Raw genomic sequence first — 144,179 nt, forward strand, 5'->3', positions numbered from 1 at the left:
TCGCAATCACAGCTCACGCTGTGGGTTTGCTTAGTCTAAACTTAAACCTTTGCCCCCTCAGCTGACCGAGGTATGCGTGGTCTGAAGAGGAATTTCTCAGGAGGGGTTTTTATTCGTAACAGTAGAAAAGGGATGTTCCATGTCGCCTGATCATGTCTGTGCTCACGGGGGCGGGCCAATGACTTGGTTAAACTTTAAAGGGAATACAATTCTCTTTCATTAAAGGTTTAACATCACCTTACATCTATTCACAAATTGTTTCATCTTTACTCATTAATTTTATACAAGAATTAGATGCAAACCCCATAATTGAGAAATGTACATATTTAGAGATATAGTTACAGTTGAAGTCAGAAGTTTACATACACCTTAGCCAAATACTTTTAAACTCAGTTTTTCACAATTCCTGACATTTAGTCATCTTAAAAATTCCCTTAATTAGGTCAGTTAGGATCACCACTTTATTTTAAGAATATGAAATGTCAGAATAATAGTAGAGAGAATGATTTATTTCAGCTTTTATTTCTTTCATCACATTCCCAGTGGGTCAGAAGTTTACATACAGTGGGGCAAAAAAGTATTTAGTCAGCCACCAATTGTGCAAGTTCTCCCACTTAAAAAGATGAGAGAGGCCTGTACATTTCATCATAGGTACACTTCAACTATGACAGACAAAATGAGAAAAAAAATCCAGAAAATCACATTGTAGGATTTTTAATGAATTTATTTGCAAATTATGGTGGAAAATAAGTATTTGGTCAATAACAAAAGTTTATCTCAATACTTTGTTATATACCCTTTGTTGGCAATGACAGAGGTCAAACGTTTTCTGTAATGAGGGAAAAAAATCCAGAAAATCACATTGTAGGATTTTTTATGAATTTATTTGCAAATTATGGTGGAAAATAAGTATTTGGTCAATAACAAAAGTTTATCTCAATACTTTGTTATATACCCTTTGTTGGCAATGACAGAGGTCAAACGTTTTCTGTAAGTCTTCACAAGGTTTTCACACACTGTTGCTGGTATTTTGGCCCATTCCTCCATGCAGATCTCCTCTAGAGCAGTGATGTTTTGGGGCTGTTGCTGGGCAACACGGACTTTCAACTCCCTCCAAAGATTTTCTATGGGGTTGAGATCTGGAGGCTTCTTCCTTGCTGAGCAGTCTTTCAGGTTATGTCGATATAGGACTTGTTTTACTGTGGATATAGATACATTTGTACTCGTTTCCTCCAGCATCTTCACAAGGTCCTTTGCTGTTGTTCTGGGATTGATTTGCACTTTTCGCACCAAAGTACGCTGTCCACTGACCATTCCCACCTTCTCACAAGTGGACCTTTTGTATCAAACGCTCATTTTGGGGATTTAGGAGTTTGCCATGTGAAATCCTTTATTCTCTCTATCTGTCTCTTTCTGCATGGGCAGGGGGAGAGAGTCTCCTCCAGGAATTTACGACCTGAGATAACCTGGGTGTAAGAGAGAGAGAGAGAGAGATGGGAATGCCACGATCTATATCCAGAAAGGGGCACGTCATGACACTAGTGACGCGAGCATACCAGATGAGCCTATTGCCTTTTATGCTCGCTTCGAGGCAAGCAACACTGAAGCATGCACGAGAGCACCAGCTGTTCTGCATGACTGTGTGATAACGCTCTCGGTAGCCAATGTGAACAAAACCTTTAAACAGGGCAACATTCACAAAGCAGCTGGGCCAGACATATTACCAGGACGTGTACTCAAAGCATTCGCGGACCAGCTGTCAAGTGTCTTCACTGACATTTTCAACCTCTCCCTGACCGAGTTTGTAATACCTACATGTTTCAAGCAGACCACCATAGTCCCTGTGCCCAAGGAAGCAAAGGTAACCTGCCCCGTGGCACTCACGTCAGTAGCCATGAAGTGCTTTGAAAGGCTGGTCATGGCTCACAGCAACCTCCCGGACACCCTAGACCCACTCCAATTCGCATACCGCCCCAACAGATCCACAGGTGACACAATTTCAATCGCACTCCACACTGACCTTTCTCACCTGGACAAAAGGAACACCTATGTGAGAATGCTGTTCATTGACTACAGCTCAGCGTTCAACACCATAGTGCCCACGAAGCTCATCACTAAGCTAAGAACTCTGGGACTAAACACCTCCCTCTGCAACTGGATCCTGGACTTCCTGACGGGCTGCCCCCAGGTGGTAAGAGTAAGCAACAACACGTCTACCACGCTGATCCTTAACACTGGGGACCCTCCGGGGTGTGTACTTAGTCCCCTCCTGTATTCCCTGGTCACCCACGACTGCATGGCAAAACACGACTCCGACACCATCATTAAGTTTGCTGACGACACAACAGTGGTAGGCCTGATCACCGACAATGATGAGACGGCCTACAGGGAGGAGGTCAGGCACCTGACAGTGTGGATCCAGGACCAAAAACCTTTCACTCGATGTCAGTAAGACAAAGGAACTGATCGTGGACTAGAGGAAACGAAGGCTGTAGTGGAGACAGTCGAGAGCTTCACGTTCCTTGGTGTCCACATCACTAATGACCTTTCATGGTCCAAATACACCAACACAGTTGTGAAGAGGGCACGCCAGTTTCGCATGGGCCCTCAGATCCTCAAAAAGTTCTACAGCTGCACCATTGAGAGCATCTTGACTGGCTGCATCACTGCTTGGTATGGCAACAGCTCTGAATCCGAACGCAAGAAGCTACAGTGGGTAGTGTGGGCCGGACACCTAAAATTGTCAAAGACTCCAACCACACAAGTCATAGTCTGTTCTCTCTGCTACCACATGGCAAACGGTACAGGAGAACCAAGTCTGGGACCAAAAGGCTCCTGAACAGCTTCTACCCAAAAGCCATTAGACTGCTGAACAGTTTATTAAATGGCTACCCAAACCTCCTGCTTTTCACCAAATCCATTCCTATCGACATTTGACTCTCGGGTGCACGACATGAAGTACCAGTCAAAAGTGTGGACACACCTACACCAGGGTTTTTCTTTATTTTTACTATTTTCTACATTGTAGAATAATAGTGAAGACATCAACAATATGAAATAACACATATGGAATCATGTAGTAACCAAAAAAGTATTAAACAAATCAAAATATATGTTCTTGTGGGAGACCAGGGGGTTTGGTCAAGACGTTTACACAGATCAGACACGGACAGAGTATGATTAGCTCGGTTTCAAGGGTGTTTATTAAATAATAAATCAAAAGAAAAGGATAGGTCTTCACCATGAGTCCCTCTCCGGGATACCGTCTTCTGGGCTCCGGGGTCTTGCTGTATCCTGTCGGGCACACAAACGTCTTAGCTCGGGCACCGTCTCCAACTACACGGAAGTCACCTTACTTCCCCCAGTCCTCCTCTGTGTGCTGCCCTTCTGGCAGCTTTATGGGGCTTGTACAGCTGGTGAGCAATCAGCCCTTGATTACTCACCAACTCCCCAATCAGCCCCAATTAGTCCTGGGCGGAGAGCCCGTCGAGACCTGGCATGTTCAGCAGATGGAGCCATCACCTCGTGATGTATACTCCGTCTGTCACCAGGCCTCGACGAGTCTCCCCCTGGTGGCTGACCTACTGTACGCCACAGTTATATTTGAGAATCTAGCAACCCTTTGCCTTGATGACAGCTTTGCACACTCTTGGCATTCTCTCAACCAGCTTCATGGGGTAGTCACCTGGAATGCATTTCAATTAACAGGTCTGCCTTGTTAAAAGTTAATTTGTGGAATTTCTTTCCTTCTTAATGCGTTTGAGCCAATCAGTTGTGTTGTTACTTGGTAGGGGTAGTATACAGAAGATAGCCCTATTTGTTAAAAGAACAAGTCCATATCATGGCAAGAAAAGCTCAAATAAGCAAAGAGAAACGACAGTCCATCATTACTTTAAGACATGAAGGTCAGTCAATCCCGGAAAATTTTGGTCGCAAAGACCATCAAGCGCTATGATGAAATTGGCTCTCATGAGGACCGCCACAGGAAAGGAAGACCCAGAGTAACCTCTGCTGCAGAGGATATGTTCATTAGAGTTACAAGCCTCAGAAATTGTAGCCCAAATAAATGCTTCACAGAGTTCAAGTAACAGACACATCTCAACATCAACTGTTCAGAGGAGACTGTGTGAATCCGGCCTTCATGGTTGAATTTCTGCAAAGAAACCACTACTAAAGGACACCAATAATAAGAAGAGACTTGTGGGGCCAAGAAACATGAGCAATGGACATTAGACTGGTGGAAATCTGTCTTTTGGTCTGATGAGTCCAAATTTGAGATTTTTGGTTCCAACCACAGTATCTTTGTGATACGCAGAGCTGGTGAACGGATGATCTCCGCATGTGTGGGTCCCACTGTGAAGCATAGAGGAGACTGTGATGGTTTGGGGGTGCTGGTGTTGGTGATTTATTTAGAATTCAAGGCACACTTAACCAGCATGGCTACCACAGCATTTTGCAGCGATACGCCATCCCATCTGGTTTGCGTTTAGTGGGACTATAATTTGTTTTTCAACAGGACAATGACCCAACACACCTCCAGGCTGTGTAAGGACTATTTGACCAAGAAGGAGAGTGATGGAGTGCTTTATCAGATGACCTGGCCTCCACAATCACCCGACCTCAACCCAATTAAGATGGTTTGGGATGAGTTGGACCGCAGAGTGAAGGAAAAGCAGCCAACAAGTGCTCAGCATATGTGGGAACTCCTTCAATACTGGTGGAAAAGCATTACAGCTGAAGCTGGTTGAGAGAATACCAAGAGTGTGCAAAGCTGTCATCAATGCAAAGGGTGGCTACTTTGAAGAATCTAAAATCTTAAATATATTTTGATTTGTTTAACACTTTTTTGGTTACTACATGATTCCATATGTGTTATTTCATCATTTTGATGTCTTCACTATTATTCTACAATTTAGAAAATAGTAAAAATAAAGAAAAACCCTTGAATCTCTATACTGTAAATTTGATTGACTTAAGCCTAATTGCTCCAGGATCGCCATTGATAAAGGCTGAATCTGGCCGTAACCACACTCTCCGAGGGTGTCTCAGGGGATGTTGAGATATGCCAAAAATACATTTCCAATTGACACATGAGTATAATACACACTTGTGCATCTGTTAATTAGGACAAATATAAGCACCCACCAAACTATTATTATTATGTACTCCTTTTTGCCTAAGCAAGCAAGTCTCAAATATTATACAAATGGCCTAAAATATGTCTATACTGCATTTAATCTTAACCCAGTCTTGTTAAAAAATGTCAGGCCCTCACTTGATGTGGTAAACTGAACATCATTGCGTGTAAGATATTAATTGAAATGCCATGCAGCCTCCCATGATGGCACCCTGCAGGGGCAGTGGAGAGATTATGAGATGGGCATTTTTAGGACCTAACGGAGGTGAGGATACGGCTCATCGACGCTGTGTCATCTCTGGATCCACACCAAGACTGTGGCTGAATGCCTGGCTGGCTGAGACAACATCAACTTTGCAGTAAACCTGCAATGTTTAATGAGCCAATATTATTGTCAGGCTTGTCCTGTCCTCCTCTCGTCTCTTTGACTCCCTCTCTGTTTGGACTGAGTGGCAGAGGGTGTCCCAGACTCCCAGTGTCCTGTGGTTTGATGGTCACTTGGTTGTTTGTCTGTGCAACTACACCTGTGTCAACACTCATTAATGACTGAAATAAAGGGAACATGGCTGCCAAGCTGATGCTGTCCTGATTCAGCGCAACCTGCTTTTAAATGGTAGGTGACATGGGTGCAAAGGTAGCAGCTTTATGCAGGGACAGACTCATTTCCAAATAAACATCCCATCCCTGACAGTGCCAGCGGATTCAAATAAATATGTGTCTTAGAGAAATTAAAGTGCCTGTGGACAGCTATAAAGAAGGGGAACCTATGTAGCCCAATTGTTTCATGTGTAATCCATCCTGGACCATAGTGTGTATATGTTTAACATTGTTAAAATACCTTTTACCACAAGCCAAACTTTAAATTAGGAGCATTATTTTGTGATGCAGTGTTAGGAGGGAGTTTTGTCTCTCTACCATTATTAAAGCTTCAGCAACGTGCATATTGGCAGTGGTAGCCATCTGGGAATAGTTCCAGGTCTTAGCTGTGCCATTCAAGACATGCAAACATGCTCTTACGGCTGCTATTAATGGAAGGAACCCTGTTGAGTGGTGGTCTGGTCACTGGTGTTGTTGGCCTGGATAAACTAGCTAAACAGTATAGGTGGCTGAAAGGTTGAATGGTCATCTAAAATGGATCAACCATGTTCAACCCTAATTACCGACAGGAAGCTGGATGGATGTCCAGCTATTCAGACTAATCAGCAGAGAAGTATGAGTCCCTAATAAGGTGATTGGTAGGAGGAGCTTAGTGGGGATGAAAGAGAGGCTGAAAAAATACGTAATCCTGTGGGAAAAAAACTGCAAATGATGTGTTTGGGGTTGTTACTCACCGTGTGTGCTCTCCCAATTCTCCCCTCTGTTCTTGCTCTGAAATTAGAATAGATTCTTTTCTCTTCGGTCCTAAAATGAACACTTTAATAATCAATGGTTCAGGAAGCATTGCCTCGCATTAACCCTACGATTTCCCCTCGCTCAAAAAGATTTTGGATCCTTTTCCTGATAATTCCAATCTAGGTGAAACATGAAAAGAACATCCATGAATGATCTGTAAGGACCCAGGTCACTGGATGATTGGTGGCTCTGTTAACCTTTGCTGACACTAATCCTGTTCTGAGATTGACATTAAAAGCCACTGTGCAGGTGTGTCTTAATCATAGAGATAGAGGACTCATCTTTATACCTGTGCCATTATAGCATCTGTGACAGCAGATGCTATAAAAATCCCCACCCAGTTGACTACTATGACTACTCTAAAATGGTGGAAGCCCTCAATGGCGCTGCCCATGCTAAAACAGCCTTTTGTCCTCTAGAGACAAATATCATTCTCTATGGTATTAATCTGTCTTCAACCTCTCTACTACTTTCCATTAGTTGAATGATGAGATGGACTTCACTGTATCCATCAAATCTGAGTTGAGAGATTAGTGTAAATCAGATATGCCCGGTACAGTGATGTAGGCTATAGGAAATCTCATGACTTATCATTAGCTCATACAAGTTTTTAAGATAGTAAGAACCATGAAAACATTTCTGAAGCCCTGTATATTGTTGTTATCATGGCCTCCACACAACCTCTAGAGAAAGCTAGATCATACTCTTGAGCTGCCTATATGGACTGACTGACAATACTGCAGGTTATGTCCAGCAGTCAGTGCTTATAGGCAGCTCAAGAATATGGTCCAGAGTTTGTGAGGTAGCTCTGGGAGCTCTCCAGAGCCGCAGTGATGGGAGGCATTGCCCCGTGGCTAGCCCACTGTGAACAGCACAGACAAAGATGAATGGCTGGTGCCAGGCTGAGCCTCATCACAGGATGACAAATGAAAGTGGCTCTCAGAGCATGGCCACCATACACATCACTCCGCAGGAGACTGGGATGAGTTACAGGCCAAGTGGAATTTTTTACATTTCCATTTTAGTCATTTAGCAGACGGTCTTATCCAGAGCGACTTACAGGAGCAATTAGGTTTACGTGCATTGCTCAAGGGCACATCAACATATTTTTTTACCTAGTCAGCTCGGGGATTCGAACCAGCAACCTTTTGGGTACTGGCCCAACACTCTTAACCGCTAGAGTACCTGTCCTCCAACCGGTATCTGCTCTCACAGACTAATGAAGGGGAGGCCACAGTCCTGACTCTTGCTACATCCTGCAGGGTTGAAATGTAAAAGGGTATTGGTATTCCATGTGATCTCAATTTTTTATTTGACTATTTCTCACCTGTGCTGACTTAGGGATATGTGCTTTTTTATAGCATCACTTGTAATGGCATCAACTCAGGACTCTAACACACATACGAACACACACAAACGCAAACACACGGTATATACTCAAGAGCCAGTTTATTAGGTACACCACCCATCACAAAAATGGAGTGGAAAAACATTGTCTGGTCCGATGAATCCCGGTTCCTATTGCGCCAAGCTGATGGCAGAGTCAGGATTTGGCGTAAGCAGCATGGGTCCATGGCCCAAACGTGCCTGGTGTCTATGGTACAGGCTGGTGGCAGTGGTGTAATGGTGTGGGGAAAGTTGTCCTGGCACATGTTAGATCCCTTGATAGCAATTGAGGAATGTTTCAATGCCCTGAAGAATTCAATGTGTTCTGGAGGCAAAGGGGAGTGTGACCGGGTACTAGATGGGTATACCTAATAAACTGGCTACTACCTATGTCGGTAAAGCTTCTTTAAACAGGAACACATTCTCAAGACAAAAGTAAGCAGTCAAAAGAACTGTGAGGGATTTAAACACATCTACCTGATCTGTATAATCTTTATCTTTTGTAGTGATCTCTGCTGTCTGTTGAGGGGTCAGCACTATTAGGACCTGTGAAATATAATTATCTGAAAAGGTCACCCGAAGACGGATGCTTGGAGAGGTCAGTCGTTGAGAATTTTAAACATCCGATGGCCCCAGGGCCCTAGGGAGCGTTACAACTCACTCAGGATCCGGAGAAGGCGGCGGGGTGGGACCAGGATGCTGTGATGTATGAGTGTAATCTCCACTCTCTCACTTTTTCTCTCTTTCGTTTTCTGGTTCAGAACATACACAGGGCTCCTGTGCCAAATACTGAAGCATCGACTCAATGAACCAAAGCAGTGAATCGCAGCAGTTCTTTCCACTCAATCAATAACTCTTTACTGTAACTAGCTACTGTATTGAACAATATTTGTATAAATGATGGCTTGGATATGTTTTTGCCATTTGGAGTCAGTATGTAGAAATAATTATATTGATGCTTTGACAGTTGGCATCAGCAATTGTCCTGATTAGGTTCTAACAGTGAGGCAATATACACAATAAGTCTTCGCTCGGCTTAGAAAAAAAAAGCAATCGTGGCCAGAGCTGTGAGGGAGCACTTGCGTTTTGCTGGGACTGAAAATAGTGCTATTGGGGATAAAGATCACTGCTGCCATCCTGAGAATGTAAAGCGTAATACAGTAGAACACAGGCTGATCCCTCCAGTTTCACTTAGCTTGCACTATGGCGGAGTAAAAAATACCACCGAAATATATAAATCAGAATATTTATCTGGAATCAGATTGTCCATCTGTAACAGAAAGTTTACAAACCCAAAATAGTTGAACTCTGTTAACACATTTCACATGTAGTATGCTCTTTATAATATGGCGAGACATACTTCAAAAAAGTAGGATTACATTTTACCAATGTGTACTAATGATTCACAAAACAATGCATAAAACTATATAAATATACAGAAATAATGAAAACTGGCCGGGGCAAACCCTCAAACTTGAACTACTTCAAACAAAACACAACTAAACCACGTCATCAATTGACATACTGTATACAGGCTCAACACTTTACTTCAAGCTTCTATCATAAGGCCTATATTATACTGCATAACAACAACATAACAGATGTCATAAACAGTTGTCAGCTGTCATGACTGTTTATGTCACCACTTTGTCATCATTATGAAGGCCTTAGGTTAGAGGCTTGTAGTACAGTGCCACACCTCTACATGCAGCGTCAGTAGGCTCTCCCAAAGTGCTTGTTGACTTTGGCCGTGGCGATGAAGACTACCAGATTGATGAGGAAGTACTGTCTTTGCTCTTCCAGCCACACAAGGTCCATCCTCACCTACAATAATAAAGAATTCATACATTACTGTTATTGTAATGAAAAAAAATCAGATGTCCACTCACTGGTTGCTGCTCCCCATATGTGATCATTTACTTACATTAAAAGTTATGGGTGATAATGTAAAATGTAAATATATACAGTACAGATACAATGTTTCCAATGACATGGTCCTTGTCAAATAAACCAACCCAACAAAAAACAAGTTGGCACAGCTCTGCTCAAAAGTAATCTATCCTCTGACGTGTGAGTCATGTGGGGTTGGTTTACCTTGCCTTCTGCATCCTGGTACTTGATCAGGAAGTGCTGACCCTCGTAGTCGTTGGAGGGCTCCTTACTGTTCAGTGCCATAGACACAGGTGTGCTGACACACCAGAAGGGGTTCTGGTACTCATCCATCAGGGTCAGGCTCATCATGCAGCAGTTCTACACAGACAGAGACAGAGAGAGAAATAGAAGTAGAGAGAGACATAAACCATGTTTCCAAATCAAATCCATTTTTATTTGTCACATGCGTCCTAAACAACAGGTGTAGCCTAACAGTGAAACGCTTACTTACGGGCCCTTTCCGACAATGCAAAGACAAAAAACAGCTGTGATGGAAACAGGAAGTTTCGATACAATTTTATAAATGCAGACAGATAATTTGTTCGTTCGACATGATGGGTAGGCTGTGCCTACACGGTCTGTATCTGTGATCTGTTGGCTAGAGCGCACGTGCCAAGACCAGAGTAGGCACATTTATTATTTAACCAACAGTGTGACATTTTTTTTTTGTCTGCACTACATCACACACTCATTTTCATCCACAACAAGTCAGTTTGGTGGAAACAGCACTGGTGGGAAAATGCACATATTTTCTTTATGCAGATTTTACAATATTCGCATGAAAATCTGTCGCCAATTGAATGGAAAGCTAGCGAGAGAGAGAAATAGAGAGGTAAATAGACAGAGAGAGAGAGGGAGCGCCAAAGTCTATATGTTAGCTGTTCTGTTATTACAATGACCCCATCATGTAGCCCTGGTGGTTCCAGTAAAGTGTAACCTAAACCAGTCAGAGTCAGTGTTCCCCTACAGTACCTCCACGGTGCCCTCTAGAGCCTCACACTTCCAGGGCAGGCTGATCCTGCCAGAGAGAGGGGTGTGCTGGGACAGGCTTCCCCTGTTGATGACATTCAGCTGGATGAAACCACCATGGACCTGACCTGGACAACCACAACACACAACCAAAGTCAACTCCAGACTGCTGTATCGTACAGCGGCCCAACATGGTTCTGAAAGAGAAACCTCCTAGCTACTGGTTTCATTACTTTTGCTACAGTAGAGTTGAGAGAAGTGGCCGGCCATGATCTGGGTCACAGTGTTGTGTAGTATAATGCGGAGCGTGTAACCATGGAGGCCGCAGTCAGGGTCCGCGTCGTCGAAAGGAGGCTTGTTCTCTGGCATGGAATAGGGGCTGGGAATGAGAGAGAGAGAGAGAGATAGAGAGAGAGAGAACATGAATGACTGAATGATTTAGTTTTTTAATTGAATGCAACATCCTTTTCTGCTGAAATATAAAAAACTGAATCCAGTCAAGCCAATTTGTTCAATCCTAGCCTATTCCGGAGTCAGGGGCGCTGCATACCACATCGAGGTGCCCAGGAGACTCCTCTCCACCAGCCTGTGGTAGTGGAAGCTGGCCATCACAAAGGCAATGGACCACCGACCCTGTGGAATGACACAGGGAAATCCCAAATATTATACACTTTTTATCAGCAAACAAACTAACTCATCAGCACACTGTGGGTTAGCCCATCAATTTTCTAATGATGTGATTTAGATGACATACCCTCCAGACGCCAATGACGATGCTAGGCGAAAAGAGTACCAGGGTGACTAGTTGGTCTCTACCGATGACCTGGCCACTCTTAGAGATGGTGTCCCTGTCAAACTTAGCCATCAGAGACCGCCAGCCAGGCCTGAGGGGAGAAGAGGGGAGCAGGCATTTCACTCAGAGGCAAGAAGAGACAAAAGAGAAAGAGAGACACTCACTTATTGATGTTAGGGGAGCTGAGAGCTTGTCTTTTGACACCATCTAGCTGTAAGGTAGAGAGCTGGTGGAAGGAGGGCCAGCGCCCGCTGCTCCAGCAAACCGTCACGGACGAGTCAGAGAAGTAGGCACGGCTCTGCTCAAACGTCCCCTCCAACCCCCACTTGTCAGACACTGTGATCTCCCAGGTCACACGCTGGCTCCTGAGGCAGGGGAGAGGAGAACAAAATGCATTAAAGTAACTATGTAAACATAGTTGCGGACAATTTAATTGACTCTGGCCCAGTGACTAGGTTCTGACAATATTACAGTAGCATTGGAGCCTCTGTATGTGTGCGCCTTATAAATGGCATGTTTTATACATGGGCCTGAACAACAGAGGCAGTACAACTTTAGCACTAACTGCAGAAACTGTTTAACCTGAGGATTCTTTCAGTCTGACTGGGCAAGCCTGTGAAAGGGTTGATGTCTCTCAACTCCTTCCTCCACTTGGTCTCATTGAAGCCAGCCATGGTCCTGAAGTACAGTCTTCTCCAATAGCCCTCTGGTCTCTCCTGGACCACCACCGCACTCAGCTTATCCAGCACCTGGTGGAGGAAAACACAATAATAATAATAATAATACAAAAAGTACTGTGCATACAAGCACATAATGCTCATAAAAAAATGTCCCTGGTGTGATAAGTAAAAAGGAGTGTTATGAAATATGAATTGCACTGAACCTCGTCCAAACGCTTGGGCCTCCACTTCTTACTGTGTCCATACTCTGCAGAATACATCTTGTGCCACATTCCACTGCAAGAAAATACTGTGGGTCAAAATTGATCACGTAAAACCAGTCTGTAAGACTGTAGGGAGGAAGAATAGCCTACAATGTGACCAGTACTTCACTCCTTACTTGTTGTGGGCCATCTCATAGAATCGCTTGTTGATGAAGCCGATGGAGAAGAGAGAGAGGGCATCCAGGTACGACAGGATCTTCAGAAGGATCTCCGGTGGCATCCTAATAAAACACCAATTAGACATGATTAAAACGTTTATTGGAATGCGTGATCTTTCCCATCTAGTGCAAACACAATCGAGTAATCAGATTGCAGGGCATAGAACCAATAACATATGCAACCCCTTTATCAGTGTCAAGTGGGTTCCACAGCAACCCACTTTTACCTCTCTATGTGATTCGGTGTGCACTCAGCTGGCTTGCCAGCATGTCCAGTAGACTTTGTAGGTACCCTTGGCAGTGGTCCAACTGGCTGACAGGGTACAGTAGCCTTTGCCGCCTTCTTTTTCCTCTTCTTCTTTTGTGGCAGTGTTGGTGGTTCCACACTTGTAGTCGAGCATAGAGAAAGACAGAGATGCAACACAATTTTGCAGTCAACAAAAGTCAGTGGCTAGCTGAAGTTAGTCAGCTACAAACCAGCTTATTGGTTTGTGCACACTATGCAACAGGAGTTGATGACATCCCACAACTCATACCTTTGAGTGCCCGGGGAAAATCCAGTCATTTTCTCGCAGAGTCTGCTATTCTCTTTGCCTGTCGGTCCTCGACCCTCTGTTAGCGGGGCATTCTTCAACAAACCCTCTCTGAAACTGCGGAAAAGTTGTCCGCGGCCAATAGCCATAGCTAGCTAGCTAGTTACCTACAACAGGAGAAGCTACATATGCTGTCAAGTTCAAATTGTGAGAAAGCTATGTCTAACTAGGCACACTTTGCAAACCTGTAATGACACTATTCAAACAAACCCTCTGCCTTCAAGTCTGGAAAAGCACGCAGAGTTGCCATTTCTTCGTTCTCCTAACACGTGAGTGTTTGTTATTGTTGTTATCAAATTTAAATAGTCCCTTTTCACGTTTGATAAGGTCTGCAAATGGTGAAGTAAAGATCACTGCTGCCATCCAGAGGATATAAAGTGTAATAGCACGGATTGAAGGTGATCCCTTCAGTAGGTCTTCCCTTTCATCTGTGGTAGCTAGGCTATGCTGCAAAATCCATATTTAGTTATGTTATTAGTAGTAGTAGTTTTAATTCATGCAATATAGACTAGAAATCATTTATCATTCAGGTCATTGAGATATAAAAGGGAAATCACGAACATGCCTAATGAGTCCACTGGTCCCACTCACACAGAAGTACCCTACGCCTTGACCTCTTTCTCCCCTCTCTCTCCAGATGAAATCCTGTTACTAGTGAGATCCGGCTGCCCGACAAGCTGCCCGCTCGACCCCATCCCCTCCTCCCTTTTCCAGACCATCTCTGGAGACCTTCTCCCATTCCTCACTTCCCTTATCAACTCATCCTTGACCACTGGCTGCGTCCCTTCTGACTTCAATATGGCCAAAGTTTCTCCCCTCCTCAAGAAATCAACACTCAACCCCTCTGACGTCAAAAACTACAGACCGGTATCCCTTCTTTCTTTTCCTTCCAAAATACTTACGTGTGCTGTCTCTTCTTGACCCTAACCAGTCAGGCTTCAAGACGGGTCACTCAACTGAGACTGCTCTCCTCTGTGTCACGGAGGCTCTCCGCACTGCCATAGCTGACTCTCTTTCTTCTGTTCTCATCCTCCTAGATCTATCCGCTGCCTTTGACACGTGAACCATCAGATCCTCCTCTCCACCCTCTCAGGGCTGGGTGTCTCAGGCTCTGCACACTCTTGGATTGCATCCTACCTGGCAGGACACTCCTACTAGGTGATGTGGGCAGGATCTGTATCTGCACCATGTACGGTTCTGGGCCCTCTCCTCTTCTTACTATACACCAAGTCACTCAGCTCTGTCATATCCTCACATGGTCTCTCCTATCATCGCTATGCGGATGACACTCAACTACTTTTCTCCTTCCCACCTTCTGACACCAAGGTGGCGACACGCATTTCTGCGTGCCTGGCAGACTGTGCTTGGATGTTGGCTCTCCACCTCAAGCTCAACCTCGACAAGACAGAGCTGTTCTTTCTCCACTTGGTGTTAAATCTTCCCAAGTTCTCCCATGTCACCCCACTCCTCCGCACACTCCACTGGCTTCCAGTCGAAGCTCACATCCACTACAAGACCATGGTACTTGCCTATGGAGCAGCAAGAGAAACTGCCCCTCCCTACCTTCAGGCTATGCTCAAACCTTATACCCCAACTCGAGTACTCCATTCTGCCACCTCTGGTCTCTTGGCCCTCCCACCCATGCTGGAGGGCAGCTTCCTCTCAGCCCAGTCAAAGTGCCTCTTTGTCCTGGCACCCCAGTGGTGGAACCAGCTTCCCCCTGGAGCTAGGACAGCAGAGTCCCTGCCCATCTTCCGAAAACATCTGAAACCCTACCTCTTTAAAGAGTAGTCCCCCACTGTAAACTAACACTCGCACATGACGTTTTCCCCGTTACTAGCACTGACTTTGCTGATAGCTACTTTATTGACTGAGATATGTGGTTGTCCCACCTAGCTATCTGAAGATGAATGCACTAACTGTACATCGCTCTGTATAAGAGCGTCTGCTAAATGACTAAAATGTAAATATACACCAAAGTAATCCAAACACAATATTCTACAAAATATCAAATTTATTTTTGATAAAAAATGTATTTTTTTGCACATGCACACACACACACCATAAATAATGATTTCTATTTTTTTTGTTGTATCTTTGATTCACAGAGCAAGCACATAACCGCAGACTTAAACATCTTATCTTGAGGACACCATGGAGAATGCTTGCACTGTTTACAGTAAGAATAAATCTCAATGCACTAAAAAAGGCAGTCTGAAAATCAAGTATACACATTTAGAAATTATCTATAAATGGAGAAAGGTACAAAAGAGCAACAGTATAGACACTACACCCATTTACAAATAAAGGATTTGGTATTATGACTAACACCTTTTGCCAATGGATGCATAACATAATGCATAACGTTGGACAAATAATAAAATGTGTACTATATTGCCCGCTGAACATTTCGTACATTCCTTTTTGGCAATCCATCATTTGATTTTCTCTCTTTTTTAATGAACATAAAAGAACCCTGTAATCATTATACAGCAGGGTATTACGCTTGACTCAGATATCTTAGCTGATGGGAATTTAGAGGACCCTGTCAGAATAAAACACTGTCATTTTGAGTCATGGATTGACATATTGTCCATTATGATTATGTCCATCAAACTGTGGCTGTACAGCAACGGAAGTGATGTTAAACTATTACAGAATAGGATCATGGTTTATGAAAATGGGTTAATATAGGGTTCTGAAAGGTGTCAAAATACAGGACAATGTTTGTCTAAAGGCTATGACAGCCTCTCCAGTCAATGGATCAGCTGGATGCATCCTAGCACTCATGTATCCCATAAGCCACATGACTACTGGTTTAGAGGTTGTAGGTACAGTATGTAGGTCATCCCTCCCTTTCCCTTGACTTCAAAAATAGGCTGTCACGAGGTCTATAAGAGTGTAAACAAGTAAACGGTGCAGAATCTTGAACACACCTAGACATCTTTACTGAAATGGCTGAGTGGGGAAAATGGCCCTCTTCGACAGACAACAGAACTGAATATTACACCGGCAATGTAGTTAGCAGCACACCACTAAGATCACATGACTCAACTACTTGTCCTCTTTAAAAAAAAGGATGCACAGACATGAATGCACACTGAGCACACAAACTCACACACATAGCCTACACCCTCAACACATCCATACACACCGAGAACTACTTATTTTTCATTCATCAGACAAAACACACCTTTGTGCAATTGGAAGGCAAACACAGAAGGTTGTCTTTAACTAGGTGTTTCATGACAGTTGGACAGCAATGAAACGAACATACATACATTTTAGATTTTTATCAAACAAAGCTGCAGAGATGCACTAGGGGTTCTTGGCAAAGTCTTGTGTAAGTCTAAAAACAACCTTGTTCAACCATAGAAAATGAGGAAAGTCATGCTAGAATTGCTTTCATAAAGGCCACTGAGATGGTTCAAATGTATTATCCAATGCAGCTCCTTCTCCTGTCTGTAATGCCCTGTGTCCAACTACCCTTTAGACTTCTAGGTTCTGTGAGTGATTCAACCCTTTGTCACCATCCTGTCTGTGATATATTGCACTGAATAAAGCCTCTGTATTAGCAGCCAGCATTACTGACAGAATGCCATCAATAGTTGAGTTGTTGCTCCAGTGCTCCAGTCACAACATTGATGTTTTTTGCCACGTCATGTCTGTTAGAGACCTTATAATTGCACAATTGCTATGGAAACCATCTGGAAATGTTAGATTTGTAACAAAAGAAATAGACTACTCTGTTGTTACCCTGCTTGAAACAAATGCACACAAATGGTTTAGCAGCATCGTCCTGATCTCCATTTGATTAAAGAAAACAGTGGAAATGAAAATCCATGTCATGAAAATCCTAGTTTGTACTCCTTTTTTCCCTCTACCTCAAATACATCACAGTTATACAGTATGTGTGAGCAAAGGTCTCATTGAATTTGGCACGAAGTACATGTAAGTATGTGTATTAATCATTAGAACAAGTATCACTGAATATATTAGATTCACATATATTGTCCTGTAACACATACACACATATGTTGCAATTGTAGTTGTGTGCGTACGATCAGCTGATTTGATTGCATGTACTGTATGTGATGTACAGTACTGGGCCCAGTATCTGTTCTGGGCTCAGCTGGGAACAGTTTATTTAACCGGAGAGAGTCTCTTGAGCAGTTTCTTCCCCTTGGAGAGCAGTCCTTTTTTCTTTTTGTTGTCTCGGAGGTCCCTGGGGCCCCTGGTGGGGCTGATGGGCCGCATGGTGCCTGGGGGACACACGGGACGCACCATGGGCGATGCCGCTCGGACAGGCGGGACCGTGCTCTCTGTGGTATCCGTGGTTACCTGAAGAGAGATGCCATGGAGGGTGGTGGGGGTAGGGGCAGTGCAATACAAAGAAATCAGAAGTCCACTGTGGCCTACCCTTTCTCTGTCTGAGGTAGGGCTACAATAGTACATACAGTCTACAGTCAGCATTGTGTCCCTCAATAACACTTTATCACCCCACTGTCACCTGAGTAGCCCTATCCATCTACAGTAAAGCTATATATCCAATGGGACTTTAAAATACGTTGTGTTAAATAGAGTGAAGGGTTGGGTATGACAAATATTTCTACAGTCTAATTAAATTGCCAACAATATTTGAATTTGATGTTATGTGTGCTGACCTTCAGACTTCTCAGCATTAGCTGTCAATATAGACAAGTATGAAAATATAACTCTCTATAAAGTCCTATGAAAAAGAGAACAGTGTCAATGCAGACCATTATACTTACTGTAGGTTTTCCACTAAATGTGTGTCAAATACCTACGTAACGTTTATGTTTCAAATAGGGCTGGTTTCCCAGACAAAGATTTAGCTTCAAATGCTTGTTCAATAAAAATTTGCCATTGGAATAGGTTTTTAGTTCAGGACTAGTGTCCAGGAAACAAGCCCATAATGTTTATAAAAGTGGTTCAGAATAAGGATGAGGTATTGCCTTTTGGGCTATTATTGAAATCATTCCTTAATACCTCCCTCTCCTTCTGTTGATGGGGACTGAAGACATTGGTGGCGCTGTTGAGGTTTCACACATACAAACACTGAGGAGGAAGCCATCAAACATAGAGCACGACATCGCAACACCACAGATTCTGATAGGTCCATCGATCATGAGGGACACCAACAGTAATATACAACACTCAGGGACACAACTGTAGATACCATCCCTCTTGCCTAATGTACTGGACTGGCAACCGATCAAAGTATGGTATGCTATCATACAGTTAATCTAGGACCTTTAAAATGGTCTCTCAAAGACAAAGAGGAATCATTTTTGAATCAAATGGGGATTTGCAGCTCCCATTAGTAATGGTTTTTCAACAACTACAGATATAGGGAACTTTTAAGTTTGCATAATAGAGTACTATCTCACAGATAATTAGTAGTCCACCACTTTGCAGGCATTAAATCACTCCAATAAATTGTTACAAAAAATGTATTCGTAACAATTTTTCGAATTTATGCTGCAAATTAGCATTCTGGTTACACTAAAAAGTAAGGGGAAACACTTTCCTAATTACACCGACTAGTATATAAAACTTTAATGTGCAAGCATGAATAACCATGTTGCTATAAACTTGTGACTGTGTAAGCAGAATGTTTACTGGCTACAAATGAACCATTTAACATAAGTGTAATCACAATACCCAGCATTAGATCTGTCAGGCTGGTATCTCTAGTTGCTCACATACTGTACAAGGCAGACAGAGCCATTTATGACGTGAAATGAACAATCTTCTTCTGTTTGTATTTGCAAAGCAGGTGAGGAAAAAAAGTCAATCAGATGTGGTGACGATTAATTTTCAGTACAACCAACACTATGAGAACAGAAAAGAAAAACAACAAGAATACGCACATGAACACAGGTCGCAAATGAAAATTATTGCTGCTTTTATTGTTCCATTGTACCATTACAGTATGGATGTATCACTGTGGCTGTTATTTCTTCTGGTTTAGATCAAACATGGCATATCTATCAACTTTCATCAGGCCTGAAAAATATATATTTTTGGAAGTGTGTGCAGTATACAAAAAGAAACAAAGCCTCTCCCAGGAAATACAGCAGTTGGGCCAAAGTCTACTATTATATAAAAGGTATCGAGTTTGTTTTTGAAAAAGGCATGCTTTGCTATATTACCAACCCTACAGTTTACTCAAATCCTTTCTGTCCATTTGGGTACAACTGGTAGAAATCAGGAAAGTTTCAGAGGTGTTCATAAAGCACTTATTAATAGACACAAGATTCAGAGTTGAGTTTGGTGTTTCGGTGCAAAGAGGTTACCCAATGATCATTCTATATTCCTGTGTAGGAATGACTTTAGGCTATTTCAAATCTGCACTCTCTCATGTCACTGGTCTGTGAATATCACCCACCCCGTACGGGCACCGTTCAAGTGTTCTATCTCTCTGTCCACATCAGGCTTTGCTTCTTCCTTTCTAACTCTCAGAAAGGTTTGACTGCGTTTGTCCCTTTCGCCGGCCGGGGCTAAGGTTTGTATAGTCACCACTGTCACACACGGACAACACACACACACAGAACACAGACGGCAAGTGGAGGAAGCGAGGCGTAAATCAAGAGAGACAGAGGATGGATGGACAGAGGGACTAGCGCTGAGAGCGGCGATGTACCCTTTTAGCCTCGGCCCGGTTGGCGGGCTCATCCTGGGCGTAGCGGGATGGAGTGTCCGTCAGGTACACCTCCACGTCGTCAGGCACTTCTTCCAGAAAGTTGGAGGGGACAAGGCCACGGTGGCCATTGATTTCACCCTGCAGAGAGAGGAGAGGAGGGTGCACTGGGGATGAGAACCATGGCTAGACCCATTGAACTCTGATGGTCAAACCTGAGGGAAAGAGCCCTCTCCTGGGCAAAAGGACATACTATGTGTATGAGCAGGCAGTTGAGCCAATGGTATTTCTTAAAAATGCAGAACTAAAACATCTGACTTTTACAACCTTTGCCCTATGTAACAATGCTACTAGTAACATCACGGAACCCAGAAAAGAGGCATACTCACATAGTAGAACCCGTCTTCATCAATCTCTCCAAATACAGCGAGGATGTCACCAGCACAGAAAGTCAACTCAGCCTATCAGGAAACAGAGACGTCATTTATACCCTTACAAGGTCTGTCTATCTAGTTACATGTATGTACAGTGTGTGTGTATGTACAGTGTGTGTGTGTGTGTGTGTGTGTGTGTGTGTGTGTGTGTGTGTGTGTGTGTGTGTGTGTGTGTGTGTGTGTGTGTGTGTGTGTGTGTGTGTGTGTGTGTGTGTGTGTGTGTCAATACCTCCACGTCCACGTTGGGGGAACTCTCTCTGGGGTCATAATCATAGAGGGCCACCATCCTCCTGGTGGCCTGGTGCTGGCAGAGGCCTCGTCTGTCCTGCCCTGTGAGAGGAAACAAGAGGACACGCCAGGACAGGAGGTGATATAGTGACAGATGTATATGTGGTGTCATAGAGAGATACGTGTGCCCTGCCCAGTATGTTACCTAGAAAAATATGAAATGGGTACAGTCAAAATGGCTACCAGTCCACCCGTTATGGAATCATTGACTTGAATGAGGATGTCTGTTCTACTCCTTATAGTTCTGTGGTTACCTATTCCAACTTTATCCACTGGTGTGTTGAGTGGGAGGAAGCCCTGCTTGATGAGCTGGTCCATGGTCTCCTCATCCTCAGCCCTGATCTCTGACACCATGTTGCAGGGCAGGAGCCCCATCCTGCCTCCCCTGATCTCCCCTCGGTAGAAACCATCAGTGTCCTTATCACCATATACCTGGAAAGAGAGAGTGAGAGTGAACGAGCGAGCGAGAAACAGAAAGCAAGGGAGAGTGAGAGGGGAGGGAGAGAGAGAAAAATGGAACAAGAGTGATTGGGAGCAAAACGAAACAGATGGCAGAAGGACAAGTCTATTTTCAATTATGTTTTATATTGTACCTCATTGTTTTCAAACACAAGCACAATATATCTCCTCGCATGGCCTAGCCCTGTGTGTGACACCCACCCTGATGATCTGGCCCTCTTTAAAGGGCAGTTCCTCATCTGCTGCGTCCGGGTTGGGAGACATGGACAGGGGGTCGTAGTCAAACAGAGCCACGAAGATACGGACTGATTCTTCAGGTTCTGACTCATCGTAGTTAGTAGGGGAGCAGCGTTCCCTGTCCCTGTATCCCTCTTAAACACGGGCGAGAAAGAGAACACATCCACCGGCATCTCAATATACAGTTGAAGTTGGAAGTTTACATACACTTAGGTTGGAGTCATTAAAACTAGTTTTTCAACCACTCCACACATTTCTTGTTAACAAACTATAGTTTTAGCAAGTCAGTTAGGACATCTACTTTGTGCATGACACAAGTAATTTTTCCAACAATTGTTTACAGACAGATTATTTCACTTATAACTCACTGTGTCAGAATTCCAGTGGGTCAGAAGTTTACATACACTAAGTTGACTGTGCCTTTAAACAGCATGGAAAATTCCAGAAAATGATGTCATGGCTTTAGAAGCTTCTGATAGTCTAATTGACATCATTTGAGTCAATTGGAGGTGCACCTGTGGATGTATGTCAAGGCCTACCTTCAAACTCAGTGCCTCTTTGCTTGACGTCATGGAAAAATCTAAATAAATCAGCCAAGACCTTAGAAAAAAAATGGTAGACCTCCACAAGTCTGGTTCATCCTTGGGAGCAATTTCCAAACGTCTGAAGGTACCACGTTCATCTGTACAAACAATAGTACACAAGTATAAACACCATGAGACCATGCAGCCGTCATACTGCTGAGGAAGGAGACGCGTTCTGTCTCCTAGAGATGAACGTACTTTGGTGCGAAAAGTGCAAATCAATCCCTGAACAACAGCAAAGGACCTTGTGAAGATACTGGAGGAAACAGGTACAAAAGTATCTATATCCACAGTAAAACGAGTCCTATATCGACATAACCTGAAAGGATGCTCAGCAAGGAAGAAGCCACTGCTCCAAAACCGCCATAAAAAAATCCAGACTGCGGTTCGCAACTGCACATGGAGACAAAGATCGTACTTTTTGGAGAAATGTCCTCTGGTCTGATGAAACAAAAATAGAACTGTTTGGCCATAATGACCATCTTTATGTTTGGAGGAAAAAGGGGGATGCTTGCAAGCCGAAGAACACCATCCCAACTTTGAAGCACAGGGGGTGGCGACATCGTGTTGTGCACTTCACAAAATTAATGGCATCATGAGGTAGGAAAATGATGTGGATATATTGAAGCAACATCTCAAGACATCAGTCAGGAAGTTAAAGCTTGGTCGCAAATGGGTCTTTCAAATGGGCAATGACCCCAAGCATACTTCTAAAGTTGTTGCAAAATGGCTTAAGAACAACAAAGTCAAGGTATTGGAGTGGCCATCACAAAGCCCTGACCTCAATCCTACAGAAAATTTGTGGGCAGAACTGAAAAAGCGTGTGTGAGCAAGGAGGCCTACACACCTGACTCAATTACACCAGCTCTGTCAGGAGGAATGGGCCAAAATTCACCCAACTTATTGTGGAAAGCTTGTGGAAGGCTACCTGAAACATTTGACCCAAGTTAAACAATTTAAAGGCAAGGCTACCAAATACTAATTGAGTGTATGTAAACTTCTGACCCACTGGGAATGTGATGAAAGAAATAAAAGTTGAAAGAAATAATTCTCTCTACTATTATTCTGACATTTCACATTCTTAAAGTAAAGTGGTGATCCTAACTGACCTAAGACTGTAATTTTGACTAGGATTAAATGTCAGGAATTGTGAAAAACTGAGTTTAAAAGTATTTGGCTAAGGTGTATGTAAACTTCCGACTTCAACTATAGGTCCACTAGGATCCACTACAGTTGTAATGGGTCACAGTCTATGGCATTATGTTACATTGATTCTGGATTCATATCTATAGCATGAGAGAAACCACACTTCATTTTGTAGTGTGCAAGCAGAATTCTGTTGTCAATCCATCAATTGGTCCCAGTATCAGCACAGAGACAAGAGTAAATAATGTAATAATGTAATGTAATGTACATCAATTTGACACCACATATGAACTTATGGCCAGGTTACAGATGGATAGAGATTGGAGAGCAAACCAGACGTGATGGGTTACACCAACATGGTTGACAAAAACACTATGACACGCACGCACGCACGCACGCACGCACGCACGCACGCGCGCACACACACACACACACACACACACACACACACACACACACACACACACACACACACACACACACACACACACACACACACACACACACACACACACACAGAAAGGAGCACATATACTACAAGACTCTGAGTTAAACATGCATACTGCTGAACCCTGACGTAGTGGTACTGATCTGACTATTGTATTAGGCTCCACTAAAGTACAGTGGGCCTACAGTTTGTCCAAAGAAAACTCTGTCTGTCCTTTAGTTGACTCCTTGCTTAGAAACGATAAAATAAATCAGGCCATCAGCATAGTGAACATATGGAAACCCAAAGAAACTGATAAATATGTATTTCTATGTAAGATGTAATAGGACCATTTTAGTAGAACTTTCTGTAACAATTATTGAGTTCTCAGCAAGGACAGCGATGCTATATAATTCTTCAATAACCCTGACTCCTTCCACCCAGTCATGCATAGTAACCCCAGTAAAGGTGTGGTGGGTGGGGTTAAATTGAGAGGGGGAAGGGTTTAGCAGGCATCTGATGGAGTTCAGTGCAAGGGAGGGAGGGGAGAAGCATAATTTGAGCAGCAGTCATTCCAATCCGCAACAGTCGGCGGCCATCTTTGGCCCAGTGTGGCTCAGCAAGCTGCCATATTGGTGCAGTGCAGTGGATCATGCTAGGCGTTCTGAGACATATTAAGGCAGTCGTTGGCATCACTACTCTTCTCTCGCCTAGCGTTGGTGGCTTTTGGCTGTGCTTTGGTGAAGGAGCGAGGGATAAACCACAGCACGTACCATTATAGGAAGGCGTGATGCCTGTGGGGCGTCGGCGGGACGACCACGTCCTGTGCCGTGCTACACTGCCATAGTAAACATCTTCCGTGACGGGGGAGAAGTTCCCATCACTGTTACTCTCTGTGGTTATCTCTACAGGAAACACCAATCAGACGTTGGTGGTTAAAGCGCGAATGCTACTCATTGGTTGGTTGGTTCGGAGGTCTCTTCCTGGCATAACCTTTGATAATCTTAACATATTGCTGGCCATAAACAGAGAGCTCAAAAGCAGTTCTTAATAATTGAAATATTCAGCTACATTTGTTATGGTGAAATACGTGTTTGTGTACCTTGTCACCGTTGCAGCCAGGGAACGTTCTAGTAGCTGATAATACTGTACATTGACTGATGTCTATAAGTAAGCTGTCAGTACTGTGAAGGCATGAGCATGGTTCAAAGACACAGAGGTGATCTGTACACAGAGAAGCTCATGGAGGATTAAAACAGGAAGCAGAACATCTACTAGGGCACAGAGAACATCAATGCACAAAAACAATAATCTTCTCTGGGGTAATGTGACCCGACTGACCAATGGAGGGCACCATAAGAGGGTGTCTCTGGGGCTGCGGACCATCCCGGGGCATTCTTCTCCCCGTCTCCCGATCCAGCCGACCCCCAGAGGGGGTGTTACCAATCTTAAAAAGATCACACATAAAAAAATCTAGCAAAATGACTTCCAATGACTATTGCTACAAATAAAAGATCAAACAATCAAACAAGATCGAGGAAGTATTCTAATGTAGACACATGGCTGGACACAGGGGCCATATCATCCAACTGTGATAAAGGGGTTTTGCGTACTTTTTCCATTGTACAAGTGGTAATCAGAACCAAATCAGTTTACTCGATTTTAATATTTAACATTTCAATGTTAAGCTTTGATGAGAGACTACATGAGTGGTATTCCTACCTTGAGTGCATTGTGGGAGTTGCGTCGTCGTCCCTCCTCCAGCTGCATTTCAGAGTAGAGCTCCTCCTCATCCTCTTCCATGATGTCAGAAAGGTCAGAGCCCCGGCTGCTATCACTGTGGTACTCCTCACTGTGGCTGTAGTGGGCCTGACACACACACACACACACACACACACACACACACACACACACACACACACACACACACACACACACACACACACACACACACACACACACACACACACACACACACACACACACACAGACACACACACACACACACACATAAATGTGTGAAATCATACTAGGATAACCAGCACCTGGGCAAAACCATTGGATGTGAATATGTACCCTATTTAATTTTGTCTTTACCGGCCTGCCCAGCTCGGACCCTCTGAGGAATTCATCTACTGAGGCCCCCTGTCTCCTGCGGCCGTGACCATACCCTTCCTCATCCTCCTCTTCCTCATCTGAGTTCTGTTGGTGGAAGGCCTGGCCCTGATCATTGTAGACAACTCTCCTCTCCATCTAACACAATCCATAGGCAGACATTTGTAACTTCAACAAACAAATGATCAGACTAGAGCTTTAACCAGGGCTACATTGATTGGCTTTATGTATGAATGACTCACTCTGCCACTCTCTGCAGCCACCCTCTGTGCTGCCTCGCGGGCGATGGCTTTGGCCATTTGGTCTGGGATGGGGGTGCCCCTGGGCTGTGGCAGGATCCTCTGGGGGGAGGGCGAGCGGTGGTTGGCAGAAAGGGGCGCCTCCAGGGTGTGCCCGTACATGGGGGCAGGAGGAGGCTGGGCGGAGGGGGAGCGGGTACGGTCCCAGGGCTGGCTTGGGACGCCCCCATGCTGGACCACCTGCTCTTTGGCTTCCAGGTCTCTGGCACTTACTGGTCTCTGGTGGAGCTGGGGGGGTGGGTGGGGCAGCAGGGGTAGGCGGTGCTGGGGAATTGTATGCGGAGGATGAGGCTGGAGGTGCAAAGGCTGTGGAGGACCACCAGGGTGAGCGGGTTGAGGCTGTCGGTGAGGCTGGAGAACAAGATGAGGGGGCAGGGGTTGGAGGTGTGGCTGGGTTTGAGGATTGTGGTTAGGGAAGGGTTGTCTGTGAGGCAGGGGTGAGGGAGGCTGGAGGTGAGGCGGGGGTAGTTGGGGGTGGGGGAGGTGAGGTGATTGGAGGTGGGGTGGGGGGGCGTGGGAGTGAGGTGGAGGGGGCCCTGCGTGTGGTTGCTGAGGGGGCACAGGGGCAGGGTGAGGAGGCGGCAACAGTAGGTTGTTTGGAATCGGGGCAACGTGGGAGTCCTGGGACTCTCCCTGTGCTGATAACGTCCTGACGATGACCTCCCTGGCCTCCAGACACTGGATCCTGGTCAGCTCCACTGTTACATAGTCAGCCAGAGGGTACAACACCTCCGCTATCTGACAGGAAACACAATACACACACCTCGGGTTGGACACAGTTGACATTCAGTTCATTGTTGCATTCCTTTCAACTGCTTTTCAACTGCATTGCTCTTAAATTCAGAGCAACGTCCACTAGTATAGACCGTTTGCCTAATACAGACCCTGTGCAACTCTACAAAGGGAGGATGTCCATATGTAATGTTCACCAGCAGAGGGAGTGAGAGTGCTTTCTAGGGTTTTCACAGGCCCTTGTATATAGAGAATACTAGCACTGACAGTGAGAGCTGTCTAGGTAGCACTGCTGAGCACTAAAGCCAGCGGTGATGTAATGACACAATTACACACACATATCACATACTTTAACACTCTTTAACACTCACTCTCACATACTTCGCTGTCACTTGGGGTATACCCTTACTCACCTTCTGTCCTTTGGCACACAGTTACTGACTCACCTTTTGTCCTTTAGTGCAGACTGCATATCCGATGACGCTGGCTCCATTGGAGGTTCCACTGGGTGAGAGGATAGGGGGCTTCCAGTGCACCTGCATGACCCCTGGTGCCTGGCCACACTGCACCTGCACCTCCTGAGGTGGTAATGGGGGGCCTGGAGGGGGGGTGACACGTTAGATACTATCTACATAGGTTTTACACACAAACGGTGAGGGAGTGGAGGTGAGTGGAGCATTCATGAGTGCTGTTACTTGTTTCATCCTATCTCTTTTTTGTTGTGAAATTACGTGATACACAAATCCCCTTTCCCTTTTCCAATGTTGGTTGCATAGACCTAAGGAATCACGATGTAAATGTTATGTAATATCCAGGCAATTTTGGGGGGATTATTTTAAGAGTGAATCCTAAATGCATGAAACATGTTATCTGATTAACATCCAACTCTTTAGCTTTGTAATCAGTCTAATCACACTCAAACGGATATGTATTTATCAATATAGTATTTAAAAGCAATTTGGAATGTTCTAGCAATATATTGTATGATGAAAAAGTGAAAGTAGAAGGCTAAAAGGAACAGAGGGAGGTGTGTGTGTGTGTGTGTGTGTGTGTGTGTGTGTGTGTGTGTGTGTGTGTGTGTGTGTGTGTGTGTGTGTGTGTGTGTGTGTGTGTGTGTGTGTGTGTGTGTCCATCTGTATAGTCTGTCTATGTTTGTATGTGTGTGTGTCTGTCTATGTGTGCATGTGTCTGTGTGTCTCTTGTGTGTGAAAGGCGTCAGTGTGGGTTGAATGAGTACAGCCTGTTCTTTCCTGGTTCACTAGGTACACCATGCAGGACATCGCAGTGATGTCACAGCTCAGGCAGAGGGAAATGCACACAGATACTGATGTGGTCATTTCAGTGAAGGATAGAGTGGGAGAGAGTTACTTCAGCAGGTTTAGGTTGCATCCCACATGGAACCCCATTCCCTATATAGTCAACTACTTTTGACCAGGGCTCTGGTAGTGCACTATATAAGGAATATGGTGCCATTTGAGACATAACTTTAATCTATGAGGTATATTAGCATTGAGCAAAAGGGAGGGAAAAGCTGAGGAAGTTACTCATATTAGTTTCCTAGGTTTTAAAGTGCTGTTAGCTTGTTTTCATTCGATGTGTCAGTTGCACATGCCAATCAAAAGCTACTTCCTACTTTTCCCATAACCACCATAACCCAACTGGTCTTCATTCTGACCTGATCTGGAATATGGTCCTGGACCTGGACAAAACATAACAGACATACATAGCACGCGTAAGGACGTGAGTCATCTATATATCTATGGACGTTTATCCAAACTTTCTAGGAAACATTATAGATGACATATGAACAAATATATGTACATGGACAACATAAAACACTTAGACTTAAGAAAAGATCAAACCGGCCTCACCAGCAGCTTGTGTACAGAACTCCACAGCAGCCTCCTTCTTCTCCCTCTGTTCCATGAGCAGTTGCCATGGCACCTGGTGTGGCCGGGCCACCACCCTCACCTTGTATACCGTCATGGCCTTGAGGTTAACAAAGCGCAGCCTGTACCTCCCCGGCTTCACCATTGCATGCTCCGCCCCGTCCAGGAACACTGTGTGCCCATAGTTACTGTTGCTGGGCAACCATGAGAGCTCGGCTGAGTTACGCAGGATGTCATCCACACGCAGTCCATACGGCGCCACCACCACGTTGGCTCCCACCATCAGGGTGCAGCGCAGCTCGTCCGACAGTCCCCTGTCTGTCACACTCTGCACGGACACGCGGTGCGTATACGTGTCCAGATCCAGCTTCTCCAACAACGACTTGGTCCTGTCGCCGTAGGGTATGCTGGCACGCACCTCTCCATCCACCAGCACGTTGTAGCAGCTGATTTTTCCCCATCCCAGGGGCACCATGGGGGGCTCCCAGGCCACAATGACGCTACGGGCCAACTGCTTGATCAGGGTGATCCTCCGGGGGTAAGGCACAATGTCATCGACCAGATCCTCAGGGTCCAGGGGCCCTGTGCCGTTGCTGCAGGGGCCCAGGGGGTTGCTGGAACCCAGTAGCCCATCCCGAGGGGCCCCTCCATCCACCCCCATCAGGCCAAGGGTGATATGGTCCAGAGAGCCCAGGTCCTCCTCTCCGTCCCCTAGTTGAATGGATGGTTTCTCCTTGTCTTGGACAAACTCCACAAAGTTGGACGGGACCAGCCCTCGCTGGCCGTCCAGCAGCTCACCTGGAGCACACAGAGACAGACAGAGAGAGATGCTTTCTTTATTATCAACAAAATACAAACCCACAACCATCTCTCTTCTGCAAATTCCTCTACAAATCTTGTCCCCAAACACGTTATTCCAAACAATTCCATGAAAAAGGACCTTTAGAATGTATAAAGGAATTAATATCTATATGGAAATGTGGTATGTAAAGAAGGGATCAAAAGAGTTGAGCAGAATATGGATATTTTTGTTGGGAGTAACATGTAGTATCACCCAGGATTTTATGGCTATGAAGATTTAATTGAGCGATTATTCAGTCAGACACAGTAACACCTTCCAGGAACCCTGTTCTGTTCTGACACACAGTAGCCTGATGATAGATACCATTCACACACGGCCGTCTCAGGGGGAATCTATGGCACGCTCAAGCCTTTAATGATGCCTGCTGCAAATGTTAACATCAGCTAAAAATAGACCATCTCATCAGTGAACAAATAGCAAGGAAAATAATAACGAGAGCCCTCGTGACTCAATGCAAGTGTGCTCTGTGTTTTGAGCACTATTTTCCCAGGACAACATGACCCTGTGGTGCTCGTCCTCATGGTAGGGACTGTTCTCTCAGATCTGACAGAGAAGGAAGGATAGGGCTATGATGCCATCATCACTTTCTCCAGGAAGTACGGGGGGTTAAAAACCTATTCCTGCACAGTGGATGGAACTAAGGGTGTGTCTGATATGGCACCCAATTCACTATAGTGACTTAGTGACCACCAACCTCTTTCTCTCATCAGTACTGTACTTGCTTTTCAAAGAGATCCTGACTGTCCTCTCCCTCTCGATCTCATCATTCCAGTCAGTACAGTAGTGAGGCTGGGAGGCCCTAGCTCTCTGTCTGCAGAGGGATATGTCTGTGATTAATCAGAGCCTTGCTGGATTAGCCGTCGAGCTACATGGCTCAGGCTGCATCTTGACAACAGCTTGGTCTGAGCATCAGTATCCCTGTGGTAAATACAAACCATTTCCTCCTCTATGCAGCCAGCCAGCCAGGCAGGCAGTAGCTAGGCTAAATCTAGGCATTCTCACCCACCACCACCAACACCACCGCCCATGGCTGCAAGTGATAACTCACCAGAGCTGCTGATGCAGGCTGAAGTCTGGGCCAGGGATGCTAGGAGGATTAGCGTAGCCATGGATGAAAAAGCCTTCATAATTCTAATGAGATTAGATATGACGCGGGCCCTGTTGAAACTGATGCCAGTGGTGAAGAGTGTGTGTGTGGAATGTGTGTAGTACTACATTTACATTTTAGCCATTTAGCAGATGCTCTTATCCAGAGCGACTTAGTCAGTGCATTCATCTTAAGATAGCTAGGTGAGACAAACACATATCACAGTTGGAGTAAGTACATTTTTTCTCAACAAAGAAGTTAGCAGCAAAGTCAAAGTAGTAGCCCTGGATTCACTCTCACCTTGGTAGAAACCGTCGTCGTCCATGGTGCCGTACACGTACAGGTACTTCCCAGCCACCAGGGGGAGCTCTGCCTCTGGGTGCTCGTTTGGCCCATCGTAAGGGTTGTAACTACACAACAAGAGAGAGGAGGGGGAGTTCAACATATTGATGTAGATATACTACATTGTAGTATTGTAGATGTACTACAATATTTTTTTTTATGGAGAAAAGAGTGCTTCCGATCTGCAGGTTGATGTACTTGGTGATCTAACTCTGGTCCAGGGTGTAACGTGCGGCTTGCTCACACTGACATAACGCCCTGGACCAGAGCCCTATCTGATCCAGCTGTCCCAGGTGTTGTGTGACAGATTGAACAGTCCCACCTGTAGCGGGCGGTGCAGAGACGGACTGTGCCAGTGTAGCGAGGCTTGGACCGGGGCGCAGGGCTGACCTCATCCTCCATCTGCAGGAACACAGGGGCAGAGGAGCAATCATAGTTTCTGTCCGGTGCTAAACCCATAGGTTTTACAGCTATAGCTCAGCTGAGTGCTGTCATGTGCTATTATACAGCTGTTCCACGAATAGCCCATCTCTTGGTAAGAGCAGAGATAAAGTACCCTCATGATTTGGCCTTGAGACTTTGTCTCTGAATGAGAAGAGAAGAGGGGCGTTACCCACCTCTGAGGGGGTCGCCCGTTGTGGGCTGCTGGGGCAGCTCGTTGTCACGGTGGTGGGATTGACAGATAGCAGCTCTGGCCTGTCTCTGTCTCCGATCTGCAGTGGGCGGAGGAACTTCGATATCAGCGGAGTGTTTGCCGAGCTCTCATTGCCTGGGAAACATTGATTTCCACACCAAATAAAGAGCATCTGTCATTCCTTCTGCTTTCATTCATGGTACAGCTATTGATTTCCTGTTCAGGGGAGTACACAGCAAACACTCTACAGTATATGGCCAGGACCTGGCTGTGCTCTTTCTGCCTGACGCATCTGCAATGCATTTCCCTGATGTTTAACACTCTTGAACGACACAGCTGACAGGGACCAGGACACACCCATCACAGAGTTCTCGTCGACACACCCCTACACAACACCAAACCTAGGTAATTTCACATTTTAGACCAAAATATACAATTATTGGTGGTTGGATTTCTTTCATCATACCACAAGATTACAACCATACAGTAGCATTTTCACTGCAGTAAAGTGACAGTAGAGGATATCTAGAGCAGTATCTCAGAACCTTCTAATCTATGGTATCTGCATTGCTGATTCTGCTGTATGTATTAGCTGGCAGGTTACAGTATGTGGGGTTAGAATACTAATGTGTTGGCTCTCATTAGCAGATGTCATATATCAACCCTCTGATCAATGAGCTGTGTTATTGATCATGAATATAGCAGCATTTCGCCCATTTCCACAGTGGTCCAGATTTGCCTTGTAGCCTACCGTTGAGATGGGCTGAGAGAGAAGCAGGACTTTACTCTGACTCACACCAGCCAGTTTAGCTGCCAATTTACCTTCTCTATCTGCCACTCTCCCAACGTCACTCCAGCCGGCTTCTAGTAAAGGTCACTGTTGTTATAACTAGATTAAATTACTGTCTTGTTCCATTTTGAATTAATTAATTACCCACGCATAATGACAGACAGAGCCTCATCTGGAGCACAAACAAGAGTGTGTACATAGACTTTCAGAACCGTCCGCTGGTCTTGATTGATGAGATACACAGTTTGAAACAAATGCGAGATATGATGCATGTACTATGACTCTCTAAGGCTAGGCTCTTTTCTGCTTCATATGTATGTCTTCTGACTGCACAATGTTCTTACAGAGGGCAGGGTTGGGAGCTCTCACCTTTCCCTGCCTGCACTGCCAGTCCGTTGAGGATTTGGGAGAGTTTATTTTCCAGGGAAAGGGGAATTTTTTGTTTGGAGAAAGGCTCAGTGCTGAAGATGTCCACAGTATCCGCCTCCAGACGGAAATCTTCCAGGCTCTTGGACAACTGGCCAAACTTTTTAGTCTGTGACCTGCATTTCTGCTCCAGGTCGCGAACCTTGGCCTTCCGTGGACAAGGATGTGATATAGAGGGGAGGAGAGAGAGAGACAGAATCAATCAATGGAAGGAATGTTTCTGTGTTCCTATGTAGCAAATCTTTAGAAGGGGAAACACTGTATTACATTTATATTTTATTCATTTATCAGACGCTCTTATCCAGAGCAACTTACATACATTTTCATACTGGTCCCCCGTAGGAATCAAACCCACAACCCTGGCGTTGCAAGCGCCATGCTCTATCAACTGAGCCACAAGGGATCTATTACAAAGCAATGCATGTTTTATGTTAATAACATGTACGTAATATACCTCTACATGACTATGAGTTCAACTAATCAATGGCTTAAATCCTTATCTGGTGCTGCAGATCGCAAGCCGAACCAATTACGGCACGGGATCCCAAAAGAGCCATTTCATATCAAAAACACTGCCTGCCAAGTAATCAATGTACAGTATATGGAAGAAGAGGCTGTGCAACACTGATACACTTTGATAACCAAAGCCAAGCTCTGTGAAGAGTTAAGAGGCTTATAAAAGTATGTACATTAAAAACATTATCTAAGCAGCTCCGAGACGATGATTAGAGCCTTAAGTTTAACAACCGTTGGGTTTTCTCTGAAAGCTAGAAGGCTCAAAATCCCATGGTTGGTTGGGTAAGAGAAAAGACAAGCCAGGGTCCTAGCCAAGGGGAAAGTTGGTTTTACCCAGCAATAAAACTAGATGTTTCAGAGTCAGAACACTGGGCTGCAAGATGGGCTGAGATACAATAACTGAGGATGAATGAAGAGCCATCATTTTCAAATGGAAACAAGGAAATTAAATGTGTTTTGATGTTACAGAACATCTGGGAGGTGTACCAAATGGCACTCTATTCCCTATATAGTGCACTACTACCATACAGTGCACTACCTTTGACCAGAGCCCTAAAGTTCCTGGTCACAAGTAGTGCACTATATAGGGAATAGGGTGCCATTTGGGACACAATTTTGGACTGCAGTACAGAGGAGGCAGAAGAGGATCTATAGTGTGATCCAGTACCAACACAGGCTCTGTTCAACTAATATAATTCAATCTAGTTCAATATTAACATATGTATGACTGCCTAATTACCATAACATATGCACTGATGTAAATTAGAACCCAAGTGATTCACTGAGACGTTTTAAAGGCTATAGGAAGGAAGTGACCATGGAGATGATGAACACTGTGTAACTAGATGTTTCAGGGTGGGAAACATAGTTATCTGCATTCTGTCCAAGTGGTTCTGTTCAGACACAGAAGAAACACATAGAAACACACAATGACATTGAATAAAGATGAAAGAAAACAAACACCCAAATCAAGCCGTTACACCGTATGCAATCAATGCATATGTAATACAGTAATCCATGCAAAATCATGTAAATAAATTTGAAAAGAGAACCATTACAAAACAAGTAGGTACGACGAGTCCCCTATGGGGAATATCATGTACAATGAATATTCTAAAAGAAAACACCCCAAATCATAACCAAGACAGTGCTGAAAACTAGAAATTATGGAAATGAACATTATGCCTAGTTCATCTTAGAGCCATCTCCTCTCTGGGTTAACTGAACATGCTGTTGGAGTTCTCTGTGCACAGTGCCAGTCCTAATGCAGCTCCTCTGCACTGTAGATATTTCATCATCTGGATGGTTGCCCCCTGAACTCCTGTTGATTTTTCTGTAAAAGAGGTTTCTCCAGAGCCATTAGTGCCGTGGCTGGGATAAGAGCTTCTGAACTTAGCCTGAGCAACGGCAGAGTTCAGCGGTCTAACTGAGTAGTAAAAGAAAGAGTTATGGGCAGGTTGAGGTTTTGCGGACCCAATTCTCTGGGTATTCCATGCTCATCAGTGCTTAGCTCCCCACTCAACAAAAGCCTCCAAAAGCAATACAAATACAGTATAGAGCAGGGGTGTCAAACATACGGCCCGCGGGCCGGAACCGGCCCCCAAGGAGGTTCGATCAGGCCCGCAGGATAATTTGAAAGTGGAAAAAATGCATAAAAGACATGGAATTAATATTTTTAATTCGCTGCAATTCATGGATTATCCGCTAAGGGGCGCACTCTTTCCATCAGAGTAGAAGACAAGCCGCATCACTGAGACAGACTGAAAACAGCAGACGGTATCAATGCGCCATCTGCTGCTTGTTACGACGTTGTTAGGACCACGTCCTATTTATTTACAGAGATGCACGGAAAACCTTCGTGCTTGGTGTGTTTGCAACAAGTTTCGGTATTGAAGGAATATAATATTCGACGCCACTACGAGACTCATCACAGCGAAAAATATGACGGCTTGCAAGGACAACTGAGAAGAGATAAGATTAACGAATTGCTGGCGGGTCTGAGGAAACAGCAGTCAACTTTCATCCAGAGCCGAGAAGTCAGTGAAGCAGCGGTAAAAGCCAGCTACCTAATTGCTAGCGAAATAGCATTAGCATCGAAGCCGTATTCCGACGGTGACTTTGTTAAACGATGCATGATGAAGGCGGCTGAACTTGTATGTCCCGAGAAGCGACAAGCTTTTGCCAGTAAATTGTAAATTGCACATTTGTCTAAGGAAATATGAGGTGTTTCATGAAATGTTTTGTAAAAGGATAGTTCATTAAATTTCAATATTTTCCTAATGTTCTTGTGCTTCTTTACACCAAAACAAAGGAAAGACATGATATTTTGGTTATTTATAGCAGAGTATGGTATAATTTTAATGGTCCGGCCCACTTGACATCTCCCTAGGCCGTATGTGGCCCACGATGCGAAATGAGTTTGACACCCCTGGTATAGAGTATCACCTGGGATTAACCAGGCTTACCTCAAAACTCTAGCTTTTCATGAAAGGCAATACGGATTTGGTGGATTTAAAACAAGGTATTTTTCTTATGCATCAATGTGTCTTGCATACACAAACAAAACCACATGTATCAGTCAATTGACAACCATTTTGAAAACAGCCACGGAAGCCAACCTCACTTTGCCCACTGGACCTCCATGTCCACTTACCTCTAACAGGTGGACCGCTCCCTCATGCTCTCTCTCAGCTTCAACCTGAGCCTGGAGAACACAAACACAGTTATATAGGACCTGCAGGTGACACAGTGAGCACTGCACATTCTCTCTCTGTCAGTAATACATCAAGCATACACTTGGCACAGCTCTTGGTACACTGCAGACATAGAAGAGACAGTCTGAGTTGAACAACAACTCAAGAGGAACTGTCAGCTCAAGAGCAGACACATGCAGAACCCTCAGTGGTGTCAGCTCTGCACAGCATGAGCAGGAGAAATAGTCTTAAAAAGAACAGTTCACGGACTACAGTACAAAGGCAATGAATGCCTCACAGCTGTGGGGTAGCTGGGGACAGGGGAGACTAGGCGAAATGGAAGGGGTGCTATGACTTCCAATTTAAAAACCTGCATCAGAAAAGCCTCATAATATCAAGCTGTTTCATCCAGATTGGCTTTGATATCTAGAAGGACGAAATGCTGTTCTACTCAAGTGATATATCATCTGTGCGATTGGTAATTAAATGGAATCACAGCGCAATAGATTAGGTAAAGGACAAAACAGACAAAGGACGAGGCCTCAAATGAGCACGCTGAGGCAGATGCATACAAACCCGCCGATTGAAACGCAGATAGGCGTGCACACCGACAAACACACACCAATACTCAAAAGCAAACATCCTCATTCAACTCTCAATAACACACACACACAAACACAATCACACACGCATTCTCTCTCCGTCTCCCTAAAGTGAAGTGCTTGGTTAACTTTAGGCAGTGTCTGTGGGGAGTCTGATCTGTGCTGTGCTTGCGGTCTGCTCTAATTGCTATGTGTCTGTCATGGCTCCTCTCTAAACAGAACACACAGGGATTCACACAGCTCTCTAGGAGCTCAGATTACTGCTGCCAATGCAGACAGACAGACACACAATCACAGGAGACTACTGATTATATGGCCCCTTTTACATTCCCATCATATTTCATATCCACAGTCTGAGTTGAACAACAACTCAAGAGGAACTGTCAGTGCAAGAGCAGACACATGCAGAACCCTCACTATGGTAGAATGTTGTTGTTTTTCATGAGTCATGAGTTACAGTGTTTGGGGGAACATTGCGTAATAGTTGCACAATACTAGTCTCTCTAATAAATGCACACATACTTGAACACTGTTATCATGATGCATTGTCTTTAGTGACCACTGTTGGGATGGTTGGAGTCTTGGGCGGAGACGAGATGGGGTGTTATGGGCTTACCTTATGCAGAAGGTGGATCTTCTGCTGCTTGGTGGTGAGGGCAGCCAGGGCCTGTTCATGCTCTTCATCCAACTGCTGCCTCCTCTCAGCAGCCTCTCGCATATGCTGGGGAGACCAGGTCCCAAACAACGCAGTCAATACATGTTCATATGCTGGGGAGACCAGGTCCCAAACAACGCAGTCAATACATGTTCATATGTGGGGAGACCAGGTCACAAACAACGCAGTCAATACATGTTCATATGCTGGGAGACCAGGTCCCAAACAACGCAGTCAATACATGTTCATATGTGGGGAGACCAGGTCCCAAACAACGCAGTCAATACATGTTCATATGTGGGGAGACCAGGTCCCAAACAACGCAGTCAATACATGTTCATATGTGGGGAGACCAGGTCCCAAACAACGCAGTCAATACATGTTCATATGCTGGGAGACCAGGTCCCAAACAACGCAGTCAATACATGTTCATATGTGGGGAGACCAGGTCCCAAACAACGCAGTCAATACATGTTCATATGCTGGGAGACCAGGTCCCAAACAACGCAGTCAATACATGTTCATATGCTGGGGAGACCAGGTCCCAAACAACGCAGTCAATACATGTTCATATGTGGGGAGACCAGGTCCCAAACAACGCAGTCAATACATGTTCATATGTGGGGAGACCAGGTCCCAAACCACGCAGTCAATACATGTTCATATGTGGGGAGACCAGGTCCCAAACAACACAGTCAATACATGTTCATATGTGGGGAGACCAGGTCCCAAACAATGCAGTCAATACATGTTCATATGTGGGGAGACCAGGTCCCAAACAATGCAGTCAATACATGTTCATATGCTGGGGAGACCAGGTCCCAAACAATGCAGTCAATACATGTTCATATGTGGGGAGACCAGGTCCCAAACAATGCAGTCAATACATGTTCATATGTGGGGAGACCAGGTCCCAAACAACGCAGTCAATACATGTTCATATGTGGGGAGACCAGGTCCCAAACCACGCAGTCAATACATGTTCATATGTGGGGAGACCAGGTCCCAAACAACACAGTCAATACATGTTCATATGTGGGGAGACCAGGTCCCAAACAATGCAGTCAATACATGTTCATATGTGGGGAGACCAGGTCCCAAACAACGCAGTCAATACATGTTCATATGTGGGGAGACCAGGTCCCAAACCACGCAGTCAATACATGTTCATATGTGGGGAGACCAGGTCCCAAACAACGCAGTCAATACATGTTCATATGTGGGGAGACCAGGTCCCAAACAACGCAGTCAATACATGTTCATATGTGGGGAGACCAGGTCCCAAACAACGCAGTCAATACATGTTCATATGTGGGGAGACCAGGTCCCAAACAACGCAGTCAATACATGTTCATATGCTGGGGAGACCAGGTCCCAAACAACGCAGTCAATACATGTTCATATGTGGGGAGACCAGGTCCCAAACAACGCAGTCAATACATGTTCATATGTGGGGAGACCAGGTCCCAAACAACGCAGTCAATACATGTTCATATGCTGGGGAGACCAGGTCCCAAACCACGCAGTCAATACATGTTCATATGTGGGGAGACCAGGTCCCAAACCACGCAGTCAATACATGTTCATATGTGGGGAGACCAGGTCCCAAACCACGCAGTCAATACATGTTCATATGTGGGGAGACCAGGTCCCAAACCACGCAGTCAATACATGTTCATATGTGGGGAGACCAGGTCCCAAACAACGCAGTCAATACATGTTCATATGCTGGGGAGACCAGGTCCCAAACAACGCAGTCAATACATGTTCATATGTGGGGAGACCAGGTCCCAAACAACGCAGTCAATACATGTTCATATGTGGGGAGACCAGGTCCCAAACCACGCAGTCAATACATGTTCATATGCTGGGGAGACCAGGTCCCAAACAACGTAGTCAATACATGTTCATATGTGGGGAGACCAGGTCCCAAACAACGCAGTCAATACATGTTCATATGTGGGGAGACCAGGTCCCAAACAACGCAGTCAATACATGTTCATATGCTGGGGAGACCAGGTCCCAAACCACACAGTCAAAACATGTTCATATGTGGGGAGACCAGGTCCCAAACAACGCAGTCAATACATGTTCATATGTGGGGAGACCAGGTCCCAAACAACGCAGTCAATACATGTTCATATGCTGGGGAGACCAGGTCCCAAACCACACAGTCAATACATGTTGATATGTGGGGAGACCAGGTCCCAAACCACGCAGTCAATACATGTTCATATGTGGGGAGACCAGGTCCCAAACAACGCAATCAATACATGTTCATATGTGGGGAGACCAGGTCCCAAACCACGCAGTCAATACATGTTCATATGTGGGGAGACCAGGTCCCAAACAACACAGTCAATACATGTTCATATGTGGGGAGACCAGGTCCCAAACAACGCAGTCAATACATGTTCATATGCTGGGGAGACCAGGTCCCAAACAACGCAGTCAATACATGTTCATATGTGGGGAGACCAGGTCCCAAACAACGCAGTCAATACATGTTCATATGTGGGGAGACCAGGTCCCAAACAACGCAGTCAATACATGTTCATATGCTGGGGAGACCAGGTCCCAAACAACGCAGTCAATACATGTTCATATGTGGGGAGACCAGGTCCCAAACAACGCAGTCAATACATGTTCATATGTGGGGAGACCAGGTCCCAAACAACGCAGTCAATAATGTTCATATGCTGGGGAGACCAGGTCCCAAACAACACAGTCAATGCATGTTCATATGTGGGGAGACCAGGTCCCAAACAACGTAGTCAATACATGTTCATATGTGGGGAGACCAGGTCCCAAACAACGCAGTCAATACATGTTCATATGTGGGGAGACCAGGTCCCAAACAACGCAGTCAATACATGTTCATATGCTGGGGAGACCAGGTCCCAAACCACACAGTCAAAACATGTTCATATGTGGGGAGACCAGGTCCCAAACAACGCAGTCAATACATGTTCATATGCTGGGGAGACCAGGTCCCAAACCACACAGTCAAAACATGTTCATATGCTGGGGAGACCAGGTCCCAAACAACGCAGTCAATACATGTTCATATGCTGGGGAGACCAGGTCCCAAACCACACAGTCAATACATGTTCATATGTGGGGAGACCAGGTCCCAAACCACGCAGTCAATACATGTTCATATGTGGGGAGACCAGGTCCCAAACAACGCAGTCAATACATGTTCATATGTGGGGAGACCAGGTCCCAAACAACGCAGTCAATACATGTTCATATGTGGGGAGACCAGGTCCCAAACAACGTAGTCAATACATGTTCATATGTGGGGAGACCAGGTCCCAAACAACGCAGTCAATACATGTTCATATGTGGGGAGACCAGGTCCCAAACAACGCAGTCAATACATGTTCATATGCTGGGGAGACCAGGTCCCAAACAACGCAGTCAATACATGTTCATATGTGGGGAGACCAGGTCCCAAACAACGCAGTCAATACATGTTCATATGTGGGGAGACCAGGTCCCAAACCACGCAGTCAAGACATGTTCATATGTGGGGAGACCAGGTCCCAAACAACGCAGTCAATACATGTTCATATGTGGGGAGACCAGGTCCCAAACAACGCAGTCAATACATGTTCATATGTGGGGAGACCAGGTCCCAAACCACGCAGTCAATACATGTTCATATGTGGGGAGACCAGGTCCCAAACAACACAGTCAATACATGTTCATATGTGGGGAGACCAGGTCCCAAACAACGCAGTCAATACATGTTCATATGTGGGGAGACCAGGTCCCAAACAACGCAGTCAATACATGTTCATATGCTGGGGAGACCAGGTCCCAAACCACACAGTCAAAACATGTTCATATGCTGGGGAGACCAGGTCCCAAACAACACAGTCAATACATGTTCATATGCTGGGGAGACCAGGTCCCAAACAACGCAGTCAATACATGTTCATATGTGGGGAGACCAGGTCCCAAACAACGCAGTCAATACATGTTCATATGTGGGGAGACCAGGTCCCAAACAACGCAGTCAATACATGTTCATATGTGGGGAGACCAGGTCCCAAACAACGCAGTCAATACATGTTCATATGTGGGGAGACCAGGTCCCAAACAACGCAGTCAATACATGTTCATATGTGGGGAGACCAGGTCACAAACAACGCAGTCAATACATGTTCATATGTGGGGAGACCAGGTCCCAAACAACGCAGTCAATACATGTTCATATGTGGGGAGACTGTGTCGCAACATGGTCAATACATGGTCATAGTGCGGTAACTATGCCTTGAATGGTTACAACACAGTCCAAACACTTTTACAGCACCCATAGTACCAGATTAATACATACAAAGTCAAAGGCAAAAGCAACAATAATGCTGTTGTTTTCCATTCTAAGGGTATGAAGTTTGTTTACCTCTATTGACGCCATATCTAGTCCGACTCACTGATTCTTGTGATCAATCACATACACTGAGTGTACAAAATATTAGGAACACCTGCGCCAGGCGCACCAGTTTGAGTTTGTCAAGAACTGCAACGCTGCTGGGTTTTTCGCGCTCAACAGATTCCTGTGTGTATCATGAATGCTCCACCACCACCCAAAGGACATCCAGCCAACTTGAAACAACTGTGGGAAGCATTGGAGTCCACATGGGCCAGCATCCCTGTGGAATGCTTTCGACAACTTGTAGAGTCAATGCCCCAATGAATTGAGCATGCTCTGAGGGCTAAAGGGGGTGCAACTCAGTATTAGGAAAGTGTTCCTAACATTTTGTACACTCAGTGAATAGTCACCCACTCCCAAATGAGTTATTATGACTGTATCTCCAGAGTTAAGAGCAGCTGCCACCGGTAGGACTTGGAGTTAGGGACATAGATGTTTCTTGAAGCTTAAAAACATAAAGCAGCTTATAAACTCTGACATTTATCTTTTTCTCTCTGGAGAAGGAAAGCTTCTTTCTCCCCAGAGATGCTCAGGGGTGTCCTGAGCAGGCACTGCTTTGCATAATCACAGAGGAGTCTTAAGCTCTGCTGGAGACCCAGGAGACTCCAGTGACTGAGGGACTGTCACTAGGCTCACTCTGTCAGATGATGATGATGATGATTATCGTCATCATCATCATCCTCATCCACAGAAACAAAGATGCAACTTCTCAGTTTAATACTCCACTTATTCAGATTAGCCAACTTTATGGCAATATTATGTCAGTGAATATCTCTCTCTGAAAATTCTGAGGTATAGCACAATCTTGGTAACATGGTTATGCAATGGTGAAAAAGTACCAACTATTATCCCTGAAACATTGAGCACACTGGAAACGAAGGAGAGTGCTCCACTTCAGGAAATCTCTCACTTATACTTTTTTCCTTCTCCCTTTTCAGTCTTTCTCTGCTTTCTCCATCCTCATCTTTCTCCATAATATTCTCCAACATGCAATCTCCACATCCATACAAATCAATAGGGAATGAGAAAGTAACACACACTTCTTTTATTTTTTAGGAGCAGGAGTCAATTTACTGAGATGGGTACATTTTTCTCTCAAATATAGCCACTCCTTACAAACAGACAATCAATATTGAATGGAGGGAAGCAGTGATTTGCAATGAGAGCATATTTCACACTGCTATGAGACTGCTGCTGATTGCTATTGGCATACAAGAGTCTAATGAAAAAGAGTTTCCTGCAAAACAAATGACAAAACTCACACACTTTTATTGGGAAGTAAGATGTATTCTATAACTCATAGGATAGACTTTGTAGATATATGCAATTGTCCAATCGGGTTTTCAGAAAATATTGATCTAGTGATCTAGCCTTACCTTAACCTAACCCAATCAGATTGCAAAGGTCTTATAGAACCCTGTCTCTGAAGTTTAATCCATATCTCATGATTGGCTGACAGAGCTTACTGTTGAGTTGAAAAAACAGTAGAAGTGAATGTAGGAGAGCTAGGACTGATGGATGGATGGACGGATGGACGGACGGATGGACGGACGGATTCTCACCTTAAGGACCTGCTCGAGGTTCTCCAGTTTGCCTTGGAGCCGTTTCCTCTCCTGTTGGGCTAAGTCTCTCTCCTAACTCACAGCACTGTAGGTGTGTCCGAGCTGCTCATAGTCTGACCTTACCTAGAGAAAAATAAAATAAAGACAGAAATCAAGTAAGGGGAAGAGTGAGTCAGGGTGAAGAAATATACACTACAAGGCCAAAATGTATGTGGACACCCCTTCAAATTAGTCGATTCAGCTATTTAAAATTGAGCACACAGCCATGAAATCTCCTTAGGAAAACATTGGCAGTAGAATGGCCCGTACTGAAGCGCTCAGTGACTATCAACTTGGCACCGTCATAGAATGCCACCTTTCCAACAAGTCAGTTCATAAAATGTCTACCCCGGTCAACTGTAAGTGCTGTTATTGTGATGCTGAAATGTCTAGGAGCAACAACGGCTCGTAAAAATCGTATGTCCTTGGTTGCAACACTCACTACCGAGTTCCAAACTGCCTCAGGCAGCAACCTCAGCACAGGAACTGTTCGTCGAGAGCTTCATGAAATGGGTTTGCATGGCCGTGCAGCCGCACACAAGCCTAAGATCACCATGCGCAATGCCAAGTGTCGGCTGGAGGAGTGTAAATCTCGCTGCCATAGGACTCTGGAGCAGTGGAAACGCGTTCTTTGGATTGATGAATCACACTTCACCAGCTGGCAGTCCGACGGACATATCTGGGTTTGGCGGATGCCAGGAGAATGCTACCAGCCCTAATGCTTAGTGCCAACTGTAAACTTTGGTGGAGGAGGAATAATGGTCTGGAGCTGTTTTTCATTGTTCGGGCTAGACTTCTTAGATCCAGTGAAGGGAAATATCAACGCTACATCATACAATGACATTCTAAATGTCATTAACATGTTAGATATTACTGCACTGTCGGAACTAGACGAACAAACACTTTGCTACACTCGCATTAACATCTGCTAAGCATGTGTTTGTGACAAATAAAATTTGATTTGATTTCTATGATTCTGTGCTTCCAACTTTGTGTCTCTTGCAGGGCTCTGTGCAGGCCAGTCAAGTTCCTTTCCTGTTTCAGCACGACAATGCCCCTGTGCACAACGCGAGGTCCATACAGAAAGGCTTTGTCGAGATCGGTGTGGAAGAACTTGACTGGCCTGCACAGAGCCCTGACCTCAACCCTATTGAACACCTTTGGGATGAATTGTAACATCGACTGCGAACCGGGCCTAATCGCCCAACATCAGTGCCCGACCTCACTAATGCTCTTGTGTCTGAATGGAATCAAGCCCCGCAGCAATGTTCCAACATCCAGTGGAACGCCTTCCCAGAAGAGTGGAGACTGTTATAGCAGCAAAGGTGTGACCAACTCCATATTAATGACCATGATGTTGGAATGAGATGTTCGACTAGCAGGTGTACACATACGTTTGGCCATGTAGTGTATATGGAGTGAGTGAGAAGAGAAAAAATATAATTTTGTTCTTCCATCAATTTACCTGTCCTTTTTCATTTACAGTGCCTTCAGAAACTATTCAGACCCCTTGACCTTTTCCACATCTTGTTAAATTACTGCTTTATTCTAAAATTGATTGAATAAAAAAAACTCCTCAGCAATCTACACACAATACCCCATAATGACAAAAATAAAACATGTTTTTAGAAATGTTTGCAAATGTATTAAAAATAAAAAACAGAAATATCTTACTTACGTAGTAGGTATTCAGACCCTTTGCTATGAGACTTGAAATTTAGCTCAGATGCATTCTGTTTTCATTGTTCATCCTTGAGATGTTTCTACAACTTAATTGGAGTCCACCTGTGGTAAATTCAATTGATTGGACATTACTTGGAAAGGCACACACCTGTCTGTATAAGGTCGAAGCACAGATCTGGGGAAGGGTACCAAAACATTTCTGCAGAATTGAAGGTCCCCAAGAGCACAGTGGCCTCCATCATTCTTAATTTCTTAACGTTTGGGGCGGCAGGTAGCCTAGTGGTTAGAGCGTTGGACTAGTAACTGAAAGGTTGCAAGATCAAATCCCCGAGCTGACAAGGTAAACATCTGTCGTTCTGCCCCTGAACAAGGCAGTTAACCCACTGTTCCTAGGCCGTCATTGAAAATAAGAATGTGTTCTTAACTGACTTGCCTAGTTAAATAAAGGTAAAAAAAAAAGAAAAAGTGGAAGAAGTTGGGAACCATCAAGACTCTTCCTAGAGCTGGCCACCAAGCCATACTCAGCAATTGCGGGAGAAGGGCCTTGGTCAGGGAGGTGACCAAGAACCTGATAGTCACTCTGATAGAGCTCTAGAGTTCCTCTGTGGAGATGGGAGAACCTTCCAGAAGGACAACCATCTCTGCAGCAGTCCACCAATCAGGCCTTTATGGTATAGTGGCCAGACAGAAGCCAATCCTTAGTAAAAGGCAAATGACATCCCGCTTGGAGTTTGCCTAAAGACTCTCAGACCATGAGAAGCAAGATTGAACTCTTTGGCCTGAATGCCAAGAGTCACGTCTGGAGGAAACATGGCACCATCCCTACGGGGAAGCATGGTGGTGGCAGAATCATGCTGTGGGGATGTTTTTTAGCGGCAGGGACTAGGAGAGGCAAAGATGAACGGAGCAAAGTACAGAGAGATCCTTGATGAAAACTTGCTCCAGAGTGCTCAGGAACTCAGACTAGGGCGAAGGTTCACCTTCCAACAGGACAATGACCCTAAGCACACGGCCAAAACAACGCTGGAGTGGCTTCGGGACAAGTCTCTGAATGTCCTTGAATGGCCCAGTCTGAGCCTGAACTTGAACTCAATCGAACATCTCTGGAGAGACCTGATAATACCTGTGCAGCAACGCTCTCCATCCAACCTGACAGAGCTTGAGAGGATCTGTAGAGAAGAATGGAAAAATACGTATATACCAAGCTTGTAGCGTCATACTCAAGAAGCCCCGAGGCTGTAATCGCTGCCAAAGGTGCTTCAACAAAGTACTGAGTAAAGGGTCTGAATACTTATGTAAATGTTATATTTCCCGGGGGGGGGGGGGGGGGGGGGGGGGGTGATGTAGAGTTAAACTGATGTGAAATTAGTCAGCCTCTCTCCATAGCAACGATACAAGGAAGCTGCTGACTCAAGCTCATGGCCCCATTCCATCATCAATCAGAAAACCTTGAAGGAAGGTGACTTCATTTGGGTTCTCTGGAGTTCGGCTGCATCTGAACAGAACCATTTCTTAGCCACCCACCAACCGCTTAAGTCTCTAATTAATTAATATAATTGGATCAGTTCCTTCAAGGTAACTTGTGGACCACATGAAATCGTACTGCACCAGTTATTCACAATGTTGTACTTGTTATCTGAAACAAATTATTTCAGCCATACCCTCAAATGAAATAATCCATGATAATTTTGGGTTGTGGGTAAAGATTGTGACAAGATCCTCTGTTATGATATGAAATTGAATCTATTATATATCTCCCCATTATTCCAGTATTCTGACAACTGCACCTAGATGTGATACAATCCTTTCTCTACACAGGGGTCAGGTAATATTCATCTGGGGATCATGAGGGGATCGACCATGAAGAGAAAATGATAATGACAAACACCAGACTGATTGGCTTAAATCACCCACAGCAACGAGTCCCTCGCCTTCCCTCCCATCAACCAGACAGCCCTGGCACATTCCTCTCAGCACTCATTCACTCTCCCCTCTCCTCTTGTCTACATGCCCCCCCCCCACCCCCCCCCCCCCCCCCCCCCCCCCCCCCCCCCCTCCTCTGATATTGGAAGGCCGCTCTGCTCGCATCTCCCATCGATCTTACGTCATCTGCTTTGAGAAATCGCCCCTCTGATGCGAGGGGTAGACAGAGGCGCCTTTCTCTGTCCCATGTTATTTACTGAGTCTCCACAATCTCATTCACACCCAGAAGGTGAGAGGCAAGCACCTCGGCTAGCGCACGGCGCTACGCTAACTCTTCCTTTAATCACTGCCTCTGATGCTAACGCTAACCATGTCCTCTCAGGTAGTAGTGTCAAACCCAGGCTCAGGTACCTGGACACCGCACTACTCTGCCCACCCTCTCTTTCATTTCAAAGGCTGACAGATGGCTCCTTTCTGTTGGCCGTGGCATGCGGGCGGAATGCGTGAGGAGCCGGATAGGGGATTAGGATGGAGCAAAGTGCAGAGCTGTTCTGTTCTCTGGACACGTGTCAAAGCTGGCCCCGTAAAAGTGACACCATTAGCGCTAGCCGCCCCCCCGCCACAGACGGTCACTCACTCACACTCCCAGTCTGTGTGTGTGTTTGTGTGTGTGCACGTCCGTCTGCGTCTTTGGGGCCTGCTGGATAGGGTTGAGATAGAGATAGATTTACACACACAGAGGCTGGGAAGTGATGCGGTGATGTTTGTGTCATTTTGGTGTCTTGGTTTTGTTTCCCAGATAACAGTGTTTAGAGAATAGTAAAGCCTTTCGTGTGGGCATTGACATTATGACTGGCCTATGTGCTATGAGCATGGCCTCTCCACCTCCATTGGGAATGCACTTCAACTCCAAAACTCTACAACGTCCATATGGTAGCCTGTCTGTTATCACTGTCTAGCACATTCTGTTACAGCTAACAAATGTCCCAGCATCCATGATACACAATACACTCCTCATCTAATGTATACAATTCCACTTAACCACAACAAGCATCATCTCCTTATGGAGACAGAGTGAAATTGTGCAAGGGGCTTTCAGTGGCTATCGATCTATCAGAGATGGATCCCAGATTCCATCAGTTAGTGTAATGTAGAGCCTCCTCTGTGAGAGACACCCCTGGGGCCCTGCTAGGCCAATATGATATCTGCCCATTGATCAAGTGATATAAGCACAGTACTGGGCTGAGCTATATGATGAGGTTGAGGCTAGGTCCCAAATGGTACCCTATTCTCTACACAGTAGTACACTGTGTAGGGAATAGGGTGCTATTTGGGATGCAGACTGAGTCTTTTACCTACCTGGTCGTATTTGGATGCCTTCAGGCTGTTGCTGGACAACTCAAGGATCAGGCAATCTTTCTCCTGCAACGCATCCAAAGGCTGAGTCTTCTGTGGAGGGAAAGAGAGGAAGGGGCCAGAATAGATGCAGGAGAGAGACACAGAGACACACAGAGAGAGAGAGAGAGAGAGAGAAAGAGAGAGAGATACATAGACAGAAAGGGGGGGGTAGATAATTAGTCTCAATGTGACAGTACATTGAATGGTGATATCGGTGCATTGTAATAGTGTGTACAGGACAGCAATAGGCTGCAATGAGCTACAATGCACGTTGTACAGTAACTCCACCTGCCAATGTGTAGTTATACAACAGAGAGACATTCATCTCAGGTTGTCGTACCTTGTGTGGGCCGAAGTGGTTCACCAGCACACAACACCCCTCCGTTATCTACAACAGCGGGTTCTCAATCCTGGTCCTGGAGACCCAAGGTGGTGCACATTATTGTTTTAGCTATAGCACTACACCGCTGACAAAAAAGCAGGGTTTGATGGTTTGTATCAGGTGTGTAGAGCTAGGGCAAAAACTAAAATGTGACCCTGGGACCAGGATTGAGAACCACTGATCTAGAAGGCAGAATACAGAGCTGCACGTTGCCACCCTCTATTTAGTGAGGCCAACACCATTAATTAACAGTGCCGCCTTGAGATCTCCAATGATCCAGGGGATTAAAACTTCTTGTCAATAGGGGGGCGCTGTTTTCACTTTGGAAAAAATCGTGCCCAAGTTAAACTGCCTCGTACTCTATTCTAGATCGTACAATATGCATATTATTATTAGTATTGGATAGAAAACACTCTCAAGTTTCTAAAACTGTTTGAATTATATCTGTGAGTAAAACAGAACTCATTTTGCAGCAAACTTCCATACAGGAAGTGAAAAATCTGAAAACGATGCTCTGTTCCAGGGCCTGCCTATTCAATTGCCTAATATTTATCAATATGCATGCACTTCATACGCCTTCCACTAGATGTCAACAGGCAGTGGAAGGTGGAATGGGGTGTCTAGCTTGATCTGAGGCCGAACAAGAGCTTTTGGAGTGACAGGTCTGGAAATTTCTTTGTCTTCTCTGGCGCGCGAAGTACGTTGACATTGGCTTCTGAAAAGCGCTCGGTATAGACGGCGGATATCTCCGGCTCTGATTTTATTTGATACATGTGATAATAACTTCGTAAAGTATGTTTTTTCAACCGAGTTTTATCAGATTATTCAACGTTTATTGGGACTTTTGGAGTTTTCCGTTCTTTGCGTCAAGAGAAACTGGGAACGTCATCAACATTGGCTAGCATTGTGGCACGAATTCGACAGGAGAAAAGGACATTCTAAAACCAAACAACGATTTATCCTCGACCTAGCACTCCTTGTACAAGATTCTGATGGAAGCTCAACAAAAGTAAGAACAATTTATGATGTTATTTCGTATTTCTGTGGAAAATGTTGATTCCTATTCTCTGCCGTTTTGGCGGGCGCTGTCTCGCAAGCTGTTTGTTATGGTAAAGTTATTTTTAAAAATCTAACACGACGGTTGCAATACGAAGCTGTGTATCTTTCATTTGCCATACAACAAGTATTTTTATGTAAAGTTTATGATGAGTTCTTTGGTCAGATTAGGTGAGTGTCCAAAATAGCTCCGGACATTCTGGTGAATCGATGCTACATATTCACAATGTATAACCACGGTTTGCAGCTCTAAATATGCACATTTCCGAACAAAACATAAGTGTATTGTATAACCTGATGTTATAAGACTGTCATCTGATGAAGTTGGTCAAGGTTAGTGATTAATTTTATATCTTTTGCTGGTTTTTGCGAATGCTATCTATGCGGTGAATAAATGCGGTTGTGTGTTTGGCTATTGTGGTAAGCTAATATAATGCTATATTGTGTTTTTGCTGTAAAACACTTTAAAAAATCGGAAATATTGGCTGGATTCACAAGATGTTTATCTTTCATTTGCTGTACACCATGTATTTTTCATAAATGTTTTATGATGAGTATTTAGGTATTTCACGTTGCTCTCTGTAATTATTCTGGCTGCTTTGGTGATATTTTTGATGGTAGCTGCAATGTAAAACTATGATTTATACCTCAAATATGCACATTTTCGAACAAAACATAAATTTATTGTATAACATGTTATAAGACTGTCATCTGATGAAGTTGTTTCTTGGTTAGTGACTAATTATATCTATATTTGGTCGGTTTTGTGATAGCTACCTTTGCGGTAGAAACATGGTGAAAATATGCGGTTGAGTCTTTGGCTATTGTGGTTAGCTAATAGAAATACATATTGTGTTTTCGCTGTAAAACATTTTAAAAATCGGAAATGATGGCTAGATTCACAAGATGTTTATCTTTCATTTGCTGTATTGGACTTGTGATTTCATGATATTTATATGCTATTATTTACTTGTGGCGCTATGCTAGGCTATGCTACTCAGCTTTTACTGATGAGGATGCTCCCGGATCCGGGATGGGTGTTAAGTAAAGGTTAAACAGCATATGATAGTGTAGTCAACCTCATGTTGATGATCAACTCTGCTCAATGTGTGCATCCCAAATGGCTCTATGGCCCTGGTCAAAATTAGTGCACTACATTGGGAATGGAGTGCCATTTGTCACAAAGGAGTTGAGAGGCGGTCTTCCCTCTGCCAGATCTGGGGAGGATAATGCCAAATCTCACACAGTGAAAGAGGTGTGAAGTGACTCCTGCTTTAATACAATTATGTAACAGGCTTAAGTCCTGAACAGAGATTCAGCAAGAGAGAGGAGAGAGAGACAGAGAGAGAGAGAGAGGAAGAGACAGAGAGTGCCGTAAGGGTAGATGCCAGCTCTAGACCCAGGGTGGATGGAGGATTTGTGGGGAGGGTAAAGCCTCAGCAGGCTCCCTATCATCAAATTGTCTGCACATATGGAGGGACTCAATTAACAATAGACTGCCACTGTGAGTGCGTAAGCGTGTGTGTGCGCCGGAGTGTATGTGTAGATGTTAAGGTGCCGGCACAGAGCGGTGTGTATGGGGGGTGCATTCCTAATCTGATTGTGTAACACATTCTCCCCATCCCTTCCTCTCTCCCTGCATTGTAATTAACTGTACTGTACCACCCACTGGCTGTGGAGACACCTCTCCTACGTGGCTAATCCTGATGTTAGTGCACTTCAGGTGCCAGATCCACTTTGTGCCTCAGCCCTGAGAGGAATGAACACGGCCTCTGTGTCAACACCACTGTTTGTCACACACAGACAGAATTGAGGGGGGAGAGACTAGAGAAGAGAGGGAGGGAGGGGAGAGTGATAGAAATATATATACAGTTGAAGTCGGAAGTTTACATACACTTAGGTTGGAGTCATTAAAAAAACTTGTTTGGGATAGGTTCTAGTTTCCTGAATTTCCGCCTGACTGACGTGCCCAAAGTAAACTGTCTGTTACTCAGGACCAGAAGCCAGGATATGCATATAATTGGTAGCATTGGATAGAAAACACTTTGAAGTTTCTTAAACTGTTAAACTAATGTCTGAGACTATAACAGAATTGATATGGCAGGCAAAAATCCGAAGAAAAACCAAACAGAATTTATTTATTTTTAGGTCCCAGGCTCTCTCTTCTTATGTAATTCCATCTCCTAGATTGCAATTCCGATGGCTTCAACTAAATGTCAACAGTCTTTATTCAAGTTTTCAGGCTTGCTTTTTGAAAAATTTGGTTTTGGTTAGGAGAGCACCGGAACAATATCAGTCTTTCGTAGAGCGAGAGGTTGAAAAATATGTTGATTTGGGGCGCCGTCCTGAAACAATCGCATGGTATGCTTTCGCCGGAAAAGCCTATTGTAAATCGGACAACGCATTTAGGTTAACAAGAATTTAAGATTTTAAATTATATAAGATACTTGTATGTTCATGAATGTTTAATGTTACGATTATTTACTTGAATTGCGCTCCCTCCAATTTCAATGGAAGTTGTCGGCTGGTGTCCCGCTAGCGGGACGCCTATCCCTAAGATTTTATTAAAACTTGTTTTTCAACCACTCCACAAATTTCTTGTTAACAAACTATAGTATTGGCAAGTCGGTTAGGACATCTACTTTGTGCATGACACAAGTAATTTTTCCAACAATTGTTTACAGACAGATTATTTAACTTATAATTCACTGTATCACAATTCCAGTGGGTCAAAAGTTTACATACACTAAGTTGACTGTGCCTTTAAACAGCTTGGAAAATTCCAGAAAATGATTTTATGGCTTTAGAAGCTTCTGATAGGCTAATTGACATTATTTGAGTCAATTGGAGGTGTACCTGTGGATGTATTTCAAGGCCTACCTTCAAACTCAGTGCCTCTTTGCTTGACATCATGGGAAAATCAAAAGAAATCAGCCAAGATTTTGTGGACCTCCACAAGTCTGGTTTATCCTTGGAGCAATTTCCAAATGCCTGAAGGTACCACGTTCATCCTTACAAACAATAGTACACAAGTATAAACACTATGGGACCACGCAGCGGTCACACCGCTCAGGAAGGAGACGCGTTCTGTCTCCTAGAGATGAATGTACTTTGGTGCGAAAAGTGAAAATCAATCCCAGAACAACAGCAAAGGACCTTGTGAAGATGCTGGAGGAAACAGGTGCAAAAGTATCTATATCCACAGTAAAATGAGTCCTATATCGACATAATCTGAAAGGCCGCTCTGCAAGGAAGAAGCCACTGCTCCAAAACCGCCATGTAAAGGTTTGCAACTGCACATGGGTACAAAGATCACACTTTTTGGAGAAATGTCCTCTGGTCTGATGAAACAAAAATAGAACTGCTTGGCAATAATGACCATCGTTATGTTTGGAGGAAAAAGGGGGAGGATTGCAAACCAAAGAACACCCTCCCAACCGTGAAGCACGGGGGTGGCAGCATCATGTTGTGAGGATGCTTTGCTGCAGGAGGGGCTGGTGTACTTCACGAAATAGATGGCATCATGAGGTAGAAAAATTATGTGGATATATTGAAGTAACATCTCAAGACATCAGTCAGGAAGTTAAAGCTTGGTCGCAAATGGGTCTTCCAAATGGACAATGACCCCAAGCAGACTTCCAAAGTTGTGGCAAAATGGCTTAAGGACAGAAAAGTCAAGGTATTGAAGTGGCCATCACAAAGCCCTGACCTCAATCCAATAGAAAATGTGTTGCCAGAACTGAAAAAGCGTGTGCGAGCAAGGAGGCCTACAAACTTGACTCAGTTATACCAGCTCTGTCAGGAGGAATGGGCCAGAATTCACCCAACTTACTGTGGGAAGCTTGTGGAAGGCTACTCGAAACGTTTGACCCAAGTTAAACAATTTAAAGGCAATGCTACACTCAAATACTAATTGAGTGTATGTAAACTTCTGACCCACTGGGAATGTGATGAAAGAAATAAAAGCTGAAATAAATCATTCTCTCTACTATTATTCTGGCATTTCTCATTCTTTAAAATAAAGTGGTGATCCTAACTGACCTAAGACAGGGAATTTTTACTAGGATTAAATGTCAGGAATTGTGAAAAACTGAGTTTAAATGTATTTGGCTAAGATGTATGTAAACTTCCGACTTCAATTGTATATATATATATAGAGAGAGAGCGAGAGCGAGAGAGAGACAGAGGCAGAGAGGCCTCCCTTCACATGGGCATGACTGGGTACACTGGCAGGCAGTGACATCTCCTCCTCCACCTGTGAGTCAACTATTCACACTGGTCCTGCTACCTATAAGACAACCCTCTATTCCTAGCCTCGTGAGGAGTTGGATTGCTTATTTAACCCTTTGAGGTGTACAGATTACATCCTGTTACTTATTGAACATTCTATGGATCCTTCAAACTTGCTGTGAAATTCCAAAAATAGAACACTGACAAAATGCAGTAAAACTCACCCCACAAAGGGATAACAAATTAAGACACATATGGTTAAAAAATCTGCAAGTGGAACTGAAAAGCATAGATTTCCAGTAAGGACCGGTGCTCAGCTGTAGAGATATACAACACTGAAATCCATATTTGCGTCCCAGCCTGCCTGGTCGAGGGTGGACAGACCAGGAGAGAGAGAGCCCTCAACACTTCCAGTGACTAATTGACACTGACAGCTCTGGCTGATTTCCTCCATCATCATCCCAACCTCTGTTCTCCCTCTCTCCCCCCACTCTCTCTCACGCTCTCTGTGCTTTTCACCAGGTGGTTGCTTTGACAGCTCTTCCCCTTACCTACAGCCACAGAATGCAGAGAGAGTATTGACAAATAAAACATTTAATTGTCCCTTCAGCCTTTCAGGGTAACATCACTGCTTTGACTAGGCATCCTTCTTTCAACGCCAAACCCACCACTGGTGTGCGTGGCCAAAGAGATATATTTTCATGTCATCCAACAAATTTAAGCGTCTGGAGTTTGCTTAACGGTATTGGCACTTGGACTGGAACCAGTGCTATGGTCAGATAACATGAAAATAGTGCTCTTTGACCACACAGACCAGTGGGTGGGTTTGGTGTCGAAATAAGGATTCATACAGTGCATTCGGAAAGTTCCACATTTTGTTACGTTAGAGCCTTATTCTAAAATGTATTAAATAAATACAAGTCCTACAGTGTTTCTTCCTTTAGAAGTTTAAAGCTTATGCCGCGACCATTTGCGGTGGATGGTGGCAGATTGTTGTAAATTACATAATTCTGTCATTGCTCCACACTATCACAAGGGGGAGTTAGAACACTGATCTATCGGTAGTCTAAACTGTGGCACAAATTGACTATCTTTTCGTAAATTAATGGATGTGTTTTTAGTCCGAGAGTCTCTCTTCTTTGGTACTAGAGTCCTGCATCAGGCAAAAAAAGAGTGGCGAGAGAACTTGGGTAAATTCAATGGCCAATTTTACACTTGACATGCGGAGAACCGATTTTCGAAAAATAGGCACGGTGGGCTTTTGGTTTCTCTCCCTCTAAAAACAGAAATAAGTAATTCTAAATAACATATTGGCTTTATTTACCACAGTGTGAAAGTGTGATAGCCCCTCTATATGAAGTGAGTTTCTGAAACACAGAGTCCTTCTTTGCTGATGTGAAGAAGAAATGGAATGAAACCAGCGAGTCCAGCGAGGATTTTGCAGCATAAAGCCAAGTGACTCACTCATTCGTGGCTTTAGATCTATCACGTTTCAGGAGAAGAACCAGATGCAGACAGTGTCGAAGTAACAAATGTGTATTACTAGAACAGAGGGCAGGCAAAACGACAGGTCAAGGGCAGGCAGAGGTCAGTAATCCATATCAGAGTCCATAAGGTACAGAACGACAGACAGTCTCGGGGTCAGGGCAGGCAGAGGTCAATAATCCAGGGTGGTGTGACAAGGTACAGAACGACAGGCAGGTTTAGGGTCAAGGCAGGCAGAATGGTCAAAACCAGGAAAACTAGAAAACAGGAACTAGAAAAAGACAGGAGCAAGGGGAAAACCACTGGTAGGCTTGACGAACAAAACAAACTGGCAACAGACAAACAGAGAACACAGGGAAAATACACTGGGGAAAATGGGGAAAATGGGCAACACCTGGAGGGGGGTGGAGACAAGCACAAAGACAGGTGAAACAGATCAGGGTGTGACAGGATCAAAATAAATACCAACTTTCTGATTGTCTTTAATAAAGAAATGTTTGGACTGTTTTGACTAAATGAATCTTCTCATATTGTTTGTGCTCAATTATTTGTGACATTGTGGTCACAATGAAGAATGTAAATGAAGAAATTCTAATAAATCCTATTCATAATGAATAATAAGATGCATGTTGCAAGATTTTCATTTTTCATTATTTATTTTTCTTGTAAGAATTTATTAGAGATTTTTAGACAATACAAAACATAAACATGGAAACAACAACTATATCACACCTGTCCAGAACAAACTGCTCACACCCATATCTCCAGCGCCTGCTCTCTGCCACATTGCCTCAAACTGCACCATTTTGTTTCTCTCCATCGCCCACACGCACTTAAACATTTGGAAAATAATGCATTTAAAGACTGACATTGGATTATTTTAATACTTCTGATAGCCATATATCTAACTCCACCCATAACTGTTTTACATTTTAACATTCCCAGAAGGCGTGGATTATTGTAACCTAATGAAAAATGAACCAGTAAATCTAGTTGAACCCTTACGTAATCTTAACATTCTGTATTCTCCCCTTGCCCCAAGGTTAAAAAATGACCCAGCTAAATTGAATTTTAAACCCCAAATCTATTTTGCATGAAGAAACAACCTGTCATTCATCAAACTTTGTAAAGATTTGGGTTTTCCCTCTTCACAATGCAGAAAGACTGCATTTAATCAGTGGACACCACTCGTTTTTATCACAACACACCTGTCATAATTGCTTTCTTTACTATTATTATTATTATTATTGCTGAAGGTACGATATCGGTGTAAACCAAATTTTTTATAGCAAGAGATAGCACTTGTATAGCCTAAGAAAGTAGCTATCACGCCCTGACCTTAGAGAGCCTTTTTATTCTCTATTTTGGTTAGGTCAGGGTGTGACTAGGGTGGGTAGTCTAGTTTTTTCTTTTCTATGTTGGCCTGGTATGGTTCCCAATCAGAGGCAGCTGTCTATCGTTGTCTCTGATTGGGGATCATATTTAGACAGCCTTTTTCCACCCGTTGTGTGTGGGATCTTGTTTTTGTATTGTTGCTTTTTAGCCCTACAAAGCTGAACGTTTCGTTTTGTAACTCTTTATTGTTTTGTTGCTGGTTCACATGAATAAAAATGATGAACGCCTTCCATGCTGCACCTTGGTCCAATCCTTCAAACAACGATCATTACAGTAGCAGAAATATGCAGAAAGTAGTTTTGAATGCATTTTATTGAAGGGAAACAATATCAGTCTTGAACATTTTTGGCAACATAGTGATATATTCTTACATACTGTACAATGAGGAATTCCACTACAAAATACTAGTCTTCTCCCATTTTTTTTAACCATTGCCCACACCCACAAGGTCTATAAACAACAACAATAAATAAGAATAAAATAAGATAATAGATAGAAAACAAAAATCTGAAGAACAGAAATCAATCAACTCTAATTAGCACATGTAGGACAATATGCAAGTGTGTGTGCATGGACTTTGAAGATGTATTTCTCATATGTGAAACACATAGTATTTGATTTACAGTCCTTCTTTGGGGGGCAGAATTGGCATCACCTCCTCTTGCCTGCCCCAGCTGCAGCCTCAGGTGGATCAGGACAAGATTCAGCCCCCTGTACAGCTTTCACAAGCGCTGTAGAGGCTGCTGTGCGGGGCAGGCGTCCCTTCTTTGAATGTGTGGGGTTACAAGTGCCTTTCCCAGCTGCTTAGGGAACACCCTCCTCTTGTTCCGCTTATCAGGCATCCAGGTAGGGTTGATCTTGTTCCATATCACGAAGGCATTGTATGAGAACACATCAATGATGTTATGGAAGATGACCAGGGGCCAGCGGGTACTAATCCTCCCGCAGCTGTAAGTTCCAATCACCTTGTCCAGGTTGTCCACGCCTCCTTTGTAGTGGTTGTAGGCCAGGATGATGGCTGGTTTCCTGTCCTCACTATCACTGGTCTCAGCCATTTTGTGCAGTGTGCTCAGGAGGATCACATTCGTATTCCTCTTTGGGAGGTAAGAAACTAGAGTGGTGGTGGGGGTGAAGGCAAACTTTGATGAGAAGGCCTCTCTCCCCCTTGTTGCGAGGAGTGCAGGTTCGGGAGCTCAGGCTTGTTCTTTCTAACTGTGCCAACCATGGTGATCTTCCTCTTCAGGAGCTGCTGGCTGAGTTCATACGAGGTGAAGAAATTGTCACATGTGACATTGTGCCCCCTCAGTCTATCTGTCACATCAAGCACAAATCGCATCCCCTGGTTCTTCTCCGGGCCTCCACTGGTCGGCTTCCCTGTGTAGACTTGCATCTTCCAAGCGTAGCTGGATTGTGCATCACAGGCCACCCATATCTTGATGCCATACTTTGCTGGCTTGCTGGGCATATACTGTCGGAAAGGACAGCGACCTTTTGACAAAGAGATTACTATGTCACGTTCGTTATAATAACTGGACCAAAGCGCAGCGTGATCTGGGTTCCACATGTTTTATTTACTAAGTGAAACTCACAGCAAAACAAAACAATAAATCTCAAACGAAACGTGAAGCTAACAATAGTTCTAACAGGCAACTATCTATAGTCAAGATCCCACAAAGCACAAAGGGGAAATGATTTTGTGGGGGTTGTATAATTTGATTCACACAACATGCCTACCTCTTTGAAGATGCAAAATATTTTTTATTGTGAAACAAACAAGAAATAAGACAAAAAAACAGAAAACTTTAGCATGCATAACTATTCACCCACCCTAAGTCATTAATTTGTACAGCCACCTTTTGCAGAAATTACAGCTCCAAGTCTCTTGGGGTTTGTCTCTATAAGCTTGGCACATCTAGCCACTGGGATTTTTGCCCATTCTTCAAGGCAACACTGCTCTAGCTCCTTTAAGTTGGATGGGTTCCTGCTGGTGTACAGCAATCTATAAGTCATACCACAGATTCTCAATTGGATTGAGGTATGGGCTTTGACTAGGCCATTCCAAGACATTTAAATGTTTCCCCTTAAACCACTCGAGTGTTTAAACCACTCAACCACTTCAGCAGCATGCTTACGGTCATTGTCCTGCTGGAAGGTGAACCTCCATCCCAGTCTCAAATCTCTGGAAGACTGAAACAGGCTTCCCTCAAGAATTCCCCTGTAATTAGCACAATCCATCATTCCCTCCATTCTGAACAGTTTCCCTGTCCCTGCCGATGAAAAACATCCTACAGCATGATGCTGCCACCACCATGTTTTTTTCTTTTTTTCTTTAAGCAATAGCTTTTTCTGGCCACTCTTCGGTAAAGCTCAGCTCTGTGGAGTGTACAGCTTAAAGTGCTCCTATAGACAGATACTCCAATCTCCGCTGTGGAGCTTTGCAGCTCATTCAGGGTTAGCTTTGGTCTCTTTGTTGCCTCTCTGATTAATGCCCTCCTTGCCTGGTCCGTGAGTTTTGGTGGGCGGCCCTCTCTTGGCAGGTTTGTTGTGGTGCCATATCAAATCAAATCAAATTTATTTATATAGCCCTTCGTACATCAGCTGATATCTCAAAGTGCTGTACAGAAACCCAGCCTAAAACCCCAAACAGCAAGCAATGCAGGTGTAGAAGCACGGTGGCTAGGAAAAACTCCCTAGAAAGGCCAAAACCTAGGAAGAAACCTAGAGAGGAACTAGGCTATGAGGGGTGGCCAGTCCTCTTCTGGCTGTGCCGGGTAGAGATTATAACAGAACATGGCCAAGATGTTCAAATGTTCATAAATGACCAGCATGGTCAAATAATAATAATCACAGTAGTTGTCGAGGGTGCAGCAAGTCAGCACCTCAGGAGTAAATGTCAGTTGGCTTTTCATATTCTTTAAAAAAAATTATAATGGATTTAATGGTGCTCCTTGGGATGTTCAAAGTTTCGGATAATTTTTATAACCCAACCCTGATCTGTACTTCTCCACAACTTCGTCCCTGACCTGTTTGGAGAGCTCCTTGGTCTTCATGGTGCCGCTTGCTTGGTGGTGCACCTTGCTTGTGTTGCAGACTCTGGGGACTTTCAGAACAGGCGTATATATACTGAGATCATGTGACAGATCATGTGACACTTAGATTGCACACAGGTGGACTTGTCGAGGGTGCAGCAAGTTGTCGAGGGTGCAGCAAGTCAGCACCTCAGGAGTAAATGTCAGTTGGCTTTTCATAGCCGATCATTAAAAGTATCTCTACCGCTCCTGCGGTCTCTAGAGAGTTGAAAACAGCAGGTCTGGGACAGGTAGCACGTCCTGTGAACAGGTCAGGGTTCCATAGCCGCACCCCTCATAGCCTGGTAGTTCAAAATGCCCAAGATCAAGCACACACAAAATAACCGTTTTCATCTTTCATTGACAAGCTATAAGTTAATTATTGATGACTAGAGCTGGAAACACATTAGATGGATTCCACGACATGTGAACAATATCAGAAAAAATAAAATGGGATTGATAGACCTAACAACTAGACATGGGGAAGATGTTTTAGTAAGTGCTGTCAGGTGTGGTCACGGGACGTTTCCAAGTCTCTGAGCCAGATAGCAATAGTTCGCATTACACATATAAGGTTCTAGGCCTTGCTTTGTCCCACCCAGGTCAACTGCATAACCCTGGAAAGCTTATCTCATTGGCTACAAGATTATAGTTGCCAATCCCCTGTGTAAAGGATGCCTACAGCGCGTAAGCAGGCAACATCATATTTTTGATGCGCAAAGATATAGTTGGTGGACATTCGATGTTGCCATTAAGTAATATATCATCAGATAACATTGGCAATAGGCTAGATTTGTTCCTACCAACGTAAAGATTAATTTCATACCCCCAGTGTAGCTATAGCTCAAACACAGACCACATCAAAGCTTACCTTGTAAGATGTTTGCTGTTTGTGAAAACGTTGTGTAAAATAAACCCTACTTTTGCAGATAGGGGCTACAGTTCTCATACCACACTGAATTGAATAAAACAAATCTAATAGGATAGCCTAATAGCTCGGTTAGGTGTGAAAAATGCCACCAACTTGCAATGTATTCGATGTTAAATTCCCTAAAGTTTTAAATGTCTAACTCCAAACCTCATGCAACCGCAAAATGTTGGATAAAGCATATAATGTACCGTATTTGTTCATCAACATCTTATGCTTTCATTAATAAAATAATGAAAAAAATACTTTCAAAATGTAGATGTTTATTTCAACTACTCTACATCTCAGCTACATTTAGATGCACTTACCCCCAGCACCACGACCACGGGTAAAACCTTGCTGAGATGATCAATGCATTTGTTGCGTTGTTGTATTGTCAGTTTCTAAAGCCAAAACATCTTGATGGCCTTCACCATTTCATCTTTGCTTGTAGGCTTGGCAGAGTTACACAATATCCAATAACGACAAAGATAAAACAGATTTAGACATTTTTGCAAATGTATTAAAAATAAAAAACTGAAATACCTTACTTACATAAGTATTCAGAACCTTTGCTATGACACTCGAAATTGAGAGCAGTTGCATCCTGTTTCCATTGATCATCCTTGTTTTTACAACTTGGTCAGAGTCCACCTGTGGTAAATTCAATTGATTGGACATGATTTGGAAAGGCACACACCTGTCAATATAAGGTCCCACAGTTGACAGTGCATGTCAGAGCAAAAACCAAGCCACGAGACAGAAGGAATTTTCCGTAGAGCTCCGAGACAGGGTTGTGTCGAGGCATAGATCTGGGAAAGGGTATCAAAAAATGTCTGCAGCGTTGAAGTTCCCCAAGAACACAGTGGCCTCCATCATTCTTAAATGGAAGAAGTTTAGAACCATTCTTCCTATAGCTGGCCGCCTGGCCAAACTGAGCATGCAGGGGAGAAGGGCCTTGGTCAGGGAGGTGACCAAGAACCTGATGGTCACTCTGACAGAGCTCCAGATTTCCTCTGTGGAGATGGGAGAACCTTCAAGAAGGACAACCATCTCTGCAGCACTCCACCAATCAGGCATTTATGGTGGAATGGCCAGACGGAAGCCACTCCTCAGTAAAAAAGCACATGACAGCCCACTTGGAGTTTGCCAAAAAGCACACAAAGGACTCAGACCATGAGAAACAACATTCTCTGGTCTGATGAATCCAATATTGAAATCTTTGGCTTGAATGCCAAGAGTCACGTCTGGAGGAAACCTGGCACCATCCCCACGGTGAAGCATGGTGGTGACAGCATCATACTGTGGGAATGTTTTTCAGCGGCAGGGACTGGGAGACTAGTCAGAATTAAGGGAAACGTGTACAGCGACGCTCCCCATCCAACCTGACAGAGCTTGAGAGGATCTGCAGAGAAGAATGGGAGAAACTCCCCAAACACATGCGTGTCAATCTTGTAGCGTCATGCCCAAGAAGACTTGAGGCTGTAATTTCTGCCAAACATGCTTCATTAAAGTACTGAGTAAAGGGTTTGAATACTTTTGTAAATGTGATATTTCTGTTTTTTATATTTAATACATTTGCTAAAATTTCTAAAAACCTGTTTTCTGCTTTGTCATTATGTGGCATTGTGTGTAGATGGATGAGGGACAAAATGATTTAATAGATTTTAGAATACGGCTGTAACATAACAACATGTGGAAAAAGTCAATGGGTCTGAATATTTTCAGAGTGCACAGTATGCAGAAAAGGATCCCATACCTACTGTCAAATATGGTGGTGGATCTTTGATGTTCTGTGGCTATTTTGCTTCCACTTTCCTGGGGCCCTTGTTAGTTAAGGTTAACGGCATCGTGAAATGTATCCAGTACAAGGACATTTTAGGCAATAACCTGGTTGCCTCTGCCAGGAGGCTGAAGCTTGGCCCCAAGTCAGATCTTCCAGCAAGACAAAAAACCCAGGTACCAGTGATGGGAAGTAGTGAACTACATGTTGTTCAACTAGTCGTTGAATTACATTTGGCTGTAGCTTGGTGGTAGTTGAACTAAATGGAAATCTTGGTAGTGTTTTCAGTAGTTCATTACTTTGTGCCAATGTAGCGGTGTAGCTAACTACCGGAACTACCCTATACTTTTCTTTGCAAAAAGAACAGAAAATATCGGTAAAGTAGGCAAGAATTCCGTTTCTTTTTCAGCATCAGACCTGCCCAATTCTCACTTCAAACAGTTTTTGTTTTTAATAAGCTAAATTACAGATTTTGTTAACATCTGACTCCAGAGTGAGCTGCTCTTGCAATTGGTAGTCTATGACATTTCAGATTTAGATCAAATAAATTGACCACTTTCTTTTGGATAATAATTTAAAAAAATACTTTATCTGAGCAATTGTTCTGTACCTGACTGTATATGGGACTATCCAAATAAAATATAACCAGTCTCTCTTTGAAGTCCTTAGTCAATGTGTAAATCACAAGTAGAGAAGCACATCTATACATGTCCTGAGCACTGTCTCTCTCTCTCTCTCCCATCTCTCGCTCTCTCTCTCCTTGTTTTTGTGTTCTTTTCACCAGGTGGTTGCTATGACAGCATTTCCCCTTGCCTACAGCCACAGAATGCAGAGCATTATAATCCCTTCAGCCTCTCAGGGTAACATCCCTGCTTTGGCAGCTGCAATGATGATGTCATCATCCTATGCTTGGTGTGTGATGCTGTGCACCTGTCAGAACAATGTATGGATAAGTTCAGTCTTCTGACATGGCATCATTCCTGTGCCATGCTAATGTTACCTGATATTAACTACAATGACTAGGCATCCAATCATTCCATACAATGACAAAAACAAAGCATACTGAATATCTCCTAGGCCTATACATGCCAGTCTACCAATCCCATCTTATTTCGTCACTAGCGATGTCTTGGTGAGGGTGTAGTGTAAATGTATTCAGCATTGTTGGGTTATCTATAACTAAACAGCTATTTTCCTAAATGTCTTAGACATGCACTAAGGAGTGTCTGTGTGTGTGTTTCTTCAGACTAAATCAATTTATCTGGAGCCCGTGGCTTCCCGCTGGTCCCTTTAATGTCCGGGGGGATATCCTACGTTAATGAGACGTCATGTGGGAGCAGCTTTGTTCCTGGGAACAGTAGGGACAGACTGGATGCCTCTATTAAGGGGTCTCTGTACTGTATCTGACGGGATTACTGGCAGGCAGGCCACACTGAGATACACCGCTGCAGTGGTGGAGCTATACCATAGCACTACATTATATCATCAGGGGCATCAGAGTCCATGTAAAACAAATGTCGAAGATATCCTTATAGAGAGCCTTGCAGTATTCACTGAAGCATGTTAAACGTGTCAATACGTTCAGTTTAGATTCAATATCAACACCAGTCTAGCACACAACTTGGAATGAAGAAATGTATTGGGCATGCACTTTAAGTCATACGCTAGGGTGGATGTTGGAACATAGCCCATCTTTTGTAACTCTGACCCCCATTCCCTCTAGCCACACTACCACTTTGTGCTAGTCCTGTGTGATGTAGGTGATGTAGGACAGCGAAAGGGCAAAGGGAACGTGACATGGCCCATAACCTAAATTTAAAGATCAGCTGTCTCTTCAGCACCATCTGAGGTCTGGAAGAGTCAGGACCTTGACAGCGGCAGCTGAGCACTCCCAGCCAGCTCCCAGCAACAGAGATGGAGGCCATGTGCCTTCAGTCGTACTATGATAGGGCTTTTTGCTGATTCTATTTAACAATGTTCCTCTCACCTCTCTCTGTTTGTGCTCTACAGGTAGCTCATTCATAAAACACAAGTGAGTGGGGCTAATACAGTGTTTGTGTGTTTGTGTGTGCTTGCGAGCATGCGTGACTGCGTGCCATGAGTGTATGAACTCTGTGTTTGTAAGTGTGTGTGTATGTGGGTGGATGCAGGGCTGTGGGGCATCTCTAAAACAGTGCCTGGTTGAAAAAAGGACTCTGCTGCCAGGACACAGCTGGCTCAGTGCATAACCAGCAGCTTTAGGGAGGGGCTGCCCCTAAGCTCTGGTCCAGGGACAGTCTCTACAACAGTAGTCTTAACCCTTAAGGATTTAAACAATAAGACCCGGTCTTGTGGTGAAGGATAACTTCTATCTCAACCAACATCAGCCATGAAATCTCTATCGATACATCCCGAATGGCATCCTATTCCCTACATAGTTCACTACTTTTGACCATGGGCCTTGGTCAAAAGTAACACAGTATAAAGGGAATGGGTGTCAGGTGGGACACAACCTCTATGCTACAGCAGTCTTTTGCCTCTGACATGTCTAGGGTGTGTGCTATGTATTCATCTCGCTCCTGTACTGTGTGAGGTGTGTGAGAGAAGAAAACAAATGTATTAATGGACCTTTGATATAAATAAAAAAGACATGCTACGCATCATTGTCATCTTTGCTATTTGACCAAATGACAAAATCAGCCTGAGCCTCTAAATCACCAACATAACACAGGCCAGACTTTAGAGTTTCTGCTTGTCCTGTTGCACTGGCTAAAAGGCTGGTTTGATGGGGTAAAGTGATCATGCCCAGCTCCTGAATTGTTAATATATTTTACTGGATATGTATGAGCGGAGAAACAACATATAAAAAGGGGTGGCCAGAGAGACTGCTTTCAGGGAACACATTCTCAGAGAGGTTTGTGGTGTTAGTTTTGTTTTACGCCCAATTACAAGTTAACAACTCCTCCTAGCCTCTATATATATGAGGCGGTGAGAGGATCGGACACATGTAAGAAACATAGTTTGGGGATTGGGATGGTACTGCGTGCGGTGTCTATATATTCCTGCAGATTGCCAGCCTCTCAACCAGACAGTCTAAGGAACAAACCATGCGTGTAAGGTTGTTACTCCTGAGCTGGCTGATGGTGGGAGGCACAGAGAAAGACCCCCATCACCTGCATCCACAAAGCAGGACGAATCTCAGCCAGGCTTTCACTAAGGAGACAGGGCAGAGCACTGCCAAGAGAAAGGCCAGCCCTAGTCAAGAAGGATTAACTTCTCCACTGTATAATACACCTCCTCCACATCCTCCTCTCCCTCTACCGCACATAACCTCCCTACCTAGGTTGTGTTGTGTGTGTATTTTTGTGTGTATAATGGAAGGGATCCAGCTGGGGCCAGGGTGAAATGCGTTGGCCCCTCGAGAACAAATGGGCCCCGGGGCTGTGAGTGAAGTGGGCTGTTCCACTCTGGCAAAGAGGGGTCAGGGGAGAGCAGAGCACGCATCAGATGACGTGACTAAAAGAGCTTCCAGTCAAACAGATGACATATCACATTTGACATCACTGGGACCTATTGTTCCTATTCGTCACACTGGAGAATATCAAAAGGAAAAAATGCAAATAAATCACCCCAAGGTTTTTATATCACTTAGGTGGATAAGAGCTTTAAGGTGACTAAGAATCCCCATGGCAGGGACTTACACATGTCTGACTAGGACTCCCCCCCCACAACACAACACACACTATCCAAATCTCTAGCAAAACATATGACTGAAGAACAGCTAAATAATTCAAGGTGACCCAATTGCACAGTTAAAATGCATGCTGGAAATACACTGAACGGCCCAGCCTCAACCTTCATCGCTGCCACGTTGCTTAGCCCACTGTTTCCATGGTGATGTTACTGTAATGCACATAAAAGATGATCCCACTAGGTCCTGTAGGCCTATATGTTTGACTCTACAGTACAGTCAGTTGGGCTTGTGGACCCTCCTCCTCTAGAGAGCCTGGCTCGGTGGCACATGTGACTGGATCAGTACTATGTAGAAATGGCTGTCATGTTGGCTGTGTTTGAACAGGACCATAAACAGTCTCCCTGCTGTCCCCATGGCCTGCTCCCCTCAGCCTCAGGGTTTAGTCCTGCTGTCCCCATGGCCTGCTCCCCTCAGCCTCAGGGTTTAGTCCTGCTGTCCCCATGGCCTGCTCCCCTCAGCCTCAGGGTTTAGTCCTGCTGTCCCCATGGCCTGGTCCCCTCAGCCTCAGGGTTTAGTCCTGCTGTCCCCATGGCCTGCTCCCCTCAGCCTCAGGGTTTAGTCCTGCTGTGGCTCAGTCCTCCACGACTAATGATTCATGAGAGATAAGGGTGAGTGAGAGGATGGATGAGGGGAAGAGAGGGGGAGATGGATAGATACTGGAAAGACAGCAGGTAAAACATCAAATAAAAAGCCAAGGCTCAAGTTAAAGCAACCAAAAGACTACAAATGATCAAAAAACTACAAACAAACCTAGACTAAGAAGCTACTGTAGCATTCTACTGTAAAATGCAACTGCTCAATTCCTGTAGTACTACTACCATGCATGGGGCTGAAACGCTCCCCACTCTCTTCAGCCCCACTGGCTTAATGACACTAACGCTTATGGTGCGTTTGCGACCAGTCAATGCGGCACCCACACACATGCTCACACACATATGTGAGGTGGGGTAGGGGGTCTGTGGCGTTGCTATAGAAACCCTCTATTCCAGGTAAAATATCGGCGGAGAAAGCAAATAGCCGCAACTAACCTCATTTGCACCATATTACACTCTCAGCGTTATCAAATCCCAGGGGGTCAGATGTGTATTCTAAACCAACAGAACAGTAGTGTAAGCAAAGGCTCCTTACTTAATCTGTTATTCAAACAGGCAGGCAGAATTAAATTAGCAAATTAATCCATCAAAGACGCACAGTCTACATGGGAACATTGAGTCACCTGGTCTGACCCACCTGCAAACACTGATACAGATCCACACTACAGGGTCTGAGGGAGGAGACGGGCTGTTTTCCTGTGCTTACACCTCACTTACACACTGTACTGTACTATGGCCACACACTGCACGTGTGCGCACACAAAAACACATGTACATGCTGTGCTGACAAGCAAATGCATCATGGATGGGATTCAGTGTGTGTGTGTGTGTGTGTGTGTGTGTATGTATGTGACTCTGTATGTGTGTGTGTTTGCACATGTAAGTGAATGCAAACATGCATGTTTTGTGCGCATGTATGTGACTACTCTGAGCCCTCCCCCTGGCTCTGTGTCCTCAGGAACATTGAGATTAGTTAAGGCTGTCTTATTCCATCGCTAATCTCAAGACAAGAGGAGGAAAATCAGCCAGACGGGGATTCAAAATAGAAGTTTGGTACCCACTCCCCACTCCTCTCTCCCTCCATCCCTCCTGTCTCCCCTCTCATCCCCTGGCATCCGGCTGAGCTCAGCTGGTACTGGCTGCCAGTCTGCGCAGAGAATAGAGGGAGGAGGAAGAGAGGGAGTAAGCACATAATGAGGAAGAGGAGGCGGGGGGTGCCCATGAGCCACTCCTGTCACTGCTGCAGCTTCTTCTGTTGTTTGAGGTTTCACACCCACAGAATGAGAGAGAGAGAGAGAGAGAGAGAGAGAGAGAGAGAGAGAGAGAGAGAGAGAGAGAGAGAGAGAGAGAGAGAGAGAGAGAGAGAGAGAGAGAGAGAGAGAGAGAGAGAGAGAGAGAGAGAGAGAGAGAGAGAGAGAGAGAGAGAGAGAGAGAGAGAAGCATGCCTGTTGAAATACTGCAGAGTGGGAGTTTAGGCTGTATACCTCTCCCTCCCTCCTTTCCCATCTACACTCTTGTCTTCCCTTGCTCCCTTTCACACACCCACACAAACCACAGGGTACACTCAGGCCTGAAGACACACACAGTTGCACACACATTCTTTATCAATATAATTGTAACTAGAGTATAAATATCAGTGGATCTAAGTGATTTAGTTTCAGCTTTGTTTCTAGAACCTACCTTCACCATGAGAAGAGAGCAGTAGTCGAGACCCATATCAATACAGCTATGATGTAGTAAGTGGAGCTAGGCCGTTTCCAAAAAGCCTCCTCCCTATCACCAAAAATAGACTTACACAGGGCTGCACAGATTTCTTCTTCCTCTACAAAGAATTCAATCAGTCTATGTTGTAGAAGAGGAATATACACCCTGTAGCTACATCTATGACACAGTACTGGGATCAAAGAGCACATTTCTGCTGAGGAGATTCCCATCGTCTCCAACACATCGGCCAGGAAAAGGGAGAGGTTCATGTCACACAACCAACCTCCAAAATCAGGAAAAGACACCATTGTCTCTATAGTACTTTCTTATTTGCATTTCCCCCACCCAATCTCCCCTCCTCCACTCCCCTCCTTGCTTATCTACCTCACTTGCTTTGGCAATGTTAACGTATGTTTCCCATGCCAACAAAGACCCTTGAATTGAATTGAATTGAGTGTAGGTGACATCAGGCCTAAGTGACCACACAGACCACACAGCTATGAGAAACGGGTGGCAGCGTACAGTGAGGCAGAGCTAACAATGCTGGAGTGCCCAGCGTCCCTGATGTACTATTGCACTCCATCTCCCAGCTCTCCTCCGGCATAGTACATGGGAGAAGCTTCCCTCAGCCAGCCACAGAGCTGCATGTGCCACACTAAAACCACAATGCAGCCTACACACATGGCTGCCATACAGACATAGCCACACACACATGTGCCAAACACAGGCAAGACACCCAAGGGATAGAGAGAGGGAGGAAAGGAGATGAGAAGATGAGAAGAGAGAGAAAGATAGATACTATGCAGTTGTTGGGGGAGGCCAAGTGGTGATAAGGAGCAGTATTTACCGTGTCTACTGGCTAGCTACAGTAGCATTGTAGCTCTGTGACTGAGATGTTGCTAGTGTTCCTTTCTTCCTATTATCTTGGGTGGCTAAATGTCAGGCGGCTGCAGCAGCAGCAGCGCCTAGGCCTGCGTCTCTCCCTCCCTTCCTCCCCCTCTCTCATTCCTCCACCCCCTGACTCTCTGTCCCCCTTTTCCTCCTGTCTTTCTATCTCTCTGCCTCCTGACTATCTCTCTCTTCTCTCTGTCTCTCTCTCTCTCTGCCTCCTCTCTCTCTCAGGTTCTCTGGTTGTGCAGCTAGCTCCAGAATCCCCTTTGCTGAATTAATCTCCTACTAGCAGCAGTAGAGTTCCAGAGGGCTGTACTGCAACATCGGGAGTAGTCCTACGAGGAGGAAGCTGCCCTGCTTGCCTGTCTGCTGGGGGCTGGGCTTCCAGTGGGATGCCTGACTGACTGCCTCACTACCTGACTGACTGTCTGAAAGCTGGAGATAGTTGCTGAGGGGTTTGTCTGAGGGTGGATTGACCCCTCCTCCGCTCCCTTCCTCCCCTCCTCCTCCTCTAGCTGTGGAGTAGCATTGTGTATGGGGTGGGGCTAATTGGGCAGTGCTTGACTGATGCTGCTCTCTCTGTCACACACACAAGCAAACACACAATGCTAACTGCTAGAATGCTAAAAGTGTATGCTGTCGGTGACTGCAGAATGGGTGGAACCTGTTTGATTGTAGTCACATACTGTAGTTCTCTGTCTGTCGCTGGGGTCTGTATGTATGCAGATTACGTTCCTCTGCATACACTGTGTGTGTGTGTGTGTGTGTGTGTGTGTGTGTGTGTGTGTGTGTGTGTGTGTGTGTGTGTGTGTGTGTGTGTGTGTGTGTGTGTGTGTGTGTGCATGCGTGCAAGACAAACAACTTTTTTGAAATGTGAAAAATGCTGATCACACACACCTGAGCATTGAGCAAGATCCTGAGGTGCAAAGGAGGAGAACGATGGAACGAGAGGAAGAAAATAAGAAAGAATATGAAGTCATAAGAGAGTATGACATAAGAATCATTTGCGCATGATGCGCAGTGCACACCCGAACCTAAAACATGCTGGATCGGTTGAATAATCTGCTGTGTGTTTTGATGCTTGCTGATGGCAAATTGAATTAGTAATCTTCTCAGATTTAACACAAATTGAATCGGAGCAAATATACACACACACACACACACACACACACACACACACACACACACACACACACACACACACACACACACACACACACACACACACACACACACACACACACACACACACACACACACACACACACACACACACCTTCTTCTTCCTCTCATAATTCTATGCCTTAATCAGTGTGCGTGTGTGCCCAGTGGTGTTGGGTCCAAAACGACTTAATCTGGTTAGTCAGGTTTGAAATAATCCAGGAAGGCCCTACATTTCAATGGTGTCATATTTTTTGCACATATTGCTCCTTGCTTTAGATCTGGCTTATAAGATTCATATGGCTGAGATTCTATAGAAAATAGACAAGAAATTTGTATTGCTGAATTTGACTGAAAGAACAGGTGGTATTACTGAAATGGGTCTGCTTTTCCAGCTCTCTCACTTCGAGGGTTCATTTCAGTCATTAATAGCTCGAGGACAGGAACAGGCAGTTCCCAAGGCAACGTAACTAAAAACACTTCCTAAGTTGTGTTGATTTGTGGGCCATGTAACACAGCTATTTGGACAAGCAGTAGTAAAGGCTTTCTAAATTCAGATAGCCCCTTCCTTTGGCTAGCCGTGGCCTTTGAACCCTCTATGGACATCATCATCCATGTGGATATACTGACTAGTCACCCTTGCATTGCTACTGGGCAAAATCTGTGACTTCTTGTTTTGAGAATGTTATTTCGCTCTCATTGACTTAGACACTGAGTAATGTATACAGTGTTGCATAGGCCCACAGTATTTTACCCTTTCACTTCTCAATAACAACAAGACTCCACAACAAGAAAATGACAGTATATCAGTTTGGAAATGAGAAATCTACAGTTTTCCTGACCATTCTGCTTCTTAATGATAAACATCTCTCAGCACGTGCATTGTCTTTTGATTTATTTAAAACTCAACAAAGGATTATTTGACTATCATAAGTAATACACTGAAAAGCATAACAACCCCCCCCACCCAACCCCATGACTATCATAAGTAATACACTGAAAAGCATAACGATCCCCACCCAACCCCATGACTATCATAAGTAATACACTGAAAAGCATAACGACCCCCCCCCCACCCAACCCCATGACTATCATAAGTAATACACTGAAAGCCTAACAACCCCCCCCACCCAACCCCATGACTATCATAAGTAATACACTGAAAGCATAACGATCCCCACCCAACCCCATGACTATCATAAGTAATACACTGAAAAGCATAACGACCCCCCCACCCAACCCCATGACTATCATAAGTAATACACTGAAAAGCATAACGACCCCCCCCCCACCCAACCCCATGACTATCATAAGTAATACACTGAAAGCCTAACAACCCCCCCCCCACCCAACCCCCCCCCCCCACCCAATCCCATGACTATCATAAGTAATACACTGAAAAGCATAACGATCCCCACCCCACCCCATGACTATCATAAGTAATACACTGAAAAGCATAACAACCCCCCCCACCCAACCCCATGACTATCATAAGTAATACACTGAAAAGCATAACGACCCCCCCCACCCAACCCCATGACTATCAGAAGTAATACACTGAAAAGCATAACAACCCCCCCCACCCAACCCCATGACTATCATAAGTAATACACTGAAAAGCATAACGACCCCCCCCCACCCAACCCCATGACTATCATAAGTAATACACTGAAAGCCTAACGACCCCCCCCACCCAACCCCATAACTATCATAAGTAATACACTGAAAAGCATAACGACCCCCCCACCCAACCCCATGACTATCATAAGTAATACACTGAAAACAATAACGATCCCCACCCCACCCCATGACTATCATAAGTAATACACTGAAAAGCATAACGACCCCCCCCCACCCAACCCCATGACTATCATAAGTAATACACTGAAAAGCATAACGATCCCCACCCCACCCCATGACTATCATAAGTAATACACTGAAAGCCTAACGACCCCCCCCACCCAACCCCATAACTATCATAAGTAATACACTGAAAAGCATAACGACCCCCCCCCCACCCAACCCCATGACTATCATAAGTAATACACTGAAAAGCATAACGACCCCCCCCACCCAACCCCATGACTATCAGAAGTAATACACTGAAAAGCATAACAACCCCCCCCACCCAACCCCATGACTATCATAAGTAATACACTGAAAAGCATAACGACCCCCCCCACCCAACCCCATGACTATCATAAGTAATACACTGAAAGCCTAACGACCCCCCCCACCCAACCCCATAACTATCATAAGTAATACACTGAAAGCCTAACAACCCCCCCCACCCAACCCCATGACTATCATAAGTAATACACTGAAAACAATAACAATCCCCACCCCACCCCATGACTATCATAAGTAATACACTGAAAAGCATAACGATCCCCACCCCACCCCGTGACTATCATAAGTAATACACTGAAAAGCATAACGACCCCCCCCCACCCAAACCCATGACTATCATAAGTAATACACTGAAAAGCATAACGACCCCCCCCCCCACCCCACCCCATGACTATCATAAGTAATACACTGAAAGCCTAACGACCCCCCCCACCCAACCCCATAACTATCATAAGTAATACACTAAAAAGCATAACGACCCCCCCACCCAACCCCATGACTATCATAAGTAATACACTGAAAAGCATAACGATCCCCACCCCACCCCATGACTATCATAAGTAATACACTGAAAAGCATAACGACCCCCCCCACCCAACCCCATGACTATCATAAGTAATACACTGAAAAGCATAACGACCCCCCCCCCCACCCAACCCCATGACTATCATAAGTAATACACTGAAAAGCATAACGACCCCCCCACCCAACCCCATGACTATCATAAGTAATACACTGAAAAGCATAACGACCCCCCCCACCCAACCCCATGACTATCATAAGTAATACACTGAAAGCCTAACAACCCCCCCCCCCCACCCAACCCCATGACTATCATAAGTAATACACTGAAAAGCATAACGAACCCCCCCACCCAACCCCATGACTATCATAAGTAATACACTGAAAGCCTAACAACCCCCCCCACCCAACCCCATGACTATCATAAGTAATACACTGAAAAGCATAACGACCCCCCCCCCCACCCAACACCATGACTATCATAAGTAATACACTGAAAAGCATAACGACCCCCCCCCCCACCCAACCCCATGACTATCAGAAGTAATACACTGAAAAGCATAACGACCCCCCCCCCACCCCACCCAACCCCATGACTATCAGAAGTAATACACTGAAAAGCATAACGACCCCCCCCACCCAACCCCATGACTATCAGAAGTAATACACTGAAAAGCATAACGACCCCCCCCACCCAACCCCATGACTATCATAAGTAATACACTGAAAAGCATAACGACCCCCCCCACCCAACCCCATGACTATCATAAGTAATACACTGAAAAGCATAACGACCCCCCCCACCCAACCCCATGACTATCATAAGTAATACACTGAAAAAGCATAACGACCCCCCCCACCCAACCCCATGACTATCATAAGTAATACACTGAAAAGCATAACGACCCCCCCCACCCAACCCCATGACTATCATAAGTAATACACTGAAAAGCATAACGATCCCCCCACCCAACCCCATGACTATCATAAGTAATACACTGAAAAGCATAACGATCCCCCCACCCAACCCCATGACTATCATAAGTAATACACTGAAAGCCTAACAACCCCCCCCCACCCAACCCCATGACTATCATAAGTAATACACTGAAAAGCATAACGACCCCCCCCCCACCCAACCCCATGACTATCATAAGTAATACACTGAAAAGCATAACGACCCCCCCACCCAACCCCATGACTATCATAAGTAATACACTGAAAAGCATAACGACCCCCCCCACCCAACCCCATGACTATCATAAGTAATACACTGAAAAGCATAACGACCCCCACCCCACCCCATGACTATCATAAGTAATACACTGAAAAGCATAACGACCCCCCCCACCCAACCCCATGACTATCATAAGTAATACACTGAAAAGCATAACGACCCCCCCCACCCAACCCCATGACTATCATAAGTAATACACTGAAAAGCATAACGACCCCCCCCCACCCAACTCCATGACTATCATAAGTAATACACTGAAAAGCATAACGACCCCCCCCCCCCACCCAACCCCATGACTATCATAAGTAATACACTGAAAAGCATAACGACCCCCCCCCACCCAACTCCATGACTATCATAAGTAATACACTGAAAAGCATAACGACCCCCCCCCCCCACCCAACCCCATGACTATCATAAGTAATACACTGAAAAGCATAACGACCCCCCCCCCCCACCCTCCATTTTCTCTGCTTTATCATGCTAGGGATATTTACCACTTCTTTGCTAACAAGCCAGGGTTTTTTCTGTATCAAAAAGGGCTTAGGTGGTGGGCATGGCAGAGGGTGTGGCGATGTGTGCGGTTGGCCTGTCGGCGTGGCTAAATTTTAGAGAACAATGTAGATGCCCCTATCTTAGTGGTGTAGAGAAATGTTTGCATTTTTAAGCTAATTCCCTGCACATTTCTCTATGTAGCAGAAATACATTTGAACAGTTTTAAAGCTAATTTCCTGCTATTCTACACATTTTGCCATGGAGATGAGAACACGTTTCAGTTTGAAAGCTAATTTCCTATAATTCTTTGCATTTTGCCATGGCTAGTACTGTTCTTTTGCTCAAACATAATAATAACATAATTACTGCTAAATGCATTGTTTTGGGAATTTTCTATTCTCCCTGGCTTTATTTTGGTGATTGTTAGTTCCGAAAGATTATATTAATTTAAAATATATCGGTCAAATATCTACATACTTTTTGTACATACTATATATCTGGTTTTAGTAATTTAAGTTTGCACTGAAAGCATTTTTCCATCCCCAAAGTTTTGGAGGAAAACTAAACGATCTTGTCCAAATCAGTTACATTATTAAAAGCTGTCTTCATTCAAAAAGCCTACAACCTACTTAAATATGTGGGTTAAACTATTTTACAAATGGAAGATAAAACACTTATATGGAAAAGACAGGCTTTACAATGGAAACCCGGGAACAGCTATTGGACAGGTGCAGGTGAATTGGGACAAAATTTTTATCAGATATAAATCAATTATTTCAAAATAGTATTAATTATAGGAGCACGCACATGTGCACGCACGCACAAACACCCACATACAGACAAACACACACAGGTAGGTAGGTACAGTAAGTAGGTGGTTATATATTTCAACTGACCTTTCAATTACTTAGCCTATGTGCCAGCAATGAGCCTTCTGCTCTGCCTCTGATTTGATTATGGGCTGGCTCAGTCCGTTCAGATCTGGATCAAGTCCGCTTTGATTAATGCCAACACAAACCATGCATCCAGCTGAACTCAGTACCCAGGCTGGCTACACCCAGACTGCATGGGACTTGGTAGAGGAGTGGTGGGCCTTCGTAGGCCCTCAATCCATTGCTTAATTAACCCAATAATTCATGGGTTACCCCCTTTTCTGTTCCTTTCTGTCACGATACAGCTACTGTATATCTCATTGTGGGATAGAGGAATCGTGTCGGTCCTATACATTTTTTCCTCTATGAAAATGGTGCTGTGCTTTTAGCAGTCTCCTGGAGAGGAAAATGGAGTTATGGAGGCAGCCTAAAAAAGAGAGAGAGAGAGAGAGAGAGAGAGAGAGAGAGAGAGAGAGAGAGAGAGAGAGAGAGAGAGAGAGAGAGAGAGCTAAATGAGCTCTGCTCTGTCTGGGTCAAATTCAATTAGGGAGGATGGAGACCTCAGCCAATGCAGACCATACCGAAATCACTTTAGGAAGCATTCACCAAAACAATGTTAATTTCCTGGGGGCGAGTAGATTCAATAGAATTGCAATATAAGGTCTTTTATTGGGATATTTTAAACCAGTGATTATGTCTTTATGCATATGAATAACACACATTATTGACACTAATTATGACCCTGGCACTACACTGTTATAAGCCTTTATTATTAATTAGCAGTTTTTCCAGTTAGCATCCATATTATTATTATCATCATGAGGACCATCATTGAGGGGGCTGTGCCGGGGCTCGCACAGAAGAGGCGTTGCCATGGGGACTGTGTCTGGGAGACAGCTGTAGCCTTCTAGCGGGAGCGAGACCCTCCTTAAAGACACACAGGTCATTCCTCATGCAGGGTCTCTTCCTGCTATGCCCTGTCCGTCACAGAAGGGAGGGAGGGAGACAGACAGACAGACAGACAGACAGACAGACAGACAGACAGACAGACAGACAGATAGACAGATAGACAGATAGATAGATAGATAGATAGATAGATAGATAGATAGATAGGCATACTGTATATCACGCCTCACCTCTCCACTGTGTTAGCTGATGTGTGGTGAGCATTCTGGCACAAAATGGTTGCCGTGCATCACCCAAGTGGGTGCCACATATTGGTGGATGAGGTGAGTTTCCCCCTTACTATGTAAAGTACTTTGAGTCCCTTAGTAGGTAGAAAGTTGCTATTTAAATTCAAACCATATACAGTGTGGTCCGACATTGCCACCTTTGATAAATTAGAGCAATAATGACTGGATAAAATAAATAATTAAAATACTGAGCTACAGTGAGCTCAAAAAGTATTGGGACAGTACTTTGTACTCCAGCACTTTGTATTTGAAAAGATACAATGACTATGAGGTTAAAGTGCAGACTGTCAGCTTCAATTTGAGAGTATTTTCATCTATATCGAGTGAACAGTTTAGAAATTACTGCACTTTTTGTACATAGTCCCTTCATTTTAGGGGACCAAAAGTATTGGGACAAATTCACTTATGTGTATTAAAGTAGTCAAACGTTTAGTATTTGGTCCCATATTCTTGGCATGCAATAATTACATCAAGCTTGTGACTATACAAACTTATTGTATGCATTTGCTGTTTGCTTTGGTTGTGTTTCAGATTAGTTTGTGCTCAATAGAAATTAATGGTAAATAATGTATTGTGTCATTTTAGAGTCACTTTTATTCTAAATAAGAATAGAGTGTTTCTAAACACTTCTACATTAATGTGGATGCTACCATGATTACGGATAATCCTGAATGAATCGTGAATAATGGTGAGTGAGAAAGTTAGAGGCATAAATATCACCCCCCCTATAACATGCTAACCTTCCGTTATTATAATTATGAGAGGTTAGCATATCTTGGGGGTATGTTTATTTGTGCGTCTGTAACTTTCTCACGCATAATTATTCACAATTACATAGTACAAAACCTTAAAGACACCTGCTTTTTCCAAAAAGATTTAAGTGCCTTTGAACAGGGTATAGTAGCAGGTGCCAGGCACACCGGTTTGTGTCAAGAAATGCAACGCTGCTGGGTTTTTCACGCTCAACAGTTTCCTGTGTATCAAGAATGGTCCACTCCCCAAAGGACATCCAGCCAATTTGACACAACTGTGGGAGTCAACATGGGCCAGCATCCCTGTGGAACGCTTTTGACACATTGTAGAGTCCACGCCCCAATGAATTGAAGCCGTTCCGAGGACAAAAAAGGTGGGGTGCAACCCAATATTAGGAAGGTGTTCTTAATATTTTGTACACTGAGTGTTTGTATATATATGTAGCAGTATTGCTTCCGTTCCTCTCCTCGCCCCTACCTTGGCTCGAACCAGGGACCCTCTGCACACATCGACAACAGCCACCCTCGAAGCATCGTTACCCATCGCTCCACAAAAGCCCTTCAAATTTGTGGATTTGGCTATTTCAGCCACACCCGTTGCTAACAGGTGTATAAATCAAGCACACATCCATGCAATCTCCATAGACAAACATTGTCAGTAGAATGGCCTTACTGAAGAGCTCAGTGACTTTCAACATGGCACCGTCATAGGATGCCACCGTTCCAACAAGTCAGTTGGTCAAATTTCTGTCCTGCTAGAGCTGCCCCGGTCAACTGTAAGTGCTGTTATTGTGAAGTAGAAATGTCTAGGAGCAACAATGGCTCAGTCGTGAAGTAGTAGGCCACACAAGCTCACAGAACGGGACCGGCGAGATCTGAAGCGCTTGGCGTGTAAAAATTGTCTGTGCTCACCTCAATATCGAGTTCCAAACTGCCTCTGGAAGCAACGTCAGCACAAGAACTGTTCGTCGGGAGCTTCATGAAATGGGTTTCCATGGCGAGCAGTTGCACACAAGTCTAAGATTACCATGCGCAATCCCAAGCGTCAGCTGGAGTGGTGCATAGCTCGCCACCGTTGGACTCTGGGGCCGTTGGACCGTTGGACCCTTTCACCATCTGGCAGTCCGATGGACGAATCTGGGTTAGGCGGAAGCCAGGAGAATGCTACCAGCCCCAATGGATCGTGCAAACGGTAAAGTTTGGTGGAGGAGGAATAATGGTCTGGGGCTGTTTTTCATGGTTTGGGATAGGCCCCTTAGTTCCAGTGAAGGGAAATCTTAACGCTACAGCATACAATGACATTATAGCCAATTCTGTGCTTCTAACTTTGTGGCAACATTTTGGGGAAGAACTTTTCCTGTTTCAGCATGACAATGCCCCCGTGCACAAAGCGAGATCCATACAGAAATGCTTTGTCGAGATCGGTGTGGAAGAACTTGACTGGCCTGCACAGAGCCCTGACCTCAACCCCATGGAACACCTTTGGGATGAACTGTAACGCCAATTGCGAGCCAGGCCTAATTGCCCAACATGAGTGCCCGACCTCACTAATGCTCTTGTGGCTGAATGGAAGCAAGTCCCCGCAGCAATATTCCAACATCTAGTGGAAAGCCTTCCCAGAAGAGTGGAGGCTCTTATTGCAGCAAAAGGGGAACCAACTCCATATTAATGTCCATGATTTTGGAATTAGATGTTCGACGAGCAGGTGTCCACATACCTTTTCATGTAGTGTATATATTTGGGGTGGCAGGTAGCCTAGTGGTTAAGAGTGCTGGGCCAGTAACTGAAAGGGGGCATGTTCGAATCCCAAAGCCAACTAGGTGAAAAATATGTTGATGTACCCTTGAGCAAGGCACCTAAACTTAATTGCTCCTGTAAGTCGCTCTGGATAAGATCATCTGCTAAATGACTAAAATGGAAAAATGAAAATATATATTCCAGCATCCCCAATCTAGAAAACCCATCACTATAACACAGTCCCACTCTGGCAACCCAGCCTCTGGTGACTCATGTGGCATGTCCATTCTATTTCACAAAGCTGGAATGAGCAAGAATTCCTCCTGCACAAGGACCATCGAGTTACGAAATGAACTGTTGTTTAACCATAACACAACAATGTGGATGTAATAACAGGTTTATGCGCATACACACACACGCAAACACTATTCACTCTGCTAGCATAATAGTTTTCCCTGTAAATTATTTATAGCACATTTACATATTTCATAATTGTTCCATGAGTTGATTTATGGCAATATGGAGAGCATGTCAGTGAAGTGGTCATTACCATAAGAGCGTTAAGATACTGGATGGACATAACAGCTGACCATCAAGTCACATGGATTCCAGGAAGCATGTTCCAGGCTTTAGGCCTATGCGTGTTGGCCAATGACAAGCCATTAGCGTGTGTACAGTAAGGTGCTCTGCACATCTCTGCCATCTCCGCCTTACATCTCCATTGGGTGAAATTGATTTGGAACAAGTGAGGCTTGCAACAGCAAGAAGCCATTATGGTCTGTCAGTTTCCCTTTACGAATCTGTCCCTATCTTGCTAGTGGGCCTGTTGCCAGGACAACGGCTACAGCACCTTCCTGGACCAGGAGGAGCCCCAGAGGACTTCCACCCCTTCCCTTGTTTTCCTTTCCTTACTTTTTCTTTGCTCTTCACTTTACCTCCACACAATCTCCTGACTGCACAATCCAAAGTGCCACAGCTCACCAGACCCACACATTTGCTATGCATGAGAGCTTGCCATAAAGACCCATATGCCATAAAGGAACAAGACATACACTCGCTAATCTATACAATATACATTCTCTGAGGACATAGATTGTGATCAAGATAAATGCAATAAAGAGTATGATAAAATATGATTAGGACTTAACCAATGGCTTGAAGGGCCAAACCGCTGGTTATCTGGAAACCTAACTGATCAAAAGCAGATATGGTGCAATATGCTGAGCTCTGGAGAATAGATGGCATTTTATGTGTTCTAGATTTAGAGGGCCACTAGTAGGACACAGTGACAAACTCCTCCATCTGGTCTAAGGAGACCCCACTGCCCAGGGGCACTGCAAAAGGTGCCATCCCTATTTGGGATAGGGGGCAGCATTTTCACGTTCGGGTGAAAAGCGTGCCCAGAGTAAACTTCCTGCTACTCAGGCCCAGAAGATAATATATGCATAGTATTAGTGGATATGGATAGAAAACACTCTGAAGTTTCTAAAACTGTTTGAATGATGTCTGTGAATATAACAGAACTCATATGGCAGGTGAAAACCTGAGAAAAATCCAACCAGGAAGTGGGAAATCTGAGGTTTGTAGTTTTTCAACTCATTGCCTTTCTAATATACAGTGTCTATGGGGTCATATTGCACTTCCCAAGGCTTCCACTAGATGTCAACAGTCTTTAGAACCTTGTGTGAGGCTTCTACTGTGAAGGGGGAGAGAATGAGAGCTGTTTCAACCAGATGTCTGGCAGAATGCCATGAGCTGGTCACGCCCGTGAGAGCGACCTGCGTTCCATTGCATTTCTAAAGACAAAGGAATTCTCCGGTTGAAACATTATTGCAGATTTATGTTAAAAACATCCTAAAGATTGATTCTATACATCGTTTGACATGTTTCTACGAACTGTAATATAACTTTTTGGACTTTTCGTCTGAACTTTCGCCTGGACTTGCCCGCACCTCGTCAGTTTGGATTTGTGAACAAAACAAACATTTATTGTTGAACTGGGATTTCTGGGAGTGCATTCTGATGAAGATCATCAAAGGTAGGTGAATATTTATAATACTATTTCTGACTTCTGTTGACTCCACAACATGGCGGTATCTGTATGGCTTGTTTTTGTGTCTGAACGCCGTACTCAGATTATTGCATGGTGTTCTTTTTTCGTGAAACTTTTTTTAAATCTGACACAGCGGTTGTATTAAGGAGATGGATATCTTTAATGCTGTGCATAACACTTGTATCTATTATCAAAGTTTATGATGAGTATTTCTGTAAATTGATGTGGCTCTCTGAAAATCCACCGGATGTTTTCGAGGCACAACATTACTGAACATAACGCGCCAATGTAAACTGAGATTTTTGATGTAAATATGAACTTTATCGAACAAAACATAAATGTATTGTGTAACATGAAGTCCTATGAGTGCCATCTGATGAAGACCATCAAAGGTTAGTGATTCATTTTATCTCTATTTCTGCTTTTTGTGACTCCTCTCTTTGGCTGGAAAATGGCTGTATGTTTTTTGTGACTAGGCTCTGACCTAACATAATCATATGGTGTGCTTTCGCTGTAAAGCCTTTTTGAAATCGGACATGATCGGTAGATTAACAAGAAGTTAAGCTTTAATTTGGTGTATTGCACTTGTGAATGTATGAAAGTTAAATATTTCTATAAAATATTTTTGAATTTCGCGCTCTGCCTTTTCAGCGGATGTTGTCGAGTGGTTCAGCCTCAAGAAGTTATTATACCAAGGAAGATATAAATGCAATCCATTATTATTTGAAGGAGATGAAGGGGTGAAAACAGGAAAATACAGTACAGTTCAAAAGTTTGGGGTCACTTAGAAATGTCCTTGTTTTTGAAAGAAAAAGCTAATTTTTTGTCCGATAAAATAGCATCATTGATCAGAAATACAGTGTAGACATTGTTAATCTTGTATGGAATGGAATATCTACATAGGCCCATTATCAGCAACTATCACTCCTGTGTTCCAATCGCACGTTGTGTTAGCTAATCCAAGTTTAGCATTTTAAAAGATAAATTGATCATTAGAAAACCCTTTTGCAATTATGTTAGCAAAGCTGAAAACTGTTGTTCTGATTAAAGAAGCAATAAAACTGGCCTTTTTTAGACTAGTTGGGTATCTGGAGCATCAGCATGTGGGTTCGATTGCACACTCAAAATGGCCAGAAACAAATAACTTTCTTCTGAAACTCGTCAGTCTATTCTTGTTCTGAGAAATGAAGGCTATTCCATGCGAGAAAATGCCAAGAAACTGAAGATCTGGTACAACGCTGTATACTACTCCCTTCACAGAACAGCGCAAAATGGCTCTAACCAGAATAGAAAGAGGAGTGGGAGGCCCTGGTGCACAATTGAGCAAGAGAACAAGTACATTGGAGTGTCTATTTTGAGAAACAGACGCCTCACAAGTCCTCAACTGGCAGCTTCATTAAATAGTACCCGCAAAACACCAGTCTCAACGTCAATAGTGAAAAGGCAACTCCGGGATGCTGGCCTTCTAGGCAGAGTTCCTCTGTTCAGTGTCTGTGTTCCTTTGCCCATCTTAATTTTTTCTTTTTATTGGCCAGTCTGAGATATGGCTTTTTCTTAGCAACTCTGCCTAGAAGGCCAGCATCCCAGAGTCGCCTCTTCACTGTTGACGTTGAGACTGGTGTTTGCGTGTACTATTTAATAAAGCTGCCAGTTGAGGACTTATGAGGCATCTCTTTTTCAAACTAGACACTCTAATGTACTATGAAATGTCTAAGTGACCCCAAACTTTTGAACAGTATTGTATATGTTTTCAATACCCCAAATTCAAGTTTTCTTTAGCATCTACCAGGGCTACAGAGCAAACGACTTTCCTGAGACGGCAGTACAGGAGGACATAAGAAACACAATGTCATAACTGCCAGTCTCACATAATGACATGTGTGTCCAGGCATAGCCTCCTCCCCAGGGCCTGTCATACAGTAAAGAGGGGATGGGGCTGTGACTGTGGCTGCAACTGCATGGAGCTAGGGATCCAGGGCAGAGTTAGGCCAGTCTGAAGTGACAGCTGACTCAAGGGAACACTGATGCTGCCTCTGTCCCTGCCTGCTGAAATTAGCCACCCTCCAGTGGACACGTCTCCTCATGACTCCCTCTAAACACTCCATCCCCTCAGGGAGGTGTGTGTATGTGTGTGTGTGGGTGTGTGTGTAACGGCATTCATCGGAAGAAGGTGAGGACCAAGGTGCAGCGTGATACGTGTTCATATTATTTATTCGAAACTGAACACTAAATACAAAATAACAAAAGGAATAACCGAAATAGTTCTGACAGGTGATACAAACAATAAACAGAAAATAACCACCCACGACTAAAGGTGGGAAAACAGGCTACCTAAGTATGGTTCTCAATCAGAGACAACGATAGACAGCTGCCTCTGATTGGTAACCATACCAGGCCAAAACATAGAAATACAAAACCTAGACATACAAACATAGAATGCCCACCCACATCACACCCTGACCAAACAAAAATAGAAACATACAAAGCAATCTACGGTCAGGGCGTGAAAGTACCCCCCCCCCAAAGGTGCGGACTCCGGCCGCAGAACCTGAACCTATAGGGGAGGGTCTGGGTGGGCATTACTCCGCGGTGGCGGTTCCGGTGAGGGACGTGGACCCCGCTCCACTTCTAGCTCGGCCCACTTTAATAATGCCTCTGGAGCGGGAACCCTCACCGCCGACCCCGGACTAGAGGACGCCACTGGACTGATGGTCAAGTCTGGAGTGAGTGATGCCTCTGGACTGACGGGCGGCTCTGGCGCCTCCGGACTGACGGGCGGCTCTGGCGCCTCCGGACTGACGGGCGGCTCTGGCAGCTCCGGACTGACGGGCGGCTCTGGCAGCTCCGGACTGACGGGCGGCTCTGGCAGCTCCGGACTGACGGGCGGCTCTGGCAGCTCCGGACTGACGGGCGGCTCTGGCAGCTCCGGACAGGAGGGCGGCTCTGGCAGCTCCGGACAGGAGGGCGGCTCTGGCAGCTCCGGACTGACGGGCGGCTCTGGCAGCTCCGGACTGACGGGCGGCTCTGACAGCTCCGGACTGGAGAAAGAACCTGGAGGGAGGAGACGGAGAGACAGCCTGGTGCGTGGGGCTGCCACAGGGCCCACCAGGCTGGGGAGACCTACAAGAGGCCTGGTGCGTGGAGGAGGCACCGGATGGACCGGGCTGCGGGGGAGCACTGAAGCTCTGGTGCACAGCCTTGGCACCACTCCTCCAGGCTGGATGACCACTTTAGCCCGGACCCTCCAGAGTGCAGGCACAGGTTGAACCGGTCTGTGGGGGAGCACTGGAGATCTGGTGCACACCACTCGCACCTCTCCCTTAGGCTCAATGCCCACATTCGCCCGGGCATGGGCGGAGCGCAGGCATAGGGCGAACTGCACCCTCCCAGCGCCCCGGAGACACAGTACGCAGAGCCGGCGCAGGATACCCTGGGCCGAAACGGCGTACCGGAGACCAAACACGCTGAGCTGGCACAATCCGCCCTGGCTGGATGCCCACTCTCGCATGGCACTTGCGGGGGGCTGGCCTATAGCGCTCTGGGCTATGAGAACGTACTGGCGACACCGTGCGCTTCACCGCATAACGCGGTGCCTGACCAGTACTATGCTGCTTCCGGTAAGCACGGGGAGTCGGCTCAGGTCCATCGCCTGACTCCGCCAATCTCCCCGTGTGCCCCCCCCCAAACATTTTTTGGGGCTGCCTCTCGTGCCTGTTGCCGCTCAGCCTTAGCTGCCTCCAATTCCTCCTGCGGACGGCGATACTCCCCAGCCTGTGCCCAGGGTCCCTTGCCTTCCAGTATCTCCTCCCATGTCCATTTCTCCAGATAGCGCTTCTCCTCCTTACCATGCTGCTTGGTCCTTTTTTGGTGGGTGGTTCTGTAACGGCATTCATCGGAAGAAGGTGAAGACCAAGGTGCAGCGTGATACGTGTTCATATTATTTATTAGAAACTGAACACTAAATACAAAATAACAAAAGGAATAACCGAAATAGTTCTGACAGGTGATACAAACACTAAACAGAAAATAACCACCCACGACTAAAGGTGGGAAAACAGGCTACCTAAGTATGGTTCTCAATCAGAGACAACGATAGACAGCTGCCTCTGATTGGGAACCATACCAGGCCAAAACATAGAAATACAAAACCTAGACATACAAACATAGAATGCCCACCCACATCACACCCTGACCAAACAAAAATAGAAACATACAAAGCAATCTACAGTTAGAGCGTGACAGTGTGTGTGTGTGTGTGGTGTACGTGTGTGTTAATGGGAGTTGATGAGAAAACACAGATACACTTCTCAGACCTGCTTACACTACACACAGCTCTGTGGAAGGATACAGAACGAGAGAGGGCCGGCCGACGAGCTGATGTGACGTCGAGGCGTCTCACAAAGCATTATGGGTGAATGATATAGGGCTGGAGGTTGGGAAGCTACCGTTTGAAATCCCTAGTGGGGTGTAGTGGTCCTTTTGAGCGCCTAAGCGAGGCACTTACCCCGCCCAGGCACTCCAATATCTAGAGATATAAAAAGCAACATATCCACCTAGACAAAAGCAACTTGTAGTGTATTGCTTTAAAAGGATGCCTGAACTCAATGTACTGTCTCCCTCTCCCTCTTCATGTTCTGTCTCCCTCTCCCTCTTCCTGTTCTGTCTAGCTCCCACTCTTCTGTGATACAGCTTTCTCTCTGAAATGTTTCATTATCAAAGTGTATAATGAGGAAAATGTTTCTGAAAGACAAGCTTGTCAGAACATCAATTTACAGTCTCTCTAAAAGCTTTTCAGACAAAATGGCTTTGGCCCTTGAGTGACCTCTGATTGGAGGGTCTTCAAACTACATGAACCACGCCACAATAACACCAAAAGCCAAGAACACAAGTGTTTGTTTTATCTAGGCTATTATTATTATTTTATTCCTGAACTATGAATGTGTTTGGGGTATTAAACTAAACCTTCCAGGGGAGGATTTCCTAATCCTGACATACACACACACACCGCTGTGCAAATCACTTACACTTACCATTGGAAGACTGTCTGTCAACCATCCAGCTGGCACACACACACAGCAGCCCCCCTGACAGACAGACCAACAGCCAGACAATCAGCCACAAGCAGCCATGCCACCAACCAGGCAGGAAGCGAGCCAGACAAACCGGCCAGCCTGTGGATCTGTCAACCAGACAGACATATATCCAACCAGACAACCAACCAGCTCATATAGCAGGAAAAGAGACAGATGGACAGATAGATACTGTAGGTGAGACATCTCATTCAACATTGCTTCTTCGGGATCGGTGTCCCTTCCATGGGACGGATGCGTTGCGCTAACGTAGGCTAACGCGATTAGCATGAGGTTGTAAGTAACAAGAACATTTCCCAGGACATAGACATATCTGATATTGGCAGAAAGCTTAAAATCTTGTTAATCTAACTGCATTGTCCAATGTACAGTAGCTTTTACAGTTTAAGAATGCCATGCTATTGATTGAGGAGAGTGAACAATTTTGAACATGAAAAGTTATTATTAAACAAATTAGGCACATTTGGGCAGTTTTGATACAACATTTGGAACAGAAATGCAACGGTTCATTGGATCAGTCTAAAACATTTCAAATACACTGATGCCATCTAGTGGCCAGAATCGAAATTGCACCTGGGCTGGAATAATACATTATGGCCTTTCCCTTGCATTTCAAAGATGATGGTACAAAAAATCAAAGAGAACGTTTTTTTTTTCTTTGTATTATCTTTTACCAGATCTATTGTGTTATATTCTGCTACAATCCTTTCACATCTCCATAAACTTCAAAGTGTTTCCTTTCAAATGGTACCAAGAATATGCATATCCTTGCTTCAGGGCCTGAGCTACAGGCAGTTAGATTTGGGTATGCCATTTTGGGCGAAAATTGAAAAAAAGGGGCGGATCCTTAAGAGGATTTATTTAAGACCAGAGAATCAGACATCCAACCAGCCAACAAAGCATCACATCTATCTACAAAAAGACAAACAGGGTGCCTCCTGAGTGGCGCAGCGGTCTAAGGCACTGCATCACAATGCTAAAGGCGTCACAACAGACCTGGGCGCCTGCAGGCTGACCTCAGTCGTCAGATGAACGGTGCTTCATCCGACACATTGGTGTGGCTGGCTTCTGGGTTAAGCGGGCGGGTGTTAAGAAGCGCGGTTAGGTGGGTCATGTTTTGGAGGACGCATGACTCCACCTTCGCCTCCCGAGCCCGTTGGGGCGTTGCAGCGATGAGAGAAGATCGAAATTGGGGAGAAAAAAGGGGTAAAACACAAATATATAAAAAAATTATGACTATCAGGACAACATTCTACCTAGAGGATTCAGTCCTAGAGGAATCAAACCAGCCAGCCAATTGTACACCCAATCAGAAAACCAGCCAGTTGGGCTGTAAGACACCGGCTTCAAGAACTGTTACAGAATCCCCCTGCCGAGGGCGCTGTGGGACTAATTTCCAGCGTGTGTGCTGTTTACATTTGGCTGGCGCAGCTTTATCGAACTCTCCCACTCACATGACAGATATCGATCACCTCCAGCTCGTGGTTTCAGCCAATCAAACAGTCCCGATGCACTCCACACTCTGCCAATACATTGATGCATCCTGTGATAGGTCAGATGCTCCTAGCTAACCCAGCACTGGCCAGTCGGGTCCATTGCATACTATTTCAAGAGTAAAGTATTAGCTGGGCCTGAACTGTGTTTTCTCCAGTGTCAGAGCGTGGATGGACATACTGTATGTGCATGGGATGTGAAAACAAAGTAAGTTGTTGTCGCTGTTGTTATGTCGCTGTTGTTATGTGCTAGAGTAATAGTATTCTATGTAAATGTTCATTCTTGTTATTATTATGTTACTACTAATATTGTGTGTGATGATTAGTCACTCTTTACTACTTCCTATTTCCTAAATATTTAAATACAGTCCTGTGTGTTTCTTTGCAATAGCCTACTATCTGTATAATAGGCTATTGCAAAGAATAATATACAGATAGTAGGCTATTGCAAAGAATAATATACAGATAGTAGGCTATTGCAAAGAAACACACAACAGCAAAAATATACAGTCCTTGCTGTTATACTTACTGTGCTATTGACATGCTAGGCATTCATGTAGTGTTACTATGTAATATGTGGTTATTAGGTCATTATTAGATACAGTACTTGTTGTTTTATCCCAAAAGCTTATTTCTCTCAGATTTTATTTACGAATTTGATTACATCCCTGTTAGTGAGCATATCTCCTTTGCCAAGATAATCCATCCACCTGACAGGTGTGGCATATCAACAAGCTGATTAAACAGCATGATCATTACGTGCAGTATTGTCACACAACACAATACCACAGATGTCTCAAGTTTTGAGTGAGCATGCAATTGGCATGCTGACTGCAGGAATGTCCACCAGAGATGTTGCCAGAGAATTGAATGTTCATTTCTTTACCATAAGCCACCTCTAACATTGTTTTTGAGAAATATGTCCAACAGTCATCACAACAGCAGAGTACGTGTAACCACACCAGCCCAGGACCGCCACATCCTGCTTCTTCACCTGCGGGATCATCTGTGGGAGGGGGGCACACTATTTCCTATATAGTGCACTACTTTTGACCCGAACCCAAGTAGTGCACTATATAGGTAATATGGTGCCATTTGGGACACAGTCCGTGATGGTTGTGATAAAGTGAAACCTAGTGAAAGCCTTCCTCATTGCAGATGGACAAGAATAGAGTGAGAGTAGGAAAAAGCCTGAGGTCTGTTAGCTGCAACATCCAATGTGCCAAATGTCAACCTCAATAACACCACCTTTACCACCCACTGTGGCCTTGAGACACTACTATACCAAAACACAGCCTGGGGGGTGCTCTCTCTCTCTCCATTTAACTCATCATGTCACCCTTTCTCTTTTGTCATATGTATTTTGAGCTTACGGAACCTGGTATTTCCAGGCGGTCTCCCGACCCAGTACTAACCAGGTCCGACCCTGAACAGGTGTGTTCAGGGTGGTATGGCCACAAGCCTGTTTTTTTACCCCGTTTTCTCCCTGAATTTGGTTCCTTGGCTCATCTCTGTAATTCCTCAATAGGCTCGGGAGAGGCGACGGTCGAGTCATGCATTCTCTGAAACATGATCCACCTGGCCACATACTTCTTATCACACTGCTCTCTAAACTGGATGTCAGTCGCACCAACGTGTCGGAGGAAACACCGTTCAATTGACGACCGGAGTTAGCTTACAGGTTCCTGGCCCTGTCAAAAGGAGTCGCTAGAGCACGATGAGCCAAGGAAAGCCCCACCGGCCAAACGCCCCCCCCTACCACGGATGGCGCTGGGCCAAATGTGCACCGTCCTATGGGGCTCCTGGTCAAGGCCAGTTGTCACCCTGTCATCCAACACGTGTCATTGTAAAAGGCAGCTTGATTTTGAAGGTAATACCAGCTCATCACATAAAACCACCCACACACAGAGAATCCCTCTTAGTCATCCACTATAAAAACATTTAGCCTGGTCCTGGTCATATCTGCTCAGGTATATTCAACCCTGCAATTACCTACCCAGCCTACCTCCCTAGTCATGAGGTAGCCTCACCCAGCCTATCCTCTCCCCTCCCTCCACAGCCGTGCCAGGCCCAGCTGGCACTAGCCAGTCGGGGCCAAGTGGTATATGGCCCTGCCAAATCCCACACAGCACTGCCTTGCCATGCCTAGCCCCATTTAGCCCTATATAGACGCACAAAAGCCTGCATGGTGTCCTATAGACTGTAGACCCATGTAGCCAAGCTCTCCACAGGCCTTCCCAGCTCCATCTAGCCATGGTCCTGCCTAATGTAGCTACTCAGTCTGGCCTAGCCTAGCCCAGAGTGTTTCAGAGCTGCAGTCCCAGCCATAGCAGTCTCTCTCAAAGCAGCAGAGCAGAGTAGAGCTGAGGAGGAGCACACAGCAGACAGACACTTCTCTCTCTCTGCAACACAGCAGCATCGCCCACGCAACCAAGTCCATGGGCACAAATCACAAATATGCATGTAAGTGTGCAAACAAACACACACACACACACACACCCACACACACACACACACACACACCACACCTGGTTAGTCATGATATATTCCTCTTTAGTGGATTGAAGAAGAGTGTCATGGCTAACATCTACTGTAGTTTCTGAGTGTGTGTGTGTGTTTAGTGTAAACCAAGTCAATACCATACAAGTTTGTTTACTGAGATGTTCTTTTCACCATTGTTCCAATGCTGATCTATCCGAGTCTGTGGTGAGAGCGTTACATATGCATGTATGTGCACATGCTTTTGCAGAAATGTGTATGCTACATTTTGCAGAAGGTTATGGCAATAACAATTCCCACTGAGACAGTGGCACAACACTAGTGGTGCATAGGGTAAAAAAGCTCCCTACCTCAAAGGCAGTTCCCCCTTTGTCTCAAAACGACTGTATCCTCCCTCTCGTTACCGGCTGGCAGGGGTGACGCGGCAGTGGCGTGTGCCTACGTGTGTGTGCGTCGTGAGCGTTTCAAAGGCTTAATGGTTGGTCCAGTCTACAGCCCCGAGAGTCAGACGCACTAAGGCTCTCTCTCACACACACACACCATCTCTCAGTTACTCGCTTGTGTTCCCGCTCTCTCTCGCGCTCTCTCCTCCTTAGTAGCGCTCGCAGGTTCTCTATCACGACAAACTCCCTCCCTCCCCTACTTCTCAGCCTTTCTCGATCTCTCCCTTCCCTGTCTCTCACAGATGCACACGCATGCTCCGTGCAGTCCACATCCCTCCTCTTCATCCCACTCACAAAAATTCACACACAAACCCATTGAAGGTTGTCAGCATTCATATCATTTGCCTGTGTAAATCTCAGCTCATTGATGTGTAAATGATTGCATCATGGATGAACGTTTCCTCTTCACGCATCTCCTCCCTGCAGTCGTCCCTGAGCAGCCCTCACACCCATGTCTCGCTCTCTCCATCTCTCTCACTCTCCTCTCTCTTTTTTAGAATAGAGAAAGGCATGATCTGAGTATACTGGGTCGATGTATTACTGCCCTGGATCACTTAACTCTGCTCCTTTTTCCATCCTCTTAGCAATGATTCATCATTCCTGTCTTCCCCCCATTCAAACACTGACATGTGTCCCTCTCTCTTTTCTTTCTATTCCTTCATGCATTTATTTTTGAACTGCTATGTCACCTGTCCTCATCCTAGGTTTGGTATAGTGAGATGTGTGCTTCCTGGCTCTGCTTGGACTCCTAAAATACCCTTACCTTAAAGTACTGGAGGACATGGGCCAATGGAAAAACCAAAACTAACCAGGACAGACCAATCAAAACTCACCTTCATCTTGACTGACAAATAAGCAACAGTGCCCTCTCAGCCCTCCCCAATCCCAGATCATACCTCTAAAAGCAGAGTGGTGTTTTTAGGGAGATTACAATATCACAGCAGCAGGTATTGGTTAGTCATAAGCAGCTCTCTATTTTACAGGGCTGGAGAGAGGGAGAGAAGAAGAAAAAAAATCCTCCACTCTGTTGCCTAGCAACGCCAGCTGCTCTGAGAGTACACACTCCCTCCCTCTCTCTCCGTCCTTAGATACAGTTCTTTATAAGCCAGTTGGTTTTCAGGCACAATGCAAAACCCTGTAAGGCTCTAGTTGGGATTGGACAGGCAAATGAGTCTGAGGAGGCAAGGTGTCATTTGACAAGACCTTTTAACCACACCCACTGAAGATGCTAATAACACGTCATCATGGATTTCACCCTGTTTCTTCCTCTGATTGGTGAATCCAGACATTGCTTTTTACCATTGGGTCATTGGTGCTTTCAGTGAGATATACTGTCCTCTCCTGGACACATTGACAACTGACTTAAAGTACAACATATAAATAACACATTTAACAAGGATATGCATAACATTTGGGTTATATTTAAAAGGTAACATAAAAGGTCAAGGCAAAGTCAGAAGAAGGCCACAGGTGAGCTCACATGGGCTAAGCCTTACCTTCCCTTTGGCCTGCAGGTGATGGGAGTTCCTGGCAGCGATGATTGACAGCTGTCTCTGGATCCACAGCAGCTCTGCCTGAGACTGTCTCAGTAGCCCCTCAATGTCACTTGACCTGTGACCTCACAAGATGTCCTGGCAGTCTGGCACACACACTGTATATCACAAAGACACACACAGTCAGTATGCTGTAAACACACACATTCACAAATATAGACTTTGTATAATCAAAAACACAGACTCATGCTCACACACATATACACTGTACTCATAATACAAAACACAATACAGCTTCATCCCTAGATTAGGTATAAATCCATTGACCTGATGTCAATAGATTAACAGTGCTGCTGCCACACATCGAGAGCTCTCTGGCTTTCCCCACAGACTGACTGACTGAGTATCAATTCAAATCAAATCAAAGTTTATTTGTCACGTGCGCCGAATACAACAGGTGTAGACCGTGAAATGCTTACTTACAGGCTCTAACCAATAGTGCAAAAAGGTGTTAGGTGAACAATAGGTAAGTAAAGAAATAAAACAACAGTAAAAAGAAAGTCTATATACAGTAGCGAGTCTATAAAAGTAGCGAGGCTACATACAGACACCGGTTAGTCAGGCTGATTGAGGTAGTATGTACATGTAGATATGATTAAAGTGACTATGCATATATGATGAACAGAGAGTAGCAGTAGCGTAAAAGAGTGTGTGTGTGTGTGTGAGTGTGTGTGTGTGTGTGGACGTGTGGAAGTCCCCACAAGAATAGTAAAAGAACAAAAATCTGACCTACTGGGGGACATTTTGTTTGTCTCCACAAGGGCAAATGCTATTTCTAGGGTGTTTAGGGTTGAGGTTAGAATTAGTGTTAGGGAGAGAGAGAGCAGGGAGATTATTGTACACAGCATTACAATGACAGGAGGAGCCGCTGGACCCAGGCCAGCTTTTATCAGCCAATACTAGTACCTCTCTCCATCCCTCCGCTCTGCTGCTGTCCTCCTTCCAGCCACTCAAATCAAATCAAAAATCACTCACCGTCATTAGTTATCACAAACACCCCTGGATGATGATTGACATGGTTAAGGGGGTTAATACTGCTTAGCTCACCGGGGGAATTATACAGATTAGATTACAAAGACCACAGGATACATCAAGATATGGAAGTCTTTCACAAAGGTTTGATATCATCTTTTATCAGTACTCAGATGCTCCTTGGCTTAATCTGAATATAATGGTTCCTTTTCTTGTATTAGAGAGTTGGACATGGGCTATGGGTTCTTACAACAGCTGTTTGAAATGAGAAATGAAACGTGTCTGCCTTAACTGCTACAGCACTGTATGTAGTGTAGTCAGCACTTTTTCACCACCGCAAAGTCAACACTAGATGGAAACATGGTCTCACAATTTCTGGGAATTTTCATTCTGGGTCCTAACTTTGATTGATTGAAATGTTGAAATGCTGCTCTCATTCATTCATACACACCCACCCACACACACACACACATCATGTGTCTGTGTGACACACAATTGGCAGTGACCCATCAGCCTAACATGGCTTTTACCTTGAGGATGATCGTATCTCCAGGCTCAGATGGGAGAATCCCTTCTTTAAACCAGTGAAGGTTTTCTCTCTAGGACGTTCCCATTCACTTTAGGCAGCTGCTAGGGTTCCTTATAGCAGGGGTTTACCTATTGTACCTGGTGAGAGAGCAAACATCAGTCTATACATTCACCCTATTAGTGATCTGGAACATTTCCATGTTCTACTTTCTAACAGAATAATGCCATTATATCATGTGAATCTTTAGCCTAGAATAGAATTACAGTTGGGCAATGTGAAATATAATCCTATTTTAAACTGATACCAATATTTTTGGGCTTTAAAAAAGGTGTCTTAAAGCAACTCTGGTCCTCGAGTATCCCCAACAGTAAACATGTTTTATGTAACCCTGGACAAGAACACCTGATTCAACTTGTCATCCAATCATCAAGCCCTCAATAAGCCGAATGAGGTGAGTCTGTCCAGGGCTATAACAAAAATATGTACTGTTGAGCGTACTCGAGGACCAGGGTTGGCAAACTCTGTCTTCGAGGAGAGCTGTGCTGAGCTGAACTGTCCTGTTAACCCAAGCCAAAGGAGAGGGCCTTCCCTTTAAGCCTTACACACACGCAAAACCAAATTTGGACACACCTTAATGACTCACCTTGGAGAAATTCTGTCTTGCTGCAGGGAGAAAGAGAAACAGAGAGCACGGTGTCCCTTTCAAAAGGCAGGAAACGGAGTAGTACCTCATTCCGTTTAAAATTATTTCCCATGTCATGCCTGCTGAACACAACCATGGCGTATTGTTGTAGGCATGAATGTCCCCACAACAACCCGTTCCTTGTCCCCTCACAGCCCACCATGACCTCAAGCATAACTGCCCCAAATTTGCAGAGAGCAGTGACGTCCTCTTATTGGGAACAAATGTGAATCCTCATCCGCCAGCCCGAAAGCTACAGTCACTGTAATAAAGGAGAGGAGATGAGAGAGCAGTTAACCTCTGTACCTCTCCACTGCATGTGACCACAGGCTTACACAAATGCGCAACATGCACTCAACCATAAAACAACATTGTGGCTCATGCTTGAGCATGATATGAGTCAGAGGTTACCAGGACAACATGAATTACCGCTTGTGTTGTTATTTTCACTCTCTGATCAAGCTTATAGGCAGTATTTAGACAAAAAGGAAAACACTATAAAGAAACCCCTTATTGATGGTATTTTTTATTCTGCATTTTTTTACATTTAAGTAATAAGAATTGAAAGGCAATGTGCACACATACATGACTGTTCTCCAACCGTGTACAGTACAGTTGGTATGTTGTAAACAGTTCAGACGTACAATTATGATCTTCGAGGAGGGATTCCCATGCTTTTTCAAATTGTCTTACCTCTGACTGTGGCAACCATCAACTCTTTTTCAATATACTCTCTCCTCCCTTCTTTTCTGCTGCATGTGACTCGACATTCCTTGGCAGTGTATTCTTCTCATATCAGTTGGCCTGGTCCTCCTCAGTCATGTAATAAAGGCCGCTGTATGACAGAAACACAAAGGTAAGAACATGTAGTATGCAGATCCTTGCTTGTATCCAGCCAAATACCAAAGGTGTGTGAATGCATTTGTGAATGTGTCGTGACTCCAGAGATAACGCAGCAGGTTCAGTAGTTTCCATGGTTTCTATTGTGTGTGTTGGTACGTGTTAACACAGGAGATTCTCTTCATTAGATCTGCATCCTTGAAACACAGCACAATGTGTTGTCTTTCTCCTCCTAGCATTCTTGTACCCGGAGCTGCTTGCTGTGTGGCCATATAGCACACATACAGCAGGAGCAGAAGAGGGATCAGGGGAGAGAAAGAAGAAAAGAAAAACTGTGATTCTAGAAGGGACATAAGTTGTTATATATGTACGCAAGTTATTTGTGAAAAACTTCCTATTGGTTGATTCTGATACTTTCCAAGTGGGAAACTCAAGAATCATGTCACTTTAAAGACATCTCGGAAACACACCAAATGGCCAGTGAAGAAACTGACTGCATGTCGCATCACCATGGTACTTCCTGTCATAGTCAAGGATTTATGCCGTGTTCAAGGCAGCTCAGAAACTTGGAACCTCTGAGTTAAAATGTATGTAAGTTATTTGCGAAAAGCTTCATATTGGTTGATTCTGATACTTTCCAAGTGGGAAACTCATACCTCATCTTTCTACAATAAGTTTCGAAGTCGGAAATGTCCAAATTGTCTTGAACGCGGCAACAGTCACCATGATCCCTACTGACATCTTCTACATACTATTAACAAAATTATAAACATGGGCTGTAACAACATACAGTACAACACCCTGGAACAAGTGGCACCTCAGCTATTGTTCATAACATAACACTAACATAACATTTCCTATTGAATGCCAAAAAGGTTCCTACCTTAAAATTACAAGGATAAGGAGGCCAGGTCTGACGAGGAGCTGTGATATATAAACACAGTCACTAGACTTGGCAGTGCAGGTCCTGGCTGTGTCCATCTATCCTGGTCAGGACTGTGACATTATAAATACCCTCACTCCTCCTGTTAGTGTGTTTGGATGCTGGGTTGGAGCTGCTAATAGCCTTGTTACACAGACAGACAGACAGACAGACAGACAGACAGACAGACAGACAGACAGACAGACAGACAGACAGACAGACAGACAGACAGACAGCAAAAGAGAGGGTTGGAGATAGGGTAGAAGGACAGGAGTGAGGATGGATAATTGTTCAGCTCCTCTGACGCTTTTCATTGAAGTACAAGGAGTTGTTCCAGTTACACAAGAATGAGTAGCCGTAGCAATCTCACTGCTCTAAACATGTTCAAATTAAAATATTTGATTTAAATGGAAAAGAGGAATTGACATGAACCTTCCAGGAAAGGTTTTTTTATACAATGCTTTATTTTTGCTATATTTTTGGGGCCTAAAATAGTTACATTTCAAGTGAAACAGAACATTTATAGAGACACCGTACATGAGACATCAATCAGATGGATCAACTTTAGACAGGTGATTTCATCTCGAGAGTTACAGACTGCACTGTGGTTAACTTGATCATTTCTTAAGGCACTTGAACAAAACCACAGTCCAAAGGCACAATCAAATATCTGTGTCCAGTCACCTTTTCAACCGTCCTGTATTAATTCAGCCGATTGCAATACTTGGCTAAATTACACCCGTTGTGCTCAATTGCCAGTGTGAGCTTAATAAAAACAGAAGGTTTATGCAGTAGTACAATATTATCATGATGTTTGTCTCAACTCCACGAGTACTCCGTCAGCAATGTCATTTCATTATCTAGCTAATTATCACAGGTGTGTGTGTGTGTGTGTGTGTGTGTGTGTGTGTGTGTGTGTGTGTGTGTGTGTGTGTGTGTGTGTGTGTGTGTGTGTGTGTGTGTGTGTGTGTGTGTGTGAACCTGTATCTGTCAAAAGTGCATTCTGGTTGAAAAGGTTTATGGGTGAATTAGGAGAGTTTCAGCACGACCCTCTGGTTGATACTGCAGGTTCCCAGTGTTATCTTCTTCCTCTATGAAATGTACAGCAGAAACTCCTCATTGGAAACCTTAAGAGGTCCTGAGTTCACTCATTACATGAGAGATAAGTCACTTCACCCAGTAAGGGTCATGGTAGATATTTCAGCCGGAAGAACTTTCAAGGTTGATAGGTAGGAGCAAGCCCATGTAATGCTTTGTAGGTTAGCAGTAAATCCTTGAAATCAGCCCTAGTCTTTACAGGAGCCAGTGTAGAGAGGCTAGCACTGGAATAATATGATCACATTTGTTGGTTCTAGTCAGGATTCTAGAAGCTGTGTTTAGCACTAACTTGAGCTTATTTAGTGCTTTATCCGGATAGCCGGAGAGTAGAGCATTGCAGTAGTCTAATCTAGAGGTGACAAAAGCATGGATTAGCTTTTCTGCATCATTTTTGCAATGTTATGAAGATTGAAAAAAGCTGTCCTTGAAATATGCTTGATGGGTTAGTCAAAAGAGAGACACGGTCTCAATGGAGATAGCTGAGCTGACTACACTGACTGTGCTAGTGGCAGACTCCACTAAGCTGGCAGGTTAGCTAACAGCCTGCTGCCTGGCCTGCACCCTATCTCATTGTGGAGCTAGAGGAGTTAGAGCCCTGTCTATGTTCATAGATCAGATGAGAGCACCTCTCCAGCTAGGATGGAGTCCGTCACTCCTCAGCAGGCCAGGCTTGGTCCTGTTTGTCGGTGAGACCCAGAAAGAAGGCCGATTATCGACAAATTCTATCTTTTGGGAGGGGCAGAAGACAGTTCACAACCAGCGATTGAGTTGTGAGACTCATCACTTCCTCGAACTGTGAGGGGGCCAGAGACAATTACTCGATCCCCACAATAATGGCTAAAACAATGACACCAACAACCACGCAGACAGCAAGATAAAGTGTTTTCTGTGAAAAAGAAGAGCGGACTAGGAAAAGAGTGGGGAACAAAAAGAAAAAAGGGAAATTGAATCAGCCCATTGCCCAAAACCACACTGTATGGTCTTTCATAAAGTCACAAATTAAGAACATGAAAAATGATTTTAAAAATTACTTTTTTTTCCTGTCTAGGAAAACCCAGGGCCCTACCTACAGCCCACAGGCCAGGGGTGGACAGTCTCCTAAGTGTAGGCCTTCATTGTAAATAAGAATTTGTTCTTAACTGGCTTGCCTAGTTAAATAAAGGTTAAATAAATAAATAAAATAAATGAATGAATAAGTTCACCCCTCACCCCATAGTGAGAAACCGGTCAGTATTTGCTTATTGCTTCAGTTGGCTAAAGGGACTGTATTTAGAGAGTTAAATGCAAACTGCTATAGGATATGACAGTATTTGTCTGGGTGTGTGTTCGATATTATTATTATTATTATTATATAAACGAGTCATCCCGCAGTGTCTGTGATTGTACCCTGATGAAGACAGCTTGCCTGTCGAAACGTTGGTAAATTAAATATTTTTGCATCTGAGCTCCTAGAGTGTGCGGCTCTCCTTTATTTTCAAGTTTTCTACTCCGCTAACCAGCACCTCGCCTAAATAGGTGTGCGTTTCTTTTTCTTCTAGATTGTGTGTTCGATATTGACAGACAGTGTTTGTCTGTGTAAAGCAGTAGTAATTACCTAAGGCTGTGAGGTTGTGGGCAGTTTTAGACCCAGACACAAACCATCGATAAGTGCAATAACAGCAAGCAGGATCACAACGGCTATGGTAATCATGGCATACTTCTGCCAAAACAAACAACAAACAGCACAATGTTAGGGTTGATTTGGAGGCAACATGAGCTGGCAGGTTAATGTTAAGGATGCTCAAATACAAAAATAGTCTAGTGCACTAGGCCAAACATGCATTGGTAAAACATATTCAAATCATGTTCTGTTTTAATTGCAAGTAATATTTATTTCCAACGGTCTTAACATGTTAACAGATAGCTAGGTCCATCCGGCCGGCCAGATAGCTGAGTCCGGCCGACCGGCTAGATAGCTAGGTCTAGCCGGCAAGCCAGATATAATTAGGTCCGCCTAGAAGGCCAGACAGCTGAGTCCGCCTGGCTGGCCAGATACCTAGGTCCGGCCGGCCGCCCAGATAGCTAAGTTACCTGACCGTAAAAGGAACCGGCCGGCTGACCAGTCACAGCAATCTGTGACATTTGTTTTGTCCTTCCTCTTGCGTTAGTAGTGTGGAAAGACACAGAAAAAAAAGTGTATGTGGGTGTTTTCCTGTGACGGCAAGCTAGCTGCTGGTAAGGGGGAGTGGTGTATTAAGGGAGAAAACTAAAATTCTGAAATTTCATTCATGGTCTTATGCTTCCATCTATTTGAATTATTTAGCAATTGCTGTTATACATTTATTTAAACTTTTATTTAAATAAACAGTTATTTAAACAATGTGTTGATCAGATCAAAAAGTTTCTATCTAGTCACTGAATAAAGTATTTATCCTTACTGGGGTAGTAGAAGAATTGCAGAATATAACATATGCTAGTTCATTTTATCACTTACAACCATAAAATAACCATTTATAGCATAATAATGAAACTGACGGGCAATACGCATAACATTATCATCCAAAGTAACACCCCCTTAATATACAAACACACACACTGGACAGAGACAATGAAAATATGCTTTTTAAATAAATCTGGAAGCTCTCAAAAGAGCCTTTGCTTTGCTGAGCAGTTCGTTTTCAAGAGAGTGCTGCCTGCCTGCCTGTCATCAGAGTCTGCCTGCCTGCCATATCATTAGAGATATAGATCTGTCAATAATGAAAAGTTAATAAGTTATTGCCACGCTTTCACATAGAGGCCTAGTTCAAACCACAATTTGAAAAACAAAAGGCCAATGGTAGCATATACAGTGCCTTGTGGAATTATTCAGACCCCTTGACTTTATTACCTTACAACCTTATTCAAAAATGCATTACATTGTTGTTTTTTCCCTCATCAATCTACACACAATACCCCATAATTACAAAGTAAAAACAGGTCTCTAGAAATGTATGCTAATTTATTTAAAATAAAAACTGAAATAACACATTTACATAAGTATTCAGACCCTTTCCTCAGTACTTTGTTGAAGCACCTTTGGCAGCTATTACAGCATTGAGTCTTCTTTGGTATATGCTACAAGCTTGGCACACCTGTATTTGGGGAGTTTCTCCCTTTCTTCTCTGCAGAACCTCTCAAGCTCTGTCAGGTTGGATGGGGAGCGTTGTTGCACAGCTATTTTCAGGTCTCTCCAGAGATGTTCGATTGGGTTCAAGTCCGGGCTCTGGCTGGGCCACTCATTGACATTCAGAGACTTGTCCCAAAGCCACTACTGTGTTGTCTCGGCTGTGTGCTTAGGGTCGCTGTCCTGTTGGAAGGTGAACATTCGCCCCAGTCTGATGTCCTGAGCACTGTGGAGCAGGTTTTCATCAAGGATCTCTCTGTACTTTTCTCCGTTCATCTTTGCCTCGATCCTGACTAGTCTTCCAGTCCCTGCCGCTGAAAAACATCCCCACAGCATGATGCTGCCACCAGCATGCTTCACTGTAGGGATTGTGCCAGGTTTCCTCCAGATGTGACGTTAGGTATACAGACCAAAGATTTCAATCTTGGTTTTATCAGACCAGAGAATCTTGTTTCTCATGGTCTGAGAGTCTTTAGGTGTCTTTTGGCAAACTCCAAGCGGGCTGTCATGTGCCTTTTACTAAGGAGTGGCTTCCGTCTGGCCATTCTACCATAAAGGTCTGATTGGTGGAGTGCTGCAGAGATGGTTGTCCTTCTGGAAGGTTCTCCCATCTCCACAAAGGTACTCTGGAGCTCTGTCAGAGTGAGCATCAAGTTCTTGATCACCTCCCTGACCAAGGTCCTTCTCCCCCGATTGCTCAGTTTGGCCAGGCGGCCAGCTCTAGGAAGATTCTTGGTGGTTAATAACATCTTCCATTTTAGAATGATGGAGGCCACTGTGTTCTTGGGGACCTTCAATGCTGCAGACATTTTTTGGTACCCTTCCCCAGATCTGTGCCTCGACACTATCCTGTCTCGGACCTCTACGGACAATTCCTTCGACCTCATGGCTGGTTTTTGCTCAGACATGCACTGCCAAATAGACAGTTGTGTATCTTTCCAAATCATGTCCAATCAATTGAATTTACCACAGGCAGACTCCAATCAAGTTGTAGAAACATCTCAAGGATGATCAATGGAAACAGGATGCACCTGAACTCAATTTCAAGTCTCATAGCAAAGGGGCTGAATACTTATGTAAGTAAGGTATTTCTGTTTTTTATTCTTAATACATTTCTAAAAACCTGTTTTCGCTTTGTAATTTTGGGGTGTCGTGTGTAGATTGCTGCAGATATTTTTTTATTTAATCAATTTTAGAGGCTGTAACGTAACAAAATGTTGAAAGTCAATGGGTCTGAATATTTTCCAAAGGCACTGTAAATGATAAGCTGTTTAAATATAAGACTGCTCTTAGAAATTTCAGGCTGCCATTGTTTTGGGGAAATAGGGACATGTCTGTCTATTATGCCAAATATCTCAAAATGAATTGTATTTCAATTTATTAAGGATCCCCATTAGCTGCTGCCAAGGAATCAAATACACTTCCTGGGGTCCAGCAACATTAAGGCAGTTAAATATTACATGACATTACATTTCATTACACTTTTCACAACACATTAAGTGTTTGCCCTCAGGCCACTACTCTACTACTACATATCTACAATACAAAATCCATGTGTACGTGTTTGCATAGTGCGTATGTTCTGGACTTGGGATCGTGAAGAGACCTCTCGTGGCATGTGGTGTGCATGTTTGTCCGAGATGTGTCCTAGTAGTTTAAACAGACAGCTCGGTGCATTCAGCATGTCAATACGTTTAACAAAAAAGTAGTGATTAAGTCAATCTCTCCTCTACTTTGAGCCATGAGACCTGCCTTGGTGATAGTATTGTTAAGGCAGAGAAATGCTTTATTACATTATGGACAGACTTCTCCCCATCTTAGCTACTGTTGCATCAATATGTTTTGACCATGACAGTTTACAATCCAGGGTTACTCCAAGCAGTTTAGTCACCTCAACTTGCCCAATTCCCACATGTATTACAAGATTTAGTTGAGGTTAAGTGAATGATTTGTCGCAAATACAATGCTTTGTTTTTTAAATATTTAGGACTAACTTACTCCTTGCCACCCATTCTGAAACTAACTGCAGATCTTTATTAAGTGTTGCAGTGATTTCACTTGCTGTAGTAGCTGACGTGTATAGTGTTGAGTCATCTGCATACATAGACACACTAGTGATTGACTTAACATAAACAGGTTTAGCATCTCCTGGCTTCCATGCATAGCCTACAAGCCACTGATGCAGACCTTCAGAACATCTACATAATTGTTGTTGTTTTTTTTAAATATAGCCTACACCATTACAATATATACATACTTTATTTTAGATAGGGCTAAGGAAACATGATATGAAGAAATTGTAGTCTATTTCAAAAGAACAGAATCGCATACTCTGAGTTGTCCTTATGTGTAACGTAAACGATGGTAGTCGAGAAGCATGTGATAAATGTAATATAAGAAAGAACATGAAACTATACAACATAGGAGTAGCGTCTTGACATGAAACAATACTGCCTAGGGAAAGAACCTAAGGGAGTGTCAGATAAAGGGGAGGTAATGGAGTCCAGGTGTGCCTCATGACGAAACGCAGGTACGTGTAATGATTGATGCCAGATGCGCGTAATGATTGACAGCCACCGCAGTGAGACTCGTGTTCCGTGTTCCATCATGGGGATCATGCCTGGCTCTCTATCAGGAACCTCCACTCTGCCTCCCACTCTGCCTTCCCTGCAAGAAGCTGAGCCCCCAGTTTGTGGGGCCATTCAAGGTTCTCCGGAGGGTCAACGAGGTGACGTATAGGTTAAAGCTTCCCAGTGACTACCATATCTCACATTTTCATGTCATATGAAGGTATATACATTATGTGTGGAATAATTTTTTATTCTAATGGCACACAAAACAAATCGTAATAGATTTAGTCGAATAGCAAATGGAGGTTACGTGCAGTTAAGTTTTTGATATGCAAGCAGAGGCAGCATGTCCATAAGGCTAGGGAAGATAAGCTTTTCCTAAAGTACATTTAATTAAATTGCAAAAATTATATGGCCTAAATAGCCTACTCCTGTCTATACAGAAATAAATAAAATAATTCTAAATAGGCTAAAAAAGCATGATTTGGCCACAGATGTCACGATCGTCTTCTTGAGAGAGATTGGACCAAGGCGCAGCGTGTGCAAAATACATCTCTTTATTGTGGAAAAGAGAGAAAAAACACGAAAACGAACACTATATACAAGTTAACACAAAAAACAACAAACGACCGTGAAGCTAAATAACGTAAGTGCACAGACAAGCAACAAACGTTCAACATAGACAATTACCCACAAACACATGATGCCCATGGCTGCCTTAAATATGGCTCCCAATTAGAGACAATAAACCACAGCTGTCTCTAATTGAGAACCAATCTAGGCAGCCATCGACATACAAACACCTAGACAATACATTTCCCCATTAAACCTACAAACCCCTAGACAAACCAAAACACATACTTCACCATGTCACACCCTGACCTAACTAAAATAATAATGAAAACAAAGATAACTAAGGCCAGGGTGTGACATAACCCCCCCCCTTAAGGTGCGAACTCCGGGCGCACCAGCATAAAGTCTAGGGGAGGGTTTGGGTGGGCGTCTGTCCACGGTGGCGGCTCTGGCACTGGTCGTGGTCCCCACCCCACCATAGTCACTACCCGCTTTCGTAGCCTCCTCCAAATGACCACCCTCCAACTTAACCCCACTGGATTAAGGGGCAGCACCGGACTAAGTGGCAGCACCGGACTAAGGGGCAGCACCAGGATAAGGGGCAGCACCAGGATAAGGGGCAGCACCAGGATAAGGGGCAGCACCAGGATAAGGGGCAGCACCAGGATAAGGGGCAGCACCAGGCTAAGGGGCAGCACCGGACTAAGGGGCAGCACCGGACTGAGGGGCAGCACCGGACTGAGGGGCAGTACCGGACTGAATGGCGGATCCTGGCTGGCTGGCTCTGGCGGATCCTGGCTGGCTGGCGGATCCTGGCTGGACGGCTCATGGCTGGCTGACGGATCTGGCTGCTCATGGCTGGCTGACGGATCTGGCTGCTCATGGCTGGCTGACGGATCTGGCTGCTCATGGCTTGCTGACGGATCTGGCTGCTCATGGCTGGCTGACGGATCTGGCTGCTCATGGCTGGCTGACGGATCTGGCTGCTCATGGCTGGCTGACGGATCTGGCTGCTCATGGCTGGCTGACGGATCTGGCTGCTCATGGCTGGCTGACGGATCTGGCTGAGCCTGTCTGGCGGAAGGCTCTGGCTGATCCTGTCTGGCGGAAGGCTCTGGCTGATCCTGTCTGGCGGAAGGCTCTGGCTGATCCTGTCTGGCGGAAGGCTCTGGCTGATCCTGTCTGGCGGAAGGCTCTGGCGGCTCCTGTCTGGCGGAAGGCTCTGGCGGCTCCTGTCTGGCGGAAGGCTCTGGCGGCTCCTGTCTGGCGGACGGCTCTAGCAGCTCCTGTCTGGCGGACGGCTCTAGCGGCTCCTGTCTGGCGGACGGCTCTGAAGGCTCATGGCAGACGGGCGGCTTTGCAGGCTCAGTACAGACGGGCGGCTTTGAATACTCAGTACAGACGGGCAGTTCATGCGGCGCTTGGCAGACGGACAGTTCAGACGGCGTTGGGCAGACGGGCAGTTCAGGCGCCGTTGGGCAGACGGGCAGTTCAGGCGCCGTTGGGCAGACGGGCAGTTCAGGCGCCGTTGGGCAGACGGCAGACTCTGGCCGGCTGAGACGCACTGTAGGCCTGGTGCGTGGTGCCGGAACTGGAGGTACCGGGCTGAGGACACGCATCTCAGGGCTAGTGCGGGGAGAAGGAACAGGGCATGTTGGACCCTGGGGACGCACATTAGGCCTAATGCGTGGTGCCGGAACTGGTGGTACCGGGCTGAGGACACGCATCTCAGGGCTAGTGCGGGGAGCAGCAACAGGACGCACAGGACTCTGGGGACACACAGGAGGCTTGGTGCGTGGTGTAGGCACTGGTGGTAAAGGGCTGGAGACACGCACCATAGGGCTAGTGCGTGGAGGAGGCACTGGTGGTACTGGGTTGGGGCGGGGAGGTGGCGCCGGAAATACCGGACCGTGCAGGCGTACTGGCTCCCTTGAGCACTGAGCCTGCCCAACCTTACCTGGTTGTATGCTCCCCGTCGCCCGACCAGTGCGGGGAGGTGGAATAACCCGCACCGGGCTATGTAGGCGAACCGGGGACACCATGCGTAAGGCTGGTGCCATGTAAGCCGGCCCGAGGAGACGCACTGGTGACCAGATGCGTTGGGCCGGCTTCATGACATCCGGCTCAACGCTCAATCTAGCCCGGCCGATACGTGGAGCTGGAATGTACCGAACCGGGCTATGCACGCGTACAGGAGACACCATGCGCTCTACTGCGTAACACGGTGTCTGCCCGTACTCTCGCTCTCCACGGTAAGTACAGGGAGTAGGCGCAGGTCTCCTACCTGACTTCGCCACACTCCCTTTAAGGCCCCCCCCAAGAAATTTTTGGGTTGTACTCACGGGCTTCCAGCCTTGCTTCCGTGCTGCCTCCTCATATCGCCTCCTCTCGGCTTTAGCTGCCTCCAGCTCTTCACGAGGGAGGCGATATTCTCCCGGTTGTGCCCAAGGTCCCTTTCCATCCAATATCTCCTCCCATGTCCATGAATCCTGTGTAGGTGGATCCTGTTGCCGCTTGACACGCCGCTTGGTCCTAGATTGGTGGGTAATTCTGTCACGATCGTCTTCTTGAGAGAGATTGGACCAAGGCGCAGCGTGTGCAAAATACATCTCTTTATTGTGGAAAAGAGAGAAAAAACACGAAAGCGAACACTATATACAAACTAACACAAAAAACAACAAACGACCGTGAAGCTAAATAACGTAAGTGCACAGACAAGCAACAAACGTTCAACATAGACAATTACCCACAAACACATGATGCCCATGGCTGCCTTAAATATGGCTCCCAATTAGAGACAATAAACCACAGCTGTCTCTAATTGAGAACCAATCTAGGCAGCCATCGACATACAAACACCTAGACAAGACATTTCCCCATTAAACCTACAAACCCCTAGACAAACCAAAACACATACTTCACCATGTCACACCCTGACCTAACTAAAATAATAATGAAAACAAAGATAACTAAGGCCAGGGTGTGACAACAGAGGATAGGCCTATTTAGCTTTTTTGTTGTGGATTGTTGTAAATCACATTGCCTATAGTCGGAAGGAAAGGCAGAGTGTGCAATTTGAGCAGATTATTGTTGAGCTTCGACTGTCTGTGAAAAGTAGAGAGGCCAAGCCAGGCATATCGCAAAATATTTCAAAATACAATTGCGGGAAAACATAGTTTGGAAAGCAAATGGTTAATGCTGTAAAGAGAAGACTATGAAAGGACTAATCTGTCTTTTAGTTATCAACTTAATCGAGCAAAAAACAGTATAGCCCATCTTATTGACACCAGCGGAGAACATCGGAAATATCCCCTGTGAGCGCACACTGCGCATACTCAGTATTTATCATTGTTAGTTCAGTGTTACTTATAAGTTTGTTTTTTGATTATAATTTCCTCCTCCAGGTTAAATGTACTTCATATTATATTTGTTTCTCCCCTTCTCTCATGCCTATTATTGTCACGCCCTGACTTTAGTTATATTTGGTTTCTTTATTATTTGGTTAGGTCAGGGTGTGACAGGGGTGATTTGTTTAGTTTTTGTATTGTCTAGGGTTTTTGTTATCAATGGGGATTTTGTATTGTCTAGGGGTTATTAGGTTGATGGTGGCCTGGATGGGTTCCCAATCAGAGACAGCTGTTTATCGTTGTCTCTGATTGGGGAGCCTATTTAGGTTGCCATTTTCCAGGTTGGTTTTGTGGGTAGTTGTCCTTGTTAGTTGCCTGGATGCACTACGTTGGCGTGTCGGTTTGATAGTTATTGTTTTTGTTGGTGACATCGGTAAATAAGTAGGTATGCTCAAAACGCTGCGCCTTGGTCCACTCCTTTAAACGGCCGTGACAATTATATGGACAACGTCGTATTTATTTATCTTTTTGTCACTGTCAGCAGAGTAGGCTAGGCTACCTTTTAATTTGTCTTATTATTAAAAAAGATTCATATATACAATGCAGTAGAATTGCATGAAATGTGTTTATAAAAGGGCACATTCTTTCCATGCAAAGAAAGAAGAAACGTATCTGATATAGGCGACCTGTCATTTTGAGCCCCACATTTTTTGGGGGGTGGTTGCCTGTTTTGTGTATTATTTTGGCATTAATATGTGTCACATATCAGTTTGCAAACAATGTAAAAAAAAATATATATATATATATATATATATATATATATCATTGAGTTAATAAAGCCGTGAACAAACATGGTCTCTTTGTTTTCTTGAGTAAGTGAGCTCCAAAATACAGGGGTTTCAGCCTAGCTCAGTGCTTTCTGTGGTGGGGCAAGCCAGCAGAAAATATGTAGTGTTGCGCCGTGATCGGCTCAGTGTTCTGTCACTCATGGGGGACACTATGTCACCGCAAGTCTAAGGGTAGAGCTCAACAATACAAGCGCCTTGGGTGCTGACATAGAGTTACATTACAAGGCTCAAGGTCATTGGCAACAGATAAAATTATGTCAAATCACGTTATATCTACAGTAGCTTTGATTGGACTGATCATGTCAACATCATACTTTCAAAATCTTAGCTTGCAGTCATCATCATGAATCAACTCCGACAATCTACTGGCAAATGATTTTTAGTCCTTGTCATATGAAGAGAAATAATGAAGAGAAATTTAAGATAAAACATATCAGTGCTCATTGGCCATTGGACATAAACATTACACAGCCTGTTGGAAATCGCAAATTTAACAATTTGTGGTTTGGAAGTAATCAGTGGCTAACTGCAAGCATTGCACAGCAATCATTAGCCTGCTATTCAGTAGAGTGGCTGTGTGGTCCCAAGTCTGAGATAAACATTCAACATTGGCCATGCTGTTAATGAAGAATGATTTGTGCCGTGCTTAAAACAACTGCTAACTTGGAACTGCAAAATCTGAAAAACGAGCTACGACTGGTAAAATACGTTTAGAATTTACATCCGCCTCGGAATTGTAAATCGGGAACTCGGGCCGCATTCTAGAGCTACGACCTGAAAATTACTGACGTCATCATGATTCAACTTTTTTTTTCGAGTTCCCAATTGTCTTGAAAGCATCATAAATACAGAGAATGCCAAACTTTGATGACAAAATTTGCCCACAAAGACTGCCGCACCAACTTCCTCTTCAAGTTAGCACAGCACAACAAGGTGAGTGCAAAAATGTCTTGAATGCTGCGGCATAATATGCCAGGGAGAGAGAGTACGCATTTACAGTGGGGAGAACAAGTATTTGATACACTGCCGATTTTGCAGGTTTTCCTACTTACAAAGCATGTAGAGGTCTGTAATTTTTATCATAGGTACACTTCAACTGTGAGAGACGGAATCTAAAACAAAAATCCAGAAAATCACATTGTATGATTTTTAAGTAATTAATTTGCATCTTATTGCATGACATAAGTATATGATCACCTACCAACCAGTAAGAATTCCGGCTCTCACAAACCTGTTAGTTTTTCTTTAAGAAGCCCTCCTGTTCTCCACTCATTACCTGTATTTACTGCACCTGTTTGAACTCGTTACCTGTATAAAAGACACCTGTCCACACACTCAATCAAACAGACTCCAACCTCTCCACAATGGCCAAGACCAGAGAGCTGTGTAAGGACATTAGGGATAAATTGTAGACCTGCACAAGGCTGGGATGGGCTACAGGACAATAGGCAAGCAGCTTGGTGAGAAGGCAACAACTGTTGGCGCAATTATTAGAAAATGGAAGAAGTTCAAGATGACGGTCAATCACCCTCGGTCTGGGGCTCCATGCAAGATCTCACCTCGAGGGGCATCAATGATCATGAGGAAGGTGAGGGATCCGCCCAGAACTACACGGCAGGACCTGGTCAATGACCTGAAGAGAGCTGGGACCACAGTCTCAAAGAAAACCATTAGTAACACACACTACGCCGTCATGGATTAAAATCCTGCAGCGCACGCAAGGTCCCCCTGCTCAGGCCAGCGCATGTCCAGGCCCGTCTGAAGTTTGCCAATGACCATCTGGATGATCCAGAGGAGGAATGGGAGAAGGTCATGTGGTCTGATGAGACAAAAATAGAGCTTTTTGGTCTAAACTCCACTCGCCGTGTTTGAAGGAAGAAGAAGGATGAGTACAACCCCAAGAACACCATCCCAACCGTGAAGCATGGAGGTGGAAACATCATTCTTTGGGGATGCTTTTCTGCAAAGGGGACAGGACGACTGCACCGTATTGAGGGGAGGATGGATGGGGCCATGTATCGCGAGATCTTGGCCAACAACCTCCTTCCCTCAGTAAGAGCATTGAAGATGGGTCGTGGCTGGGTCTTCCAGCATGACTTCCAGCATGACAACGACCCGAAACACACAGCCAGGGCAACTAAGGAGTGGCTCCGTAAGAAGCATCTCAAGGTCCTGGAGTGGCTTAGCCAGTCTCCAGACCTGAACCCAATAGAAAATCTTTGGAGGGAGCTGAAAGTCCGTATTGCCCAGCGACAGCCCCGAAACCTGAAGGATCTGGAGAAGGTCTGTATGGAGGAGTGGGCCAAAATCCCTGCTGCAGTGTGTGCAAACCTGGTCAAGAACTACAGGAAACGTATGATCTCTGTAATTGCAAACAAAGGTTTCTGTACCAAATATTAAGTTCTGCTTTTCTGATGTATCAAATACTTATGTCATGCAATAAAATGCAAATTAATTACTTAAAAATCATACAATGTGATTTTCTGGATTCCGTCTCTCACAGTTGAAGTGTACCTATGATAAAAATGACAGACCTCTACATGCTTTGTAAGTAGGAAAACCTGCAAAATCGGCAGTGTATCAAATACTTGTTCTAAGAAAGTAATACTAAGCTTATGTGCAGTAAGCTGTTAGTAGCCCGTGTGCCTCACCCTAATAATTTGGTCTACTTTCACCTCTTAAAATAATCAGGTAAGTGTAATTAACTAGGAAGTGGGGCACCAAGGAAAATCTTCAGATTACAAAGTTATAATTTCCTAATATAACTCTTCAGAAAATTTTATATCTGATCAATTAGTCTTCTATTAATTAATTATTCTTTACCTCACGTCAGTCTCATTCCAAACGTCGTAAATTGTTTTATCTACACAAACCCAGCCCTTACTATAAATCAGCCATACACCAATTGGCTTAATAATTCATTTACTAACTAACTAAATAATCACAGAAATGCATAAACAAACAGAAGATATGTTACTAACAAATGATAGGGAAGATTACCTAGTGGGCTAAGCCTATATGATGGCTTGGTGGACAAAGGGAAGTGGGTGTGGACGGAGAGAGAGCGGGAGAGACAAAAGGGATCACTATACACGGTTGATAATTATATTCATTGAAATGCTAATCCTTTGCACATGAACGCTCACTCATTCGGGAATAATTGCAATTAATATATATTTACGCCCATGTGTCATCGTGATCTCTGTTGGAATTGTCAGTCCGTCTGCTAGAGAGTTCATCCGAGTCTGTCTGTCTCTCTCTCTTTCTGTTTCCCTGAAAATCAAAGTATTTCGTGGTTAGAATGGATACTTCAGAGTACCATTCAGAAATGTTCTCATTGAATAGATGTTTCAGCGGTTATCGGTCTTCGCATCCCAGGTTTACATCATTTCTAGCTACAGACTAGTAATTTGTATCTAAGATTTGCTCTTATTCTGTAGGGATCGATAGTCTCAGAGTTCAAACATTTCCAGCCGTGTAGCCAATGCTCCACGTGGTATGGTTAGGATTTCAATAACTATTCGTAATCACAGCTCACGCTGTGGGTTTGCTTAGTCTTGGTACTCAAACCTGTGCCACCTCAGTTTACAACGAGGTACACCTGGTCTGATGAGGATTTCCTCAGGAGGGGGTTTAATTCGTAACAGTAGAAATGGCGGTTCTATGACGCCTGATCATGTCTGTGCTCATGGGGGCAGGCCAATGACTTAGTTAAACTTTAAAGGGATTACAATTCTCTCACATTAAAGAACACCCTCTGTGTTCTGTTAGACAGGTAACTCTTTATCCACAATACAGCAGGGGGTGTAAAGCCATAACACACATTTTTCCAGTAGCAGACTATGATTGATAATGTCAAAAGCCGCACTGAAGTCTAACAAAACAGCTCCCACGATCTTTTTATCATCAATTTCTCTCAGCCAATCAGTCATTTGTGTTAGTGCCGTGCTTGTTTAATGTCCTTCCCTATAAGCGTGCTGAAAGTCTGTTGTCAATTTGTTTACTGTAAAATAGCATTGTATCTGGTCAAAAACCATTTTCTACAAAAGTTTACTAAGGGTTGGTAACAGGCTGATTGGTCGGCTATTTGAGCCAGTAAAGGGGGCTTTACTATTCTTGGTTATAGGATTGATTTTTGTTTCCCTCCAGGCCTGAGGGCACACACTTTCTTTTAGGCTTAGATTGAAGATATGCCAAATAGGAGTGGCAAAATCATCTGCTATTATCCTCAGTAATTTTCCATTCAAGTTTGTCAGACCCAGGTGGCTTGTCATTGTTGATAAACAACAATACTTTTTCACCTCTTCCAGACTCTCTTTACGGAATTCAAAATTACAATGCTTGTCTCCCATAATTTGGTCAATAATACTTGACTGTGTAGTGTCTGCGTTTGTTGCTGGCATGTCATTCCTAAATATGGTTCATTGGATGATGGAGCTGATTTTGCCTCTTTGCCCAAATTCTTTATATAATTTATCTTTGTTCCATAGTATAGTTTCTTCTTCTTTTTATTCAATTTAGCCACATGATTTTTCAAATTGCAGTACATTACCAGTCAAAAGTTTGGACACATCTACTCATTCAAGGGTTTTGCTTTTCTACATTGAAGAATAATAGTGAAGTCATCAAAACTATGAAATAACACATGGAATCATGTAGTAACCAAAAAAGTGTTAAACAAATCAAAATATATTTTAAATTCGAGATTCTTCAAAGTAACCACTCTTTGCCTTGATGACAGCTATGCACGCTCTTGGCATTCTTTCAACCAGCTTCACCTGGAATGCTTTTCCAACAGTCTTGAAGGAGTCTCCACATATGCTGAGCACTTGTTGGCTGTTTTTCCTTCACTCTGCGGGCCAACTCATCCCAAACCATCTTAATTGGGGTGAGGTTGGGTGATTGTGGAGGCCAGGTCATCTGATGCAGCACTCCATCACTCTCCTTCTTGGTCAAATAGCCCTTACACAGCCTGGAGGTGTGTTGGGTTATTGTCCTGTTGAAAAACAAATGATTGGCCCACTAAGCCCAAACCAGATGGAATGGCATATCGCTGCAGAATGCTGTGGTAGCCATAATGTTTAAGTGTGCCTTGAATTGTAAATAAATCACCAACAGTGTCACCAGCAAAGCACCCCCACACCATCACACCTCCATGCTTCACGGTAGGAACCACACATGCGGAGATCATCCGTTCACCTACTCTGCGTCTCACAAAGACACGACGGCTGGAACCAAAAATATCAAATTTGGACTCATCAGACAGATTTACACCGGTCTAATGTCCATTGCTTGTGTTTCTTGACCAAAGCAAGTCTCTTCTTCTTATTGGTGTCCTTTAGTAGTGGTTTCTTTGCAGCAATTTGACCATGAAGGCCTGAAACACGCAGTCTCCTCTGAACAGTTGATGTTGAGATGTGTCTGTTGCTCGACCTCTGTGAAGCATTTATTTGGGCTGCAATTTATGAGGCTGGTAACTCTAATGAACTTATCCTCTGCAGCAGAGGTAATACCGGGTATTCCTTTTCTGTGGCTGTCCTCATGAGAGCACGTTTCATCATTGCGCTTGATGGTTTTTGCGACGGCACTTTAAGAAAGTTCTTGAAATGTTATGGATTGACTGACGTTCATGTCATAAAGTAATGATGAACTGTCGTTTCTTTTTGCTTATTTGAGCTGTTCTTCCCATAATATGGTGTTGGTCTTTTACCAAATAGGTATATCTTCTGTATACCACCCCTATCTTGTCACAACACAACTGATTCGCTCAAATGCATTAAGAAGGAAAGAAATTCAAAGGATGATGCAAAGCTGTCGTTTCAACAAAAAAAATGTTTCTTAGGCTACATATACTAATGTGGGCCATCTTTAGCACTTTTCTGGGATGCTTGATTGTTTTTATTGCTTTACTGGGAAGCTAGACACAACCATTTTATTCATGTTTGAGTTGATAGTGCAGGGTGAGCTACACACAGTGGACTTCCTACTAGCCCTTTCATGCGTGAGTTCCAAATATCTCTAACGGTCGCCCCATTGTGAGTTTTTTCATGCACGTGATGTTAGAATGTTCTCTCCATTCCAGAATATGATTGTTACACAACAGTACATTTAATCCGCGCTGCCCTCACTTGTCAATTTCAAATTAGTTTCTAACAAGTTTTTTATTTTCTAAGAACAGTTTGAATTGAGGTGTGTTCCGCCTCATTCATTCACATAAGTGTAGTCATTTTAAATTTTGCAGACCAATTAATTTTTTACAAATTTCTGACCCGTACAAAATTCCCCAAACACTTCCCAATTGTTTGTGCAGTTCAAGTCTGCAGACTTTTGCTCATCTCCCGTCCTGCACACACGTGTTCACATTTTCCGTCTGTTGCCTGTATCGCAGTCATAGTTGTTTTCGTTACCAATAATAACTTTGGAAATGTGTGCGTTTCTATCAAAGTAAGTGCCTTATTACGTTATAATAGTTTCTGCACATCGTGTTATGTCGTTTCTACTGTAGCATAATATTTTTGTGTATATTCCTTATAACCGCGGACACGCGAGGTAACGTTACTCATTTCATAACCTTTATGGTGTTATACTCAATGCTTAGGTAGCTAGCTATGTTCTTCTATTAGCTCTGGAAAACAATGCTAATTGCGTCAGAGAAGTATTAGCATGTGTTGTATTTGGAAGCTACCCTGGCCTTATGACTCCCAAGTGGCGCAGCTGTCTAAGGCACAGCGTCTCAGTGCTAGAGGCGTCACTACAGACACCCAGACTCAAATCCAGCCTGCGTTCCTATCAAAGTAAGTGCCTTATTACATCATAATAGTTTCTGTATATCTTGCTATAACGTTTCTACTGTAGCTCACTGTGTATGGGGCATAATATATTTGTGTATATTCCTTATAACCGCGGACACGCGAGGTAACGTTACTAATTTCATAACCTTTATGGTGTTATATTCAATTGTGCTTATGTAGCTAGCTACATTCTTCTATTAGCTCTGTAAAACAATGCTAATTGCGTCAGAAGTATTGGCTTGTTGTAATTTGAAGCTACCCTGGAAAAATACATTCTTGTACCAATTGGTCGTTTTCTGAGTGCATTCCACAAAGCTGTTTATCATGTCCGCCTTATCCACTGCCCCCATTTTGAGGTTATAGTCAGGTTTGATTTTTCTCTCTCCTGTCAGGTGGTCCACCTTCCCTGTGGCCGACATGGTTGCTGTATGGGCAGTGGAGAGGACATGGATGTTTCGTTTGTCATACCACTTTACTGCCAGCTGTTGATATTTCTTATTTTGTATAATGGGTAATTTAGGATGGCAGTAGCATTGTTGATGAAATGCAGTCATCGCAGCAGAACTAGGAAGCAGTCTTGGGAAAAGAGAGTGGCAAAGAAGGGGATTGCAAACATAGGATCTGTGCTCCAGTATTCTCTTAGGGAGTTCTTCTTTACTATCCCCTTGAGAAGGACTGTCACCAGGAAGGTATACATTTCACTAATTGTGGTTCTCCCCCCACTCCTGGCTCTCTCTTCTCCTGTAGCTCCAAGGCATAGTGATTGGTCTCTACTATGTCTCCCACCAGCTCCTCTGTCAGAAACAACTTGAAGCACTGCCTCAGATGGAAATGGTGAGGGGCGTTGCACTCCAGACTGGGACTCATCAAAGCAAACAGCAGGGCCAGGAGGGGTAAAATGGCTGGCAGCCTTCCAGCTACCACAGAACTCCTGTACTTCATCCACTGTCGGTCTGCTTCCATCACCACCAGCATCTTCAAAGGGAACTGGGACTTTGTCAGTGGACAAGGGGTCCTCAGATTCAGGGTTCTCAATGGCTGGGGGGCAGCTCGTCACTGTCACTGTCAGAATCTGATTCCTGACTTTCATACTCAGACTCATTGTCAGAATTTAAAAAAAATATTGAGTATTTCCGCATTTGTGAGTTGTCACCTTTTTGAAAGACATTGCTAATGCTACAGCTTATCTCACTAGCTACATACATAAACAACACTGAATGGGCCAGAGTGGGAGTGAGAGGTTATGTGATTGACTGCCGGCACGTGCCATTGGTATCAATAAATCACTATCAGAAAATGTTTGTGTGGTAATTATTGATATATTTACTGTTTTATTCACATGTTTTCAAGTAACGTTGATAAATCATGCATTCCGATTCTTGCATAGATTGTAATGGGCACATAATATGTGTGTAAAATACTTTTTTGAAGGTTGAACTGATTAGGATGAGCTAAGCTAATTCCAGCTATGTGTGTGGAGCCATGTTTGTTGACATACAATGCATTCTGGGTTTCATGTAATCGTCTGACCAAAGATGCTATAACAAAATGAGGTGAGTAAGGGTTCAATCCTTTTTTGAGAACTTCAGGAAGTGAATGGTGGGATGTGAACGATGGTAGACGACACACCCCTTCAAATTGCATACTATAAATAGACCAAACTCATCTTGTCTTCTCTTATCTTTGGTTTCTGTGAGAGAAAAAAGCATGGCAGCACGCTGAAACTAAACTTCGGATTACTTTCGATTTCTAGAAAGTGTTTTACTCAATTATTTTGATCAATGGTGAGCTCACCCATGATGTGATTATCTCTGTGGATGGTTTGTCCTCTGACAAATTAACTAAATTTCAGTGTTCCTCAAGGTTCTGTTTTAGGACCACTATTGTTTTCACTATATATTTTACCTCTTGGTGATGTCATTCGGGAAACATAATGTTAACTTTCACACAGCTGTACATTTTGATGAAACATGGTGAAGCCCCAAAATTGCCCTCCCTGGAAGCCTGTGTTTAAGATATAAGGAAGTGGATGGCTGCCATCACGTGAATTTTCTATCCCAATGATAATAACTGACAATCAATAGCTCTGACTAATCCCCGAGGTTTGTAAGACCATGGGTATAATAATAATTAGTCAGACTCAGCTTATGCAAAAGCTTTAGTACAGTTTATTCAGAGAACGTTCTAAAGTCAAGAATACAAAAACATTCATTTTATACTGACGTCTCACGCACACACATTCACACAACCATACGCACACACATTCACACAAACATACGCACACAATGTCCTACTACGCACACACATTCAAACTAACAGACGCATACAATGTCCTGCTACGCACACACTGTCTCACTACCCAGCCGACAGAGATTAGGGAGACCTTGAGCCGTACTCCCCATTCTCTCCCAAATCTCTAGTCAGGTCGGCGCCGAATTTTGCTCAGACAATCTGTCTTTAAAATACCATAAAGACAAACATTAGCTATATTGTTTTACCCTAATTCTGACTAGAACTACACATTTATTGATTAGAATTTTATACATTTATACAATTTTATACATTTATACATTTTATACAATTTTATACAATTCCATACAATTATATGGTTTCAGGGTGGAATATTCTAATCATTCAATTAACAGATAGATCCCATTAACAGCTGCAAATGTTCTACTTTTAAACTCGGACAAAACAGAGATGCTTGTTCTAGGTCCCAAGAAACAAAGAGATCTTCTGTTGAATCTGACAATTAATCTTGATGGTTGTACAGTCGTCTCAAATAAAACTATGAAGGACCTCGGCGTTACTCTGGACCCTGATCTCTCTTTTGACGAACATATCAAGACTGTTTCAAGGACAGCTTTTTTCCATCTACGTAACATTGCAAAAATCTGAAACTTTCTGTCCAAAAATAATGCAGAAAAATGAATCCATGCTTTTGTCACTTCTATGATACACTACTGCAATGCTCTACTTTCCGGCTACCTGGATAAAGCACTAAATAAATTGCAGTTAGTGCTAAACACGGCTGCTAGAATCTTGACTAGAACCAAAATATTTGATCATATTACTCCAGTGCTAGCCTCTCTACACTGGCTTCCTGTTAAGGCAAGGGCTGATTTCAAGGTTTTACTGCTAACCTACAAAGCATTAAATGGGCTTGCTCCTACCTATCTTTCCAATTTGGTCCTGCCGTACATACCTACACGTACGCTATGGTCACAAGACGCAGGCCTCCTTACTGTCCCTAGAATTTCTAAGCAAACAACTGGAGGCAGGGCTTTCTCCTATAGAGCTCCATTTTTATGCAATGGTCTGCCTACCCATGTGAGAGACGCAGACTCGGTCTCAACCTTTAAGTCTTTATTGAAGACTCATCTCTTCATTAGGTCCTATAGTGTAGTCTGGCCCAGGAGTGTGAAGGTGAACGGTAAGGCACTGGAGCAAAGAACCGCCCTTGCTGTCTCTGCTGGGCCGTTTCCCCTCTCTCCACTGGGATTCTCTGCCTCTAACCCTATTACAGGGGCTGAGTCACTGGCTTACTGGTGCTCTTCCATGCCGTCCCCAGGGGGGTGCGCTACTTGAGTGGGTTGAGTCACTGACATGATCTTCCTGTCCGGGTTGGCGCACATCCCCCCCCACCCCCCTCTTGGGTTGTGCTGTGGCGGAGATCTTTGTGGGCTATACTCGGCCTGTCTCAGGATGGTAAGTTGGTGGTTGAAGGTATCCCTCTAGTGGTGTGGGGGCTGTGCTTTGGCAAAGTGGGTGGGGTTATATCCTGCCTGTTTGGCCCTGTCCGGGGGTATCGTCGGATGGGGCCACGGTGTCTCCCGACCCCTCCTGTCTCAGCCTCCGGTATTTATGCTGTAGTAGTTTGTGTCTGGGGTCTAGGGTCAGTCTGTTATATCTGGAGTATTTATTCTGTCTTATCTGGTGTCCTGTCTGAATTTAAGTATGCTCTCTCTAATTCTCTCTCTCTTTCTTTTATTTTCTCTCTTTCTTTCTCTCTTTCTTTCTTTCTCTCTCTCAGAGGACCTGAGCCCTAGGACCATGCCTCAGGACTACCTGGCCTGATGACTCCTTGCTGTCCCCAGTCCACCTGGCCGTGCTGCTGCTCCAGTTTCAACTGTTCTGCCTGCGGCTATGGAACCCTGACCTGTTCACCGGACGTGCTACCTCTCCCAGACCTGCTGTTTTCAACTCTCTAGAAACAGCAGGAGCAGTAGAGATGCTCTGAATGATTGGCTATGAAAAGCAAACTGACATTTACTCCTGAGGTGCTGACTTGTTGCACCCTCGACAACCACTGTGATTATTATTATTTGACCCTGCTGGTCATCTATGAACATTTGAACATCTTGGCCATGTTCTGTTATAATCTCCACCCAGCACAGCCAGAAGAGGACTGGCCACCCCTCATAGCCTGGTTCCTCTCTAGGTTTCTTCCTAGGTTCTGGCCTTTCTAGGGAGTTTTTCCTAGCCACCGTGCTTCTACACCTGCATTGCTTGCTGTTTGGGGTTTTATGCAGGTTTTCTGTACAGCACTTTGTGACATCAGCTGATGTAAGAAGGGCTTTATAAATACATTTGATTGAAGTTTGATTGATTAATTATAAGTCGTAATAGCAATTAACTAATTCATATTTTAGTTTGTCAGCCGAGAGGTATATAAATATGACCGCTTGTGTTGCGTCAATCTTTCCTCAGTTAGTGCTAGGACAAATGTAGCCTACATTTTCCCGGTTTGGATGATTGTGTTATGCTATAGACCTCATTTGACTCATATGACCTCATGGCTTGTTTTTTGAGCACACATACACTGTCACTGTGGTACCGTCGTAGGATACAACTGTCCAACAAATCAGTTCGTCAAATTTCTGCCCTGCTGTAGCTGCCCAAGTGAACTGTAAATGCTATTATTATGAAGTGGAAATATTTCGGAGCAACATCGGCTCAATTGCGAAATTGGTAGGCTGCACAAACTCAGGGAACGTGACCACTGAGTGCTGAAGCATGTGGCGCATATAAATCGTCTGTCCTCGGTTGCAACACTCACTACCGAGTTCAAAGCTGCCTCTGGAAGCAATGTCAGCACAAGAACTGTTAGTCGGGAGCTTCATGAAATGGGTTTCCAAGGCTGAGCAGCCGCACATAAGCCTAAGATCACCAATGCCAAATGTCAGCTGGAGTGGTGGAAAGCTCACCGCCTTTGGACTCTGGAGAAGTGGAAACGCGTTCTCTGGAGTGATGAATCACTCTTCACCATCTGGCAGTCCGACGGGCGAATCTGGGTTTGGTGGATGGCAGGATAATTCTTCCATCCTCAATGCTTAGTGCCAACTGTAGGGTTTGGTGGAGGAGGGATAATAGTATGGGGCTGTTTTTCATGGTTCGGGATAGGCCCCTTAGTTCCAGTGAAGGAAAATCATAACGTTACACAATGGCATTCTAGATGATTCTGTGTTTCCAACTTTATGTTTCAGCATGACAATGCCAACTTGCAAACTACCTGCCCTCCAGGACACCTACAGCACCCAATGTCACAGGAAGGCCAAAAAGATCATCAAGGACAACAACCACCCGAGCCACTGCCTGTTCACACCGCTACCAACCAGAAGGCAAGGTCAATACAGGTGCATCAATGCTGTGACCGAGAGACTGAAAACAACTTCTATCTCAGGGCCATCAGACTGTTAAACAGCCATCACGAACACAGAGAGGCTGCTGCCTACATACAGACTTGAAATCATTAGCCACTTTAATAAATGGATCACTAGTCACTTTAGTATGGCCACTTTAATAATGTTTACATATCATGCATTACTCATCTCATATGTAGAGTATATACCGTATTTTATGCCATCGATTGCATCTTGCCTATGACACTTCCATTGCTCATCCATATATTTATATGTATACAGTCGGAAGTTTACATACACTTAGGTTGGATTCATTAAAACCCGTTTTTCAACCACTCCACAAATTTCTTGTTAACAAACTATAGTTTTTGCAAGAGGATTAGGACATCTACTTTGTGCATGACACAAGCAATTTGTTTACAGACAGACTATTTCACTTATAATTCACTGTATCACATTTCCAGTGGGTCAGAAGTTTACATACACTAAGTTGACTGTGCCTTTAAACAGCTTGGAAAATTCCAGAAAATGATGCCATGGCTTTAGAAGACTCTAATTGACATCATTTGAGTAAATTGGAGGTGTAGCTGTGGATGTATTTCAAGGCCTACCTTCAAACTCAGTGCCTATTTGCTTGACATCATGGGAAATTCAAAAGAAATCAGCCAAGACTTCAGAAAAAAAATTGTAGACCTCCACAAGTCTGGTTCATCCTTGGGAGCAATTTCCAAATTCCTGAAGGTACCACTTTCATCTGTACAAACAATAGTACGCAAGTATAAACAACATGGGACCACGCAGCCGTCATACCGCTCAGGAAGGAGATGCGTTCTGTCTCATAGAGATGAACATACTTTGGTGCAAAAAGTGCAAATCAATCCCAGAACAACAACAAAGGACCTTGTGAAGATGCTGGAGGAAACATCATCTATATCCACAGTAAAACGAGTCCTACATCAACATAACCTGAAAGGCCGCTCAGCAAGGAAGAAGCCACTGCTCCAAAACTGCCATAGATAATCCAGACTACGGTTTGCAACTGCACATGGGGACAAAGATCGTACTTTTTGGAGAAATGTCCTCTGGTCTGATGAAACAAAAATTGAACTGTTTGGCCATAATGACCATCATTATGTTTGGAGGAAAAGGGGGAGGCTTGCAAGCCGAAGAACACCATCCCAACCGTGAAGCACGGGGTTGGCAGCATCATGTTTTGGGGGTGCTTTGCTGCAGGAGGGACTGGTTCACTTCACAAAATAGATGGCATCATGAGATAGGAAAACTATGTGGAAATATTGAAGCAACATTTAAAGATATCAGTCGGGAAGTTAAAGCTTGGTCGCAAATGGGTCTTCCAAATGGACAATGATCCCAAGCATACTTCCAAAGTCAAGGTATTGGAGTGGCCATCACAAAGCCCTGACCTCAATCCCATAGAAAATATGTGGGCAGAACTGAAAAATCATGTGCGAGCAAGGAGGCCTACAAACCTGACTGGGTTAAACCAGCTCTGTCAGGAGGAATGGGCCAAAATTCACCCAACTTATTGTGGGAAGCTTGTGTGTGTGTAAGTAAACTTCTGACCCACTGGGAATGTGATGAAAGAAATAAAACCTGGATTAAATCACTCTCTCTACTATTATTCTGACATTATACATTAAATATATATACTTAAAATAAAGTATATACGTACACTTAAAATAAAGTGGTGATCCTAACTGACCTAAGACAGGGAAATTTTACTAGGATTAAATGACAGGAATTGTGAAAAACTGAGTTCAAATGTATTTGGCTAAGGTGTATGTAAACTTCCGACTTCAACTGTATATTCTTATTCCATTCCTTTACTTAGATTTGTGTTTATTTGGTAGTAGTTGTGGATGTTAGATATTTCTGCACTGTCGGAACTAGAAGCACAAGCATTTCGCTACACTCTTAATAACATCTGCTAACCATGGGTTTGTGACCAATGAAATTTGATTTGATTTGATTTGCATAATGCGAGGTCCATACAGAAATAATTTGTAAAGATCAGTGTGGAAGAACTGGAGTGGCCTGCACAGAACCCTGACCTCGAACCGATCGAACACCTTTGGGATGAATTGGAAAGCGACTGTGAGCCAGGCTGAATGGAAGCATGTTGCGAGGCTGATTGAGGGAAGTAATCTTAACCCTTGTGTAGTCTTAACATTATGTATACTCCCCTTGTCCTAAGGATAAAAAATGACCCGCCTTTACTAAACCCCTAAAATAAAGCAGCTTAATTGACTTTTAAACCCCAAATCTATTATGCATGAAGAAACAACCTGTCATTCATCACAAACTTTGTGAAGATTTGGGTTTTCCCTCTTCACCATACAGAAAGACTGCATTTAATCAGTGGACACCACTCGTTTTTATTACAACACACCTGCCATAATTGTTTTCTTTACCAAAGTCCTTCTTTGGGGGGCAGAATTTGCCTGCCCCAGCTGCAGCCTCAGGTGGATCAGAACAAGATTCATCCCCCTGAACAGCTTTCACAAGCGCTGCAGAGGCTGCTGTGCGAGGGAGGTGCTCAGTTCTTTGAATGTGTGGAGTTACAAGTGCCTTTCCCAGCTGCTCCAGGAACACCCTCCTCTTGTTCCGCTTGTCAGCCATCCAGGTAGGGTTTGATCTTGTTCCATATCACGAAGGCATTGTATGAGGACACGTCAATGATGTTATGGAAGATGACCAGGGGCCAGAAGGCAGTCATCCTCCTGCAGCTGTAAGTTCCAATCACCTTGTCCAGGTTGTCCACGCCTCCTTTCTTGTGGTTGTAGTCCAGGATGATGGCTGGCTTCCTGTCCTCACTATCACTGATCTCAGTTGTTTTGTGCAGTGTGCTCAGGAGGACCACATTCTTGTTCCTCATTGGGAGGTAAGAAACTAAAGTGGGGGTGGGGGTGAAGGCAAACTTTGATGAGAAGGCCTCTCTCCCCCTTGTTGCGAGGAGTGCAGGGGGGAGCTCAGGCTTGTTCTTTCCAACTGTGCCAACCATGGTGATCTTCCTCTTCAGGTGCTGCTGGCTGAGTTCAATCAGTAGCACACATAATCTCAATTTAATTTAAAAAAAAATGTTTTTATTTTTTATTTTACCTTTATTTAACCCAGGTAGGCTAGTTGAGAACAAGTTCTCATTTACAACTGCGACCTAGCCAAGATAAAGCAAAGCAGTGAGACACAAACAACAACACGAGTTACACATTGAATAAACAAGCGTACAGTCAATAACACAATATAAAAAAAGAAAGTCTATATACAGTGTGTGCAAATGGCGTGAGGAGGTAAGGCAATAAATAGGCCATAGTAGCAAGTAATTACAATTTAGCAAATGAACACTGGAGTAATAGATTTGCAGATGATGATGCGCAAGTAGAAATACTGGTGTGCAAAAGAGCAGAAAAGTCAATACAAATAATATGGGGATGAGGTAGGTAGATTGGATGGGCTATTTACAGATGGGCTATGTACAGCTGCAGCGATCAGTTAGCTGCTTGGATAGCTGATGTTTAAAGTTATTGATGGATATATAAGTCTCTAGCTTCATCAATTTTTGCAATTCGTTCCAGTCATTGGCAGCAGAGAACTGGAAGGAAAGGCAGCCAAAGGAGGTGGTGGCTTTGGGGATGATCAGTGAAATATACCTGCTGGAGCGCGTGCTACGGGTGGGTGTTGTTATCGTGACCAGTGAGCGGAGATAAGGCGGAGCTTTCCCTAGCAAAGACTTATAGATGACCTGGAGCCAGTGGGTCTGGCGACGAATATGTAGCGAGGGCCAGCCGATTAGAGCATACAGGTCACAGTGGTGGGTGGTATTTGGGGCTTTGGTGACAAAACGGATGGCACTGTGATAGACTGCATCCAGTTTGCCGAGTAAAGTGTTGGAGGCTATTTTGTAAATGACATCGCCAAAGTCGAAGATCGGTAGGACAGTCAGTTTTACTTATATTCTAGATTTAATTTTGGATTGGAGATGTCTAATATGAGTCTGGAAGGAGAGTTTACAGTCTAGCCAGGCACCTAGGTATTTGTAGTTGTCCACATATTCTAAGTCAGAACCGTCCAGAGTAGTGATGCTAGTCGGGCGGGCGGGTGCGGGCAGTGAACGGTTGAAAAGCATGTATTTAGTTTTACTAGTGTTTAAGAGCAGTTGAAGGCCACGGAAGGAGTGTTGTATGGCATAGAAGCTCATTGTGTGTGTGTGTGTGTGTGTCTTTGTAGTTTTTGTGGTGTGTAAATTATTTTATATATGCCGGGTCAAAAATGACCCTAAGACAACCTTTGTACCCTGGTGGTGTCCAGCTTTCATGGAAATATGAACAAAGGCAATTCAAATTTTGATGTCAATCATTTTGGGGAAAAGTTACCAAATTTCAAGTTGAAAAAATATAATTTAGGGGGTTTTCTCTGCTGTTAATCACAGTGGCGGGTCATTTTTTACCCTTACGACAACACAAGGGTTAATATATAGGGGCACCTGTATTCTCATAGGCTGAAGTTGCATGCATAATTCATTTTCTCAGGTGAAGCGGCACCAGCAGCAGGGTAAACCAATAGGAGCGAAGCACCCCTATGGGTTGGATATCCACTCATATAACTGAAGTTACAATACCCAGTACCTATCAATAATTAAAATACCTATCCAGGCGTTGTAAGATCTGGCATTCGTCAGACCTTCCTGATTCCCTGGAGGGCATTTTGAAATATATTAAAACCTCCTTCATTATCCAATCCGTAAACCCCTATTAAGGAAGGGGCCGAAACCATATAGAATCCATGGATTCTATTTCTATGACCGAAACGCGTTGGCACCAACTTCCACTGTCTGCAAAAAATGCTGAATTTCCTCTTCACTTAATTTTCTTCTCAAATCCTGCACCTTGGTTGGAGAGCGTATCGGCAGCATTCCCTTCCAACTGCAAGTCCAAAAATCATCCACTTTGCAAACAGTTAGGCTGCGTTTTGTTGGTCCATTTTTTCAACAGATGATCAGGTCTATATAATAATCAAACACACATTAGTAATGGAAAGGAAACACAGACTCTTTGTTTAAGTATTACATTTTTCCTTTAGTAATACAATTGTAGGCAGAAGTTGGTACAGAGTACAATATATGATAGCTCTCCCCAGGTTCTGCAAAATGTCTAAGACATCCTGTAACTCATATAGCCTCCCCAGTCCTCCTTGCGTGAGTTTCCCTGGCAACAACATTTTAATGAATCTAAACTCCCCCTGACTGCAGAAACCATCTTGTCAGCAAGTAAAAGCTCAGAAGTGGGTTTGACCGAAACTTGACCTTTCATCACAAGTATAGGGTCATAACAAGGTGAACGAGTCTAAGCATCTTCTGACAGGTGGCTGTTTTCATCAGGCCTGCGTAGCCTTGTGTTCTCAGAAATCCAATCGTATTCTCAGAACCTCAGATAGCCAGGTGGGGCCCGAACAGGAGGAGTCTGAGCGTAGGCGGTTTCCGCCTTCTGATAGTGTCTAAAGGGCACAACACTCAAAACAGGTGTTAACACACACACAGAGGTCTCCTAATAGGAGACCTTACAGTTTCTCATAACACAATTTATTAACCCTTTAAAAAGTATGATGCCTTGGTTTAACCCCTTCAGTTTAAACAATTCTGATATTTGTTCCGCGAATTGGTCTTTTGACCAATCAGATCAGCTCTGAAAAAGATCTGATTGGAAAATATCTGATGTGATTGGTCAAAAGACCAATTAGTGGAAGAAATATCAGAATTTGTCTGAATCTCTAAATGCAGCCTAATATGAATGTGTTAGGCCTACATTTAGATTAGTGTGCTGGTCCTTTGGAACATGCTCAAATAATTGGATCCTCAACTGCTCTCTGAGAACTGAGAACTGAGAACTTCTTTCCATAAGGCCGATAAAAGACTAACATCTGTCTATAAAATATTGTAATAAAAAACAAACAACGTCATGAGAAACATTCATAGTCATCTAATATTTGTTTTTTACTAAGGAAGCTTTTACATAAACAACGGTAGTGCCTGCTGCTATTCCAGAGCACTCAACTCTTTGACTCCATATACCTGCCCTCCAGTCAAGGAGTGTTTACTGTAAATGCTGAGGATTTGTTCCTACTCATCTTCCTTAGTCCATCCCCTCAGGGCTCAGCTAATAAAGGGAGTTATTGATTAAATACAAAGGAAGGCTGTGTTCACCATGCACTTACTCTAGCCAAGGTCCCCCTGGTGCCTGTAAGAACTTCAAAGGAAAGGTTTAATGCTAATCAGATACCATTGTTCATTCAGAGCTCTTATTCAGAGCCCTTATAAACTTCATGTTAACCTTGAAGACATAATAAATAGACATAATATGACTTTTATTGTGAATACAAGGAATATAAGGCATCTGTGCAGGCACACACACACAATGACACAGCACAGTCAAGGACAAAGTTGGCTGAGATTTATGATGGATTTAATGAGGCTGATTGAAAGGGACAAAGTCGACAGGGTTGTTGAGCTGTGCTGCCATGGAAAAAGCCAGGACTAATGAAATAACACAGAGAAACGAACACAAAGCATCACGTATACAAGGTCAGTGTGTAGTGTTCTAAAACTGCTGAATATACTCTTTCCATGCTCAAATCAAAATTGCATTTCCTTCTTCTTTGTCTTCTTGAACACTTTTTCCTGCATGCTTTCTTTCCTCCTTTCTTTCCACCTCGGATGAAGAAGATTAAGTAAATAGTTTATTTCCTAACTCCACAGCTGTAATACTCTGACACTCTGAACAACCATAGTGTAGACATTCTATTTCGAAATTAACAACCTAAAAGAATGTTGAGCTCTCCCCAGTGATACTTGTTAGTACCTGCACTGTTTGCGTGTGTAATTCTATAATTTTTGGACTACACAGTTTACCTACCCATGGGAAGGTATCCAGTCCAGGCATTAATCAGTCAGCTAATTACTAATTGCAAAGCCCCCACCCACCGGCGGAGCGAGAGACTGAGACTGAATAGGAGCCAGGAGCCAGTCATGCTAATGATAAAGCTGCTAATTACATTGGGGTTGTAATTTTGGATCCGCTGGTGGGCCAAATTGAGCTGGGCCAGTGATGTTGTCGCAGCAATTGACTTCCTACCTCTGAGGGAATCGGACTGGGGGGGGGGGGGGGGGGGGCGGTGGATGATGATGATCATCATTTCAATTTAATTTCTCAATGAGGGTATTCTTACTTCTGGGTAAATCAATAATGCATATTAAGTTGGCAGGTCTGACAGTCCCCAACGGTGGATTAGCAGGCTGGCAGAATGGCAGACTCAGAGGTAGTCAGACACATAACCTGTCTAATTGGACAGAGATATAATTAGGTGGTGCCTCACACTACTGAAGGTGAGGAAATGTGGGAGAGTGACCGTGTGGTGGGTTTAGAAAACAGAAAGGCATACAAGTTTAGCAACTACTATATAATCACTAAGTCATATAGCTCTGGGTGAGGAACTGAATGAAAACAAGTTAAAAGTCCCACAACCATACCATACTGTCTCACCATTTATGTGAAGGGCAAGATAAAAGGGAAATAATATTGAGTCGGGAGATGATGTATCCATTAAATACAGTGAAATACATCCTCAATGTTTGTATCCTTGAGCCAGGAAGGTAGCACAGAGCACTGGATGAGTGTGCTGGTGTTTAATGGCCTATTAGAACAGGCCTGGGCCATAACAGACATTTTATCTTCACCCAAGAGTTGTTCCTTTTGTTATGGCAAAATTTACACTCACAACCGTAATTACAGCATGTAGTAAAACACTGTTGGTCAGGCGTTGTGTCTGATTATGATCCCTTTGCTACACCTCGCACCCTACTTACCCCCCTTCCCAAACGCTGACAGTATAAATGAACAGTTTTAATAATCTATTAATTAAAGAGCCATTATCAGAAACGGAGAGTGTGGTTGTGCCTGGCATTAGTGCGTCCAATAGTAAATGTACTGTAGGCCCACACGCATGGCACACCTTATTAACCCAGCCAGTGGCTATGTACAGTCATGCATGGTCACTGCCAGGGGATGGAGGTTTGTTCTCTGTGCCCACTGCCCAAGCTAATGCCATGGGTTTTAATAACACTTTGAATGATTTATGTCCAAGCCTCTAGTCTGGAAAGAAGTAGAGGGCGCTCAACAAACGTGAGTCGATGTGCAAAAACGTGCTAATCATTAAAAAAGAATAGGCACAACGCTCGCTCACCATTACTTCCTCATTGTTTATTCAAGTTAAAAGATTAATGTTTAAGGGCCTCCCACTAGCGGTCCAGTGGCGCAGCGGTCACTACAGATCCGGGTTCGATCGCTGGCTGTGTTGCAGCCGGCTGCGACCGGGAGACCCATGAGGCGGCTTACAATTAGCCCAGCATCGTCCATGTTAGGGGAGGGTTTGGCTGGCCGAGATGTCCTTGTTCCATTGTGCTCTAGCGAATCCTTGTGGCGGGCCGGGCACATTCACGCTGACTTCAGTCACCAGCTGTACAGTGTTTCCTCCGACACATTGGTGCGGCTGGTTTCCGCGTTAAACAAGCAGTGTGTCAAGAAGCAGTGCGGCTTGGCAGGGTCATGTTTCAGAGGATGCATGGCTCTCAACATTTGCCTCTCCCGAGTCCATATGGGAGTTGCAGCAATGGGACAAGACTGTAACTGCCAATTGGGGAGAAAAAAGGGTAAAAAGTACCCCAAAAATTTAAGTAGTCAAGCCTCTAGTCTGGCCCAGTCTATCCCTCCTGAGATCAGCATCTGATTGGCTATGAGATGAGAATTTGGAAGTGGCCACATGTAGTGGCCAGCTGCCCATTGCATTGTGGGCCATTGATCCCCCTAGCACTTGTGTATCCTCACTTGAACAATAGTTACAGTGCCTTCAGAAAGGTATTCACACCCCTTGACTTTTTCCAAATGTTGTTGTGTTACAGCCTGAATTTAAAAATGATTACATTGAGATGTTGTGACACTGGCCTACACGCAATACCCCATAATCTCAAAGTGGAATTATGTTGTCATTTTTTAAAACATATTAATTAAACATTAAAAGCTGAAATATCTTGAGTCAATAAGTATTCAACCCGTTTGTTATGCAAGCTTAAATAAATTACATAATCAGTTGCATGGACTCATTCTGTGTTCAATAATAGTGTTTAAATAATTTTTGAATGACTACCTAATCTCTGTACCCCACACATACAATTATCTGTAGGATCCCAAAGTCGAGCTGGGAATTTCAAACACAGATTCAACCACAAAGATCAGGTAGGTTTTCCAATGCGGCTAACCGGGCTATCTGCATTGTGTCCCGCCACCCGCCACCCACTACCCGCCAACCCCTCTTTACGCTACTGCTACTCTCTGTTCATCATATAGGCATAGTCACTTTAACCATATCTACATCTACATACTACCTCAATCAGCCTGACTAACCGGTGTCTGTATGTAGCCTCGCTACTTTTATAGCCTCACTACTGTATATAGCCTCGCTACTGTTTTTCACTGTCTTTTTACTGTTGGTTTTATTTCTTTACTTACCTATTGTTCCCTTAATACCTTTTTTGCACTATTGGTAAGTAAGCATTTCACTGTAAGGTCTACACCTGTTGCATTTGGCGCACGTGACAAATACACTTTCATTTGATTTGATTGTTGATTGACTATGGCTTTCCAAATCTCCCAACAGTGCTATTTGTAGGATTAGTTGCAGGTAAATGTTGTGATTTTTCAGCCACCCCTGAACCTGTGACCAGAAACATAGGGTTAATACCAGAATAAGTGATCTAATGATTCTGTCTCTTCACAGCCAAATCTGCAAAGCTGAGATGGTTGTATGCCCCATATTCATAACATTCTGTTGGTGGCAATAATAATTTGAATTGAAAAACTTTGAGTTTTGAATCAAGCGTTGTTTTGTGTATCAGTTAATAAACCATGTGCCATGGAATCGAAAAACATCGAAAATTCTCTTCCGAGCTATTTTGCAACCTTTATGGCGCCGCTGTGTAATGCAGTTGGTTGTAATTTTGGATAGAGCAAATATTTCCATGTATTTTTGTTAACTGCACGTGTGACATAACTCCACCATTCCTATTCATAATATCATTATCAAAGATATTTATTTGAGTTTAACCATAATATTTGTTGTACTATTTGTTCTGTCTCTTCGATGAAACTGGAATTGCAGCCAGTTTGTTATGGCTTGTTTTAGAAAGGGTGATACATAGAACAAGGTTTCATTTTAAATTAACCAAAAGTGAGAGGTTGTAATCTGGATAAAGGCATGAAGGAGATTTTTTAACAAGGAGTGAGACATTTCTTCTAATCTACTAGAGAACAAGTTAAGTATACCGTTTGTGTGACTGAAGCTTTTAGTGAACGTTTAATGCTTTAACATTTAATAATTTTTGCCCCCCACACTCGTATTTCATTATATAAATATGCATGTTTAATTTTGTCTGGCTTACCGTTCCAAATAAAATGAAATATCTTTGTTCATATAATTTGAAAAATGATTTGTCTGGAGTAGGCAGCTCTATAAGTAAATAAGTAACGCTAAACTGTGGTATGACTAAAGAGTAAATCAGTGTGATTATTCCATAAAGAGACAATTATTTACCTTTCCATTATTGCAAGATCTTTCTATTGAAATATATTGTTCATTTATTTTTGGAGGGATATGAATACCAAGTATGTCTACTTCATTATCAGACAAATGTATTGGTAAACTACAGGGTAATGTAAAAGTTGTGTCTTTTAATGATCCAATACCTAATACGGCTCCATCCCTATAGTGAAACATGGTGGTGGCTGCATCATGCTGTGGGGATGTTTTTCAGCGGCAGGGACTGGGAGACTAGTCCGGATCGAGGGAAAGATGAATGGAGCAAAGTACAGAGAGATCCTTGATGAAAACCTGCTCCAGAAGGCTCAGGACCTCAGACTGGAATGAATGTTCACCTTCCAACAGGACAACGACCCTAATCACACAGCCAAGATAATGCAAGAGTGGCTTCGGGAACAAGTCTCCAAATGTCCTTGAGTGGCCCAGTCAGAGCCCGGACTTGAACCCGATCGAACATCTCTGGAGAGATGTTTTTGCTTTGTCATTATGGGGTATTGTTTGTAGATTGATGAGGGGAAAAAAACAATAATACATTTTAGAATAAGGCTGTAACGTAAGTCAAGGGGTCTGAATACTGTATATATAAATTCTAGACATACTTTATCAAAGGCCTTTCAAAATCTGCTATGAAGACCAGGCCTGGTTTCTTGATTGTTTCATAGTGTTCTATCTTTTCAAGTTATTGTCTTTACTGTTTCAGTAATAGGGAAATCAGACCTTCTTGCTGTGTATCTGATAGTCTATCATTTTTATAGGAGTAGTTAAAATATGCTAATAGTGGATCTTTGAGAAAATCAAAAAAGGTTTGATATAACTCAATTGATATGTCATCAAGCCCTGGAGTTTTTCCGGACTGAAAGGAATTAATTAATCTCTTCTCTTCCCTCCCTGACCAGAACCTCCCTCGCTTCCAGGAGCTGATCTTTGAGGACTTCTCCCAGTTCATTCTGGTGGAGAACGTGTTTGAGGAGGTGGTGCTGCAGTCTGTCACCAAGGACATCATGATGGGTGAGTGGTGGACACGCATGTGGACACTGGCCTGGCATAGACTAGACCAGGGATGGGTAACATTGATCGGGGTGGGGGCCACAAACATTTTTAAGTGATCATAAGGGGCCGCATATGCTAGAGGGGTCTGCGTATCCACATCCATACCCAACACATGCAGTCAGAGCTGGCCCTAGACTATTGGGGACCCTAAGTGCAATGTTGTTTATTTATAGGGGGAAATTGATCCGCGGGCCTACAAAAGGACTAGACAAAAGAACTGGGCCTATAGTCATGAAGCGTCTCAGGGTTAGAGCTCTGCTACTCGACCCAAACCCTACGGGCCCCAACATTATACAGTACATCGGGTTGGGGTCTGGAAGGAACTGTTTTTTTAATCAATAACTAGGGTACGGACTCGGTTATCACTAAATCGATCACTAACATTTTGAAGCCGAGCCATTTGCTCATGCTCTGCTGTGCAGTACAGTCATATCTTACCAAGATCATAACATGGTGTCAGAAGGGTTTCAACCTTGTCAAATATAAGACAGGAGAGATTATTTCACAGAACATAATAATGTTCCTTGGGTTTTGTCTGAGTTTATGGTGACGAAACAGCTAACTGCTCTCTCATGTCTCTACAATGAGCAAAAGAGCCCAAGTGTAGCCGTGGCTATGGATACTCACAGACTCAGAACCACCATGAGCAGAGCACATGCAGAGCGAGCTGAGCGCAGGGAGTGAGTGACAGACAGAGAGGAGCAGCTAATGGATATACTAATTGAGGAAGTTATTTTTGATTCCGGGTTTCAGGCAGGGTCTTAAATTTGGCAGAAGCAATTGGTCTGGGCAGGGTAAGGCCTGAATGTCGTGGGCATAGGTCGGGCTCGGGCTTGAAATGCATGCCTGTGCAGGGCTCTACACAGGGTGTCAGTGTTTTTTAGATCATAATGAATGGATGGATGAATCCAGTAGTGCTACTTCTCATTCAAGCACATATTTCTGTTGCAATTTAATTCCCTTTCCTGCCGAACACCTTCATGTTGTGAAGTCATACAGAGAATATCCCCAATGGCATTAGCGTTATCCTTTTGATACGGTACATTAACTCAAACACGTATTATCGTTTAACATGGTATGCTAAATGAATAATCAATACACACGCTACATTAAACTAAGTAGGTATTATCATTATATGTGATACGTTGAACACAATACTTTCTTTTATGTTAATGCTTATAAGAGTACCCTTGGGAGTCCTTCAGAGAAAAAGGGCACTTCTCATTATTAAAGTCACTCTCACTCTTAGAAAAAAAGTGTTTACTAAGCAAGAGATAGAAGATTGCAGTGTGGCTGGCTACAAATACTCTAAATATTAATTGTTGGGTGCAAGCGAACTGTGGCTGTTTTCTGTGATATTCTGGTCAGAGGCATTTTGCCATCAATCGTTCTGGTGTGTTTCCTCTCTTATACAAGGTTACTCATCATTTAAGAACCTGCATATTTTCCTAACATCCCACAGTCAGTATCTCAGAAAGCTCTGATTGTCACTGAGACCTGGTGAAGTAACATCGAGTAGTGCAGCAGTGACTCGGCGACGTGCCTTTCTATTTCTGCCCACTCTCTAGAATGCAGGCTTGAAGTCCTTCGAAGATGTATTTTCTCTCCTCAAGATCTCTCATGTTCTCCACATGGCCTGCATTTTCCCAGTACAAAGCCCTGGGAGAAGCAACTCACCCAGCGGAGATTCATTTGAATTCAAAACCTGATGAAAAAAAATACAGTCTGGAGCAGCGAGGCCTGCGAGCTATCAGACACACAGTTGAGGACAGTGAGGTGTTGAATGGGCCTAATCAATGCTAGTGATGGGGCAAAAAAATGAATACAGTTACATATCGGGATATTATTTTTGATGTGTCACGCCCTGACCGTAGAGAGCTTTTTATGTCTCTATTTTGGTTTGGTCATCGTGTGATTTGGGTGGGCATTCTATGTTCATTTTCTATGTTTTGTATTTCTTTGTTGTTTGGCCGGGTGTGGTTCTCAATCAGAAGCAGCTGTCTATCGTTGTCTCTGATTGAGAACCATACTTAGGTAACTTTTTCCCACATGGTTTTTGTGGGTAGTTGTTTTCTGTTTTTGTGTCTTCACCAGACAGAACTGTTTCGTGTTGTTACATTTTGTTATTTTGTCTCAGTGTTTAGTTTTTTAAATAATCATGAACACTTCCCACGCTGCGCTTTGGTCCACACCTTCTTCAACAGACGATCGTTACATGATGATATATCATAGGATATCGTTTTGACAATATTGCAATAATATTTTTTCAATATTATTTTTTCAATAGTTGATTGTACCTGCACAAAAACTCCAGAATTTTTCCTTCAAAGCTTGTTCTCCATTTTCTTTTGAAATAGGAAGCCCATTTTTTTCAAATATTATTATTATTGAATCGCAATACATATAAAATGGTGAGAATCTTGAGAATCGCAATACATATCGTATCGGCACCTAAGTCTCGTGATAATATCGTACCGTTAGGTCCCTGACAATTCCCAGCCCTAGTCATTGCTCTTCTCCGCCAGTGATATCAAGTGTATTGACTAAATCAAAGGTCATGCTATTTTCTCTCTCAGAATACAGGAATCTTGATGTGGAAACTGGACTTTGATGTCGCTACATTCCACAGAGGAATGTTTTGTAAAAGTGATTCACTGAAAGGCTACAATTCCATTCAGTGCTAGAGAGGCAATCAGAAGGCCTCATCTACTAGTCGGATGGCTGCCAAGGGAGGGGGAATTGAAATGAATAGTGTTAATGAACATGAGGTTGTCAGACTCTTATTAGACAATCACCAGCCCTCTCATTAAATCAAATTTCATTGGTCACATACACATGTTTAGCAGATGTTATTGTGGGTGTAGCGAAATGCTTGTGTTTCTAGCAATGCAGTAATATCTAACAAGTAATATCTAACAATTTCTCAACAATACACAAACATCTAAGCAAATTAATGGAATTAAGAATATATAAATATATGGATGAACAATGTCAGAGCGGCATAGACAGTAGAATAGAATACAGTATATACAAATGAGATAGTCTATATATATATAGGCACCAGCGTCTAATGTGCTAGTGATGGCTATTTAACAGTCTGATGGCCTAGAGATAGAAGCTGTTTTTCAGTCTTTGGTCCCAGCTTTGATGCACTTGTACTAACCTCGCCTTCTTGATGATAGCGGGGTGAACAGGCAGTGGCTCGGGTGGTTGTTGTCCTTAATTATATTTTTGCCCTTCCTGTGACATAGGGTGCTGTAGGTGTCCTGGAGGGTGGTTACAGGCGGTGCAGTTGCCGTACCAGGCTGGGATTCAGCCTAGCAGGATGCTCTCAATTGTGCATCTGTAAAAGTTTATGAGGGTTTTAGGTGCCAAGCCACATTTCTTTAGCCTCCTGAGGTTGAAGAGGCGCTGTTGCGTCTTCTTCACCACAATGTCTGTGTGGGTGGACCATGTCAGTTGGTCAGTGGGAACTTGAAGCTTTCCACCTTCTCCACTGCGGTCCTGTCAATGTGGATAGGAGGGTCCTCCTTCTGCTGGTTCCTGAAGTCCATGATCATCTTCTTTGTTTTTTGTTGATGTTGAGTGAGATGTTATTTTCCTGGCACCCCACTCCCAGAGCCCTCACCTCCTCCCTGTTGGCTATCTCGTCATTGTTGGAAATCAAGCCTACTGCTGTTGTGTCATCTGCAAACTTTATGATTGAGTTGGAGGCGTGCGTGGCCACGTAGTTCTGGGTGAACAGAAGGTACAGGAGGGGGCTGAGCACGCACCCTTGTAGGGCCCCAGTGTTGAGGATCAGCGAAGTAGAGATGTTGTTTCCTACCTTCACCACCTGGGGGTGGCCCGTCAGGAAGTCCATGACCCCGTTGCACAGGGCGAGGTTCAGACCCAGGGCCTCGAACTTAATGATGAGCTTGGAGGGTACTATGGTGTTGAATGCTTAGCTGTAGTCAATGAACAGCATTCTTACACAGGATTTCTCTTGTCCAGAAGGGATAGGGCAGTGTCAAGTGCGATGGCGATTGCATCGTCTTTGGATCTATTGGGGCGGTAAGCAAATTGAAGTGGGTCTAGGGTGTCAGGTAAGGTAGAGGTAATATGATATGTATGTATTTGGTCTTAATTCATTCCTACTTAGATTTGTGTGTATTGGGTATATGTTGTGTAATTTGTTAGATATTACTGCACTGTCGGAGCTAAAAGCACAAGCATTTCGCTACACCCACAATAACATCTGTTAATCATATGTATGTGACCAATAATGGTTAATTTGATTTGAATTGTTTGCAGCCATGATTGCTGATTACTGTTTGTCATGTTTTCAGTTCAGTTCAGGACAATCAAGTGACTCCTTCATAAAGCCACAAGGTCACCATCCATGCTTGCAAATGCCACCTGCTACTGATTTTCTTATGTTTTGGGTCTGTTTCAGAGAAACTACGCTGACACTCATGCCAATGTCTCTATAGCAATGTTTGTAAGTACTTCAGGTTAGGGAATGTGGGTATTTTCACAGAATCAAGAGATGCATGGTTCTCTTGCATGATGGACTGTAGGACCTTATGATGAGGTAAATTAGTGACCACAAGAGAACCTTGGTAAACGGTTCAAATGATTTCAAAATATTCCTTGATAGCGTAGAAATAAAGTGTGGTGGTGAGCTCTGTTTTAAAAGGGGCCTATATCTCCAACTCAATTAATAATGGAAAATGATCTTAGATCTAAGCCGTGTGATTGGCTTGCTTTGGGGAATTGAACATGTGATAATACAGAAGACAGGGATTAACCCCCTGTGAAAATGTTGCCCTTAATCTCATTAAACACATCTCTTTGCTCAATGTCTCTCTAGTATTCTGCTCAGTTTGCTCGCGATGGTGCGCAGCTCCAAATGAAAAGCATGGAGAATGATCCTGTAGATCTTAAAGCATTATTTACACTACATTACCTTTTTTCTAAGCAGAAACCCTCATCCACCGAGGCTTAGATGCATGGCTCTATGATTGATCCTTTTTCACAGCTGGGTATTATGGAAGCTAGAGGTGCTAAGCACCTTCCTCTGGGGTACCAGAGTGATTGAGGTGTGGGCCAGAAAGCTACTGTGGTATTCTAGACCATGACTGGCCATTATGATGGTGTGCAGCTGGAACAGTTGTCCCACTGGCCCTTAGAAAAATAATTGCGTATCATGTGAATGAAGGGGAAGGCTAATGTCTGGCCGTTTTGGCTGATTCCTTTCTCAACCATTATAGTCTGCATCTTGCGCTGCACTGGCTAGTGGCTACCATCAGACAGGCAGTGTGTTAGCCCTGTAATCAGGATAATATGTTATTACCATTGTCATTATAAAAACGACCTGAGGGATAGATTGTCTGATGTAAATTGGGAAGGGTTGTGGCCATAATGGAATGAAACCTAGGTCAGGTATCTGGTCAGGACACTTTTGGTTTGCACTTATTTTGGGGCTTTGTACAAATTGCACTTATTTTAATGACCACAGATAGTCAGGACCCTGGTCAGAGCATGCCTACTGATAGTGTCTGAGTTCCTCTTCTGTTGACATTGCCATGCTGTTTTACAGGTTGACCACTAGATGCCAGGCTTGTTTGAACAGTTCGGGTTTCTACTTTTTTATGAGCAGTGATGCATAGCGTTAAGCAAGCAGTGATCACTATAATTGCTGTTGTTTGCTTTGGTCTATCGTGTGTCCTCATCAAATATTGTTTTGTCTTTTTTTGGAACCTAGACAGACATTAGATGACTTTGAGCATCAAAAGTGTTCTCTGTGCTAAACTTCCTTTCCTAGCCTTAGGCTACACACAGACAGTGTGTGCCTCTCTGTGTGATTCTCTGTGTGTGTGTGTGCAACTGTGCATGCATGTTTGTGCGTGTGTATGCACAGTATATATAGGGTATCATGGCCACTGCGTTTTCATAATGTGCACGGTGAGGTTGTCTCACGGTGAAGTCCACTGAATGCCACGTGAGGCAGGGGGAAGGAGGGAGTCAAGGAGGCAGGTAGGCAGGCAGACAAGGAGGGAGGCAAAGATGGAGGGATGCAAGGATGGAGGAAAGCAGAGATGGAGGGGGCAGTGATGAATGGCGTCAGTGAGGCAAGGAGGCAGGCAGGCAAGGAGGCAGGCAGCAAAGTGGCAGCCACTTGGTTCTCAGGCACTCATATGCAGCCACATAGCTGCCACCACAGATTTACAACCACTAAGTCATCAGAAACAGCGTGACGTGCACTAAACTTTAAGTTCAGTAAAGCATTGTTATACACGTGATAAAGGCCATACAATTGGAATACCACAGTCCTATTGCATTTTGATAAGTTATGTAGTGTTTATTCATGCTACCACTCCCCCGCCACAACTCTCCCATGTGTATGAGTGTGTGCATGGAGAGAAACAATGTTAGTAATAAAGTATACTGTAGAAATTGCAGGAATGGTTCCAATCATTTTGGTTTCCCACCACCAAATGTCATGCATATCCAATTGTAAAAATTAAAACGTTTGATGAGAGGGCCCCTTTTCCCAGTGGCAGTGTGGCCTAACTAGAACCATGCAAGCAGAGGCACGGGTCCAATTCCCATCGGAACACAGTGACGTCTCTTCAACCAAATATTTGTTAAATCTTTTCAGAAAATTCAAACTTCAAACTTCAAAACTCTCTCACTTGAAAATGTGTGAGGTTTCGGTAATGGGAACTGAAATAGCACATCAGCACAGCATTCCTACAGGGACAAGCGTGCCTGCTGAACACAACAAAGATTTGATTTGCTTTCCCTATATATTGACACTCAAGTGGATGTACTTCATTATGTGGAAAATTGGTTGCCGTTCACGGTATTAGTGGTTGGAAATATAGCTTTTCAAGACCAACAACAATGCTGATAGAGCAACCTGTACTCATGGGTAGATGTAACATAGTTAATGAAAATCCAGGACACTCAAATAGTATAATATGTTACGTTTCGTATGGTATGCATACATTTGTGGATGTCCATCATCCATTTTGCATGATATGTTACAAATTACAATTTGTATGATATATTACAAATGATAATTTGTTGATATGTTACGAATTGCAATTCGTAAATGGTCCACCCTCACAGACAGCGTTGTGAAGAAGGCGCAGCAGCGCCTCTTCAACCTCAGGAGGCTAAAGATATTCGGCTTGTCACCAAAAACATTCACAAACCCTAACAGATGCACAATCGAGAGCATCCTGTCGGGTTGTATCATCGCCTGGCATGGCAACTGCTCCGCCCACAACCGTAAGGCTCTCCAGAGGGTAGTGAGGTCTGCACAACGCATTACCGGGGGCAAACTACCTGCCCTCCAGGACACCTATACCACCCGATGTCACAGGAAGGCTAAAAAGATCATCAAGGAAAACAACCACCCGAGCCACTGCCTGTTCACCCCGCTATCATCCAGAAGGCGAGGTCAGTACAGGTGCATCAAAGCGGGGACCGAGAGACTGAAAAACATCTTCTATCTCAAGGCCATCAGACTGTTAAACAGCCATCACTAACATTGAGTGGCTGCTGCCAACATACTGACTCATCTCTAGCCGCTTTAATAATGGAAAAATGTATGTAATATATGTATCACTAGCCACTTTATATAATGTTTACATACCCTACATTACTCATCTCATATGTATATACTGTACTCTATACCATCTACTGCATCTTGCCTATGCCGTTCGGCCATCGCTCATTCATATATTTTTATGTACATAATCTTATTCATTCCTTTCCACTTGTGTTTATAAGGTAGTTGTTGTGAAATTGTTAGGTTAGATTACTAGTTAGATATTATTGCGCGGTCGGAACTAGAAGCACAAGCATTTCGCTACACTCACATTAACATCTGCTAACCATGTGTATGTGACAAATATAATTTGATTTGATGTTATGAAATTGCAATATACATGGTATGATGGTATGATACAAATTCCAATTTGTTGTGGCTAATACTAGCTAGGTGGCTAATGCTAACTTTAGCTAGGTGGCTAATGTTAGCTAAGCTAGGGGTTAAAGTTATAGTTACGGTTAGTGTTAGGAGTTGGGTTAAAGTAGCATTTCCCAAACTCGGTCCTGGGGGTGAACGTTTTTTTTTCTTCTCCTCAGCACTACACAGTTGATTCAAATAAGCTGAGTAGTGCCAAGGCAAAAAACTAAACTAAAGTCCCCAGGACTGAGTTTGGGAAACGCTGGGTTAAAGGGTTTAAGGTTAAGATTAGGGGAAGGGTTAAGTGGTAAGTAGTTGCTAATTAGCTAAAATGCTAAAGTTGTCCATGATGAGATTCGAACACGCAACCTTTGGGTTGCTAGACGATTGCTTTATTGCCTACCCATCCACCTTGATCAATCACCCTCCTTTTGGTTTTTCCTTTACTAACATTCTGTCTTATGTAACCATACCAAACATATCATACAAATTTGAGTATCCCAGATTTTAATTTACTATGTTACGTCTCGTATATGAGATCAAGCTGGACAGATGGTTCTTAACCCTATGGGCCACTCAACTAATACAAATTGCTTTGTTCATTAGAGTCTGTCATAATCAACTCGGAACTAAGATGGGAACTCAAATGGATTGTTTGTGAAGCAATACGGTAAGAAGGAGCATCATACAGTGAAGAGAGCATATAGCAGTTAATTACTTTATTTCCAATCCGATAGATCCCCACAGCCTTTCCATTGTTGATCAATTTCTTGTCTTCAGTAGTTGTCTGGCCTGCTTTTCTTTTCTCCATCAGTCAGTACAAAACTAAATGACCTTTTGCAGTTAACTTAATCTGCTTTACTCTTTGAGTTTCTCTCTCAGTAGGCTACAGTGTGTTTTTCAAATTTTCTCACTTATTTTCAAGAAGCTCATCACTAAGCTAAGGACCCTGGGACTTAACACCTCCCTCTGCAACTGGATCCTGGACTTCCTGTGGGGCCGCCACCAGCTGGTAAGAGTAGGCAACAAGACATCTGCCACGCAGATCGTTAACACTGGGGCCCCTCAGGGGTGTGTACTTAGTGTATTCCCTGTTCACCCACGACTGTGTGGCCAAACACTCCAACACCATTATTAAGTTTGCTGACGACACAACAGTGGTAGGCCTGATCACCGACAACGATGAGCCAGCCTATAGGGAGGAGGTCAGATAACTGGCAGTGTGGTGCCAGGACAACAACCTCTCCCTCAATGTGAGCAAGACAAAGGAGCTGATCATGGACTACAGGAAAAGGTGGTCCGAATAGGCCCCCATAAACATTGACGGGGCTGTACTGGAGCGGTTCAAGAGTTTCAAGTTCCTTGGTGTCCACATCACCAATGAACTATTATGTTCCAAACATACCAAGACAGTTGTGAAGAGGGCACAACAAAACCTTTTCCCCCTAAGGAGACTGAAAAGATTTGGCATGGGCCCCCAGATCCTAAAAAGGTTCTACAGCTGCACCATCGAGAGCATGATGACCGGTTGCATCACCGCCTGGTATGGCAACTGCTCGGCATCTGACCGTAAGGCGCTACAGAGGGTAGTGCGAACGGCCCATTACATCACTGGGGCCAAGCTTCCTGCCATCAAGGACCTATGTAATAGGCGTGTCAGAGGAAAGCCCATAACATCACCCAAGTTATAGACTGTTTTCTTTGCTACCGCATGGCAAGCGGTGCCAGAGCGCCAAGTCTAGGACCAAAAGGCTCCTCAACAGCTTCTACCTTCTACCCCCAAGCCGTTAGACTGCTGAACAATTCATAAAAATCACCACTGGACAATTTACATTGACCCCCCCCCCCTTGCACACTCCTGCTACTCGCTGTTTGTTTGTTACCTATGCATAGTCACTTCGCCCCACCTACATGTACAGATTACCTCAACTAGCCTGTACCCCTGCACACTGACTCTGCAGTGCCCCCTGTATATAGCCTCGTTATTGTTATTCTTATTGTGTTACTTTTTACTTTTTATTTTAGCCTTCTTTGTAAATATTTTATTATTCTTGAACTGCACTGTTGGTTAAGGGCTTGTAAGTAAGCATTTCACGGTAGTCTACACTTGTTGCATTCGGCGCATGTGGCAAATATAGTTTGATTTGATTTTCTTGTTTGTTATGCATGTGTCACTCACACGGTGTGACTGCTCCTTTTTGTGTGGATTCTGTTTTGTTCCTTGTGTCAGTTTTCATACTCTCTGTCTTTTATGTTTTTTGTTGTTATGTGAAGAATGTCTCTATGTTTCTATTCAGGTCCAGCGTTTCTGCAGCATGGTTTGTGTTTGTGTGTAGGGGTTGTGTTCCCTTTTTTCTGTGTGTATTTATGCGTGTTTGTGTATTTGTTTAGTTGCTGTCTCCTTCAGATACTTCTCAGCATCTACCTCTAGGCCTGTGTTTCCTGGAGCTTTGGAACTCTGCCCCGGTGAGGCTATAATTAGTGGGCAGCCTCGTCCTCTCCATCCATACCAATGCCCTGATCGCTCCCTGCACTAAGGTTGCCTAATTACAAGGCAGAGAGCTGTGTTTATGCAAGATGTAACCAAAGCCATGACATAACTTTATTCTTTTCTCTTTTGGGGGACATTTTTTTGTTGTTGAAAAAATCACTCTCAAAAGGATAATTTTTATATGACTATAAACCTTTATAAAACTCTAAGTAACCATGCTATGCATTGGATAAGTACCAATAAGTGTTTATTACGAAGCTGTTGTTGAATATTTACATGTTTTGTTGTGTAGACGTTTAGCGGCACATTAAAGCCACTGAGAGTATTTTGCCAGTGAGCTGTGGCCGACCAATCTTAGTTAGGCCTACTGCATGTACTGTCATAATCAACTCGGAACTAAGATGGGAACTCAAATGGATTGTGTAAGTGGGGCTCTGCTGTGATGTACTGTAGCTGTGTGTCCCTGAGTTATAAGTATCAGATCTCCCATCCTCTACTCTACTCTACTCTACTCTCTTTCTCTCTGTTCTGGTTGAAAACAGATTATGTAGTTTTCCATCGGCTCCCTCAAACAACTACAGCAATGTGGATAATTTACCATACCATGTTTCCATTGGTTTCCACACATGACCATACAACCTGAACATGGCATGAAACAAAAATAAATCAGATCAAAGGTGTGTTCAGAACAATAGACTATATTTAGAAATCCCACATATCAGTTGCTCAGTGCAACGTGCAGTGTAGCTCCAGCAACCAGTGTCCTTAGATCTCTTTGGCCCCCCTCTCTTCCCCCCCTACCCCCCTGTCTCTACCTCTCTCTCTATCTCCCCTCTCTCATCAGACAGTGATTGGGACCAGGCAGATATTAGTACAGGTCCCTCAGAGGCACCGCTGATCATCCTCATTGTCCCTCTCTTTGACATCTCTACCTTTCTAATCTCATCTCTATCTTTAATTATGTCTGATTGTCCTCTCACATCTATTATTAATTTTGCCTTTAGCTATCTCCTTTGTGTCCCACTCCTGAGGGGCCAGGTGAAATGAGAAGATGAAAGATTCATTTTCATAGCAGACAGAATGGAGGGGTCCACTCCTGAATTAGAGGGGGTAGAGAATAATGACAGCCACTTCAATTGGCTCTTTAGTAAGCCGTTTTTGACATTTGAATAGCGAGAAAAAGTCTGGGGACTGTGTCACTGAGGTGTTACATCTAACGACCTGTTGGTGGCAGTGTGTACACTTCTAAGTCCACATTGAGCCATAGGATCTGGTTTACTGTTCAGTGTTCACCATACAGTACATGCTCTGTATATGACTAATAAACAGGGGGATGAAGATAGGAGAGTTGTTCATCATTTTGTATTTTGATT

The 144,179-nt window shown here is 44.0% G+C and overlaps 2 protein-coding genes across 2 annotated transcripts; both read right to left on the bottom strand.

Annotated features, from left to right (window-relative positions):
* Window positions 1–8,515: 8,515 nt before the first annotated feature.
* On the bottom strand, window positions 8,516–13,570 carry LOC120026258 (F-box only protein 15-like). Its single transcript, XM_038971082.1, has 12 exons — window positions 13,247–13,570; window positions 12,938–13,096; window positions 12,669–12,773; window positions 12,493–12,565; window positions 12,192–12,358; window positions 11,774–11,974; window positions 11,571–11,700; window positions 11,367–11,449; window positions 11,050–11,195; window positions 10,820–10,944; window positions 10,010–10,165; window positions 8,516–9,739 (listed from the first exon to the last, which is right to left on the bottom strand). Exons 1-12 carry the CDS (start codon window positions 13,390–13,392, stop codon window positions 9,629–9,631), a joined length of 1,602 nt encoding a protein of 533 aa, XP_038827010.1. The 5' UTR covers window positions 13,393–13,570; the 3' UTR covers window positions 8,516–9,628.
* A 1,746-nt stretch (window positions 13,571–15,316) lies between these two features.
* On the bottom strand, window positions 15,317–95,160 carry LOC120026447 (RIMS-binding protein 2-like). Its single transcript, XM_038971310.1, has 24 exons — window positions 94,832–95,160; window positions 94,190–94,325; window positions 92,631–92,785; window positions 48,192–48,281; window positions 43,188–43,310; window positions 37,146–37,250; window positions 35,888–35,938; window positions 32,662–32,866; window positions 31,486–31,637; window positions 31,191–31,270; window positions 30,827–30,936; window positions 28,560–29,375; window positions 28,364–28,387; window positions 27,135–27,286; window positions 25,900–26,694; window positions 25,640–25,795; window positions 25,265–25,411; window positions 24,884–24,989; window positions 21,350–21,519; window positions 20,944–21,121; window positions 20,631–20,731; window positions 20,357–20,428; window positions 19,971–20,108; window positions 15,317–17,644 (listed from the first exon to the last, which is right to left on the bottom strand). Exons 6-24 carry the CDS (start codon window positions 37,245–37,247, stop codon window positions 17,447–17,449), a joined length of 3,753 nt encoding a protein of 1,250 aa, XP_038827238.1. The 5' UTR covers window positions 37,248–37,250; window positions 43,188–43,310; window positions 48,192–48,281; window positions 92,631–92,785; window positions 94,190–94,325; window positions 94,832–95,160; the 3' UTR covers window positions 15,317–17,446.
* Window positions 95,161–144,179: the final 49,019 nt, after the last annotated feature.

Source organism: Salvelinus namaycush, chromosome 31 (genome assembly GCF_016432855.1).
Source record: "Salvelinus namaycush isolate Seneca chromosome 31, SaNama_1.0, whole genome shotgun sequence".
In the NCBI taxonomy this organism is placed as follows: domain Eukaryota; kingdom Metazoa; phylum Chordata; class Actinopteri; order Salmoniformes; family Salmonidae; genus Salvelinus; species Salvelinus namaycush.

What these genes read in the sequence shown, in the direction of transcription:
- LOC120026258 (XM_038971082.1), bottom strand. Translation starts at nt 13,392, where the DNA reads ATGGCTATTGGCCGCGGACAACTTTTCCGCAGTTTCAGAGAGGGTTTG. An exon ending in GGCCCAAGCGTTTGGACGAG is followed by an intron (nt 12,359 to 12,492) that starts GTTCAGTGCAAT and finishes TTCCTCCACCAG; the next exon opens with GTGCTGGATAAGCTGAGTGC. An exon ending in CTCTAGAGGGCACCGTGGAG is followed by an intron (nt 10,166 to 10,819) that starts GTACTGTAGGGG and finishes CTGTCTGTGTAG; the next exon opens with AACTGCTGCATGATGAGCCT.
- LOC120026447 (XM_038971310.1), bottom strand. Translation starts at nt 37,247, where the DNA reads ATGCGAGAGGCTGCTGAGAGGAGGCAGCAGTTGGATGAAGAGCATGAA. An exon ending in CTCTGCACCGCCCGCTACAG is followed by an intron (nt 30,937 to 31,190) that starts GTGGGACTGTTC and finishes CTTGTTGTGTAG; the next exon opens with TTACAACCCTTACGATGGGC. An exon ending in AAGAGGGCCAGATCATCAGG is followed by an intron (nt 21,122 to 21,349) that starts GTGGGTGTCACA and finishes CTCTCTTTCCAG; the next exon opens with GTATATGGTGATAAGGACAC.